This window comes from Phalangium opilio, unplaced genomic scaffold (genome assembly GCF_054372755.1).
Source record: "Phalangium opilio isolate 3A_F unplaced genomic scaffold, DU_Popi_V2 ptg000082l_1, whole genome shotgun sequence".
Classification (NCBI taxonomy): domain Eukaryota; kingdom Metazoa; phylum Arthropoda; class Arachnida; order Opiliones; family Phalangiidae; genus Phalangium; species Phalangium opilio.
The window spans coordinates 5,907,788-6,051,623 of record NW_028324189.1 but is presented as its reverse complement, the minus strand read 5'-3'; the positions used below and the strand labels follow the sequence as shown (position 1 = coordinate 6,051,623).

Genomic DNA, 143,836 nt, shown 5'->3' with positions numbered 1-143,836 from the left:
AAACCAACGATATGAGTGAGGTTTATCAATTGACTGAAGTTTCAGATATTGAAATTTTTCTTTAAGTATTTCTAGTAGTTTAATCCTTAATCACTATTTAATTCAATCAACTGATTTTACTCTTAATCGATCTATTCCCTCTAAATTTATTCAAAAAATTGCATATCTCCGCTTTTTCAAGAACAATTCCATTTTCCGAAAACATTTTATCATGAAATTAATTATTTTGAAGGGATTTCGTGTCGATGCACATTAACTTGTAAGCACCTTGACGGACATTGGTTTAAATGTTAGTGGCTTGAGAAATTTTCAAGTTTGCACCAAAAAATGTTTTTTCAATGGTTACAATTTGTTGAGAAGAGTAATTTATTTTGCTCGGACTAATAAAATAATGTCGTTTATCAAAGGAAAAGGAACAACTTTTGTCCCATGTGGTACCTTTTAGTAGGTAGCTCTCCTTTCATGGACGGGAAAAATATTTTATAAGCATCAAAATAACCAAAGGTTAGTGTAAAGATTCCATAAAAAGAAAAATTTCTCAGTACTGTACAATGTCATTTTATATTCTTTTCAGCGGAATTAATACGTAAATGACTTCACTTACTTTGCAGTCATCCGTGCTTGCAGTGTATGGGTGCTCTTCTTAGAAATTCAGTAGAATATTACAAATATTGATTATTGATCCCTCTAAACGTACTCCCTTCAAAATAATTAATTTCATGATAAAATGTTTTCGGAAAATGTAATTGTTCTTGAAAAAGCGGAGATATGCAATTTTTTGAATAAATGTAGAGGGAATAGATCGATTAAGAGTAAAATCAGTTGATTGAATTAAATAGTGATTAAGGATTAAACTACTAGAAATACTTAAAGAAAAATTTCAATATCTGAAACTTCAGTCAATTGATAAACCTCACTCATATCGTTGGTTTTTCGGTCTTGGTCCAAACAAAGACGTTTTTGTATAATATCTGTCACTTCAGTCTTAAGGCAGTAGTCAACTCTTAACAGGCTGAAAATGTCATTTCCCGTCCCTATTATCTAAGGAACCAAAAATGCTATTAGTTAGCGGTTTTGAATAAAATATAAATCGAAATCATCTTTGGTTTGTCATACATTATCGATAATGATGGCACGAGATATTAGTGAGTATTAAATAAAATTAATAGCCTTTTCAAAATCGTAAAGTTAATTTCGTAGAACTGTTTACTTCTTAAATAAGTGCATTGATTATGGCTAAAAGTGCGCCTCTTTTTAGGGTAGAAAGAAGCTAAAATACCATTTTTTTTAGAAAATTTGTGGCAATAAACAAGATAATTAGCAATAATCAGGGGTGAAAACAAATCCAATTTAGTAAAATTTTGGAGCAGGGGAAATATATTCAGTTGATAAAACTTGATAATTCCAAAAACAGGTGAACATTTAGCCGCTCATAACAACCTAGCCTAACATAAGCTTAACCCTGTATCTAAACCTAACATGATCTATTACATCATAAATCAAATGGGTCTTAGGTTGCCTATTTATACCCTTGATGATCTATACATATTCTTGATTATTATAATAATTTGCCCTAAAATGTTAAACTTACAGTTTTGGAGACTTGGGAGACCACAAAAATCTGAAATTGCGTTCTAACATATGAATGCTCACTGAGAATAGCCAAAATAAAATTAATATAAAAATTTAAAAATAATGAAACCCTGTATACCTCATATGGAAGTGTTGAATTAACTGCGCTTACGTAAACACCACTGTCTTAACTGCCAAGCGAAAACACTTTTTGTCATCTTTCCAGTAGTATTTTAAAGTGTAAAACCTAGGGTTGGGAACTTAGGATATGTTTCTAGCATGAAACGAAGCAGAGTAAATCAAATTCCAAAACAGAGCTGGAAATCAGCTTTTTTTATAATCATAAAGGACGAAAGACGCTATAAAGAGTATATTACACAGACTTACCAAAATTCAACTTAAGCCTTGGCCAAAACGAACGTCGAAAAATTACTTCAAACGATATTAAAACCTCTATTAACTGTAATTATTTACCTGAATTATTTTTTAGACGAAAATTGGACCTGATAAAAACAATTTTGGTTTTTAAGGGCGTTATAGTTCATTAGAAAATCCAAATAAAGGTGTTAAAGCTCGGATGAAATATCAAAAAAATAATTAGCGTTGCCTTACAGTCGTCTGCTATCATAGCCCACTCGATCACGCGCGTCACGACGCAAGCTGCTCGCGCTCGAGCAGCGCAGCGTCCGGGAGCGCGGATCGAGTGGGCTATGCTGCTATGAAATAAACTTTCTTACTGTCGTCTGCTATGAAATAGGGAATTCGAGGCATAATTAATTAGTTAAATTACAAAAATTAGACTTCAATTATTTAAAAACTAAGCAGGTAAGTTTCTCATTTAGTAAATGCTTGTTAATTTGAAAGTATTCCGAAAACTAACTTCGCTGTAGTTTTTCCGTATCGCCTATGACAATTTCCCAAAAAAACCGGGTAAAATGTAATGCTTTTTCTATGGGACGCTAACCCTAAAAAGGTGATTTTTTCGTTTAGCATTACAAACGGGTATCAAGTCATATCTACAAGGGCCTACCGGCCCTGTAGAATTATTTACGAAAAACCTCTTAATTGTATCTCGACTTGGAGAAGTTTAGTTTGGTTTCCAAACTTGTTTCTTTTCACAATAAATTAATGCTCAGCAAAGTAGGAGCGCATCTCTATTTGCTCGCCATTGACCTACGAACACTACGACGTAGATCGGTTCTCGAGTAGTGAGGACTGTGTGCCTCCGGCTTAGATTGAACTAATTCCGGGGAAATCAGCTTGGCATAGTAAATATACAATAAGTGATAGCGAGTTAAAGGGTTGATAAGTTAAGCCTTTGCTACATCATCCATACGTCGAATTGAAGCTAAGAGGAGAATTATTAATAACACGATGTTGCCTAATAATATAATGTAGTCGTTGCTAGGCAAACATTCTGTAAATGCTCGGGTAAATTCTGCTATATAGAAGACGTGTTATTTATACTGTTAGTTATACTGAAGCATAAAGCTGTACTACAGTCTACCATAATTTATTTCACTGGTTATGTTTTAGGGAGATTTCGGCTATTATTAATATTAAAAGATGTGGAGCAACTTTGAAAACATTTTGAAACACTGGGCCCTTAAATGGACTGATTAATATGGTCAGTACCACTCCACACGAGTATTATCCGGCTTTCTTTCCCTCCTATCTGGATGGAGATTTTGGAGTTGCTTACCCCTCAGATTCGGGAAGTGTCTGGTTTTTGGAAAGGGAACTAGACAGGGAGTTGACATTACCCGCTAACAGAAGAAGCGTTAATGTTGAAGCTTTTTCTCGTCTCGAATCTCGAGCAGACCTAGCGGATAAGCCTCGAGCGTAATGACTCGAGACGAAGGGCCCGAATGGTGGACGAGAAATAAAGCGAATCTCGCTCAAGTGCCCACCAGAGAATGAATGATAAAAGAGACTCAGACAGAGATGGGTAAGAGAAGAACAAAAAAAAAAGAAAGGAAATGTAATATTGCTAAAAAATATTTGATAAGATTGAAGTATTGGCGATTAACGAAGCTATTGATGGCAATTAATGTTACATTCCTTTTGAACTAAAATTACAAACCAATGTTCACACATGGGGTGAGGCCGCCATTGGGGTATCCTCCCTCTCGCCTAAAGGCTCCGTCAGAGGCAGTGCGCGTTGGTTAGACTACCGCCTGGTGTAGTGAACACGGGCTCCGTCTGGCGTTGCCCCTTGGCTAGAGGGGTGATACCCCAATGGCGGCGTCACCCCTGTATGTTGGTTTCTCTGCTTGTAATATACGAATTTGTTTATAAAAAAGTCACCAGAATGTGATTGAACCGTTTGATAAAATCGGAAAGGATTGAATGATGTTATTATTTCACGAAGTTGAACAAAACGTGCAAAATTTAATATTTTGCATAAACTCCAAGTCACGTGACTTTAAACCAGAATCAAAATATAGTAAATTTTACCACTTATTCCACCTTGATCTTTCTTACACCCTTATAACAATTCCGACTATGAAAATAGAAATTTGTCTCCGATTTCCTGACCTCATTTAACATCTCACTTTTCCGTCTTCTATCGTGTTCCCTAGCACACAACCAAAGTATTTGGTCTATTGCAAGCCCCAGCCTCTGTTATTGTTTATCCACGCAAGAATAATCTTGGCTATAGGAGAGCATCGTGGCGCGAAGAGCGCCTGTTCTCTTATATACATTTTTTTTCTATTTCTGGCAAATTGATCCATTGTCAAACACGGGTCGATGATATGCACTTCCTTTCCACTGACGGGTATCGATAATATATCATAACGATCGATCAATAATGTACATAATCGTTCTATACGCCGAGTTCCCTCGAGAGTCCGGAGCTGGAGAAATCAAATATATTTTCTCTCCATTTTGGGTTTAGGTTATACGAGAGTTTATTTGGCTTGGCCATACAGTAGTGCTCGGAGCTAGTTTACTAGACGGGTGCAGAGTGGGCATTCGTTAAGCGTTTATTACGAAATCGTCTAGGATAAACACCCACCAGTGACTGAACCGAGAGGTTTATCACTCTAAAACTTTTACACCACGATTACCAGTTAGGTAAGGCTGATAGGCTGAAATGAAATTGAGACGCTGGTAGGGGTTAACCCTTGCTAATCTGAGCGTCACATTCTCTTTAACGACCAATTAGTGGCGTACTTTATGATGTTTGCTATTTCCTCGCTCAGACGAAAACAACTTCGTTTTTGAGACATTCGGGGTGTTAGAATATTTCTGGTTCATGGTGATAATGCAGAGCTAGGAAACATATTAAGTTTTGTTCGAGTACGTAAATTAGTTTTCATGTGTGAGTTCTCCCCAGGCACTGTAATTTTTTTTTCTCGTTGGCCCAGAGGTAAGTTATGTTTGCCTTTGATGGTAGACTTTAAAATACTACGCTTAATTCCTTTGTTATAGACAGTGACTGTGACTGCCTCTGAACCATAATTACACACACGTCTGACTCAAAGTTCTTGAGTCGTCGTTTGATAAAATAGACCTTGGAATAACAGTCTTAAAATTATTTTTAAGTTATATCAAACGCTAAAATTTCAGTGGAAAGGTCAATTTTAAAAAAGACGAAAATTAAAGACAATTCATTAGTAATGAAGACTACGTTGTGAACTGCAAGGCTACCCCGTAACATCGAATATCTGAAGCCAGCGGAATATGGGTTAAAGTATTGTTGAACCCATGTAACCTAACCCTAAAACATATATCTCATTAAAACTTGTCACCATTGAAATTAAGATACAATCCCAAAAATCGCTCTTATTTAGCCCAATGGAAAGCTGAAGGGGAAACGACGAATGTGACGTATGAGTAGCTTTCTAGGGGAGGATTTTCATTTTTCCCTCAGGCAGTCATTTCCGTCTCTTAATCCAAAGGCTGGGAAGAAACCCCGGTGCACTTCGTTTGAAAAGAAGCAGACTCCCCGCGAGGCTGATGGGATGAGCCCCAGGAATATGGGGCTCCAACCCCCCCCCAGACCCGAATGATGCGCAATGAGAAACAAGGGAGGCGGAAGGAAGAATGACTAAGAGATAATATTGAAAAAGATAAACGGAGGAACAGACCAAATAAGACATTCCATACAATACAGGGATACTTTATATGGGAAAATAGAAGTTCGTCAACTTAGTACTCTTCTAGACGTTTATTAAACGCCATTATAACGACGCTCTCTCTACCTATGCCATTAAGCCAAGGCTTAACTCATGATTATGATCATTAACGAGGGTTAAATTGACTCCAACGTTTAGCAAAAGGAATTCAAACACTACGACGTTCACTGTTTTTGAGTGCGACGGATAAGTGTGAAGCGGAGTGAGTTAGCAGACGGAAAGTTTCGTATAAGATGCACGTAAGAAATCGAGTTACATGTTTCGCCACATTCACTAATATTACCAGTTCTTTCAGTAAAACCTCCACTATAGCATCTCCCTGTCGAATCTTCATTTTATGTTGTCCTTTGTTAACACATAATAGGACTAACAAACGATGCTTAATTACATAATTTATACAAATCACAACCCCGCAAAGCTATAGAAACTAAAAAGAAAAATTACAATTACGTAAACTACAATACGGTTTTAGTCAATGCGCTGATTTTTTTACTGATTTGCAATTAGTATATTTGTATTAAGCTGGAACCCCGGGGAGAAACCGTCGTTACACATAATATTTTAAAACATCATAAATTCTGCAAATTTTAATTTCTAGATCAAATATCTCTCAGCTGTTAAAGAGAAATCGTTTTATATATAGTCGCTAATCAATGCGAATTACGAAATGCAGTTATGATGAGACAAATTACTCTCAAATTCCCTCTACACCGACTACAAACTACGCGCTATTGTTTTAGCAACGTCAAGCTATAGCCAACCTCTTCCACTGTCACATTGAATAGTGAATGAGAGGTCACACTTTTACTGTTCAAACCAATAATGTTCACAATGGTGTAATGTTGTTGTGAGACTTTTATTTGTAGAACAGCAAACTAGTCTTACCTAAATAGACAACTTTTTCTTGTTGACACTTCCTACTGCTGAACGCCGTTGTACTAAATCATAATGTTACTTGCTTTAACTTATTTTACTTGTTCAACAAAATAATGCCACTAATTCCTATACAATCATGATACATATACCCAAATGACTGATCTCCTTCAGAACTTATTAACAATCAATGCTTCGTACGATTTTCTACTCAACTGGCGGTGTGAATACATGGAAGCGTTTGTTGAGTATAATCGAAATATGTCTATTGTAAAGCTAAAAGCTGACGAAACTCTGGAGAATGTATCGATTTTGGATAACAATACCACGGAGAGTCTTCGTAAATATTTTGTCTCTTTTTTTATCTCAGACCTGAGTGGCCCCTTCCATTTGTTCTTACGCTCACATGAAGGACGAAGGGTTTTCGTCTCCGAAGAAAAATCCATATTGAGCCACCAGTTCACAAAGTATTGGGTTTAGCATGCTAATGATAAAATAGAATCGCACGAAAGTTATCATCAATTAACTAAAAAATAAAATAGTCATCTAATTAATAATAACTGTTTTTGTGGACAAAGAATAGAAAATGTAAAAGATAAGTCAGAAAAATTGAAACGACTGAAGTGACAGATATTGACATTTTTCAGTTTAGAGACATGATTATTAAATATTAACTATTTGGAAAATGCTTATCTTCAGTTTAATTTTTTCACAAAAATTCCATTTGCTGAAAAAATTTAAGCAGGAAAATTTGTATTCTTTTGGAAGAGGATCTGTAGAGTATTCATTTTACATTTTTGACATTAAACGTGTTGACATGAAAAATATTACAATAAAAAACGCATTGTCCAAAGGAAGGAGGATAGCATTTGTATTTTAGAAGGTATTACTTTTTCAACTACAAGGGAAACGTTGCTTGAACGTAACTAAACTAAACCAATGGATGAGACTTCATCTTTCATTATGCTTGTCCTCTGAATCGCCGCTGTAGCATTCAGCAACTGCGCTTATACGGCCATGGTTACATTGGTACCCATTTTTTGTCTTGATGATTCAGTATGACTAAAAAAATCTATCATTAAAATTTGAATAAAAGAGATAGTTATGTAATTTTGACGTCAGTTTGAAGAAATTGAGGCTGGTTAGACAAAAATCGAAGATACGCAATTTTGTGAAATAATTAATGTTTTATAATCATGTCTTTAAATCTGAAAATTTGAGTATCTGTCACTTATCTTTTTCACGTCTTTGTCTACAGAGGCATTTTTATTAATATTTAAAGCACTAAAAAGTACCTTTTGTTCTATTGACATTGAAACTACTTAGAGAATTCCTATCGATTGACTCTTTCGAAATTCATTTCCAATCGAGACTTCGATTGCAGCGGCGCCAGACTAGAGGAAGGAAATTGTATTTCCGTGGGAAATGCTTTTACTGGCGTATGGCATGCTAATTCGAATGCGTATAATGTTCAAAATATATTCGATCGTATACAGTGAATTTGTTTCATTTTACTTACCAAGAAGCAAATGGACGCGACAGAAAGTAAGGAACTGGGTTCCGAAAGGTTCCGAAATGACTAGTATTATGACCAGGTTTCTCTGTCGACCAATTAGTACTCTTCTTCTTGAAGTCAACTTTTTACTCTCTCTGACGGAAATATTTCGGAATTTTACGCATTCAAAGCTTCTTGATGGTCACAGTGCAAACGTGGTTAACGCAATTTTGCTTTCCCTGCGCATCCGCAGTAGTATTAAAACGCTTTACATGACATTGGCTATATTTCCACCATACGTTTCGGACCTTTATAGCAATCTTTCTCTGAAAACCGTAAAATAATTCACATGAAAAGATGTGCGAAATATTTCTAATAGAGGCAAAGATGTGTCGCAACTTCTAAAACTTTGGTTAACACTGTACTCAGGATACACTGTTAGAAAAAAAGGTGTTTCATGGGTGTTCGGAAATACCTTGAGGTGTTTATAAACTCTTTTTTGAGTGTTTTTTAACTGAGATGGTGTTTCCTCAGAAAAAAGGTGCTAGTTGACTCTTTTAAGGTATTTTTTAAGGAAATGGTGATTCACAGGCACGTAGACACACCTTTAGGTGTTAATTGACCCTTAGTTAATATTTTTTTAAACGGAAATAGTGTTATTAATATAAATCTGATCGAATGGTGCGAATAAACACCTTTGGGCTTTACTCGAGGGGCTAGTCACTTGAGTAATCAGGTGTACAAAACCGCCGAAATCGATTACTTGATTTCTAGAATTCTAAGAAAATCCTAAGTAATTATAATCAATTTTGTGAGTAATCAGAAATCTCCGATAATCACTGGAAATCACATGGAATATTGAGAGAATCAGAAATAATCACATGATTTCCTAGTAATCTTTGGTAATCATCTCGGTAATCACATATTTCGTCAAATAATCACGCACAATCAATCGAGGAATTCGAAAATCCAAAATAAAAATCGTAATCAGTTGAAATGGAGTAATCAGTGGAATTCAAATAGTAATCACGAGTAATCAGTGGAATTCAAATAGTAATCACGAGTAATCAGTGGAATTCAAATAGTAATCACGAGTAATCAGTGGAATTCAAATAGTAATCGCGAGTAATCAGTGGAATTCAAATAGTAATCACGAGTAATCAGTGGAATTCAAATAGTAATCACGAGTAATCACTGGAATTCAAATAGTAATCACGAGTAATCAGTGGAATTCAAATAGTAATCACGAGTAATCAGTGGAATTCAAATAGTAATCACGAGTAATCAGTGGAATTCAAGTAGTAATCTCGAGTAATCTGCGGCAAAAACGGGAAATCATTGTAAAGATTATGGAAATCACCTAAAATAATCGTAATCAGGGAAATCAAGAAATTCATTCAGTAATCAACGGAATTCACATAAAAATTCAGAAATTAGAAATCAGGTGTACAAAATTTTGGAGAATGACTAACCCCTCGGCTTTACTTTACACATTTTTAGCTGATATGGTGTTTTTTAAGTGAAAGGTTATTGATATGAGCTTAGAGGGAAATAATCTACTAATTCTACCTGCATAGTGAAGCATCCTAAAAATATCCCAAAGATTTTAAAAATCAAAATTTTTTTATATTTCTTAGGACTAGCTTATTCTAATATTTGAGGGAATAAATACTTATTTTGATTTTTCAATCATTGCAAAATAATTCTCGAAGAGTTAAATATGCTGGAATGTCTTGGAATTAGAGTAATTCGTAAAAAATCACTTGAATTTCCCCTTGACACAGGTTTGTATCTCTCAGAGTGACGATGACGTCACGGAGAGAAATTACACTGGACGTATCTGTGTGTCTGAGATGAAACAAAGTTTTATAGCTACACAACTACTAAAAGAATCGTAATGCCGAAAAACATTTAAAATATTTCCATTTAATATTCTGCAAAAAGAAAATGTAATCGTTTTGTAAGAGATCTTATCATCCTACTCGCTTTATATTAACTTTGATATGCGTGTTGTGTCTCGATTCAGATGCAATCTTCATTACTCGTTCTATATAAACTCTCAATTTTGTCATTCCAAAGAAAGAAGTTTATCTTAAACAGGAGTCTTAAATAATTAAATAAATATAAGTGATATGAATTATTTTAATTGTCAGTATTTTTCGATAATTATAGTTAGGTCGATTTAAGAAACTTAATTCCTAAAATAATTTTAAACATAGCTATCTATAAAGTTATACTTCTAGGAAACACCTATATCAGAACTTTTGTAAATTTTGGGTATATAAGGTGATTGATTCACACTAAGAGATAAGAAATGCGCAATTGCGTGAGCCTTTGGTGGAAGCTCTGCCATTAGGAGGCTAGACGTTTCTCATGTCTCACGTGTGGCGTATGTGGTGTACACCAAAGACTAGTGCATGGTGTTGTTGTTAGAAACCATTAAATACCGGTTGGCATTGGGTGAAACAATTGGTTGTTAAACAGCAGATGAAGGTGTAACGGATAGTTAATAATTGACGTTAAATAAGATGTACATAGCAACGAAGAAACATTTTCCGAGTTTCTGTATACTGCGAAAGCTGTTCGGAAATTACGAACACGTTTGGTTAGATTTGCCAACTGCGAACGCGGTGACAGACAGACACACAGACACGTCCAGTACAAAACCTCTCCGTGACGTCATCGTCACTCGGAGAGGTAAAAATTCTACTTCATTACGCTATCGCCGCACTTGTATTTCTAATGGTATATACCACATACACGCTAATCTGTACTTATTGTCTTCTGACAACACCATCATACCACATACACGCCAATCTGAAACGTTGGCTTCTACTCCATTATCATCGTTGGGATTAAGATGGACGCGCGATCGGGTTAAGTTACGACAAACGACTAGCCTCCCAATTTCAGGGCTTAGACCAAAGGTTCACGCAATAGCGGTTATTCCTACCACTTTTGAATCAATCGCCTTATTTACCCTTACTTTCCACAAATTGAGAAAACAGTTTACGCTAGAAGTCAAACGTCAATAATAGATATGTTTAAAATCATTTTAAGAATAACGGTTCTTAAAACCACTTAACTAGAATTAAGGTAAAATACTGACGACTAAAAAAATTAATATCATTTATATTTATTTCAATATTTAAGTGAAAGTTTATATAGAACGAGTAATGAAGATTGCATCTGAGTCGAAACACTACACGCATATCAAAGTTAATATAAAGCGAGTAGGATAAAATTATCTCTTACAAAACCATAACATTTTCTTATTGTAGAATATTAAATGAAAATTTAAGTATGTTTCGGCATTACGATTCTTTATGTTGTTTTGTAGCTATAAAGCTCTGTTTCATTTCAATATTCCAAGAAGATCTTTTATATTAATATATCAAATTTGGTGTTTACTTTTTAATTCAGCTTTACTACATTAATATACAGTGTAAACATGAAATTAAACTTTCCTAGTTACACTGAATGTTACTTTTAAATATTTTGGTAAGCGTTGTTCGGATTGGTTCCTTGAATTCTTGTGTCTATGAGGTCTTGACGGTTCACAGTGAGCCGAAAATTAAATACACATTTGAATCAGGTCCTTAAATAGAACTATTGAGGATATACAGTAAAGGTTAAACGTAACCATTTCACACGCATATCAATTCTTACACAGTTGAATAAGGCTTACAGCAGAAAAAACGTTTACCCTTAATCCACTGATCCAGCAGATTTTGAGCGACTAATCTATGGTAACTCATGTGTTTTGAAAAAATAAATTTCAAAAAACACCTTTTACAGAGTCTATAGACACCTTTCTGGTATAATTATATACCTCTATTAAGGGTTTTGTTTTAAACCTAAAAGAATTAAAAAGCACCAACGTCATTGGAATTTAAAAACACCAAATTAGTCTCAAAAAGACATTTTTTTAAGGGTTTATAAACACTTTTTCTGGTATTAATGTACACCTCTATTCAAAGCGATTAAAACACCTAACAAGGTTTAAAAAGCACCTTCAGAGAAGGTATTATTTCGCACCGTTTTGAAAGGTGCGTATTGACATCCTCTCGAATGGTGCTTTTAAGCACCAATAGAGGTGCTCCTGGGGATGCATTAGGAAACACCTCTAAAGGTTTCAAACAGTTCCATTTTTTTTAACAGTGTAGTTAAATTACGAGGTAGCGGGGCTAAGTTACTGAGTAATTTCCGCACGACAGTAAAAGTGATAAAAAACGAGTATATAAACAAGGATGAGAGGTTAAATGCTATTTGCAATGCGGAGAATTGGGCGCTTTAGCAAGACCCAGGGGAAATTAGTATTTTAATATAACAAGTTCATTCCAAATTTCACAGTACGTAAATAAGAATCTATATATTCATTTGGTTTATAAAGGTCACTTGAAATATCGAAGTACAGTTTAAGTGTGGGTGTGAGGGATGGAAATGGTTAAATTATTCAGTGCAAAGATTATTGTGACTCCATGCATGTGCAATATTTATCTAATTTTAGCCTTCCAAGCTTGCAAGGCAAGTGTCCAGACCCTCCTTCGTAGAAAGAAGTGCAACTTTTCCTTCCGGTCTGTAGAGCGATAATTGATTGATTTTGGTTGATCCCTCTATGTAGAGAAGTGGAAGACTCCGATTCGATAATTCTTTGAAGCAGAAGAAGAACAAAGGCAATCGTCATCGTCTGTCTTCCCATCCCGAGCAATATTTCACCTCGCCGAAAAGGTGATGACTCTTGGTTGGTTTTCTTACAAAATACATTTCGTTACAAATCTTCGCCTCACCTTCCAAAATTCTTTACCAAAAAGGATTGCAGTGATTCGATTAGTGCAACGAACAATATAAAGCGAAAGAAGTTGGGAAAGCAAACAAACCGCTCCGAGTCGAGACGAGGATCTACCTAACTTAGAAGTTCTTCTCAATTAAATAAATGTAATTGATGCACTTTCTGAATATTTCTGTTTGCTTTTGATAATACCCTATATCAGTTCTCATTGGGATTTAATCGGTGGTCATCTTGGAAAAAAGTGGCGAGAAAAGTGAGGAAAATTTCCTTTCTAAGAAATGTAGGAACTCATCTATTAGGAGTTTTAGCGTCTTTCTATCTCATTTGAAGGGGAGAAATTTTTTTCTTGGTACGTTATCAGTCGCGAAAAGTAAGTGTGTCTCAGGACCGAGAACTATAATCAAGACCCACTCCCGGATGAAATAGTGGCTTCTTCTCTTCTTCGATAGTAAAGAGAGCGCGTGACATATCCTCGAGGACGCGTAGAGTGCCAGGGAGGCCATCTAGGCTCATCATCGAACTCGATAAAATCAGAGCGAACGAAGAAAGAGCTCGATCAACTTTCTTTTATGCTTGTCGTCTCTGATCTGTTCGACTTCAGGCATGTAATAATGTTCAGTTCTTCGTATACCGTTACCATGGAAAGGACAAGCAAAGAACTCTAGGACAATCAGCTTAGTTGAATACATGTCATCTTCCCTCCACGGGCTTATATACCTTTAAACAATGCTTTGAAATTTCGAATTTTTTGATATACCTGAAAGATATAAAGCTCCACTTACATCCCACATATGCGATTAGCTTCAAACAGTACTGTGAAATTTAGAATTACCTTGGTATACTAGAATTCAAATCTCCCCTTGCTCGCGCACATTGACAAAGCACACAAGTTTCATATCCCCAACAGTTAAGATTTATAAGATCCATGTCCTTACTAACACATTAAAACGTCGCAGCCGTGGCTATCTCAACACTTAACGAAACGGCCATAAACCTTATGGAGTTCGGTCTTAGTCTTGGCCAATATGATCTCTTCAATAACACTAGCCAAGTAAATGCAAAAATGCACCAACTTTTTCCTGTTAAGGAAAAGTTCCCATAGTTTCAAAATTCCTGACTTTTCCATGTTGTTTTCCCTGACTTGTACCAACCTTGTTTTATGGAATAGCTTATGCCTTGTTTTTTTGAAATCGAGTCTCATCACAACAAATACAGCTTGAAGACGTTTTTAATTAAATGAAAATAATTATCGAATTCGGTCAGGTCATCACAGAGAAACATCGTCAGCAACATGGCATTCGACCCAAACACCAAAATCGCTACATTCGCTATTCTTACTCCGCTTCAATAATGGGAAACAGATGGTGTTTGCTTGTTTGTCCGACCCCTTTTGAAATATCCTCTCGTGTATTTCTGGCTAGATACCTTTTGTAACCGTGTTTTGGCCCTTGCGGAATATAATTCTATTCCCACGCTACTCTATCTGCCTCTGGCGGCGCCGAAACTTTGTTTCCATAAGCAAATAGAAGCGTTATCATCGTCCTTTTTAATATTAAAACATAGGAAAAGGGCGTGTTGGGCGAAACTCTCGTTTTAGATTTGTTTACCAGGTTCTGGTTGGGGCTGCAGCAATCCTTCCAAGCCATTTCAATCAAGGTACGCGCGCTGTACAAGCTCCGATGTAAATTTCATAAGCGGCCATACGTCTAAATTTTATCCCGTCACTTCCCATCCTTTATTCACTAGAATAAATTGAACGGACTCTATTTCCCGAGGCTGTTTTAAAGGTGCTTTCACACTTGTTCCCTGGCATTTCCTTATATTGCAAGTTGTACGATTATTATTTCCGGAAAATTTGGAACTTCAGCATGTAAGGAATTTTAGCGAGTGGTTATAATGTACAGTTTATGTTTAGCTTTCATCTAGCTAAAAATATGTTTATTTGTGTTTGGGTTACGATTTTTCCATCTCTGAAAAATTCTTTCTGCGCCTTAATACCATATCGAGAACTACGAATGATTTTTTATCAACCTCACTTAGTGTTATTTTTGCATACCATTGGTATGATGCGTCTGTCACAGTATTCAGTGTTAAATTGAAGCAATGAATATAGACTCAATAATAGTTAGTATATTTCAGAAAATACACAAAACTAGTTTGATGGAATTAGAGATGTCAGTTGATAATTTTAATAATCATTTCTATCAGTGCTTCTAGTATATTTTGGAGTACTAACGTTACTTCATAAATTTAACTATGAAATACCGACAAAGCCAGATATTTATTTTTCCCTAATTACGGTAACTTCAAATTTCTACAAAGTCGCAATTAAAAGATATGCGGTGGATGAAAGCCTTCAGTCGGGCGAGGCATTAGGGACGGTAAAATGTATTTAGCTTTCGGTGCTAATAGATTTCGTAACGCCAGCCTGATAAATTTAATTCTCGCGCTTTCCCCAAGGCGACAGTAAATTTGATTTCGTGGTTCAGACGAAATTTGAATCACACTTATATACAGCATACTCGCCTAGCTTCATGTTATTTCTATTGGTTTTGTTATTTTTCTTAAAATTGACTTAAAAATATTCTTCTGGATAAAAGTGGTTAATAGATGGTTTCTCTAAATTGAAATTTTTATACCAAAATTCAATGTCCATATCCTCCAAATTTGTATAGTCCGAACAAGGCTTTCGTTTCCTTTTCGAGCAGGATATGAAAGACAAAATAACAGAAAGAGCTCATAAATATTTCGCCATCTAATTTAATCCTGTCGTCAGGACATAGCTGAAATCTGCGTCATATCCTTGTGTCTCGTGTCCGTTTCAACGAAGAAAAGTAAGGAATTTATAAATGGTGAAATGGAATGAATACATGTAGTAGCGTAAAAGTTCATTCGACTGAATTAAATTTACTTCGCTATATCACCTAGAAATTTCTGTAAGTTTGAAAGTACAACGGAGGGATATTACATACAAAGTACAGGTATTAGAAAGATTATCAGAGCTTCATGGTTATCCTGTTTCGAGCAACTATGGTCTACTTAAAACGAACCTACAAACTGGAAAGACATGAGAAAGCCAGACAGTAAGATGAGGCGCTGACGAAATGTGTTCGATCTAAACTACAGGATGTTCCATAAAATATAGGACCGAAGTACAATGGGTTATCTGGTAGTGCTGTGCGAGTACTCGATACTCGGCTCTATACCAATAGTGGCTTGGGATTCATTTCAACACTAGAGAGATATTTTCTTCCACTGCTTAGTTATTGAAATGAAGGTTTATTTTAGGAGCTATAACTAACATATCGTTAATGGGGAGTAAATTTTCATGTACTTTTACGAATAACATGGGCAATTTTGACTGAGTGTTTTATACTTCTAATGATAAAAGTTGTTAACATCTGGCACGGCAGATGAGAGTGATGTACACTCTAAAATTTGCTATAACGACCATTTCCAAGAGATATAAGGGAGTCCGCTAAATAATTACTAGGACTGAGTCCATCATGTAAAACTACAGTTCAAAAGAAAAAAAGAAATCCGTAATTGGTAGAAAGGTTTTGCGATCTTTACGTAAAGATCCATCAATTTTCGGAAGGCGCAATCGGAAGAGTTTTTTGAAGGCAGTCGTTTGCGTTTTAAAATTAATAGCAGGAAGTTTAGGGCAAGGGGTAATTTGCATTCGAAAGGAATGGCCGTTCTCCGATATATATATAAAGATTTCAGACCTTTTAAGGAGATTTCCCAGCGCTCCACCGATGTTTCAGTTTAAGACCCCGAAAATATTCTTTCTAAGTAGTTAGCCCGGCCGTTTTAACGAATGCTGCTTTGGCACGCGAACAAACAAAGCGAAAATCTCTAGCTCGTTCCATCGATTATTCCCCTCTTTATTCCCTTCGCGGCATATTTATCGAATTAAATAATAGAAACTCCCAGAATTCCCAGCAGATACAACTTGCAAATGTATGAAAGGCTGACGAGAACGAGCCTCAACTCAAGTCTACAGGAAAAACACTGGGTAAAATTCTTTTCATTTTATTATTTTTTTTCTAAAATATAAATAGTCCACTTCGAGAATAATTTAATTTCTCCTTTTAGTTCAGTTTAGGAAAATTAACAATGCCAAGAAATTTTTTCTTCATATTTCTCATCATATTTTGGAGAAATTTATTCACTCACTCAGTGACTGATTACTTGATTTACAATGCTGAAACTATTTTTGTAAGGAATTTGATTTTAAATACGTTAATTTCCCCTGGTGATATACTAGGAAGCAATAGAAATAATTGCTATGTTTTGTTTTTAAGAAAAATAACTAGTTTTCAGTGACAGCCACACAGCCATGTCCAGTGCAATACCTCTCCGCGACGTCATCGTCACTCGGAGAGCTAAAAATTCTTTAACGAGAACATATCGTTCGATAAGAATTGCCCAACATGTCTTAAAACCAGGCCTGGGCACTGCAATTTCTCTCTTAACATACCCTTAAACCGCTGGCAATCGGACACTTCTTTCGCTGACACAATCGCTAGAAAAAAAGGAGAGTTGAAAAAAATTGGTTCTTTCTTGTTCGCGTGTCGCTCATAATATTCGTTGACGTTAATGGAATTTATTTGTCGTTTTGGGTGAACATGTCTCGACTAACAGGGACCCTTGATAACATAATTGACTCGACAACCACTTTTTCTCGTTGAAAAGTGATTTAAAATCTCCAAAGAAATTCTTAGGCTTTTTTCTCTTGGAAAAGAATGAAGCTTTCGTTTTTTTGAAACCAGAGTGCTTCAGACTCGAAACCCTCATAATACCGATAAAACAAACATTACTATATATGATATACAGTTCTGCGATACCAGAGGCATTTTTAATTTTACACGGAATTTTAATTACGGTAAAATTTAAGAAACGGCACCAAAACCCCTGTCCCTGTCCCTGTCCCTGTCCCGGACGCGTCCGCGAAACGAACGCTTACGATGAGAGAGAGAGGGAAACCGGTCGCGTCCGCGAAACGTACGCTTACGATGAGAGAGAGATCGCTAGCGTACGCGGTGGCGATACGAAGCTCCGCGTAGAGAGAGAACTGCCTGCCTGGTATATTAGTGAGAGGGGGAAGAGGGAGAGGGGGCATCCCGCTCGGAGAGAGAGGAAAGAAAGGTAGTTTAAATCTCGCGGGCTTTTTTGAGTGAAGGGAAACAAGATGATAATTTTCGTTCACTACTGCACTTTGTGCGCGTGATACATCAGAGATTATGCTGGATGGTTAGGTTAGGTTTCGTAAAATAGAGGGGACGCTTTACGGTCATAGTGATTTCTGGTTTAGGGGATCCAGGATTTTGTTTAAATACATTATTTGATTCGTATGGTTTTTAAAAATTATACTTTAGTGGGGTGCACAATTTAGTTTCATTAATATTATTTGAAATGTGACGTTATTAGAAATTAAAGGGATACACGATTGTGTTTCAGAAATGTTTTTAGTTGTACGATTTATTGGAAATCAACTATACGGGGGGTCACGTGAGCCGTGTAAAATTACTATTAAGGCCCAGCCCTTGGGCCATCTTGTTAAAATAGGAAATACTACGAATAGTGTAACCAAGAAGTTATATCAGTATCTCAGAGAGAAGGTATAAGATGCCTTTGTATTCGCGCGCCATAGTCCCAGTCCCCCTTTCAAAATACAAGGGGGACGTAAAAGGAGGCGCCGGGCTATTTCGCCTCTCCTCAGTCGGAAAATATGACTGTAATTTTCGTCACTCGCGTCGTCGCGCTGACGTGAGTTTTCAAGAACCAATGAGATGCTGGTTGTAATTTAGAGACGGGGATTGACTCCGGACCTACGTTTGGACTGGAGATAAAGCTGGAAATCTGGCGAATTTATATCTTCTCTCTGAGATACTAGATATAACTTCTTGGTGTAACTTTATGAGCTAATTTCATCTCACAATATTTAAACCTCATAGATTTTGTAAAAATTTCCCGTTGAATATAATTACAAAATCACCAACACACCAACTCTTAAAACGGTTAGAACCGAAACCGTAGCCCTTCCATTAGAAAAAACAAAATCAAACATAATATTAGACATCGTAGTTACGGTGTATGGCGTTTTCAGCGAGTGATAAAGCACATTTGTTAAAGAAAATGGGGTCGCGAAGCTTAATTTGGTGAGTGGCTTAAGGCATAAATGTATTTTCCAACCTCTTTGGTATTAATTCGATTGCATCATTTTTAATTTAGTCGGCAGTTTTTAAATGAATCGGTACTGCAAAATTCAAATCGGTATACTACTTTGCCGATGGACAGTAAAATCAAGGAGAGCATCAAGTTGAATTTATCGCTGTCGTTTATATTGCGAGGAAGATAGATTTATTTTCTTTATTCCGGGAGATGAAACGAAAAACGAGAAAACGGCCGTTTTTTGAAGAGAGTGAAGAGCAGGCGTTTCTAAGGGGGTTAAAAGGCGTTGAAGAATGAAAGCCGTTACACATCGGTTCAATCGGCCAGCCATGATCCTGGTTTTAGGACAGCGGGTGTACGGGTGAAGTGCCAAGGAGCCGTTTCTTATTAAAGGGATAGCAAAATATCGAAATATGTTTCGTATCCAATAGAAAAATATGCAGGCGCTTGGAAAGTTTGTGAATACGAACGAACTCGCGACGGCGTTAAACCGAAGGGCTGTCGAACAGCAATAGCAATGCCTGGTGTACCATTATATTCTTTGAACCATATGTTTTAAGTTAGACCATTCAACGGTGCGTGGTTTTTTTGGACAGCGACCAATATTGTAACTTTTTCGACTCAATGCATAGCCATAAAAAATGAACAGTGTTACATTTTTTGCAATATTATTGAAGAATAACTCTCTCTTTCTGATTTCATATCGATATTTTCAAAAACTAAATGAAAACCACTATCGTTTCGTTACTTCAGTCTCCCTTCAAGGTTTAAAATATTTCATTTCGATGAAAAATGGAACCTCTTCTTGTCAAGCGGTGGTCGCGGTTAAATCGTGCGCTATTTCTCTGAGAAGGTAATTTCGACGTCCGAATTTGTACGGCCCGTTCGTCATTTTGCAATATAAGAACTATTTTGTTTTTGGTCTTTCTTTGAAAGAATTAATATCGACGATAAGAACGAAATCGATATTCGAAAAGTATTTCGCTTTTAATAGATAGTTCGATATTAGCGAGCGATATAAATGTTAAGCTATATCAGCACTATATGCCGAAATTTTACCTTAGCCCGCCAAATAGGTGTGGAAAATACGTTGTTAAAACAATTCACAAAGAATCCAGTGGTAATCACGGCATTCACCAAAAAATCACAGGAATTCATTGGAATTCAAACAGAAATCACAAGGAATCTGCGGCAATAACAGGAAATCAGTGTAAAGATTATAAAAACCACATAAAATAATCGGAATTCGCATAAAAATTCAGCAATAATAAATGACTTTCACCTCGGTTGCTTGAGACGGAAAATCCGGTATGTCGATTCAAAAACGTTTGCTACATCTTCAATCAAAAGGCCTTCGGTGGACTGGTAACTTTCAAGCCGTATCTAACATCTTTGGATGCACATACCGGATGTTGCTTCTTAAATTTATATGAAGAAGAAGATACGGGGCCCCGTTTTGAAAAAGGTTTAGGCCTATTGGTCAAAAAAAATCTTGCTCGCTGTTGGAACAGGCGCTTATTAAAATCTGTTTCGCATTTCGCCTCGTTGCCGAGAATTTACGACTCCATTTATACATTTTTCTTGCTGGAACGTTACTGTTTGTCTATGTATTCCGCGGAAAGAGCGAGCCAGCGCTTAAGAAAGCAAACTCAATGTACAATTCATGAGCGAGTAAAAGAAAAAGTCGAAAAATTCGTGCTGTGCTCTTTTTTTAATGAATTTCGGTTTATCCTGCTTGGTGGGCGGGAAGAAAATCTTGGTTAAGAGTAGTCCCCTAAAGATTGCTGATGCGGTTGACTTTTCGGCCCAGTGGCTTTGCTACTGACCCTTGAATTTACCCTTACCGGCACCCAAGAAATCTTGCTTAAGACTTCAAAGAAGAAGAAAATAGTTTAAAGTCTTTGCACACATCGATAAAAAATAATCACTTAAGTATAAACTTCCAATTTTATTAACTTTACTGAATACATCATTTCCACAAATATACCATCCTCAATGCTTGTATTAAAAGTTATTATCAAAGACAAATATAATATCAGAAATAGAAGAGTGCAGTCGACGTCTGTTTCATGTTATTTTTGAGCCAACGAATTATAAATATGTTACTTGCATAAAAAATACTACGAATTGCAATTACACCAACCAAAAATATTATTAAGACCGAATGCCTCAAAAATCGTAAATGTTAAGCCATTTTTGTCGACCTTAGAACACACAGAGAAAAAGAGACTACGCATCCTAGTTATCATACTGGGCACTACGGAAGGCTATTATCCACCCTAGAGACGAATTACTTTCTGTTATTTAAAATTGGCTTTTATTTTATCATGGGTAAAAGATGGCAGAAATATTGTTTGAAAGGTTTTGATTGTATAAGCGTGGGGAGTAGTGCACACTGGGGAAAAATATAACCGTTGGTATGCAAACTTGATGACCTTACTATCGAAACTCTTGCCTTCCAAACACTGGTGGTTAAATCAAAATACTGGCCCAAAAACTCTTTTGATGGATTTCAGGAAGGCCTTCTTTGGACAAACGGAAATTCCCAAAGTAATCCATTAAAGTAATTAAAAAACCAAGTGACGTTTAAAGTGATTATCGTCTTCCTTAGAAGGACAGAAGGAAGAAAAAGCAGCGCGGAGCTTGGAGTGCTACTAAATCAATCACCGCAGACTGAATTCCTAAACGGTCTGAGAGAAACGTCATTCTTGTAGTAGCCACCATACCCGATTTAAGTTGATCACAACCGCCTTATTTTATAAAATGCGAGTTCTCTAAAATTAGGAATTTCTGCTCGAAATTTAGGGCAAATACATAAAGAACACTTCGGCAAATAATTATTTTCATGGCCTCTTCTGTTTAAAATATATACGAGAAAATGGTTATTTATTTATTTGTATGTTTGTTTGTTCCATATACAGGGTGTTTGTGAAAGGTCCATCAATAATGAAAGGGCGTATTTATTGGGCCATTTTGAGTCGAAAATGTTCTATGACATTTTTCCGTCCGGGCCACTGTTTTCAAGTTATGATTGGAGTAATTTACGGATGACCCCCTTGAATTTAATTAAGAAATTGAAAGACAGCGTTAATTTAATTAAGGGGTCATCCCTAAAATATTCTAATCATAACTCGAAAACCGTGGCTCGGACGGCAAAATGTCATAGAACATTTTCGACTCACAATGGCCCAATAAATACGTTTTTTCATTATTGATGGACTTTTCACAAACACCCTGTATAATGTCATAATTTCTTACCAAATTTAACCAAACTGCATGGCTAATGTCATTAACATATTGGTTAAGATTGAGGCTTGTTTGAGATGCTCTAGGCCTAGGTAGGGTTCGCAAACCCCTAACTTTTGCATTGTAGCTTTATGAGTAACCCCGAGTTTAGAATCAATTTATTGAATTTTAAAGTTGTAAAATAATTTGTTTTAAAACAACAACCCCATGCAGATATTTCATACGGGTGGACACAAAGAATGTTTAGTGTTTATAGTTAACACAGACTGTAAACACTTCGCGGTTTGGACTCTTTTGAAACCAAGGGCAGCTACTTCCGGCACTTCTTGGTAGACACGTTTTTACCTTTGTCTAAATATCACTCTCCGTCTCCACAGAGGATATACAGTAAAGCGGAAGAGATTTTTCAACCAATAATGATACGTCTTGTACAGAATGTAATCACCCAATGGGATAAACCGGAAATGAATAGTAAAAATTTGGCAGGAAATTCCCTTATGGGTTGGTAAATGCTAAAGTGTCTACTCCTGTACTGTATAATAAATGACTATGGTGCCGAATACCTTAGCTACGTTTTTATAGGACAAACATTCATTAAGTGTCTCTTAATGGTCATAAAAATAAAAATAATAATAATTCTAATTTAATTAAAGAGTCATCTGCAAAACTTGGATGGCAAAATGTCATAGAGAATTTTCGACTTAAAATAGTCTGTTGAAAATTTGTCGTTTACTTGTATAAAAAATCATAGTTAATGTTGATATAAAAGACGACACACGAAAAACCTGTTTTCGGGGCTTATCTACGATTGTTAGTCCAAGATGTTTTTTAACAGAAATAGATTACTTTTTTTAACCTATTTGCAAGAAAATCATACCAAAGGTCAAGGTTAAACAGAGTTGAAGTCGAAGCATGGTAACAAAGAAAATTAGAAATGGTTACGAGTCTTTAGCTCGCTACAAATAAGCCGATGTGATTTAGATAGCTCCAAAAGAGCCCAATTTGTAAGCTACAAATTAGCGTATGTAATTTAATTTGTTTGAACCAGATTTATAATTAAATCAGTTATACTCGTTTTTAAAATTCGTGGTCTTTATTTGATTCCAAATACAATCAGGGAATTTTTCAGTCGTTCCCAAAGCTAGCTCTCCCACTGTGCGCGACGGGCTTTTCGAGAAAAGGAATTAGTCGCCACATAATTTGGTGCCGAAACTGTAAGTTGCCAACAAAATTGGTGCTCAAAGAACGGAATTAAATTGAAGACTTTTGTTAAACTCGGGTGAAATGGCAGACTTGAACAAATTAAAGTCTATGAGAACTGCGATTAGACTAAGCGTGACTACAATTACTTGAACTATCGAGAATTTAGTGATCTTAATTGAAGAACATTTATCGCTGCTAAGTAGAAAGGAACAAACTATAAAGGATTTTGACGCGCAGATCCTAGCTCTGTGGCCAGCTGTGGCGGATGATGAAGACTCGTCGCTGATGAGAGAAATAACAAGTATCATGGAATACGACGAAAAGATGGACCTTGCTAAAACCAGAGCTAACAAGAAATTAGAATCACTTAAGCATCTAACAACTAGAACCAACGGAACTTCGTCTTCAGTTACGGGATCTACACAACCAAAGAAAGAAGAGTGCAGGCTTCCAACGCTACGGATAAGAAAAATGAACGGAGATTTTGCAGATTGGCCAAGTCGTCGGTTGAAGAAAAGGAAGGACTATCAAAGGTAGGAATGTTTTATTACTTAGATTCTTATTTGGAGGTAGACGCTAGAAGTACAATTGGAGGTTTAAGAGCATCTAATGAAAAATATGATGGGCGGTTAAACTGTTCAGTGATAAATACGGACAAGAACATTTATGGTTCACGAACTAATGCACAACATTCACACTATTAATGGTATTGAGAACTCTAACGATACTTTAGCTTTGAGAAAACTCATACGCGTCATATCATATGAAATACATACACATATATTTTCATTACATATATAACCGTTTCTCGTATATGATATATCCATATTTAATACACATATTTGTCCTCAGTTCCATCTACCATTGTGAAAAAGACTAAGATATTCATATATTGCTACGTTAAACGGAAGTGGCATCGCAATTTGTCTTAACCCATATTAAATAACCCTGAATGCTAGACCTTTTTAAGAAAGGAGGCTTTTTACCCAAAGCATGGACTTTGCAATATTAAAGAGGACTATACAAAGATGTAAATTTTTTAGACCACAGCACAGTGACTTTCATCGAATATATATCTCATTTACTTCCCACCCATTCACCTTTAAACAGCTCTTTGAAATTTTGAGTGACTTAGATATACCTAAAAAATACGGATCTCAGGTGTATAGCTTTAAAAAGTACTGACCTTGATGTACTAGAGTCCTAAACTCTTCTTTCTCGTGAAATAATTAGAGCATCGACTATTCGCCCAGTTTTCCTATCCACTATAATATTTATAAGATCCATGTCCAGAGCTTTTAGTTTTCATAATATCGGAATTTTTACTGAAAAAAAAATCGATACTAAATTCATTTTCAAGCGTACTCAATCAATACTACTTTCTTTTTTATGAAATAAAACATTGGGTATTCATACCTCTTTGCTTTCGCTGTGTTATCAAGTTAGCTTGCACACGACTATAGCGCTTTTAAAAGGGTGCTTTTTTTATAAGAAGGGAGAAAACTGATATCCGAAAAAAGATAGCATCCTCTTACAGTATATGCATTATTTTGTTTAAAAAAATCAGTATAAAAAAGTGCAAAGCGACGCGGTTGAAAACAGTTACGAAATAAATGAGAAAAATGCATTTTCTCCCATTTCTTAGCGGATTATAGAAGCTCTCTAGCTTAGCTTAGTTTTATCAATAGCAAACAAAAATAATAGAAAGTGTGGTAGTAATTGTTTTTCAGTTTACATCATTATTTCATCCTCATTTGTAGTAAGCATTTTTAGACGGCAGTTATCTGAAACAGAAGAATATTCGGCCTTAAATTAGAAACGACTTTGCACGATTTGCTATGAAAATAAACTCAATGCGAGAAAAACTGATCTATTAGCCTCCATATCTTATTTTAACATCAATGGAATTAAAACCCATTTCAGATGAAAGTAAAAGCTTTATTTACGAACGAGAAATCTGTGGTTAAAAGATATACCGATTTGTAGCAACTTGTGGTGGTGATGCTTTTTCGGAATAAGCATCGAGTGATGAAACTGTTTAACAAATGAACACGGAAAAGGCGGAGCTAACTCTTCAGATATCAATCTTATTGTACGGTATAAGCGAAAGCTGCCGGAAATACAGCCCAATTTAGACAGACACAAGACGGTATGGCCATTTTATTTAAAGCTTGATTTAAAATTGAGGCCATCCCATTTAAACTAAAAACTGTAATTGCTGAAAGACCATACTAAAAGCGCAGATTCTATAAGCCCGATAATTTACAGTTTTGCAGCTCCTACTATCATGGCGTCATTACATCAAAATAAGATTGCAATAGTAGATGATTCGTAATCTTTTGCAAAGGCTGCTTTCAGCGGAACTCACCAATGAGTCTACTAAGTCACCACTGTTAGCGCTGCACGCTGCTTTCATCATTGTGAAAAAGTGTCAAAAACGAAGTGTCAATTTCCAAAGAAATTGAAAGCTCTGAAACTTGCATTTTATTTCACACTCAATTTCAACAAATTAACTTTCCCGAATTCTTCGTCGTAAAGGTGGGTTGCTAGTGGAATAACCAGGACACACTTCGATCCTTGCCTCTTTTTTTGGCCTCGTATCTGTCTGCCGAGTAACAATTATTTGATTCTTAACTAAAGCAAAACAAATATATCTCATCCGTCCACGTAATAGGGTGAATACTGAGAAAGAAGACCCAGATTCGCAACTTGGCATTGCATATACAATTAATACTAAGAGATTTTGTTTAAGCCTTAACAGTGAAAGCAGTCGTGAAATCTTAAGTAGCTTTCAATTTTACATAATTCAGGCTCTGTTATCCTTTCAATAAGTAACATAATGACAAAAAGTATCACACTTCCTATTGCCGCACTAAATTTCTTGATGAAAATTTGTTTTATCTGAAAAAGGGATGGGAAAGTTACAGGTAAATCGTAAACCCCATTGCAGCTCCTTCGTGTTTATACCCGTTAAACTGGGCCCCATCGAGGGTCGCTTCAATCAAAGTCAAATCAGATCTTAAACGGAAACACATATTTATTGACGAATTTGATTGAGGGTGTTATACTTATAATTGTTATGTTACTTATGGTTTTTCAGAGTATCTTCACTGACTCGTACATGTATTTATCTCTGAAATATTGTCTTTGTCGTTGATACTTTTAACGTCATAATCACCGAAAGCCTCTATGGCTAGGCGACTCTTTCACCTACCTACTTCTCTGTCGCGTAACTTTGAGTGGGCCTTTAAGGTTGACTAGCTTTTATTACCTCTCCAAGTGACTATCTCACAGAGAGGTTCCGTTACGGTCTTGGGTGTGTGTGCGTCTGTTATTGTCACACTTCATGGGACCGCGTTCGCAGTTTGCTAGTCGGAGCAAACGTGTTCGCTATTTCCGGACCGTTATCACAGTTCGCAGAAATTTTGAAAATTGTACTTCAGCTATTCCACTTGGGTCCAATACACATTTTATCTGGCCACTATGCCTTCATCTGCCTAGCCTGTCGTCCATTCAACATAGTCACCAGCCTGTACCTATTACCTACTAACATCAAAATACATGGTCTTTGCCTATCCCACATTTACACCATCCGGTAACATTGACTTCTACTCCGTTATTCTTATTACTCGTCTATCTATCTGTTTGTGCGTTCGTTGTTACACTAATGATTTTCCACTTGACTCGGAGAGGTAATATTTTGGTTTTCACAACTTGTCTGTATTTTATGCTCCGTTTTACGAGCCCCTTATCGGAAAGAGTCTGTTAGTGCGAAGCCATTGGATCGTTGAATTTCGAGAGCTTTATCGTGTAAAACTCTTTAAATACCCAGTAATTATTTCGAAAAGCGATCAATCCTCGCGATTAGAAAACGGGTTCCGAGCGTGGAGACCCAATTTATTTCTAATTCTCTCACTTCATCCCTTCTCCCAGCGCTAGGTAATTACGCTCCTTCGAGCCCTTTAACGTGTGGGAGAAGGAAAATTATGAGATGACGTGGTAAAGGGAACCATTTGGCCTATTAAATGAAAGTTTCTTTAGTTGTAGAAGTGATTGCATTTTATTCTGGGATGTATAACACGCTAAGGATTTCTATAGCAAAAATTTTCATCAGTAAAATTTTCCCATGACATTCAGAAAAGAGGAAGAAAGTTCCATTTTGCTAGTTCCTTAGCTCTCGCACGACTAGCCATATTGGGAAGATATAGTTCTCAAGTCTACGAAGTTTTCAGTTCAATGCCAACAGATGTATTCCCACCTTCACCGCTTTGAGTGTTCTTTTATTATTCGCTAACTCAAAACGCGCTAAAAATTCTTAGACATGGCTGACAGAAATGGTTTCGTATACTCTGAGTCTTATACTTCTAGTACAGAAATCGTAAACTTCTGATACCGGGAGTGTATCGTTGTCATACTTCCAAGCTTTTCCATAAAATTATGATAAATCGTTATTTGCACTACACACTTGATTGTCCTTGATTTTACTCATTGTCCATATTATCCCATCATGCATAGTTTATACACTTTATTATAAAATTGGTAAGTAAAACTACTTGGACCGCTTTAGCGCGGTATGAGCTTTTATCCTCCAACTATAGAGTTGTGTTCACACTTACTTTGAAAAGGGTTAAGAACTGGTTTACCCTAACGGTTTTGGCACTCTTAATTTCCAGTACAGCTTCTTATTGTACTGTCTTTTTAAAGCTTCGGTTTGTGCTGTCTTCTGACGCTGGCGCTATTCAAACGTTCTTCTCACCCTTAGTCTAATCTCAGGTGAAAATACCATTAAGACTAGAAACTATTTAGCAATGATATCCACTTCTGGTTTACACATCCCACTTACCTACTATACCGTAGCTACAGTTGCTTTCGTTGCGAGTGGTCTGTCCAGTTCTAACCTCATTCCAACTGACGAAGCAACCTCCACCTCCAATTAACCTCCATCGCAAGTATAAAATGCGTTACATCTTTTTTAAGTTTAATAGGCTTATTTGAATATTTCAAGAAATAAGAAAAACCAAATTGGTAGAATTTTTATTAGTATTCCGCTGAAGATTTTTAATGTTCATCACAAATATTTAATCTATATAATTAGGGATTTTACGGATCTTTTTTCAACTTTTCTTGAAGTTTTTCAAAAGGACTTTCGTATATTTCATTACATATTTCGCTGTGCCAAGTGAAATTGATTTTAAATACATTATTTTCATTAGTCGTTTTATTGCTAAATTCTGTTTTTCGAAAATACTTTTTAATCCCTAGATATGACTTTCGGTTTAAGCGAAATATTACTTAACGCTGACGCAATCTTAAAAAGCTTATAAAGATCCATAGTTTTTCATGGGATTTTATGTGACTTCGTAAATTGCAACCGACTGTAGATTATCAATACATTTACACGTAAATGAATGCAGTTTTTTTAGTTAATTTGATCGATAAGAGTATTGAACACCAAATTATTTTCACATTCGTATATTTTTGGACGTGATGCGCATGCGCTTGTACCTCTTCACTATTACCTGATTCACGTAAGGATTATTGTTCACGTTTTTTATATTTTGTCGTCTTTTAAGTTCGATTTTGACGTGTTTGAAATGTTCAATTTTATCAGATAATTTTTGTTATATTGTGGAATATATACAATGAACCGGTTAGTAATAAATAGATAATAGCATACGTTTATGACTTATGGGTTATAAACGTATGATAATAGGAAGGATAGTTACTATGGTGTTTCAAATTCTTTTACAGTCCAATTAATTTAAATTTTGGCACTGATGGAACTGTAGACTTGTAATAATTATTCGAAGACAATGCAATTATTTTTTTGGAATGTTTCTCGCTACAAGGGTAAATCAAAGAGTAGCATTCTGGATGAAATGACGGACATCCGAGACATTACAACCTGTTGATGAGCTTGGGTCCTGATTTACTATGGTCGAATTTACTGGAAACTTAACAATTTTTGACGAAGGTCATGGATGTAAACGTGTGTGAGATATTTACCAATTACCATGGTAATTTATCCAGTACATTACCGATAAATTGTCCCGCTTTAGCATTGATTTTTTTCAATAAAGTTAAATTGCTCTTATTTTGTTTGAGAGTAGAGCTGATGCTGTATTTAACGAGTAATTATAATAGGTAGTTCCAAAAATTATTCCCCAAGCATTTAGCTTGTTTACGTTGGTATTACTGTTTTTGTCGACGTCACAAAGGTGCTTTCAGCCACATCTTCTCCTTGATTTATTCTTGATAGCATTAAACTGCCTACTGTTTTGATGTAAAAGTCAATGGTTTATTACAGGATAAAATATTATAATTTACTATACACGTATAAATTCTCAATGTCTGATTAACATATATTTTCACTCATTTTGAGCAAAACGTTTATTCATCACGTCGTTTAAGACGCCACATTGTCGTTACTTATTTAAATACCGGCCAGCCTTAAAACGAGGAATTTCCATATATTTTTTTATTTTGGTCCTTGAATTTAGCAGTTACCCGCACTTAATGCGGTTGAATTTTTCTTTTCTTTAAACTTAACCGTGCACGAATTAACAGTGTTTCGTTGTTGGCACGTACCTTCTGAATACAGTCAAAACAAGAAGCTAATAACATTTCCCTGTGAAGTGTCTTACTCATTGCGTATTTCAGGTCCAGTAGAGGAGGACTTGTCACTCTCAAATTTCGCGTACCATGACTATGGTGTCACTGTTAAAACTTTGAGACAATGGCTTATTGGTGCGATACTCGATAGATAATTCTATTTTTGCAATTGGTTGTAAGTTTTAACATTAAAAAGAGTTCCCACTTCATTGCCTCTGATGCTCAAAATCCAAATTTTGTCACAAGGTGACGTCAGCAGGAAAACTTTTCAAATTAAACAACGACGTCATGGGCAACCATAATCCAAATGCGAACCTTACACAACGTTCCAGCAGAGGACAAAACTCATAATTTTCATAGACCAATAGACTAGTTTGTCTCCTTAAACCTCTAGGACAGTTGCGCTAGCATTAGCAAACTCTTCGTTCTCTCCTCACTGTCTAGACCCTTGTGATTTTAACTTTAATTTTATCTGGTGCCGAAAACCGGGAACCTTGATTACTATACAAAGCCGGGTTAGGAACATTCCACGTCTTGATTGTTAGTTTCATCTCCTTGAAATATGAAATTTGGTTGTGGTATGTTTATTCTATGAAATTCATTTGAGAAATGTACTTCTGAGGGAAATGTTTATAACTCGAGCAGAAACCGAAATTAAAGAAGAAGAAGAAACGAAGTACTTTTAACTTTTTTTTCACAAATGTTCTGTCGACACACGACGCGAACATTTTGCTACACATTTTTGTCCTACATTGCAGCCTTCGACTGCTGATTCGTTACGGTAGCAATAACAGCGGAGGCTTAGCCGCGTTTTGTATTGGATTAAGATCTAGCTAGATGAACGATACGGACATTTTTGTGTTGGATCTTTAAGTTGGATCTTTGAAAGGAAGATTGGAATTAATAGCAGGCACTTGAAGACAGTTTCGATAGAAACCCATGACACAATTTGGCCCGACGTGACACGGGGTTTAAATATATCTTAGAGAACAGGGCAACATTATGCTCAAGAAGAAAGTGACCAACGATGTAGGATCCACTTTACATATCCTACTGGATTGGTTTTTACTCCCTGAAAATATATTTATGTATTTATAAAATAAAATAATTATTTTTATATTATTAATTAAAATTATTTTTTATATTATTAATTTTTTATATTGTTAATGATTTTTTAATATTATTAATAAATTTTTTTATATTATTAATTAAAATTTAGTAAATTATGAACTAATTTAAACAATAACTTCATTTAATTCAAAATAGGGAGCATAATTAAAATTTTCAAGGTCTTATATAGATTCATACCTTCTTGTTCACTACCAGCCGACGCTTGATAGGAGCGGCCAGTTACTTCGTTGCTATCAGACCAATCAGATTTCTTCGATTGCCACAGCGCTTTTTCTGTGAAAATAACAATGCAAAAATCATTGTTAAACTTTCTATCAATTTCTTATTAATAGACAAATATGATCCAAAATCAATTCTATAGTTTCCCGTAAAATCTATTCAGCCGTCTCATTGGTAAATGTTCTAACCAAACACAGAAATGAAAGCTGAAAAAAGCTAAGGTCTAAGCGAAACTGAGTTGGGAATTCATAGATATTTCATAGTGCAAACGTTGTAAATGTATTTGAGTTTTCATACACCAGTTTTTGTTTGAGGAAGGGGCAGTAAATAATTTTTTCTGGTTTCTTCCGCACTCTCTGATATTTATATTTGCCTTTAATAAAACTGGCAGTGAAGAAAATGGTCTAGTCGACTTTGAAGCACTAAACCAGTTCTTAACATAAGCAAATATCAATTTATTTAACGCTTGTATTATTATAATTCCAGACGTTTCTGGTCGTCTTTTTTATAAGAATCTTCTGGGATTTTCTTAGCATTCCGGTGTCCTTTCATCACATACCCCTCTTTGCCATCCCTTCGTTTCTGATGGGACGAAAACACTTCGATCGACATACTCTCGACTCGAAGACATTCCAAAAAATAAAGCTTCCTAAATATCGATTTAACATGAGCTTAAATACTAAGCTCCGTTGCTTTAAAAAATTTCAAAATAAGGTCGCTTGCTTATAAATTGGCATTCCAATCTGGCAAATATTTTCAAGTGACGAAGATTTGTTTTGTTTTTAAAACTAACTTCTGGTCAAAATATAAATAAGTATTTATTTGCTTGTGTTTAATCTTATCACTAAAATAACGCTTGTCTAAATTGTAAATAACAGCATAAACACCGCGGTATTCAGGTATTCAGTTACGCAGTATGTATTGCGCTTTTTCTCATCGAAACTCAGAGAGGTATTACTCTGGACATGTCTGTCTGTCTGTCTGTCTGCCACCGTATTTGGAGCAAAAGTATTAGCAATATCCGTAGTAAAATGACCACTTACCGGTTCTATAATCTTGGGACTCGTCTTTTAAAGAGTTAGTGGCAGGGTGTGCTTCAATGGCTTTCCGCTGATGGGCGCTCACGTTGTTCATGTTGCGAGCATGAAAACGTTCAGAAACTGAAATTGTATAAAATAAGTAATATCATAAGTTACTGTAGTTACGTAATAAAATTAAATGGGGCATTTTCCACTGCCGTATTGTAAAATTCTGTAAGGCGGTTAATTCTTTCCCATGTTATAGAAAAGGTTTTGCAAGAGACCCTTTTAAAAAGAAGGGCAAACAATCGTCTGTTTCATATAAGGTTAAGACTCAATGACGTTCGACACAGCTTCAAAGCTACTTACCAGAAGTTCCACCTTAAGATGCTCAAACACCAGACTCCATTTTACCCCAGAATTTTGAAACAGGTCAATTTACCTTTATTTCGTCTAAATCCGGCGTTCAAAGCCGTCGTGATTCTGGGCGTCGTTGTAGGCGGCGGTGTCTCTAAAACGATATACAAAACATTTTAAAATATTTAAATTATTCGAAGCCCATTGAGACTTAGTCAATAGGTCTCGATTTCCTTGGAATTTGCAAATTTTCTCGACTCAGTTATAAGCCTGTTATTATGAAGAGCCTTCTTTAGGAGATTTAAATAAAACAGCTGAGGATCTGACTCTAAAGGCAATGCGTCTCAAGCATCCTTCGGGCAGGGCCGACCTATGGAAGACCTCAACTTTGTTTCCCCGAACCCTATTGCGTGAGCAACTAAGCTATCTTTCGGGTTTGCCTCTTAACCGGTATACTTAGGGCTTTTCATGAAGTGACGTCGGTTAAACGTCATAGACTCTCGTAAAGCGACGCCTGGTGAGGCGCTCTCGAAGGGTTTGTACAGAATAAATTGGAAGATGGACCGAAGTATAGTCAATTTTGGCTGCGTTCTCGAACCAGCTCTCAGTAAGTCTCTAGCATAGGTTGTGTAACTTATGGAACATATCTTATACACTTATGGTTCCAATATAAATACTTGGACCTTACTAATCGTACAGGGGCTGAATACAAGAACAGTGAGCAAGGGAAAATAAGGGTTCTAGTCACTCGAAATTTCAATGCACTGTTTACAGCTAGAGGGCGAAGTAAATTCTATGAAGTTTTCTAATCTCATTGTGCTCGGATCGTAAGAATACTTCTTTCCTGGTGATGATATTAAAATTACAAAGGTAACGTACCGTAGAGTCTTATGTATCCTTCTTTTTCACCTAATGAATTTTTGGCTACGCACTTGTAAGATCCAAAATCTGCTTCAGTAAGACCCTCTATCTTTAGTCGCATATTGGTACGGTAAGAGTCGGTATCCTCTAAAATACGGTACTTGCGGCCGTCTAGCAATAAAAGCCCATCACTTCTTATCCAAGAAGTCAAAGGTTGAGGTGAGGCTTCGACTATGCACTCCAGACTGACCGAACTGGCAGCCGGGGCCCCGATCAGCTGATTAGGAACCCGAATTTTTGGGCGAACTATGAAAATAAAGAAAAACAGAAAAAATGGATTTTAATAATTCGACCTCCCCTCATCTTATTCCGATTATCCATAAAATGGATCCAGAGCGAAAAAACTGGGGACTTGGGTAAATCGTTTCATAATTCTCTACGAAATTCAAATATAAATAAAAGACAGCAGGGAGACGGTAAAGAGAGAGTCGGTGCAGAAGTAATTCACGTTGCTCCAATCCCCACTTAATACCACAGAAAAACTCTAGACTACTTTAGAAATCCTTGGCGAGTACGCAGGCAAACCAAATTACAGTTACTAGGTTTGCAGTTCAAAAACTATTAAAACCAAAATATTTTTAACCCAGAATGGAGTCGTATAAAAGTATCGATTGGATTTAACTCGAACTATTTTCGTCGACAAACTGTAACGTCATATAGAAAAGAACTATTTGGACGACCAATAAACTTCGCATCATTCTGGGCACACTATGGCTTTCATTCACCCCAACGACTCACTTATGTTATTTATATTTATCTTTGGTAAAGGTATTTAAAGTTGAAGAGTTGACAAAGTTTTGGATCGGTTAGATTATATTACGTTAGATTTCTTTGATGATGTACCATTCACGGACGAAAGGTTATTGTGTATGTGAAGTGAAACGGCTTTTATGACTATAAATTAAATACTTACAATTAACTTGAAGTATGATACGTTTGCTGACGGATGGTGGTATCTTGTTGGATGCAATGCACAGGTAAGCTCCCATGTCATCCCTCGTCACTTGAGATATGTTCAAGTAATCTGAGTCCACTTTTGGCGCTGCTGGGAAATAACTTTTTATATATTCCTCACTATAGGAATACGATCTCAAAACCAGCTGAATACAAAGCTTCCCTTTCCCAATAATAAATTGAAAATATCTATTGAAGACTGATTAACCTCGTATATAGCAAATCGGAAAAAAGAGAAATAAGTTAGGCCAAGTCAAGTGCAAGCAACGTTCTCAGATACACGTTTCAAAAGCCAAACGCCACTCCACAAAAAGCATAAAAGCATAAGTAGCGTAACAACAATAAGTTAATGGTGATTTCTACCAAGCCGGTTGGTATTTGTCGAAGCGGTTGTAAAAGTAACCCCTGGTGAGACACAGAAAATGGGTTTAAAGACCGAGGGTTACTACGCTTTTGGAGTTGGGCGGGATTTGCCCAACCCGTATTAATGTCAAACTCCTATCTATAACCTGAGACCGAACCTTCCTTAAGAAAATTTAGGATTACGGTATAGGGAAATGTCATATTTATTGTTGTTAAGTTACCTATGATAAAAGCCATCAAAGCCACAAAAAGTACATGGAGCGGTGAAGAGAGTAGACGCCGTGTTTGGCACAAAAAGTACGTGTTCGTATAGCGTCCGTCTTTCGGGTGAGAGGATTTGCGTGTATCCTTATGGCAACACCCTTACGGAATATACTCTACGTACCTGTTCGCTTTTTACCTCCGTACGAACCGAGACTGATGTTCTTGCCGTCCTCTCGTCGCCACGATATCGTCGGATTGGGATAACCCGAGGCTGAGCATTTCAAACTAACTTTGCTCCTCTCTTCCGCCGTCGTGTCAGAACTCGTCTCAGACTCCATGATCGTCGGTGGAACTGCAAGTTTTCAACAAAAATAAGAAAACGTTTCAAGGAGAAAATTCCGCATTGAGAACTTCCGCGTCTTCAAACGAGTAACCTATCCATACTCCTCGGATTTCAGAAAATATGTCCTTAAAACTACACGAATACATATACTTAGATACATGTTTTATTTTATAACTGCATTCCAACTGGGTCAGAAACAGCACGGAAACTCGGCATTTCGAGTTGAACGTAAAACATACTTCGTTGAATTCTAATTCCGTTGAACTGAAACTTTGTTATTTTTCGGCGAAACACTGCGACCTCGCATATCCTTGCTTAATTGATGACGTGTTTTACCGGAAAACACTCACGGCGACCACTTATTAATCACAGTTGCGTGATGGTCAACTGGGTTTCCAACGCCTTGAAATTCGATCAAGTAGAAATGGTTTACCGAAGTGAAAACAAACCTAGTCGTCGGGGTTTGCATTTCTTCAAGATTTTTGGCATAGTGGGAATTAGGAATCAATCTTAATGCTTCGTTTTTAAGGCTGAGAGGGTCGACCATTTTTGCTTTCAGAATATTGAGTTTTTGTAGCTCTATTTCAGGAAACTCGTACACTATGAATCCCATTTTCAAAAACCAGGAAAAATCAAAATACTTTGGGACTTTACAACATCCGTTACAATTCATGACTGCGCTAAAACCGTCAGCGTTTCTCAATTTTAAAGAATTACATCCCCTTCACGATTGAGATATAAAACTGCCTTAAATGTACGATATCGTTCTAAAAGCCAATTTCAGGAATACTTCATGGTCCCGGATTGAACGACACACGGCTTCTATAACTTTTCTATTATGAGAAAAACTCTCGAGTTAGAACTATTAAATTTTTTGAAGTCGACGGGATTGGATGTATATATATTTCTTCCATCTTCTTCGCTGAAAGAGGTATACGGTACCCTTTTGTACAAGCAAGGATTTAAGATCTCGTTCCGAAGTAAAAGGGAGCTCGCTATACTATACCTAAAAGGAAATTCTAGCTCTAAGGATTTATCAAGAGACTTGTCAAGAACATTTGTTAAAAGGAATCATTTTCTACGATGCTCCGAGCCAGATTAAATACGTTTCTCAGCCAAGTCATGGTTCCCCGAAGTGGATGTTTGAAAACGGTTTTTTTTAATCTGTCAAGATGAAAGTGGAAACCTAAGTTCCATACAGTCACTCCGCGCACATTGCGAAACTAAATAAGTTAAAAAGAAATTTTGGACAACTTTTGAACTAAATATATAACCCAACTATATGGTACGCTTTCAAGTATGTATGCGATGTGATTAGAATAATCCATGGGAACTACGTCGAAGGTTTCTAATCAACTAGGTGTAAGACCACATATCGTAAGAAGTTAAACTTATGGTTTCAAATGCTATAGCGAAGCATGTGCCCATGGATGCCGGCATTACATATTTCCGATGCACATCGCTACCTAAAAATTCAGCCTCTCTTCTAGTAAAAGAAGTAGCAGTTAAGGACATACCATAAACCTTGAACTAAGGTACTCGAGTAAAAGTTACGATTTGCTTGCGTTTGTCAGTTTTTATTTTACTTACGAAAGGTAAATGCCGTGCCTAGATTCTAAGAAAATCGTAACTTAAATCTTTTTTTTATCGATTTCATTTTAAGCTAGTTGATAAAAGTTAGGTTCGGTTGGATTTTTAGATCTAATCTGTGTCTGCTCTTTTCATTTTGTACTAGTTACAAGAACACTTCGCTGTACTCCATGCCTGTCAATACGTTAGGCTGTTTGAGATAGGCTAGTTCTGGCTCAAAATTAGGTTTAATTTATCGCACCTGAACTAAGAACTTAAATTAAAATCGAAAAAAGATTAAAATGAAATTTATCGGGATCATTTACTTATCCAGTTTTCCACTTGAGTAAGACTTCCTCAACTATATTTCAATGAGCCCTGGGAATGCCATGAATGGAACCCTCCACTGATATTGATTACCTAACATAATAAATCCATTCCAGTACACGCGTTGAAAAGGTTTCAAGTTTCCTTGGAATAAGTGAGTTGGGCGGGGTTAATAATTGTAACGAGCAAAATAAATCTTTGCAGCATTTGTTGGCTATACGCGAATTCAATTCGATATCAATTAGATACAATTAAATGATTGGCCCAGTTTTGTTGGTCTAAATGAATAAGTTTTGCCTTGATTAGAAGGCTGCTTCAAAAAGTTTCATATTCAAATTCCCTGATTTTTATCTTCCGTAGCGTTTTTGGAAACTATAACCTAAAATGAATTATTGTCATACTTTCAAGAACTCGGCGACACTTAAAAGTGGTTCTGAGTACCATTTAAAAAATAACGATGATGTAGGAAGTACATCTACTATTACTACCACTACTACATACCATTAAAATTAATAGCACATCGTATACGACACGATGCGGCTTAATTTAAAATAGCCGAAGGCAAAAGGTACAAAATACTTTTCAAACTAGCCCAATATCATCAATTTATCATAGCAAAAAAGTTTTACTTACTCATGACATCAAGGTATCCCAGTTGGGATATCATTGGCTCGGTGTTGATTTGGCACATGTACTGCCCCTTGTCGTCGACGTTGACGTCTCTGATGTGCAGATACCATTGCTTCTGCATGTTGTGACTGATTCTGATTCGGGGATCACGAGAAATAACGTGCTCGTGAATAGTCAGAAGCGTCTGAGTGTCGTGTTTGATCCACGCTACCTGAAATATCATTATATTACGTATTGTGAATTTTTTATACGGCTAGTACATTCCTTAAGAAGAAATAAATATTTAATGAAATTAAATTCTTAAACCATTATTTCGACCGGGTTCAGAGTTTAGACTATAACTTTGGAATAGACTTGGTATTAAATGAAAATCTTTAAACTAACTATTTTGTGCCAGACTCGAAACTTCCATATCCCATATTTAGACCAAAACCCACATCTATAACATGCAAACAATCATTTCTAATGAAATTTGCCATTATGGCAACGGTAATTGTCAAAATTATTGTTATTGTGTTACTATGGAGAAACATGATTTTACATCTAAAGAAAAACGTTTTCAAAGGCATTTCTAAATAATCTGGATTCTGTCCTTAGGGAAGTTTTGTCGAAATGGATTTCTGTTCATTGGGACGTTTCGCCTTAATGGGATTCTGTTCATTGGGAAAATTCGTCTTAACGGGATTTCTGTCCGTTGAGAAAGTTTGTCCTAATGGCATTTCTGTCAATAGGGAATTCTAGCGAATGGGATTCAATGCAATGGGTTTCTGTTCAACGGGAGTATGCTGTTAAAAATATTCAAGTTTTACCAAGGACGACTGTACAATTGTTTTTTTTTTTTTTGTTCTTGTATGGAAAATCACTTTTGCCCCCGACAATCTCTTTGTTTAAAAGCTCAGCTAAATTGTATAATCAAACGAGATAGTTTATATAATCAATATACAGTTGTGATAGTTGCACAGCAAACGGGTGAAGTCCAGAAAGAGTCTAGACGCTCTTGACGTATTTAATCTCTTCTTACTGGTTACAAAGTTAAATCTAAGACGTTTTGGAAAAGTTTGTTTGAGTTAGCAATTTAAATGTTTGACTGATTTTCTTTTTCTTTATAATTTTTTACAATAAATGGTATGGAAATAAGTGCAGGACAAAAAAAATAATGGAAAACGACGTCTATAAGTTTCAATGGAATTTTGAGTGAAGTGAATTTTCCTAGATTTAGTGTACTTTTTATATTAATTTATATAAATGCGAAACTTTGGAGGTTTTAAGGTTACCTTCCCCCTTCTATCTTTGACTCTCCTTTCTATTTGTGCTCACTGTTTTAACACACTTTTTGTGGCTTTATTGTTTACGTGGGAAGGCATCGTGAGTAATTGGTCATATTTCTTACGTCAGAGAGATAGAGTAAGCGGAGCGTACGAAATGTAGGACGTACATAATTTTAATCCCTAGCGCCATATTAATTAAGTAATTTGCATTCGTTATGGCTGAATGCTTCCACCGGCTTTAAATATAAAACCTTAAGATCGTAGTAACCGCATAATCCTCTTATCCCTAATAAAAATGGTGAATGAGGTAAAGTAAATTGAGATTTATTTAATCGAGATCATTTTTGAACATTCCATGAGAGGCGATAGAAATCAAATGCAAATAAATATAACAAAAAGTAAGGAAGTAAGGAGATTGTAGCAAAAGTGTTATTCACTTTTCCCTTCTTTTGCTATTTGTCTTTGACTCAACATGGTAGAAGATATACACATTGAGCACCTTATGGCACTACAGAATAATTAGCCTCATTACTCGTGAAATTATAACAATAAATATTTATTTGTAGTTTAAACGCAGAGTCTCAGTCGATGTCACATTCCTGACATTTATCATATACCGCTTATTTTTCCACCGGCAGTATAACAACATTCGATTCAAATTAAGTGATTGTCTGAATCTCTAAATTATCATGCGTCATTATACTTAATTTCAATCTCGGGAAAATCAATCGGAATATTATTTTTTTAAAAGAAAAAAATTATGAGAGCGATATATTAATTGACAATTTCTATGCAAATTACTCATAAGAAAATTAGGAAGCCCAGAGTAAAGGGGAATCGATTTTCGCAGTGTGCTAACCACCTTTTTTTCGAGCACTGTTTCCCCGGTTCCTTTGGAAACTAACGGTTTGTTATTAACAATTGATTTTTCCCGGGTGCCATCGGCTACCTTATATTGTTATTATCATAATGATGCCCATTCTAAATAAATGAAACTTAATTATATTTTTCTTTCATACCTTGTAAGCTGCGATATTTTTTACTGTACATTGTAATGTCGCCTCCCTTCCAACAGACGTTGTGACGTTTGTAATAGGTTCCACGAAATCGGGAAGATCCGTAGTCTCTGTGAGTTCTTGGCCAATTACTGGAAATACAAATAAACAGAAAGTAAATTAAAACCTTTTACCTAAATCTTTGTACATTTGTCCGTAAACCTTGTTATTCCGATTGTATTCGACAATTACTTGGAATTACTTAATCAATTATTAAAACGAAAGGAATTTATATTTTTCAAATTTACGCGCAGCTGCCGGTGCATTGGCCAAAACCTGACAAAGTTCAAACCTTGATACCTCTATAAATACAATTTTTTTTTACAAAAATGCAAGCAAAAATCCTGATTCAATTCCTAAAAAAATTTAGATACATGTTTAATTAAAACAGTCTTCTAGAAATTGCTCAGAAATCAATGGGCAATCAGGACTATTTACTCTTGCATAAATACTACTTTAGAAATGAAAATAGGAGGTGTTTAAAGTCAGAAAAAAATTTAACCCTAATCACTATCATTTCTAAGTTTGAAAAGTATTTTAAAACGGTAGCGAAATGTTTCAAATTCAAGTATTTTGACGGATATACCGTATTACTCGCATCGTGTAACTTTTTATTCGTCTCAATTGACTCGTCTCATTTTTTAAAGCGTTACCGTATGATTGCCGTCAGCCGCAACAATAAATGGCAAGAGAGTTTAAAATAGGAAAAAAATGAAAGGCCGTTACCTTCCAATCACCTTCTCTTCCCCAACGGCCAATTTAATTTCTCACAAGGTCTCCTTCGCGCCAGTTCATTCATCCCTTCTCCTTTATTATTCTCTTTCTTGCATCCTTCAACGTTAGACCATTTTATCTCAAAGTGTCAGCCCAATTCCTATTCTCCTTTCCCAATGCACCCTTTTCGTATATAAAGTCAAATCATCTTCAACAAAATCGAAATGGTCTATACAGGGTGACTCCAAAAGCAATTTAGTGCCTTAAATGTAATTTCCACCCTTGGGAAGCGAATCGCTTCCAAGAGCGTTATAATAAGGCTTTCCCATTCAACTATTATCCATCCGTGCGATCGAATTTGACTGCAGACCAAATTTAGTAGTAAGTAGTTATATCTCGCGCCATAAATCGGAAACTAGATAATTCCCTTGAAGGAGAGAAAAAGGGCGAAGGATTTTGAGCGACGAGGCTCTGTAAGATGTATTGTATCCTCAAAAACTGACTAAATGGTGGGCATACAAGGAAAAGCTCTAAAAGAGGAACTTCGGGCCATCGCTACATAAATTACAAAAAGTCTCGACTTGGACCAAGGCCTTTCGTTCACGATGTGAATCTGTGTTTTCTGGTCCTCTTACGAGGGCGTGGGTTCGAATCCCACTTCTGACACGATATGTTCATATATATATGTATATATACATCATACGTTGTGGCTAGTAAAAAAATCCACCAGTGGAATTTCTTTGGTCTAGAAACTGCCACAAGAGGAGCGGTTTAGGTTAATATTACATTTAATTTAACAACAGCATGACACACAATTAAATACACTCATGGTGTGTCAGAGTTAAACATTTCTGCAGTAGTGCGTAAAAACAACCCATGGAGTTGCCCATTCCTTTTCACACAAAATTCCTGTCAATAATATTAACAAACTTTCCTTGGGAAATTTCACATTATGTGTCATTCTTATTGATTTTAAGTTTTTTACGTTAACATCTCTTTCGTAGTAAATTGATATGACAAGCTATGATTTTAATATGTTATAATGTTTTGTGTTTTATTCTAAAGGAAATTTTTAATACTCGCTAACTGCTTGGAATAGTGCAGGCTGTCAGAGCGGCCGTTTACACTCTCAACAGGAACACTGATTGAAAGGCCAACGCCTTTATATAAAACTTGTAACAAGAGGCCTCGCGTTCGACATCGGCGGAAAAAAGGAAAAAAGATTTGAGGAAAGTGCCATTAAGTACATATACGTCCTCCACTAATTGCCGTCCAAGTTTTCTTTTGACGAGTCTATCAAGTCAATCATTTGTCGTTCGAGGTTTAGAAACCGCTAACAAGCGCCTTATGAGCAAATTCTCTTGTACTGGTTGAAATACTGTTACGTTACGGAAAGCTACCATCCGTCACGCAATTTAGGGAGGAAGTTGTGTATGACAAAAAGAGGTATGTTATAGGTTTTGTGACATAAAATATTTATTTTACATTTTAAAGTAAAATACATTTGGGTGGTTTATTTGAGTACCTCTCGATTTTGCTGAGAACTTTAGACTAGAAATTCAAATTTTATTTGAAATAGTTTTACGCTCGTGGTTGATTGAATTATTTTTATAATAATATGGTGTTATCAGAGACGACGATATTTGTATACCATAGAGCTTGTTACCTCTCAGAGTGACCATGACGTCACTGTGTGTGTCTGTCACCGAGTTCGCGGTTGGCAAATCGGAGCAAACAAACGTGCTCGCAGAAATAAATTTTTGGCTTTTACTCCCATGTTTAGGATTAAGATGTACACGGTGATCGGCAAGGGTTACGAGAAACGTTTAGCCGCCCAATAGCAAGGCTTCCACCAAATGTTTGCGCAAATGCAGATTTTCTTATCATTTATCAATCGCCTTAAATACCCTAAAATTTCCAAAAATTGTTTAAAAGGCATACTCTTGAATTGAAAACCTCTTAATTGTGTCTCGACTCGGAGAGGTTTATTTTGGTTTCCCAACTTGTTTTGGTTTAGGCAACTACTCCAAACAACAAAGTTAGGTTTCATTATCAAAATGGGGAAATTTATTATACCAATTTTTCCCACCCTCATAGGATTTTTAAGATCCGTGGCAATGCAGTGGAGTCTAAATTAACTCTGTCGGTAGCTGAACGCTGAGGCAGGAAAATGTGTGGATTTTCAATGGGCGCTTTTTCCTAATGACTGATCCTTGGCCATATATAAAAAGAAGTAGAGTGGAGGGTGTGGTGTTTCATTTTCCTTTTCTTTTCGAAGCCAGGATTTGAAAGGGCTGAATCGTGAGAAACTACGGGCCGGAATTCCTCGCATCAGTAGAGACGTGCTATTCCGTCTTCCTTCCTTTTCTTAGTCCTTAAACATTTATTGCTCTGCTAGGTTCCGACAACGACTTTTGGGTGCATTTTCTTTTAAATCATCGAGTATGTTTGTGTGTCATTAACTCAGAATATCAATTAATCGAAATCAATGGTTATATCAGTGATTATTGAAAATATAATTCGTCTTAGTGTTCAATTTTTTACTTGCCTCAAAGAAAAGGTGAATCGCATGTCTCTGACCCGTTCTTCACGCTTATCATTCCGACACTCACGAATTTATATTTGCCTGTGCGCTTTCTGGGTACGACACGAGAAAGAGATAGTGCGAGTTTAATGTATTAAGGTGATTGGAAGCTTTGTTTAAAGCTATATAACCTGGCAAAAACGTGTCGCAACTTCAAAAACATTGGCAAAAAACGCTCTATGTAGATAGACATAAGGCTATTGAAACATGGTTTCCAGTTGCGCATTTTCTTGTGGAGTTTGTAAACATCATACTGGCCACTAAACAAGACTTTCATCTTCACCACTGCCTCAAATTCTCTTAATATCTATTTGCCATTGATAGCATTAATCTAGTACTATCCAAGTATACGAAATACCTTAAAAACGAGTGAAAGGACAAAGAACGTTGTAAGAAAGTGTATTGAGCGAATAGAGAAAGTCAAGGCACTAATCTGGAAACGACCACGTCTCGATCTCTGCTCGTTAATGAAATAAATCTTACGGGCGATGGCCAGAAAGCATCAACGTATCAACGTCCCCGGAGGCCTCTTGCGGACGTGCTTTGTTTATCCCGATGATTCACCTCAGAACTTTCCACCATTCGAGTCAATGAGGTATTAATGGATAAAGAACAATGAGGTTGATGCGGCGACATACAGTCTTTCAGGTTCCTTTAAACGGAGTTGAAGTGATAAAGATAGGAAGCGATAATGGCATAAATTCTTTCATCAATATTTGAAGAATTTGACAATTAACACAGACACCGACTGAATTATCATCAATTTCTCGTGATTCGCATAACTGGAGTGAGAAGCTATATCTTGGCAGACTTTTCTAAAAACACTTTTTGTTGAAAACACACAGTTTTCAGCCAAGTGCTTGAAATCCGCGTCTTCCGTTGCGATTATTGTATGCGAGTTGCCCCGGGTAGTCAAAGTGAATTCGCCATTAGATCGCTGGTTTCGACTGAGCAAAGTCTCCATAGTTCTTAAAATGTTTCTCATCTCAAATAACATCAAAATAATGGGAAGTTTACACCTTAAGTGAATTATGTTATTTTTGATAATATTTGAATTAATTAGTATTTCACTAATTTCACCATTAAAAGAGCCACTGAAGGTGGAACAAAAGCGTAAATAACTGCCGGGCTCATCTTGTTTAATCGTAAAATATGTTAGGAGAGTCGAAGAAACTTTAAAATACGGGTATTTGTTCATAATCTGTGAATGAAAATAAGACGGTGGAAAGGGATTGTCAAAGCTGCAGGAACCGCGAACACGAAACGGCCATTTGTTTTCAAAGCAGTTGGTTCGTTTCTCAGACAGCTTTAGTCGAATACCAATGATACTACACAGAATACGCGACAATTCCAGAAAGGATATTGAGGGTTAGCTTGCCTTTGCTTGTGGTGTTAAGTTCAACCGTAAAACTCGAAAGAAATTCAAGTAAGTTTAAAATTTCACCCAAGCCATATCTCATTTTAAACCCCCCGAAAGAAATAGAGAAACGTACGAGTGTATTTTTAAGAGCATTTTTATTGATTTTGAAAAACGTTATATTAAAAAAACCTTTGTGGAGTTTTTTGAAAGGTATACAAACCTTTAACTAAACCTCCACTTGGCCTCGCATTTTTTTGTCTACCTCAGCAATTTTTAAAACTGTGGCTCGTCAATACTGTTCATCAGTCTTGGAAATAAGTTTTTTAGTTATATTTTAAAGTCCCTTCTTGCTTAACTTTAAAGATTGCAAAGCAATTTCCCTTCAATACAGCTGATTTTTATTAGTATTATTGGATCCTATAGACGAGCTTCATTGCTTTGGAATATGAATTGTAACCAAATTGTCTGATGTGTCCCTTTGGTGCTAAGTTGTATATATAATATAAAGCCTTGAAAGTTCCTATACTCCACCTTATTTTACTCTTGTTTAAGTAAATGCAAGTTACAAACTGTAAAAACGCAAATAACGCTTCTTAAGGGTAAAACAGTTTCCGAGTTTTAAAAATTCTTCAAAACCTACTTCGTTCACCATATTTGAGTGAATGAATATTGAACAAATTTTCATGATCAACCTTCCGTGTATTTCTACTTACCCAAACACTACTTGATAGATTCTCTCATGCTGAACTACTGAATTACGAGTCTTAAGAAAAAGAAATATGAAATTCTCGCTGAGAATTCGCCATATGTTAGAATATTTCGCGTTGTTCAAAAAGCGCTCGCAAAGAAGCATCATTTCGAATAAAAGAAATCCGAAAGAAAAAGGGAAATGTGCGTTTCTTTCTTCCACCTATTCGAACTTCACCTTCTAAAGGGATATTGAAGTCGAAGAAAACATTATTATCATTATTTTATAAGGTGAATTCTACAAGGACACATTTGATTATTTTACACTTTCGGAAGCTGGTGCACTATTTTTACAAGGAACTTTATGGCGTTCTTTTAGGGTTCGTCTGCTAGGAATTTTGACGGAAGACTAAATTTTTACCTTTGGGTTACTGGATCGTTACTATTACTGCAATTTGTATAATATAAAAAATTGCTCTACCTTTGTGCAAAATCGACCACAAACCAAATGGTTTTGAATCTGCTATGGCATGACTTGTGGATTCGAAATTTCAAACGGATTTAGCGACGTTTGTGACTGTTCTTCAGAGAAAAGAAACCAATGAAACATAGTTTCTCCTTTTTGAACGCACCTTAGAGACTGTTTAAAAATATCCTTGATATTGCACAAAAATATGCTTGATATTTCTCTAAATTTTTAAGCTCAGTTTTCCACGTTCTTCACTATCCCTTGAAAAAACTTTAACAAACCATTCTCATCCATAAATTTCATCTAGAAATTGTGGTTCCTAGTCTTATGTAATCTTCGTAACAAATAACAACAGCCTGAGCAAAAGGGTCTTCCCATCAAAGTGCGCGAGAAACAAGGAGAAAAAACTGGAAATTCTCGCGCTCTTGAAGAGTAACATACGGTAGGAAGGGAACAATGAGAATATTCCGTGACAGCCAAACTACTCGCCGTTGCGTTCAACTACATTGATTTAATGCACCAAACACTACAGTGGGTGAAATTTTAAGAAGCCCGGTAATCATTTTTATTTCCTTCCTAAACCAAACTTCGTTTACTAGATGTAATTGAACAAACACGTTCAACTTACAAGAGTTAGCGCGTGAAAACATAATCCTGAAGTAAGTTCACCCTAACCATAATTCCGTATCTCCCATAACATCTACGCGTTGGTTTAATAATAACGAACGGAGAAGGATAGAGAAGCTTAAGCCTTACCCTCGAGAAAACTCTACAGACGGTTTATCAAAGACGCAACAGCTACGGATGTTCCCACCATCGTTTTTCTTCCACGCGATTACTATAGGTCTACTCTTAAGGTTTTCTTCTAACGATTCGTTAAGCGTCCAAAAACTAAAGAAACTCATGGAAGTGCTTGGATAAATTGTTCTTTCCGTCACAGTATGTCATTTAGAACCGAAGAGAATCGTTCTTCACTCGCGTGCTTTGAACTAGTACCAGACTCACCTAAAATGTTTGGAGTTTCACAAAACATCCAAATTTAAAAACTCATTTTTTATCAGATGACATTGGTAACGTAGCATCGTTAAATACAGAAGGCGTTGGTAACGTAGCGTCGTTAAATACAGAAGGCGTTGGTAACGTAGCGTCGTTAAACACAGAAGGTGTTGGTAACGTAGCGTCGTTAAATACAGAAGGCGTTGGTAACGTAGCGTCGTTAAATACAGAAGGCGTTGGTAACGTAGCGTCGTTAAACACAGAAGGCGTTGGTAACGTAGCGTCGTTAAATACAGAAGGCGTTGGTAACGTAGCGTCGTTAAACACAGAAGGCGTTGGTAACGTAGCGTCGTTAATACAGAAGGCGTTGGTAACGTAGCATAATTCACCCCACGGTGCGATGACCATCTGAAGTTTGCTGAGCACGAGAGAAAACAAAAAGGTGAGCGTGGGAAGATTAAATTGCATAACTCTAGTGATATCCTTCTTCTATTATCCCCTTCTGATGTGATACATAGTTTTTTTTATTATCAAAGGTATCATGTCTATAAAGCTCAAGTAAATTGGGTTTGAATAAATGAATTTTGGCGCTGCCAATCATAAAATTTGAAGAAGAAACATATTCGAAACTTACAGGATCATGAGGTAGATGGTAATGGTAGAAATTAATAAAAAATTGTTGAAAATAATTTTAATAAGCATTTGCCATGTTTTAGGTATCCTTTAAGTCGAAACAGACAGGGAAAATTAAGCCTTGGTTCTGAAGAGACTGCTGACTAAGAAACTTGTATTACGTGACTATTATAGTATTTTGCTAAGACCCACCCAAATCTTATCAATCTATTAGACAAGCTAATGCGTTCGTGGTATATTACTTCTCAGGGAAATGTTATTAGCTTCAAATGAAACTGAATTTTAGAGACACTCATAATAGGTGGGGAATAAGTGCAGTTGATGATACAAGTATAATGAATGTCAAACGAGATGATGGTTTTCATCAGGCGGCGGCTCTTGGATAAACGAAAAGGATTTTCATCTCCCGCGTTCCGTAATGACCCCGTGCGACTATTCATTAGGCAAGCAACTCAAGATCGAGATGGGATTTCTTTCTTTTTTTAACGTTCTTTCCCAATAATTTTATCCGTTGGCACTTAACACCAATAGCAAAGGCTTAGGGACCTATCTATCTCTCTTATCTTATTTCTAGGTATTTAACTCGTTCCCTTCAGGCTAGCGGAGTTCATTTGTCTTTCGAAAACGATTACTCGCTTAAATTTGCTCATTAGATTCAATTCTTTCAAGATTCGAAAACGCCCACAAATTACTGAGGCAGTTCTTATTTCTTTCCAATTATGTTTTTTTCTCTCTCGTTTAGCTATTTAAATAAAAACGAAAAGCGGACTAAGAAACATTTTTAAAAGAATTCAACGACCTCCAGGGATGATGTTCGAAAACAAAAGTTAATTCTCTGAAAAGTAAACAAATTACTTTTAAACTCAAAGGGAAGACATGTAGGTATCAAAACACTGCCTAAACGTTCCGCTACTTAAGGTCAAAGTTTCAGGTAATGACTTGTAGGGGCGTGAACGTTGATATTTTTGAAAATAGTTGAGATTAAATCACGCAAATCAATGAACTTCAGTAAACAGATAGCATTTTTATTTAATATAATAAAGAACCACTTCGTGTATTTGCACTTTTTGCCTTGGAGTGGAATCTTATGCTTGTGTTTTTAATTACAACAATTAAATGTGTGGGGTTACTACAGTTTTGAAGTTAATATCTTTATCTCTACTTAAAATTTTATCAACCCATTGAAAGGAATGAAGATGCATTCGCTGAACTGAAGACCTACCCAGTTAATGGCATGCTCATAAACAAAAGTTGTAAAGTTGAAGGTACTATAATTCGCGTTTAAAAAGACCACCAAAATTTTCACGTTTTAATACTTTACAAATATCAAATGCAAATAGAAATAACTAAAAGTAATTAGGCACGGGGGTGAATGAAAGCTTTCTGTAGTGCCCCGTGTTGTGTTTACAACGTGAGTTCTCGCTTTCTATTTAGGTTCAGCGCTTTACGTTATCTCTGGGAGCACGTATAAGAAAGAGAGTCAGATAGGGAAGGGAAGGCAACTATAACGGCACAGCGCTATCTCTCTCTCACGCGCACTAAATTCAACGCACTGCCGAGAAACCTGACGTCATGTGATCCGCACTGGCCTGATTTTTGTCCCTCTGTGTTGCACCGAAAGCGCATGTGCGGAACTCTGATACCGAGTCACAGCTCGGTCCTCTTACATAAATAGATCTACTACTGCGTTGTTCACGGCTCTTGTTCCTTGTTAAATGTAAGTTGGTTTGTCCGCGTACTCTAGCTGGTTTCATACGAGAGTTTTCCTGTACTTTGCCTCGGAGACAACTTTATTTACGCTTCAAAGACTCACTGTCCTATTTCTATATGTCATTGCAAATATCAGCCTAAAACTCTGTGCTTTACTGAGAAAATTATCGTATATTTTCACGTGACCAACTTACCTTAGTGCAAGTGAGCCACTTTTGTTAATTTTAGCTTCTACTAAATTTAGAATTGTTATGAGCAACGGAATTTCAGGAGCAATATATCAAAACTCAAGAGATCCGTTTAGAATAGAAACTTAAATTTTGGAGATAGCAGACTTTAATTAAATATAGGGAACGGAAGCCGATGGCCTCTTGGGCCTTTCGTCTACCATGGGATTTAAAGTTCCCCTTTAAATTCTAAAGAGTTCATTTTCAGCCATTTACCGGCTATTATGTAATTTAAGGAAGTTAAGTTAGATAAACATGCGTAAGACAATGACTTTGTAATACCTTTGGAAGATCAGCAAAGAAATAACCGTTTTGTATTTTAGAGTGACCTTCGAATACCAAAAAAATACATAACCTAACCTCATTTACAGAACCCTGTTTCAGTGTTTATCGTCTTATATACCCAAAATCTCCAGAAATTGTTAAAGAGGTATACGGTTGAATTCAAACGTCAACAATAGCTGTGATGTTTAAAATCATTTTGGAAATCACGTTTTGTAAAACGACTTAACTATAATTAAGGTAAATTAATGACGATTAAAATAATTAATATCAATTATATTTATTTAATTATTTATTTAAGAAAAAGTCTTAATTCCTTCTCGACTCGGAGGGGTTTATTTTGATTTCTCAACTTGTTCTTTACTGAAAAGGAAAAAGTAACCGCGATTCTGGTAAAGTAGATTTGTTTGGGACATTATTTCATAGACTGCGCTTCTTCCCTTAAAACAGTGATTCACGTGATATACTGGCCAGGAACTTCATCCTAAGACGAAATCTAATTTCCCGGCAAAACAGGCTACACAACCGCACCATCTCTGAATTGTTGGTTTATTTCAAACGCCGGAAGTGCGTATAGGGAAGTGTAGTCCGAAGTTAGGAATAAGTAAGAGCGGTAAAGGGAGAAACACGAGGGATAACTCCATTGTTTCGCTGTCCAACAGCTTTTCTTCATCACTTTCCTTGTTGTAAAGCAATGTAGGACCATAAGTAACATATCAGCAATAAGTAAAACAGGATAATGAAAATGTGTTTCCAAGTGAAACAAGATATAAACCAAACATGTTGTTATAATCTCAAAACAAGCAATGGAGAAGCGACCCCTGGTACCGTCTTATCCATTGTGTCAGACGCTCACTTGTCCAGGGGTCCCACAAACATAGGAACCCCGTGAATTACGTATATATTCATTTTAATATGGGCTCCAGTGTTAATCATTGCCTGGAGGCGTGTAATACCCTTGGAGAGACAGAGATAATAACAAGCACCAAGGACTGACTTGGTTTTAGAGTTGTTCCTAACTATATCTTCCTTTTTTTCACGCAAAACCCTTACGCATACATGACTACAAATCTTCCTTAAGAAAGTTAGCATTATACTGCAATGAGAAGTGCCAGATTTATTGCTATTACGTTACTTATGATAGGAGTAAGGGCCGAAAACTCGGCTACTACAAGAATATCTGGATAACTTCCTTGCGGAAAAACGCGGAAGAAAACGCAGTATGGTTCGCACGTACTCGACGAATTTCCTCCTTTTTCTTTAGAGACAACTTTACTAGATGGGAACATTGCAGTGTTATTTAGTAGGAAGATTCGGATGAAATATGTTTATTTCCACGAGCATTAAACGTTACGGTATAAATAGTCAGATCTTACTGTAAATAGTCAGATAGGTTCACTTTAGCTACCAAAGGAACCGTCGAAACAAGGATCACTAAGCTCGACCCTTGGAAACTGTTATTAAAAGAATTTGTAATGATGCTCTATTGGCTCTGATTTTGAGCTTCACTTTTTACTATAAACATTCATGAGAATGAAATTGATTTCAACGTTTTTGGGGAAACTATACTCGAACAAGTGAACTCCGCTCTTTCTTGAGCATGATGAACGACTCAGATTTAGCAGGTAGATGATGAGACTGCTTAAATTTCTCCCAATGGGTAAGGAAGGCTCAATACGAGAAGAGCAAACAAAACAAGTTCACAATTGTGGTAGTCGGATTCGCAGAATGCATTAATGTCGAACGGACATTGGTTTACCCCTTTTACGAGGTTGCCATAGATGCGAAAGGAAGGACTTACCGCCATCTTTAAAAATGTCAGCCCGAAAACCCCGACGGGCTGACGGCCAACGCCGGGTGACTTTATTGCTAGTAAGGTTTATAAGATCCACACACTTTCTGGATTTTTTTTCAGTCTTTTGAATTTTTCTATAGGAAGTATTTTAACGAATGTTTGACTTTTTGAGATTCAGAACATGATTTCTCGGAACTATCAAGCGTTGAATTGGCTTTTTTATTTCCTTCCTAGCCGTCAAAACGTGTTCATTTCCTTTCGTTACGAGCCCAGAAGAAACGCAAACTGAAATTGTCTTTCCTGTAACCAACGACAGGAAAGAGAACGAACAACGTATATCACAGAGAATGAAATGCTTCCTTAGAACTCTTTTTTTTTCGTTTAGTCTGTCATCCATCCTATTGGAATTCTTCTCGGGCTCTTGAATCTTTGATTGTAACGTACTTACCACAGTCACAGGCTCACCGCCAAAGAAGTCCTTACGTTGAAGTTTACTAAAGTAACCGCGTGTTGTTCATAGCCCTATACCTTTAGGCAGGCGCGCAATTTCTCTATGCGATACCTGAAAAATATATTGATGCCGCCATTGCCTCTTAGCAAGAACGAATTCAGGACACCATAAGAAAATGGAACTGTAACATTGTCCCTTGGTACCGTGAAGTCATACTGCTTTCGAAAACCATTATCGCCTTCGTTCTAGGTAACGCCTTAAAATCCGTTTTTAGCGCCATCGATGGGTTATAAATCAATTAAAACCTCGATCATGTTTTCAATCTAAGTTCACCCTATCAGTTACAAATATGGCCAAACATTTGAGCTAAACGTTGATGGGTCAGTTAGTAAGGATATTTACTGACCCCACTAGGAGAAATAGGTACTCTTTTTTATCTTCCTTTTCAGTTAGTCCTATCTCTCTTTTTTAGTATACGTTGAAGTTATATTCTAATTTTGAAAAGAAAGAAAAACTATATTTTAAATTAAACGTTTCCTTAACCTTGTTGAGACCCGAGGAGGAAACCCTTTTTTTATTCCAATGCAATCTCGCGAAAGTTCTTTTAAAACTCTGTACATTTTTCTAGGGTTTTTTCATTACCTTGTAAGATTGCAACTGGTTTTAAAAGGCAGCCGCCCTATCGTATTGGGAGTATTACCGAGAAAATCGGCGTTATGAGATGGATGGTATGGGGAATTTCATTTTCCATATTTTTTTAAAAACTAAAGGCAAATGGTTTCTCATTTTTTTCATGGCTTGTTGGGGGCCCCTGCCCTTTTCTCCCAAAGGATAAAAAGGAGAAAGGTTTGTATTGCTAAAAAAGAGAAGGGATCGGATATTTGAAATAATTTGAAAAAACCTAAGAATAAGCCCTTACCAAAGACCGATACTTGTACATTATAGGGTTGTGTTAAAATTGTAATAGGAAACGATGGATTTCATAGCGGGTTAAGTCATATAAATTGCTAACCCTATTTTAATATTATTTGAAATCAAATGATGCAGCAATCTTCGAGCCTCTTAAAGGAATGGCTATGGCATAATTTTTGGTTATAATCATTTGAGTTAAACCCAAAACCAAGTATTAAAAATCCTTCCAAGAAATTAAGTATACTTTTTAATATAACCGATGAATCTAATTCTACTGAGGGCCTTTTAATTTTAAATTTAAAACTATTGTTAATAATTTCAAAATGTCATACCACTAACTTTACAGAAGTACTATTGACTGTTAAAAGCTAAAACCCTTTATGCCTTAACCATTCCTTTAACGAATACCCATACTTAGGCATTGCAGGGTTATGTTAATATGATTACGGGAAAGGCTGTTAATCTTAGTGGTTAAGTAATTTAAATCATGTATATACTATATATATCAGGAATTGTTCGAAATAAGATGTAGCTTAATGTTCCCATCGCAAACCCATACATTTTATGGTTGTGTTAGGTTAGGTTAGCTTAGAATGGAGAACATTGGGCATCATAGTGGTTAAGTCATGTTAGGGGTGGTTTGATAGAGGATGGCGTGTAAATCCGTTTCTTTCTGTCACACACGGAAAATACCGATACTATAGGTTATTTCCGCAGACTCATACTTTGCTTTTTATTATGTAACTATAACGGAAAGTCAAATGCCGTTTTTCATTGGCTGCAAGCCAATTGCCCCAATGGAGCAATATTAAAGGAGACATAGCTGTTGAGCTCGGCATTGTCTATCCATTATCCACGAATTTGTGGATAACCGATTGTTTATAAACAAAGTTGTGGATATAATACTATTTAACATACTAGTTTTGAGGATAAGTTTCGAGTATGGATAAAGATAAAAGGACTTGGATAGATAATTCCGAGCTCTACTTAGTTGTAAAATAATGAAGTTGTAATGAAATATTTATTCACTTCAATAAAATTACTAAATGGAAATTGCCATAGTGATTAATTCATTTAAATGGCGTACACTATTTTAGGGACTGTTCGACCCCTTTTCTAAAAGAAGGTTGGGTTTGTGGTGTGACGGCGGGTGGTTGGGTAATATGGTTGGCCCCGGGATGTGTTTGTCGAAGCAGCGCGAATTTGAAAGCCTAATTCGTGCGTAAAAAGAAACGAAAAGCTATGAATTATTCATCGAATCTCTCATGCACCCTTGTCCAACCTCTCCCCAACTCCTTCTGTTTTCCAATAAAAGAGTCTTATGGCCAGAATTTCCTTATATACATAGACTTGAAATCACGCTTACTGCTTTAATAGTTACTCGGATATGTTTAGGCTATTTTCGAGCGCTATGCCGCAACTACCGAAGGTGATTTTTCTTCAGTAAGAACTACCTAGGTGTACGTGTTGTACTTTGCGGGTCTTGTGATTTAAAGGGACTCCGCTAGTAATGATGTAATATTAATACCTAAAAGGTGATCCTTTAAGCGGAAAGTTCTCAGATTTCAATGTTTTTTACAGTTGTTTTTTATTTATTTGTGATGGGAGAAAAACGTAATTGATTTGTAAAATTTATATTGGCATTGAAAGTGCATCTTTTAAGAGTCTACCACATTCATCAACCCCCAATCTAAACCACTTCCCTAGATAGCCTAGTTTTAATACGACCTTATTAGAGATGTGAGTCGGTAATTTACCAAATACCGCGTAAATTACCGCTTTAACACTTATCTTTAAACGAAAGAGAATTTTTTTATCCAATTTCATCTTATGAAATAAATAAATATGCTTAAATTAGCTCATTTTAGTTTAACAATATAAACGATCGCTTCTCTAGACCTTTAGAATACACGCGTCGTCTGCGGTATAATAATAATTCGCGGTAGTCGTTTACCGATGTCATACTTAGGGTTGGAATACAGCGCAGCTGTTTTGGGGAAACATATTGGAGTAGCGTTCTTGAGAACGTAGGTTCCGGAGTGGGTACATATTAAAACGACTTAGCCTTCCTCGCTCTGGAAAAATAGCCGCGGCGGCCTCTTATGCAACACTAGGATTATTCTTGGCGATTAGCGGTGGTCTTTCTGAAAGCTTGTTTCCCGAGTTTAGAGGCTCGCGTACGCCTACGTGGCAATTCTGCAAAGAGCTCTAAGTATAGCGGAAAAGCTCCGAGGCCTTTGTCAAGAAGACGTGACCCTTTTAGACCTTTCTCGGAGGCTTAAAGTCCATTTTCACTTGGCGGAATTCGAGATAATACCGCGTGCGGAAAACTGATTTTATTTTCCGTCCAGACAAAATTATTTGCTAGAACCATAGACGATTTTTCCATTCAAGGAAATGGAGCCAGTTCGGGATGGATTCCGTCGCGCAATTTACTGTGAAACATCGCAACTCACATGACCTGTGGGCGCATGCGATAGAGAGAAAACAAAACATCACCTTCTCTACAACAACTGAGTCATAAAAATGGCGATGCTATTTTCACTTATAGCTTGTTCATAACGTTAAACTTATCACCTCGATTAAAATTAACTTGTTTACCTTTCAACAATTTTATTGTAATTTCCTGACCAATACTTTTAATGAACATATTGTTACATGATTCGTGGAAATATCAAATGACAGCCCTGTCATAATATGCGAGTTTGATTTCATGCGTATGCTAAACTCAGGATTCTATGTAAATTATAAAAAATGGCAAATATTTTATCGTTGACTTTTTTAATGTTTTGTCATCACATTTGAACCTTCACACCAAATTGGATGAAATCGCTAAGGTAGAAGTGACCCAAGAAGGTTTTACAAATTTTGACGCAGACAGAGAAATCAAACTAAATAAAAGCGTGTAAATGTGTAATTTTACATATCGAAGCGTGTTTACATGTTGGCACTTATGTAAATGTTCGAATTCGTCTATTCCGCAGTCAATTGGAATATCGTTGGTTTTCTAAGGCGAACTTTCGATGAAATGAAAATGGAGATTTCCCTTCCCCTCCAACCTAAGCTCCCATTTTCCCATCAAGGCTGTAACGCCTTATGAATAATGTGGAATTTCCTCTAGTACTTTTATAACGTTTTCCGGAACTACCCCTCTTCTTTAACTAGCCCTTATTAAGTTGTTTCCTACCCCTTTTTTTCTGGAATCATTTCTAAGGCTCTTTAAACTTTCTTTTCTATACCTAAATATATCCCGACTGCCTTTTAATTAAGAATGTTTCGCCCTCAAGCTTGCAGTGAAGGCAAAATTTTAATTTTTTTTAGTATAAACCAGTCGACTTGCTTGTTCTTCGGGTCGGCTTGCCGTAGGTATGAATTTTAACTTCAAAGTTATAAAACGTTATGATAGTAAATGGAGCAGCTTAGGGGGCTCTATAACCCCAGATTGGATCAGAAGTTGAACTTTTCACTTCTCTGAGTGACGATAACGTCACGGAGAGGTATTAAACTGATCTTTATGGTTTGTGTATCTGTCTGTCACCAAGTCGATATCAATTATATTTAATTATTTAAGAATAAAAACCTCTTAATTTTGTCTCGAATCGGAGACGTTAATTTTGGTTTCCCAACTTGTTTTATTATTATTTTCAGATGTATGATTTAATTCGAGTAGAAACAAACGAGCTATCTCTTGAATTTGAGTAATCGGAAATAAATACCCACGATTTATCTCTTGAATTGAAATAAATTTCATAGACTATGTCTCGAATTGAAAAATACCCAAGATGTAACTCTTGAAATCGAGTGATTTATTTATCGAATTCGATTATTCTTGAATTGAATTAAATAGCCAGGGCAACCCACGGAATATTTCTTGAATTGAATTAATACCCACGATTTATCTCTTGAATTTGAATAAATTCCGATGGTTGTTTCCCTGATTTGGCCATCGAATTCGAGAGAATATGCATCGGTTCTCGCAAGTACATACCCATAAACAATAAACCATCCTTTTATCGAAACCCAGTTGTTTACAAAGGGTAAATATAAATACTGAAAATGCCATTGATTTCCGATATTACTCAATATATTTACTTAAAACACTGGTAATACCAAAAAGAAGCCTATTTCCAAAATAATCGATTACTCGATCCTCTACAGCTCATAACTGAAAATGCGTTGCATATATTGAACGGCGCATAAATATTCCAACATCTTCGTGTTTTTTTATATTTCATTCATTAATCATTGGGGAAAGTTACGAAACGGGTATTAGCTTTTTATTTGAAATTTCGCCTTGCTTGGTGGACACCTGTGCAACTTTAGATTTCAACATTATGCCTGAAATCTATTTTTGTTTGCGTCATTAAATCATTTGGAAATCAATCAAATGGACCAATCTTGAAATAACGATTTAAAACGTTTATAGCTGCGAGCATAAGTTTATAAGATATGTTCCATAAGTATGACACTTTTTATATATTTTATTTCACAATGCTAGAGACTTAGTTCTGTTTAAGAACGACGCGATAATTCACTCTAAACAAACCCTCGAAACTAAAGAAATTAAGCGATATTTTCGAAATTGGTCTTAACACCCACTTAATGCCTTTTGCTTAGAAATTAGGTTCTTTCATTTTCGGCGATTATAATGGATTTTTGCTGTAGGCTGAAAAAGGATTTGCTTTTCATGAGCTTTACCCTTTTCAGCTTTTACCTATCAATATTCTACGTTCAGGCTGATGGAATTATCTCGGATTTTTCAAAGTAACTTAAGGTACTTTTCTCAAACTACGTCATATGGATAAGGGGTTTCGTTTTTGTGTGATATTCTTAATTAAATTCGTCAAAAATACATATTTTAGAAAATTCTTTGTTTGTCTTTAGGTTTTTCATTTATAAAGTCACAAAAAAAAAATGTTATTTTCTAACCAATAAATAAATAAAAATCAGATTTTATATAAGCAAAAGTAGATGTTAACGATCTCTATCCTGAGAAGTATAAGACTCCATGCTTATTCAAAAAAATGTGTTTGCTTATTAGTTCCGATTACAACGCCCCCATTGGTTGTTAGCGTCTTAAACTGAAGGCTTGATTCTTGCGACATTATTAGTGAACTAATGAAACTTTCAGGGGTGGTCTGTGATTTGAATTACCGAATGAGAAACTATCGAAAAATAGCTAATTCAATAGTGCGTTCAGCCATTCTGATCAAACTCATGTACATCTCTAAAAGAATTGGTGGTGGGCCAAATAAAAGAAGCACTGTTTGCCCTGAACTAAACTTAAGAGCCGGTATTGACCAGGAAAACTTTTGAACACGCCCCTTGCCTCGAAATTCAAATTCATCCGCTTAGGGGGTCTTTTAGGGAATTAGGAACATTTCGATAATTCAGTCTTATACTTCCCAGGATAAAGCCCAATAACTTCTGAGACTAGACCAAACCAGCTATAGAAAGTTGAACTTAATCTGTAGTATTACAGTCAATTGGTCTGCATTCAGTATTTATTGTAATTTAAGTGAATGAAATGAACAAGCTACGATTAGAAACAACTTTGATATACACTCTCTAACTCAATTAAATCTGCGACTCTTAAACCAATTTAGATTTACCGACTTTCAAAAAGTCTAATACAAGGCTTTCAATAGAGTTATTTCAATTAAAATCGTGAAGTTTAGAATAGGCATCGATAATAGGAACTATATATTTAACGGTCCTTATTCCGTTATTTCAATGACGTATAGCTAGCTATACATTCAACCAAAGGTACATTTCAGTAACAGAAAGTGAGGAACTAAGGAAAGCCAACGTAAAATGCATTTTACAAAGGACGGAAACTCTTGCAAGAACGCTGGCAACCCGAAAATTGTTTACTACTAGATTTGGCCAACGAAATGTAAATGATTTAATGCATATCATAATAATAAAGAAGAGTGTTGATTGTTGAAACAAAGATGTTGTAGAAAAAAAGAGTAGACCATTTCTGTTTCTTAAATATCATGCTGTGCACTACGGATGGCTTTACTCCACCACACTCTCTGTTACTGCTATTTGCCTTTGATATAATGCCTTACGAAAATTAAAGTGAAAGCTTTTAACGTAGACAAGTGTATGAAATTAATTAAATTCGGGGAAACTAAACGCTCTTGCAACTTTTAGGCCTACAGGCTATTATTAAAGTTTGGAACACGTTTGGAAGAGATTCTTCACAAATACCTTGTCAGAACTTTAGTAAAAGTTTTCAAATTATTAATGGTAATCTCGGATAGACAAAGTTAAATAATTGAGTTGGATAAGCCTTTCTAACAAAATAACAATACTTCTCATTTCCATATAGTTAAATTTCATAAGGAATCTTTGGTCCCATATGTTATACAGGGTGGGTTGACCATATTACTATTTTGTATTTATACCTCATGGTTTTGCCTTTCTCCGAAAGATTTGACAAAAAACAAATTCATTGGAGGAAATTATGATTTACTCTGAAACACACTGGTTGAATTGACTGGCATGTTTACTGTTGTTATGTTACTTATGACGCCACCTTGAGAATAATTGAAAGCCGGTTTATGACTTTTATTGAAAGACTGTCTTTTCAGCGAAAGGTGTCAAGATGTCTTAAGATCAAAATTCTTTATCTTTTATCAGTTAACAGATACATTGCACGTCAAAATGTGTTTATTCTCCTTGATGATGAACGGATAGAATAAAGATACTCGTGGGCTTCGTGAAATGAAAATCAGTACTTCTTTTGTCAACAGAATATCAAATAAACATTAAAATCTCCAAGACAATCTATCGAGGTGAGACCACTATTCGAAACTTAGTATCTCAAGCAATCATCGAATATCACAATATAGCAAAGGTCTGGAAAATATTTATACAACGGAAATTGCCGGGGAAGTTAAACCAATCAGGGAATAGTTACGGAGGTATTACAAAGCGGTTCCTTGTACCTAATAGTCTTTTTTTACCCAAAAAAACTGAATGTGTTAGGTCGTTAGATAAAGGAGTTCAAGTCAGTTCAGTTCTGATGGGTAAATTCAACAAACCATATCTTCAAACGAAAATAAACTTTACGTCTTTTTCGTTTAGTTTCCAGAAATTCACCAGCATGGAGCAATATTTAAGGAGACCTAAGAAGTTGTTAGCTTACGGAGAATGATTTAGAACTGGTTTGACCAATTAGTTCTGAAATCCTCTTTATTACCAGTTTGAAACCAAGTTCCACACTTTTATTACCTCTCCGAGTGACGACGACGTCACGGAAAGGTATTACACTGCACTTGTTTGTGTGTGTCTGTCACCACAATCGCAGTTGGCAAATCGGAACAAACGTGTTCCCAGAAAGCAATTTTTCGATTCTACTCCCATCGTTAGGATTAAGAAGTACGCAGTGATCGACTAGGGTTACGAAAAACTTCTACCCTCCAAGTAGTTCACCTTATTACTCACTAATCGTTTTTTGATTGTCGAATTAAACGCATTAAGATAATAAATTACCTCGAAAATGTTTTTCATTGTTTCATCTTAACGCCCACAAACACGGGACAGGACACTGCGGATATTTCAGATAATAAACGAATTTGAAAGATGTAATGTATGACGACAAGAGTTTGACACTTTTTTTCCTCTTGAGTCTCTTTCAACCCACCGTAGAGAGATAAAGTCCGTCGGGAACTCTCGTAAAACAGACGTCAATGACAGAAGACAAGATGGATTGAATCGGGAAGGAAACCGAGAGAACGATGATTGAAAAAATGTTGTTAGTGTCACTTTAAGAAGCAACTTACATTCCTATATTAGTACAAATATTGTAGTCGTGAATACGAGCCACGACTAGAAAAGCAAAGTAATTCGTAAGTAAAGTAACACTTTTCGTTGTGCATCTAATTAAATATAATAATAATTTTGTCACCCAGTGTTTTGTTTCAATTTGAAAATGATGACCAAGAAGAAAACTTAAAATGGTGATATTTATGATTTTGATGTTATTTATCCTTCATTTCCCATGATTTTGGTGTTATTTATCCCTCTTTTTCCCATAATTTTGTTTTTATTTATCCTATATTTTCCAACGCATTAAAATTACAGTTCTGTTTCCTTCTACAATTTGCCTCTAAATTTTTGATTTTTTAAGACGTTGTCAAAGTATTTCCCTTGCCACCCTGGTATTATCAAAATGAAATACACTAGCCTCTTAGCTTGAATAATTTAGCTTGTTGTCTTTCTACCTACGGCACTCAAATATTAATAAATGATTGGAATATAATATGACGGCGCAATTAATATCCTGAAGCATTGTTGTTGATGGCTTTCAAAGAATCGATATATTTCAATCGGTGAAAGCTTCGTTTCAATTGACCTTTTCCTTCCGATCATGTATCTTGTAGGCAATTGGAAATTTGAGGAGAGAAGTTCGGGACTTTAGGTTATTGGTTTGCTTTTAACTTCAACTTAATTACTTTGATGGTGACTGGGTGTTTCAGGCACACAAGTGAAGAAGGTTACTGGATCTGTTCACAAAAAACCGTTCCTATATACTGGCTGGAATTCTAAAGACAGATTTTAAACGAAGTTGCATAGGCAACAATTCTTTTAAAAACCTTTGGAAGGTAAAAAGGTTTTTCTATCACACGGACGTTTTCATCCTTTATTGGCCCGCTGCCTATAAGAAACTTTTCCTCAAATATAAAGTAGCCTAATGAAAATGAAGGTCACACGCATGCGGAGCCCTAATTCAGCCAACTACAAAAGTATATCTAGAAAATCAAGAAGATATTTTTTCTCTATAAGAGCGTAAAAATTTGCTCGTCAATTGAAGAGAGTGCCAACGGATATTTTATGCAAGAGTCCTGAAGAAATTGCTTTTTTGCTTAAGTTTTTCTCACTTAGCGATCGTTTGGCATAGTATGTGTTTTATTTTTTAAAGAGTTAGCGCTTAAATCTTAACTCTAGGCCTATAGGGGATAGTGAAGCTGTTCATTTTTTCGATACAAGAAACAGTCCATGAGCAAGGCCAGATTATAAATCTAGTATATCAAGGTCATGCAAAATATACGGGCTCTTTTTAAATCCAGGCGCTGGGGAAGGGGAGACATTACGAGGATCAGTATTTTTCTTGTTTATCAACTTATAAAATTCACGATATCAAACGACTGTTTTAAATCATGATGTACTCCACGAGGAGTTAGTCACTTGAATACTCAGGTGTACAAAACCTCAGAAATCGATTACTTGATTTCTAGAATTTTTGGAAAATCATCAGTAAACACAGTAATTTTTGTGGGTAATCAAAGGTAATCAGAAATCTCCGATAAAACTCTTAACACGAATCAGTTATCCCTACTTCGTGAATTTAAAACTGGTCCAAACATTTCTATTCGCTCGTCGCAGTGTGTGAAACTCTCCTCTGAAGTTCTCGTTATCATAAGCAAAGAATCAGTTGGTTCTTCGCAAAGCACCCGTATATCGTACCGGCCACCTTTCGACATAAACGTCCGTTTAACATGATTTATATCGTTATTCGCGTAACTCTTAAGCTGTAAGGAAATCGATGAAGCGAGAGACCTTGTAGTGTTCTCGATACACTTTTCAAATAAACCGTTATTGCTCAGTAAATGTACCGAACGCGCGTCAATACTGATCGTTTATTGCGTTGCATCACTGGGCGATTCAATTCTCTCAAAATCCCAGTTACAATTACCATCTCTTAATAGATCAGAAGATATTTTCAGTCGTTTTAATTAACGCTTTGCCCGCTATTCTCAAATTTGCAGTCATGATTTTTACCTCTCCTAGCAACTACCTCGAAATTTGTCAAAAAGTTCTTAGAAGCAAACCCTGGATAGTCAGATGAGGTGGAGTCTGGTGTTTACCACCTTGTTTCATACGGTACGTGGACCCAGAAACGTTGGATATGATTTGAAACCGAAGGACATTAGAAGACTGGTAACTTTGAAGCCATATCTAATGTCTTTGGATTTACATACTGGAGGAGCAGTCTCAACTCAATATAAAGCAGACGCCACTGAGCTCTCTTTTTAAAATGGTCTCTTGTTCAATTCAAAACCAGTGTCTATAAGCAGAGAGAATTGCCATACTTATTATTATTACGATAAATAAATTAGTTTCTCTATTTAATATAATGCTATTTCATTTTGATATACGCGTTCATATTAATAATTTAATTTTGACATTCTTAAAAAATTATTCCGAGAAATTGACAGTCCGTATTATTCATACATAAATTCCACAAAAGCTTGTCGTTAATATTTTAGATTTCGTTGCTTTTAGTCTATTGTTGAATATACCACACTTAGAAGCTAAGGTGAATGAATACGCAATGTTAAACCTGATATGAAAGAAAGTAGTGTCGCGTGCGCATGAATATAGTCTCGTTTCAGCTTCACTCTTTTATCGCTTCGGCGTTGAAAGATTTTTTTTACTTTACTCTAGCTGTGCCATAGAAAACCACTGAAACGATACAATAATAGGTACCCCGTCTAGGTCGGATGTTAATGTTCCTTTTACTACTGGAGATAAAAAGGGTGGTAGCTCCACGATTCCTTTTTCCCACAAGAATTCCGTAAATAGTAAACACAACCGACATACCACAGATACCTAATTCTTCGATATTTCCGGAACATATATTTGCGATGTGCTGCCAACACTAGTTGAATGCTTTCACCACCGCACTCTTCTTATTTCTCTCTATACGAGTCTTTTTCAGATGGTGGAGAAAATCAATTTTTCCTTTTCTACGATATATTCATCCACGCATTTACACTATACCATGAGTAAAATAACCATATGTAAGTGTGTCACTCCTTAAAGGGAGGGCGGCTTGTTTCATAGCGATTTTTCTTCACATTTATCGAAAATTAATATACGCATTTTTCAAGGGAAAATTGAATAATCAGGTGTACAAAACCACAGAAATCAATTACTTTATTTCTAGAATTCTTAGAAAATCATCAGTAAACACAATCATTTTTGTGGGTAATCAAAGGTAATCAGAAATCTCCGATTTTCACTGGAAATCACATGAAATCTTGAGAAAATCAGAAATAATCACGTGACTTACTGGTAATATTTTATAATCACTTCGATAATCACAAATTTCGTGAGGCAATCACACATAATCAATCGATAAATTTGAAAATCCAAAATAGAAATCGTAATCAGTTGACATAGAAATAATCAATCTACATTCATCGTAATTCACGAAGAATTCACCAAAAATTCACCGGAATGCGGAATTCATTGGTATACAACCAGAAATCACAAGTAATATGTGGCAATAACTGGAAATCAGTGTAAAGATTATGGAAATCACCCAAAATAATCGTAATCACGGAAATCAAGGAATTCATTCAGTGATCAACGGAATTCACATAAAAAATCAGAAATCTGGTGTACAAACATTTGGCACAATTCCATACTCGCGATACAGTGACCACGCAGTATAAGGTAGGGATGGCGATGTCAAATCCGGAATTTACCGGAATTCCGGAATCTTTTTACACTCCGAAAAATCCCGGAATCAATCCGGTTTTAATTCCGGAACCAAACCGTATTGATTCCGGAATCAATCTGGTTTCAATTTCGGAATCAAAACGGTTTCAATTCCGGAATCAAAACGGTTTCAATTCCGGAATCAAAACGGTTTCAATTCCGGAATCAAACCGGCTTCAATTCTGGAATCAAACCGGCTTCAATTTCGGAATCAAAACCAAAATGACACCGACACCAAATCCGGAATTTAACCGATATCAAAACCGGAGATATCAACATGAACTATATAGCTATAACTTACATTAGCTATATGTATAACTAATTAAGGCAAGGAAAATAAATTTTGTTAAATTATGGACAGACAAATAGGCTAAACACCATTAGCTATTATTGTATATTGTTGAGTTTGTTTCCCACGGTGGAATTTAGAATTTTGTTTTTATTATTTTACACGAAAGAGAGCCAATCCGCCCCTCTTATTCACCGACTTCCTAACAAAATTAAAGTTGAATGTGACGCCACGAATAGCATTACGCCAACCTCCCCCCTTGTCACGGACTGTCACAAATTCAGAAACTCCCCCCCCCCTTTAGAGTGTGACGCCGTTTATGGAAGGTTTCCATTTGTATTATTTGAAGAGATGAAGATTGAAGACAATAGTGGTGTGTCTTACTCTTGATTCTTGAGTAATGTTGGCTGAAAACATTCCGTATGATCCGAAATTCCGTACAAACCGGTATTCCGTATGATCCGGTATTCCGTTCAAACCGGTATCCCGTATGACCCGGAATTCCGTACAAACCGGTATCCCGTATGATCCGGAATTCCGTACAAACCGGTATTCCGTATGATACGGAATTCCGGTTTTCAACTTGGAAAATTCCGTACCGAAATTTTTTGGAAAATTCCGGATATGTTCCGGAATTCCGGAATTTTTGCCATCCCTAGTATAAGGTGAGATTTCTAGTTTAGCCTACATTTTTTATCCCTCCTCAAGTCGCAGAAAATCAATACAATCATGAAAAGTACAAATCTCTCAGTACAAAATATCACAATTTCATTTGCCTTAGAAATCCATCAATTTACTGATCTATTGAAGCCGTTTCAGGCTTCTGTGGGATTTGGAAAGCAACCTTACCCCGACTAATCGCCTCTGAGTATGGGGAGGCTTTAGTATCGATAGCGATAGTCGCCTCGCAAAGGAAACTGAACACTGTTATTCTTTACCAATAGGGAGTCGTAAGGTGGTTATGGATCTTTTCATAATTAGTTTTTTGACATACATGTTTTTCGTGTACTCGATTCCACACACACACACAGTCACCCCCACACAATCCATGGACGCATAACTTAGTTTTGTTTTACATAGCCACACGGAGATAAAAGATGTGGTCTTATTATCAGGGCTGACTAACCTCGATTCTTTTATTGTATTCATGTACCATCTAAAATTGCTTTCTGGCTAAATTGCTTTGGGTATGTTTCTTGGTTTGTAATATATGAATTTTAGTGTTTGCAACAAAGCGCATTCACTCAGGACTGGGAATACATGGATACGTTTGGGAAATTGGGACGTATATATGAAATTGACTGAAAATCGTGTAGCATTATTGACGGTAGCCCTTTAAAATAGATGAGTGTAACGTTTTCAGATATTTACTTGTTAAGCCTAATTTAAATATGGTAGACTTTAAGTCTGTGACGATACACGTTCTTGTACGCGATTTCCGGTTACTTCTACAACCCTTTCTCTGATTCCTCATTTTAAATCAGAATCTACGTTTGCACGTTCTGTTTGTCTATAGGGTGTTCGTATATGCCGGTAAATTACTTCCATGCCGAAAACTTTACCATTTAACAAACCACCCAGGAATCAACATAGTTTTGTCTATGGTACTTCCGGGGTACTAGAGGTGTATTCGTTCTATAGTGAAAACTACTCTTAAATTTCACCTTCATGTTTTTTCATAATATTTTTTACAGCAATGTAAAATCTCTTAGCGAAAAAGTAACGCGAAAATTCTCTTTGCACTAGCGATTTAGACTATAGCAGCATGGTGCGTAATTTTTAGTTATGTGTGATTATAAAACACCAAGCTTTGGAGTTATACCTTAAATGTTTTTCTTGTTTGTGGAGATTATATTCTTCTGAATAAAAGTTCTATCAGCAACAGCTTAAAGTTCTTATTGCGAAAGAATGTTTTGGCACAATCGTGGTGTTCACGCAATTCTTGGCTAATACCATATATCCTCCATTTGACATTTTTACCTGTTCAAATTCGACAGCTTTTTCGGATAATAATATTTAAGGCTGTATGCAATTGTTCAGCTTTCCTTAGAAAACAGGTTAATAGAAGAGATGGATTAGGGAAACTGCTCGGGAGAAGCTTATGTGTTTTAGTCGTATTACCTTTTCTAACTTCCGGTTCATAGCGTTGTCTAGTGCCGATTTTATATTTAAATTCAATTAGAATATTCATTAGAGGTTTAATAGTGTGAGTGAACTATTATTTTTAATGAAGTTTGCTATTAAGAAATCGTTATATCCCTTGTTTCCATATAAATTTCAAAGAAATGCATCGTAGTATATAGACGGAACAACACTCATTATGTAAAATTCGAAGAAGATGCTTACCTTGCGAACAAAAAATTATATTCCAGATGGTGACCGCGAACAATAACCTCTTTCGTCTCATGCCAGTGATGCTGTTATTATAATGGTGTTTAACGTCTTCTGATGAATTCCCCATCCAGGTTTGAGTTAACGGCATTAATATTTATATAGGTGTCCGTGAAACATGTTCTTTAAATCAAACTTAATGGATTGAAACTTATTCAATTATTCATATATTGTTTTATCGTGTTTGATACTTTGGAAGGATTAACACGGTCGTTACTGTTTTATATCTTAACTAATTAAGTCTGTTAGATATGGCTAAATTAGTCCAGTTTCCTCTTTTCATTACAATATAAATTATCTCTTTACAAGGTACGAAACAATTAGTTCGTTTTCCTTTCGTTCCTAGTTTGATAAAGCGCTGTAAAACTCCGTTTCACTTTGGCCCGTTCACTCTGTGTATATCGTGAACGCGAGTTTCCCCATCTGTACTACGCGCTTGCAATCGCGAGTATGGCAGGCAAGTCGATCGGGTGCGAGTTGCTTACGAGTAACACGTATGGCGCAAGCTCAGTCGAGATATATTTGGCCCCGTCCGTTTCGCCTTCGCCTTCTATCATCCTATAAAACATCCGTTTTCCATTCAATGCTTCGATTTGATGAAGAATTTCTTGCTCAGAAAGTACCAAGAAAGATTGAAAATTTCTTACATTTTAAAGTGTTTACTTTAGTTCACTTATACATGGTTTACTCTTGGTAACAATTACTTGAAAAGCACTTATAAATAATGAACTTTGTAATTGTAAAGAGGTCTAGAAAATAAGTCTTTTTTTTAGCTACCCGAGCACATCCCTCCGTACTGTGTTATGAAATTTGAACAAGTTGGGAAACCAAAATAAACCTCTCCGAGTCGAGACGCAATTAAGAGGATTTTCTTGAATAATCAAATATAGTTGATATTAAATATTTTAATCGTCATTAATTTACCTTGATTCTAGTTAAGTCGTTTTTAGAAACTTTATTCCTAAAATCATTTGAAACATAGCTATTGTTTGACGTTTGAATTCAAGCGTATGCCTCTTTAACAATTTTTGGAAACTTAGGGTATATAAGGCGATTTATTCATACCAAATGTCTACAAAACCCTCAATTTTGTGAGCCTTTGTTGGAAGCCCTGCCATTGCGAGGCTAGACGTTTTTCGTAACCCTATCCGATAGCCCCGTACTTCTTAATCCTAACGATGGGAGTAGAAGCCAAAGTTTGCTTTCTGCGGACACGTTTGCTCTGATTAAGCAGTAGGTATTAAACACGCATCCTGAAATTAGAAGTTATACCACATTTTAATACCTTGTTGATGAACTTCATATCCGTGATACGTGTAGGCGTATGTACAATGTTTGCATGTACTATTAACTCGTTCGCCTACTGGAAACAATTTACATATAAATTTACGTACAAAGCCTTTGTTTATTTATCCATTAGGTCGTAATTTCGCAAACCTAACTCCGTACCACTGGCTTACGTAGGACGACGTTTCTCCTCCTCCTGTTTCAATTAAACGGCCGAATAGAGAGAAGGATCAGTGTCGCGATAGTTAAGCCTTTGAAAGGCGACCTTAAGGATTTTCAATCCTTACACTCCAGTTATATTAAATTCCAAATTCGGAGCAAAATCGAGCTATAACTGGTCATACGTTATAATAATCATTAGCCGAGTTGCCCTCCCTTCTGGTGGTCTAAGGGGTGACCCTATTTCTTTTTTCGAGTGTAAATGGCTTACCCTTCTCAGAGTAAACGTCTCATATGTGAAGATATGAATTTTCTTTTGACTATGTGGCGAAACTACCGTATTATACATAGACCTCGGGGAGGTTTATTTTGGTTTACCAACTTGTACACCCTGAATACGTAACTTCTTGATATTAAATCCACAAATTCAGACTTTTTCATAAACATTTTACCAATCAAAATTTAAAAGCCAAATTTCAAAGAGAAGAAATTCAGATATACAAGATTGTTCACAACTACCTAACCTAACCGGAGTTAATTACATTTAATAAATTTCTTCGTTGTAGTTTTTGACATAGGCATTTTTTATGCAACTGTGTAAGACAAGGGCAAGGGTTTGGGTTGACGACCTAATTAAGAACTCGTTTTCCGCGGAAATGAATCATCTAGCGTCATGCTGATACAATATTAATTATTCGGAGGGGGAAATACCCCATTTTCTCTTTCCCTGCCGTTGGTTGGGGGCTTGGTATGACTTGTACCTTCGACTCAAATGCCCTCTTGGGATAATTATTCTGAAATTCTAATTATGCTACATATTTGTCGGTGAGTTCTCAAATTTTATTTCATAAAGGGCACATTAGGTAAGAGGAAATGTGTAAATAAAAGCAAGAACATATTCAGGTTACCATAAGAACGTTGAACATGATATTTTCAAAAGGGGATCAGAAGTAGGGTTAAGACATGATTGTCATCCAATTCCCATATGTAGATTCAAAGACGTTAGATACGTCTTAAAACCTACCAGTCCACCAAAACGTCAACCTTTGGTGGAAGCCCTGCCAATGGGAGGCTAGATGTTGCTCGTAACCCTAGCCGATCGCCGTGTACATCTTAACCCATGTAGTAGAAGCAAATATTGCTTTCTGTGAACAGCGAACGCGGTGACAGACACACATACAGACCCGTCCAGTGTATTACCTCCCCGTGACGTCATCTTCACTCGGAGAGGTAACAAGAACTATATAATACAGTAGTTTCTATATATTAATTGGAAGCTATTATTCCTATGCAATGAGATTAGTCATTATCCGAATGATCTGGAATTCGGTTGCCCACGGAAATGAGGCAGCTGAGGCCTAAAGGCTGACCATCGGGGGACCCCTTAGCCCGTACCTACAGTGTCATGGACAGCTCTAAGACCGCTCGCGGTTTCCTATATTTTGTCATCCAAGTCCGACAAAAAGCTATAAGATCTTCCTCAGCTCCATCTTCAAGAAAAATACACATCATTTCCGGAGCGGTTTTAACATTTGTTTTTTTATCGAGAAAATGTCCATGATGATTTACCAAGCTATCCATATTGGAGCCCTAATCTGTAATTTTCTCGATCCCTACCAAAAACCTTACGGTTCCGGTAAAGTTCCCAGTTTACCGTTTTTTGCAACAGGAAATTCAAGAAAAATACTGTTCCAGAAGACCAGAACTATTGAAAACTTGTTTAGAAAAAGAACTGCCACTTCATGGATTCTATATCTTTCTTTATTTTAAAGTATATTTAAAATATAAAATTTCGGGAGGTAAATTAATGACGATTAAAACAATTAATATCAATTATATTTATTTAATTATTTAAGAAAACAACTTAATTGCGTCTCGGAGAGGTTTATTTTGGCTTCCCCAACTTGTTTTCTTTGCGAAGTGAGAATCAATGTGGTCAGTAGGGCGATCTTTCAAACAAGGAAATCGAAATGCGAATGCGAAAAATGTGTCATTCTGGATATACCTTATAGCAAAACACTATCTGTAATTATGAACACGCCTTCGTTATGAAAGTTACGTGGTTATGAATACAGGGACAGTTTTATTCCCAATAGCTCTAAGTCAATGACAATCTCTTGTAGTCACTAATACGGCAATAAATTATTTGAATCTTAATCAACGGCGAAGGTACAAAGACCGTTTTAATGTTTTATTATTTAAATAAGTTATAATTAAGTTCAGTGATCCTAAAAGTTTAATGAATAGGCAGCAAAAGAATTTACCGGAAGAGTAAATTTTTAACTTCGTATCTTTGCTAGATGTTTCTTAAAAGAAATGGTAGGTAACGTACGCACCTTTCTAAATATAAAAGGAAAAGTAAATTAAAACTAAATTATCTCTTATGCATTTAATTAGTCTTAAAAATGAGGACTACTGCCCCGCCATTTATTTTGAGGCGTCTGCTAGTCCGAACCATCACCTTACCCTTACCTCTCTCAGCTTGTGAAATCTCAACCAATCCCGTAGGGGTAAGAGGTTCGCGCTAGTGGACACCACTAAACCAAGTAGTCCTAGTTTTTAAGACTAATATTATATTTAGAGAAATGTCATTGTTTTAAGGTATAATATTATGTTACCTAAACCTTTCCTTCATTCCAAAATCTTCGGGGTTTTTTTTCGAGAACAATTCGCGTATGTTAACCTAATTGGTTTTTATATCAAAGAGCATCTTAAAGTGCAAACCAATATTTTTCTTATGGTCCTAAATTATTTTTTACTAGGTGATGGGATAATGGAACCGTCTGGAATGGAGATTATACATTTTGTAAACAGCAAAACAGCTTTAAAAAATACGTAAACCAAATTGGATTGCAGAAATAATTTCGGTAATGTTTAGATGAAATGTGCTCAAAACAACGTAATCAAAATGGCATGGCTTTTATAAACTATTTGCGTTGTCATGAAAGCGTAGTTTCAAATTTCAGATCCTTTTGCGTAACTTTTTAAGCCTTTTAAAGTTTGCCTTGGTCGGGCAGTATCACAAGAAGTAATCAGGGAAAACCTGGAAAAGTCATACAATCTTAAAATGACAACAATGTGGCACTCCTGATAAATTTGAGATTTCGACAAAAAATGTGTTCCTAAACTGTAGAATGACCGAGGAGGTTTATAATGAACGCAACTACATTTGATGGATATCGGATTTGAAGCGACATCACTCATTATCGATCGTGGGCTAATAACGTAGGACCCTATTATAGGATGGAGCGTGGCCCTAGTTCCGAATACTAGCGCGAGCGAATGGGGCGTTGAAAGTCTAGCTACAACTTTACTTGGTGCGGAGTGCTAGCTACTGAGGATAATCAAGGGTTTCAGATCAAGCAGACCGACCTAGTCCTAGTTCAGCTTTTAAAGGTTCACGTCGAAACTTAGCTTCTATACTATAACCTTAAGTCTCATAACAGCTTGCAGTACCTTAAAAGGTTTACCCGTTACATCTCAGAATAATTGGAAACGGGTCGAAATGGTATACAACTTTACTTCCGTAGCATCCACATACATAAAAGGCATTCTTCCTTATGTCCAACAGCATTGATTTTCCTCAAAAAAATTTAAACTTAGCTTAACGAGTTTTTCAAACTTTTATGCTATTGACCGTTGTTTTAGCGACAACGAGGTTTGCAACTGCTAAGATAATAATATACTGTTAGCGTAGGGATAGTAAATATTGGAATAAGTAGAGAAAATTTTGTTTGTACCAAGCCTACAGGAGGAAATTTGAAAAATAATGTATTTCCTACCGGTTATGAAAACTACACCAATTGTGTACTGTAACAATAATTTATTAACCTCCCTAAAATGAAATGTAAATATTGAGCGACTATGGCTTTAGACGTTTTTTAAGATGTTAGCACGTAACTAACCCTTAACGAAGGGCCCCTTTTTTAATACTGGTTCTGGTCGCGTTTGGTTTTTACCCTGTCTCGCGAAAAAACACTTTCATGACGTCAAAACCCGGGCACCAAAAAACTATAAAAGGAGGGGACGAACAATGGTCACTGCGCTCTGCTCTCTGCCTCTCCCTGTTGCTGCCACGCTAGCCGATGACCACAGGACCCGAACCCGAAGGACGTTAGCCGCCAGGCCCCGGGATGACCCAAGACGATCCAGTCACCCAAGGAAGGATGGTTGCGCCAAAACTTAAAGGCTGTTAGTGCGCGCATAAAAATACTTTAAACCTCGTATTGAACAAAAGGTCCGGTAGGCCTAGGAACTTTACGCGCGGGAGAACTATGTCGGAACGACGGGCAACTCTTCAATATAACCATGGTATCGTACTTTCAAATTAAATAACTTAAGAATTCTTCGCGTTGTGACCAGAACCAAAACTAAAACGTTATAGTAATTATTTAAGTAGTCTAATGTTAAACTGTTATAATGAAATCAATGCTGACACTGTTTTAAATATTAAATATTAATTCCCCTAGACAAACGACCAAAGTATTATTATTATTAACAAACTTATAATCATGCCTAAAAATAGTGTCGGAGTACCAATTTAGTAGTTTTTGTAATCAAAAAGCAATACAAATTAACCTCTGCATGTATTGGTAGAACCATTAATTCATAATATATGTTCCATTAGCTTGTCATGGGTTACTTGTCATGTAAGTGACGTAGGTGAAACGTCACAGATTCTCGTAAAACGACGCTTGGTGAGGTGCTGTCAAAGTGTGTAAACTTAATAGGAAAATGGACTGCAAAGCCGCGTGTATTTAATAGTCATTGTAGAGTAACACATATCAGCCTAATGTTTGGGAGCCCGTATCTCTGAAACTAAATGTTGTAGACCCCATCCCATGTTCATTGACACTTTCCATTCAGTATGACCCGAGGAACGCGTAAATTAATTTATGGCAGACTTATCAGAAACACCCAGTATAACGTCAATGTTTCGAAAATTAAGGAAACTGACGGCTTTTCCTCCGAGTGCTACACAATGAAATTTGATTCCCGTAGTCGTGGTTTCGACATTATACTGTGTAGGAAGCTGTAAAATTGTAACTCGAAACGATTCTTTCTTCGAATGGCGTTTCCCGCTAACCGTTTACAATGATTAGTTTAGACGAGCGAAGATGCACTCGCGGAAGATGCTTCTACAATGCCAGCATATTAGACCGCTGTGCGTGCAGAGTTTAAAGAGATAGTAGCGTTCAATGTCGATTCTACCTTATTTAGTCCGTGTTGTATTTGAAACCCCTTATATTCTTAAAATGCGTTGCTAAATTACGTATTACAGGCGGTATCATATTTTTACAGATAAGGTTATTGTATTGTTGCTAACTTTTGTACCTTACATTTAATAGACCATTCCATCAAATACTTCAAGAGAACCCAACGCACGCCAGACGTGGAAGCCCTGCCATTGAGAGGCTAGACCCTATCCGATCACCGCGTAAATCCTAACCCTAACGATGATAACAGAGAAGAAGTCAATGTCGCTTTCTGTGAACTGCGAACACGTTTGCTCCGATTTGCCAACTACAAACGCGGTGACAGGTGCACACTAAGACACGAACAAGTCCAGTGTAATACCTTTCCGTGACGTCATCGTCACTCGGTGAGGTAATATGATTCGAACTAAATTTTAACACTCAACTTACTGGCGACTATCCCTTGAAATGTTTGAATTAATTTCAAACCAAATCTGCTTTACATCGTAAATAGACAATGATCGATAGCGAGTTAGATGGTTTGCTAAGTTCAACTATGAAGTGGGTTTAAGGCCAATTGTCCAAAGCTTTAACAACCGGTTGAATTGAAACATACAGTGAAATTATTAATGTAACGGATGACTTAGTCTTTCCAAGGCAAACACGGGGGAGTTTGTGTATAAGCTTCGAGATTGGAGTACGTTTAGATGTGTACCTGAATACATGATTTAATCCAAATTACTCGCGCTTATATACTAAACTACATGTTAAATGACTTAAAATTATTAATTTTCAACCAAATTCAGAAATTATCATGAGGAATTTGAAATTTTGCTAGCGGCTTAGGGCTAATTTTAAAATGTTTATTTTTATATAAATGATAAAACTTGGGAGCTTTTGAACTAGCCTAACAAATCCAAAAACCCAATAAAAACCCAATAAAAAACCCTGGTGCTGGTTTTTTTTAAACTCTGATTTTCGGTAACGAATTGTTACTGGGCATATAGAAGAAGCATACAAACAAGAAATCACTTTCTGAAATAAATGATTGGACAAAAACGATATCCTAAAAGATTTTCCTCCAGTGCAAAGGTAGTTAGCAATCGACGATGAAACTGAATGGGTGTGCTTGTCATAAGAGAATGCTTATTACTATATCTCGCACCCCTTATTACCTAACCACTGCCGTTACTAAGGCCACAGAGAAAAGGAAGAAGCGATATTTTGCAAAGAGGTACAACCGCATCCTGTCCTGCCTTGTATTATAGAGCGTGGCCCCGATTCTCTAGGACCCCCAAGGGGAAATAGTAGTCGAACGGAGGGATAGCCTCCGAGGGAAGATTTCTGTCACTGTTACCCTTAAGTTGCGTTCATACCTAAGGGTAAAACTGGTAGGCCTATATACCCCAGTTACAGAAGAATACAAATTTTCATTCGTTGACATTCTCAGCTTTAATTCGTGATAAAACCTCGAAATGTCAAGGATATTATTATCCATTCGTAGAAACAGTTTAGATTATTGTGTGTTTGATGTCAGTGAAGGGTCAGATTTTAAAATGCCACAGAAAAGGAAATTTCAAATTGGTTCGGTAAATTTTTCCAACATGGTATAAGTGCACGGTGAAATTTATTTCTAAGCACATCGTTCTGACTTTTCTACAAAAAAAGTGGGAAACTTGGTTAGGGAAGACAACTTCAGACGGTCATGGAAAAAATTTGGAATAAATCTCTTAGAGCAACTTCCATTCTAGCCAAGGCTTAACGACATTTCAATTAATGCCAAAATTATTTATTACAAAATATTTTTCATTTATCATAGTTTTCAGCCATACCTAAATCCTTTTTCAGAGAAAATAGTAGGCCTACTGAAGTCAGCACCCTGAAGCCGACTGACTTGGTTGAGCCTACCAGAATGAAACGTTTTCAACACGTTTGTGAAATTTTAGCTAAAAGTATGAACGAGACTCAAATGTCTTCGTTCTAGTAATCCTGAGGTCGGGGTGAAAGCCCCGCGGTTCATTTGAAAAAACCAGACGGGCCGAGATGATGAGCCGAAGAATGAGGGGCTACAATGCACAGTCACAACAGGGACTCTCAATTTCCCTGGACTAGAACTGCTCCTGATCCTTACTTGGAAGGGAATTTTTATTGAAAAAGTAAATCGGATCAATCTGATGATTAAAATATTCTTAATTGATAATCCAAAATTACATACGATACATTCTCGAATAATTTGCCGTATATTGTTCTGAAATCAATATTTGAATTCTCTCTCGATTGATCTTTACCATTAATCTCTAATTTCGAAAATTTCAACATCAATCCCATTAATAGATTAAAAACAGTGCAAAAATAAATTTAATTTTTCGAATATTCTCATACTCTTAGATATTTTGTTTTAAATATTTAACCATTGATCTTTCTGTCCTTGAAAATGGGGTGTCCTTGTTTGTAATAGGAGAAGCGGAAAAATGACTAATCAATATTATCAAAAAAAAAACCGAAGGATCCACCGAAATGGCCCTACGCCATTCCTACTAAAGCAGTGTTAATGTTTCAAATGTTCCCTCCGTTATGTTACGAAATAGATCTGGCTCAAGTTTCATCTCTTTCCATTGAGGTAACAACACCTAATGGGTTCTCTACTCTTTCCAAATGTTAAATTTTTAAAAACCTATTGACTCACAAACCTTTTAGAATTTAAGATTAGGCAAACCTACCTGAGTTTAAAAATAATTAAATTCTATTAAGTAGGGCTTTCCCTTTCTTTACCTCATTTATTTTTGATGGTTCAAACTAACAATTCCGTTCTCCTTACGACCATATCCTTTAAACGGTAACATCAACAACTCCAATAAAAGAGATGGGATGATTGTTGTTACATCAGATCTACGATAGTAGCCATTTGAATAGCGTAAAGAATTTCATAAACCTATGGGGAAACCCCGAGTATCGGACTTTCGGTGCCGATACCGATATAGTATCGGTACCGGTTCATCCGTAAACCTAAGCAATATCACTCAAGGACTCCATAAATTCTAAAGAGGATCAGCAAAGAACCATACTTTTTTTGTGAAAGTGAGGCTTATTGGAATAACACTCATTTTCGTCCCTCGCCAAAAACCTTGATATACTAGAATTAATATCTTGCACTGCTCTTACATACTTTTGTTTTTGTAGCAAGTAAGAGTAAAGGCAAAATACGGCTTCATTTACCAAGCAGCTCAATAATCTCATCTGCAAAATAGATAATGATACGAGCGGTTGTAGGAAATTTGCAATTTAGCAACGGTTACTAAGAATTTAAAGGGTAACAAGTTAACAACAATGCGTAAAGGTAGATAGCCAGGAGGACATTGTTTTCAAGAGAGTTTTGCGGAATTTACATCTATAGTCGCGGCGTCATATAGGCTGGTTCATTTAATGGAATGAATAAACAAGAAACATTATGAGTATGTAATATGTTATATCTGCGTGTGTTAGAGTAACTCTTTAAACAAAATACCACCTGATATTTTGATTAAATTTTTGATTGAATATAGATAGAAATTTACCATCACTCCAACTAACACTTTGAAACGGAATTTGCTCATATAGATAAGTGCTATTCCGGAGAATTTCGCTGCAATTAAGCTCATATATAAAATTCTTTTTCAATTCAAAGCCAGGAAAACCTGTTGAGAATAAAGGGTTGAGCAACATTTGGGTGCCCACTCGTTCTCAATTCAAGCTAGCAGTAAAGGTACGTATAGTTCAAATATATTATGCGTGACGTCAGGGTTGACGATTTCTACACCTCCTCCCCTTTAATTCAAGCAGTAAGACCCAGAAATTGGCCTGGTAATGTATTCCTGGTTGTAGCCAAATATATTACTAACTAAACTTAAAACACCCACTAGGCCTAGGTAAAAAGTAATTTTAAACCGATTCCTATAAAAACTGTAAATAATGTAAATCCATTCGAAGAAGCATTGTAACTTTCCCAGTGCACACCAAATTCCGATGGACCCTGGTGTCGTTTTAAAAGGAACTTCTGAAAACAACATACATAGCCGGTGGTTCTCTATAATCGAAATATGCCTATAAACCGTAGCAACCGATGAAACAAGTATCGATTTTGGATAACAATACCGCGTAAATATTTTGTCTCTTATTTTTTTATCTCGGGGCTTTACTCGCTCGAAGTTGCCTCCTTCTCTTTGTTCTTGTCCTGGGATAAAGGAAGACGAGTTTCGTTTTGTAAGAAAGATTAACGAGAAAAATCAATATTCCTCAAAGAAGGCGTCCAGTTCACATAGTCCCCGCCTTACTCGTTGAAAGAATCGAATTTAAAAAGTACGTTTCGTTCAAACTAGAAACTACTTAACGAATGCTAGCTGATGGAAACTCTTTTCAAATTCATTTCCAATCGTCAAATCAATTTCGACACAGGCTAATGAAGCCATAAGGCAAGGCTTTGGAGTAAACTTTTCAGATTGTATAAAGTGCACTGATGTAGATATCAGATTAATTATAATACATGTTGTTTTTCATACGTCTACCATAAAATAAAGGGAGTGTTCTTTGGGTCAAATTGAGTGAAACGTGTCAGGAAACATGGAGTCTCTTACATTTAGTTACGGAGATATTTGGTTCTAAACATTTTCCCCTGAAGAAAGGATATTTTCGAGTAAGTTTCCACCCGAGCTTTGAATATATCAAATGAGCAGTGCCACTAAGAATTTGATGCTGCTTTTCAATGATTACGTGATGCTTAAATCTTTTTACGAATGAATTTCCTCAAAATCTACCTTTTTCGATGTACCACGGGGTCAAAAACCATTTTGACGTTGAAATGACCCAAGTGTTGCGAGATAACTAAAGTACTCGACCGCATTACCAATTTTCACCCTTACACAGTGGAGCCGGAGACATTTTAGGATTCGCAGCACCAACTCAATAATTTAGTGAAGTACATTTTATTTTGCTTAACTAGTTCACTTTAACTTATCCAGGCCCCTCATTAGCTTATGATATAAACGCACCATCAAAAACTTGATTTTAATCGCAGAGCGGAGTAGTTCCTACGGTGGTGTTCAGTTAAACAATTTCCCCGCTGCTTATTGGAGTACAGTTTCATAATTTGGAAACTTGTTTTAAGTGCCTTTTGAACCCAACCGAAGTCGTGTTGAATGGGTTATCCTGGGTGGGAAAGAAAGCTACTGTAGTTCGTAGAGCCGAATTGTTGGTGCTTATTTCCGCTCTTGGTATTTGTTACGGGTGACGTCATTTGGAAAATATGGGGATTTTAGAAAATACTCAGAAGCGAAGTGTAAGAAGGGACTCTGCGAAGCGTTCTTGAGACGAAAAGAGAAAAGGAGAAATATAGGGATTCCTTCCGCTCCGTTAAATTCGCCCCATCCTGTTTCGCAGTTTTTGCGTCTTCGATTCTGCCACACATTTTCTTTCTTTTATGCTACACGGAACTAGAACTTGGCCAGTATTCTCGTACGTTTGGTTAAGTACTCGGTTTTAGGAATATTACGCCTGGTTGATTGTCCGCTTCAAACTAAGACCCTTAGTAATTTTGCTACTCTCAAAATGGTAACGCGAAGAATATGCTAAGAATACTTTAACAGCTTTTATAATCGAAACTTTAACAATTATTGAAACAATCATTGTATGGTTTTACACTTTGTATAACAAGTTGTAACGAGGCTATAAATTTTTGATTTATAAACCACCTTATATAGGGAACTAATTAGCGACCAAGAGAAACAATCATCCTTTGATTTATACACTTTGTAACAACTTGTTAAAAATTTAATTATCTATTACTATTTAACTATAAACACTTTTTTTAAAAAAAACAGCAGGCATTTATATATATACGCCTGACACTGAATCAGGAAATAACTGTAAACATTCGAGCGAAAGTATTTCCTCCGCGCTTGGTATCACCTACAATCGTTTAAGAGGGAGTCCACTTTATGAAAATAATCTTTGTGGAACTATCATCTATCTTCAAAGTATCTTGATTTTAATATTATTCATAGCAGCGCCGTAGATCAAAAGTTGGAAATAGGAGTTGCCTAGGCTGATGCGTATTTCGAGTTTCACCATTGATCATATATGCCCTTTCTTCGGTCTATTGATAGAAATGGCGTGAGCATCTAAGTTCTTAGCAAATGCGCCGCACCCATCAGTTCTTCGGGAAAAGCATTATTTCACTTTTCCATTTATATACAATCTCATCTTCTAAGACCGATTTTTCTCTCTCTCCATCTCTTTCGTAAGTTATCAGTCGCGAAAAGTAAGAGAGTGTCTGAGCGGAGAACTATAATCAGGACCCACTCCCGGATGAAATAGACCCTCCATCTTTTCTTATAATAGTAAGGAGGACGCGTGACATATCCTCGAGGATAGAGTGCGAAAAAGGCCATCTAGGCTCATCATTGAGGTCGATAAAAACTGAGTGAGTGCAGATCGAGAGAACTTCTTTCGGATCGCGTGGCTTAAGCTTCATACTCAGCGTGATGGAAACTTGTAGGATTGTAGCTCCTCAAAGGACGAGCCTGAACTATCTTCCGCAGAAGCTAATAAAATTACTTGCAGAAGTAACTTTGTCATTGCTTACTCCAAAATATTTTTGCACAAATTTCTGACTCTCCCCGGATCCAAGAAAGTCTCAGGAGGAGGAGTAGATCATGGAATCGTATGTGACAACATTAGGATTTGACTAGCAAGGCCTTAAGATATCTGTAATTTTTTAATGTTTGACATATGCCTCCTCTTTAGAAATCGAATCTTTAATTTCGTTTTGCTTAAACTTAAATATTTTACAAGGACTGTAATGGTTTCCATTTGCAGCTATAGCATGAAATATAATATTATCATGGATTGCTTCCATATAAAGCATTACAAACACATACTTCACAGGGAACTCTATTAGTTTCTATCGCCCCCAACACCACAAAATACTTTTCCAATTTCTCTTATACTTTACAGGCCAAGTTCTATGTTTGTCAATGCAGCTATGTCACGATGTTCGATTTTGTCCGTACCTTCTTTCTAACGTCATGTCATGGTTTTTATCCAGCATGGGTTAATGCCTGTGAGCTAAATGCTTTGCAACGCGACTACCTGGTAGTATTGAATGCCCAACAAATATTTAAATCACAGATAGTCAGAACATTCGAATATTCATCTTGACTTGATAATATGAAATTTATCACACTTTTTACCTCTACGACTGACGATGTGGTGGTTCCAATTCGATACGTCAACTTGTCACCGAGTTATTTGAAGGCACGCAAATGGACCAAATTTACATTATAAATTCACCTTTTCTTTGAAAGTTCAGCTGGGTGAAGCGAGTTCGAGGGTAAGGCATCCATACGCAATATCGTTTCTAGCATGAAAAGTATAATAAGATGATGGGAAAAATATTGATTGATTCTTCATGCCAACAAGATCTAAAGTGATGGGGGAAAAAGAGAATACACACCATAAGTCTACAAAGAACAGAGTGCAATAACGGTAGCGTTTTTGTTAAATCTAAGGCAAATAGAAATAAAAGAAAGTAAGCCTGTAAGGAGAGATTAATGACGTCATCCGTTGACAGTAGGGAGGTGTTGGTCTAATCTCGACCACACTGAATAGCTTCAAACGCTTTAAAACACGAAAGCCGAACTATTCTTGTACGGAGCCCCACATGTCAGACGTTAATCTACCCTTGTCCCTACCACTTTCCGTTAATTCTATTGGCCTTTGATTAAAATAAGTGTCATTCAGAATGCTAAACCCGGAGTTAGTGTACCCTATGAGATTCAAAACACCAGCTATTGATTCTTGAAGTAAAAGATAAAAGGTTATATTGGTTTGAAGAATATATTAAAGTTAAAGGTGTAAATTCATCTATTAATCATTTTAAGATACATCCTTCGATTCTGAGAATTTAAAATAAAAGTTATAAACTCTATAATCGAAGAGAAGATAGCCCCATTTTCGTTTTACAGTGTCAGCCAATCAGTAGCTTTTATATTATTATGTGTAAGCAAAATGAAGGCTTTTGGCCATAATTAATACCCACCCGTAACGCGTTCCATCATTTGAAGCGAAGACTTCTGGCAAGATTGGCATTCCTATATCCATCGCGCCATAAATTCCTGGATATAACTACTTTTTAAAGATAAGTACTCATGCTAATGAACTGAGGCGTTAAGATAAGTCCCCGAGGGTACAAAAGCTTATATCAGAAGGGGATAATCGAAGAAGGATGACACTCTGTATCATCTTAATACTTTATTTATGTAATGTCATTCTTCCCTGGCTCACCCTTTTGTACGCTTTCTCGCTCATCAAACTTCAGATGGGCATCGCACCGTATTGGGGTGAATTTTATAACTGTTTGGTACTAAATCCTCAGCAATCAACCCACAAACCTTGATTGTCTTGACGTGGGACAAAAACCCACAAGTGCGTCTTGTCAAATAGTTAAACGCTATAATAGGTTAATGATGAGGGAACTGTTTATCGCGTATGTGATTCGGTTTAGTAACCTTGTGCACTCCAAATGTAAAACGATGTTGGGAAGAATGACGTTACACTTATCCCGCTTTGTGGTACACTTCTCTCGAAGATAAGTATTATATACTTCTGCTTATATTTATTGTTACTTAAAAACCCATGTTTGCATCAAGTGGATTTTCATAAATCACTCAAGCACAATTACCATAATTCACTGCACAGCGATGGAAGAGGAAAAACCGCATTGGCGAAAGAGAAAAACGAGGCGATTTCATCGTGAAAGGTGCTGAAATGCAGTAGAAGTTAACCATATGCCGAATGAAGACTTATTGATGATACACTTAAGCTTTTATACAATCCCTTTATTCTCGGCTGATAGCTAGATTCTTCTTTCTATTCTACGCTCTTCCTCAAAATTATGCCCCTTCCTAGGGCTGCCGGGTGATGGACGGTTTCCAAGCCAGACTCTGGTCACTGGTCATAAATCAAGCAGCATCTTCAGTGTCTCAGCTTGGCGTTTTCTCCGAAGGGCTGACGACCAACCAACCCTCTTACCGCTAGGCGCGTAATACACTAGCACCAGTTGCCTCTATTGTAAAGGGACAGTGAAGAGGGCCAAAGACAAAATCCAGTGGTTTTATAGAACGCTTTCCCGGGCCACTCCGAGCCATTAATTATAACTTCGTCAAAGCAAGTCAGGGCTAATTATGATTTATTAGAAACTTGTTTTGTTTGACCGTTCAGTCATCACTACAAATTGGTTATTATAATAACATTTAACCTTATCAGGGAAGCAAATAAAATTTGTCCTCCTACTGTTCTAATTATAATAGGAAAGACTCAGTTTTGTTGGTCGGTTAGCAACGGTCTGAAACCGCTTCAGATTGCGAGTCATGATTAAGGAGGTAAGTAAAAGCATGGACAAAGCAATACAGTATTGCTTTGTCCATGGTAAAAGTAACTTTTAAAATCAGCGAAGATACAAGTGTTGGCCACTATTAAAATATTAGATATATAATGTAAGAAACATAATAATGATAAGAATAACACGCATTTAAATTTGAATATAGAAGGTGTGAGTCTTGAACAACAAGTTTGAGGTTTTCTATTTGGAACCTGACAAAAAAAATTAAAAAGGAACTTGTTTCTTAGATAATGCCTTTTTGAAATGTTTATTTGCAGTGATATTTTTTCTCTCAGTTTAAATTATTATTTAGACTTCACCACGATTGAAATTTTTTAAACGCACTTGAAATTTATTAAGAGGACTTGATGAAAAGGGATGTATCCTAGGGCCCAAGCATTTTTCAACGCTGATTTAATTTGATCAATTTGATTACGTGCGATACGCTTCGGTGGGCAAAAGTGGCTTAATCAGGCTAAAATTTTTCTTGCCATTAATATACCACTGATGGAGAAGACCTTCGGCAGGTAGCCCAGCTATCTCAAATAGAAATCTATTTATGGATTAAAGTACAAGTATTATTGCTAAAAATATGGATATTGTTTGATAAATACTGATAATTAAGATTTTCTTAGCTCCGACCCAGAAAGTAGAATCATTTAGTCTGAATTATCTGTTAATGATTTCTTTGCAACTTAAGTGCTGAAGAGGGTAATGCAAGATGTAATAAGAAGATACTTCTCAACTTTGCCAATATCGGTTCTGGTGAGTTCGCTCCAAAAAATATCCCTGGAAAATATAGAGTTCGATTTTCCTTGATTATGGGTTACAGAAAGAACAGGCCACTTTCTCAGTGACTTTCCGAAATCTAGTGAGTGTAAGAAGGAAGGATTCTACAAAAGTTAAGTATAGATGCGGAAGATAATGGATTTGTTAGCTATACCATGGATCTTAGAAACCCCATAGAGGATAGGAAAACTGGGTTCTTGTCGATACAAAACCGAGGACGAGCAAGTGGAGATAAGCACTCTACATGTTAAGGTCATTCTAAAGTTCACGTCACTGTTTAAAGCAAAGGGGAACGTAAATGGCAATGTGTTTTTCTGGTAAATCAAGGTCACTCAAAATTTTAAACCACTGTTTAAATGTAAGCGTGCGGGAGAAGTAAATGAGATGAGAAGTTTATAATACGTCTTTTCGAGAGAAGCGTGGCACAAAGTGGAGTAATTGTAACGATGGCTATTAATGTACAAGATATGAGAGTTATGAAGTCATAGCAGGGATAGATGTAATTTTAGAAGCAGTAATGGAGAACGATTAGTATTTACTTCAGTCCGACTCATAGCCCAGCATAGAGCCCCTCCCTCCAACACGTAACGAAAATTTTAAATTATCTTATTGGCTCACTTAAACTACGTTTTGATGACGTTGCGAAAAATACGTAATTCCTTTTTACCTCTGTCGTTATGAGCCGAGGCCGCCTCTTCTTTCATACCCCCGTCCCGGGGAAAGGGGTCCGTGACTTTGACGCGCGCCCAGATTACTCTGTTCTCCATTCCTGCTTCTAAAATTACATCTCTTTCTGGTCATAGAGATCTAATTGGTTAAGCAATTTGGAGCAAAATGTTTAAGAGAGAGCTGAACTTGGGGTCGTAAACATCATACTGGCACTATTGAAGGCGTTCATTCACCCCATTGTCTAATTACTTTCTTTTATTTATATTTGCTTTTGGCTTCAACAGAAGTAAAAACTCGTCATCGTTTTTTTCTTAAAGGACAACTAACCGGTAGTGATTAGCGAGATGGCGCATGCACTCGTTTGCGGCTATGTTACTATTTGTCTCTTTGAGCTACAATTAGGTAAGCGAAAACAAATCTGCAAGGTACTTAGTGGTCAACGTCCGATAATGAATTTCTTTGCAGACACAACTGGATAATGATAGAGAAAATAAACAAAACCTAAGCAAAAAATGGAAAAACTCCATGTGGGCTTAGGTTAAGGTTTTGAGGTATAGGAAATCGAATTATTTAAATAGCAACTGTAATTAGGGAAGCACTTTACGATTTCAGTTCCCAATCGTGATGGGAAAAGAAAGAAGTAGTTCCAATGGCCTAGACTTATCTTTCTCAGCACTAAAAGAATCATTTTTCCGTATCTATTTACGTAAGAATGTGTTTGTACTCACGTCCAACCGTATTTGATAATCAAGTGACGCTGTAAATCAAAATTTTTGAATCAAGCAAGCACTAAATTTCAGTCGGAATTTTCTTCATTATTGAATTCTACTCCTACATGGTTCATGCAAAATAAATATTTGAACCACAAAGAAAATAAATACATTCTGAATGTGTGACCCCCTAACTGAGTTGCACCGAAATTTCCACAGCATCCTTGTTTTGGAAATAAAGTTAAAAAAGGAGTTTCTGAAAATGATATTCTTTGCAGGCTAAGTATATTTTTCAAGAGTTCCCTTCGTTAATATTTATTACATTTAGTTTTCCGCATTCGGGCTGAGTAGTAAATTATTTATCTTTGTGATTTCCCATTTCATTTATTTTGCTCCGGATTTGTCTTTTCAGCCGCTTCTTCTCAAGTTTATTTATTTTGCAACGAACACGGACGGATTTAGTGAAGTGTTTCCCAAACGCTGTGTAGCCACACATTACTGTGTTGAAAACTGTGTAGAGGGAATTTCAGATAAACTACTAATTTCAGGTCTAAATTTCGTAAATAGTATTGGTATGTAAAATTGCCAAAATATATTGGTAACAAGACGACGTAATAGTAGCCACATCGTACTGTACTTCGATGCGCATCCTTTAACAGTGGTAAAACATGGTACCCGTAAATACCCATTAAAAGAAGTACAGAAAATCAGAGTGAATAGCCCCTCGATACTCTAACAAAAAATTAGAACCCTTAATCCTTATTTCAATAAATTTACTTACGTTATAAGTTTAATATCCGGTGCAACAAGCTAGTACTTTCTTTTAAAACTCTTCTCGTTTTGTGGAGAAATAGAGGTGTTTTGGGAACGTTCCCCTTTTGCTAGCTCGAGATAGAAGCTCTCCAGGATTACAGATTAACAAAGCTTGTTTTACAAATACGAAGGTGCATTTTTGTTACTTTTAAGGGTTGGTCGCTTTAGAAATTGAAAGCTCAAGGTTTTTACTTCAGTTATTTTTGTATTCAAGGTTGGGTGGGTTTTTATCTTTTTCACTAGCACTTACATATTTCTTTTATACTCTTAATCTATACATGGTTAATAATATTTATGCAATTTTAATTTTAACAATTAACTTATTCCATAAAAACGCGCAAATTACTTTCCTAGTTTTTCAACACTCAGTGAATTTACGCACTTCCTATCTGGACGCAAAAGCATAATGCTACGTTTTGCCACCAAAAACCCTGGTTTTCCATCCTATTCCGTGGGACCAAGATCTCATTCACGTAAAGAGAGATCGTTCGAGTTTACGTGAATGAGATCTTGGTGGGACCAATAATCTAATTTGGTGCACGAAAAAAATCGATGTTAGTTATCTCAGTGGAGAGAAATATATTTCTTCGGTGACTGGAATTCTGTATGTTGGTCCTGTCTATTATAAACTAGGAAAGAGTGGTAAAGATATGGTGATGTAGGTATGGTCTGGTAACCCTATTTGAAAATTCGTTAATAATAGAAATTTTCTTATTTTTTTCAGTACCTGGACTCAACACTCGGAAGTTACGCGTTTATAAAAATATTCTTATTGTTTTCATTATTAATCTTTTTAATAAAATCTAATGTATCAATGAAATATATTTCAAAATAAAAACTTGCGTTAATATTTATAAAATATTATTTGATATAATCATTTCTATTTATAAGCTTACTAATTATAGTTATGGCTATTTCCTTCATATAGGATTTTCATTGATGCTACATTATGAGCCTATTCACGGCTTGTTCCCTGTGCCACGTTCGGGAAGGTACGTCGACACTATTGTGGAATAAAGGGAGCCTTCTCATATTACACGGCTCCAGCAAGTTTCAACGAAGCGTACTTTCTGTTTTTAAACACATATACTTTTGTTTATACTTTATAAATGTACTATAGAATAAATAAAATGAAATAGTTTTTCGTCGATTTAATGAATCTCATTTTTATTGCTTTCTTTTCAATAAAGTTACAGGCTTATATATGGTCATTAATAAATAAATCACTTTTTAGCACTGTTAAAGGCAGTGCGTCGAGGGGCTATTCACTAATGAGAATTTTCTTTCATTTGTGATTTCTATTGATGCTTTTAAAAAGCCATTTAAAATGGATTTGGATTAATGGTTGCCTCTGGATTACGAGTAATCATCGAGGGGTACTCACTAAAAACTCGTTAGTGCTTTTAAACGGGATTGGGATTTGGGGTTACTTAGGGGCTATGGCTGATTATTATTATCATTATGAACGGATAATTAAGCATTAACACATTTGCCACTAGGGGCGCTGTATACGTAGTTACGTATTTACTGACATCTAAAGCATGATAAATTCTGCCAGACTTTCGTGTAAGCAATATATAGTTCATAAATTGCCGTTAGGGGCGTTGTATACGTAGTTACGTATTTACTGACATCTAAAACATGATAAATTCTGCTAGACTTTCGTGTAAGCAATAGATAGTTCATAAATTGCCGTTAGGGGCGCTGTATACGTAGTTACGTATTTACTGACATCTAAAGCATGGTAAATTTTGCTATGACGTCATATCCGGTGACGTGTCATGACGTCATATCCGATGACGTGTCATGACGTCATATCCGGTGACGTCACCTATGACGTCAACGAGGTTATTGACTTGTGACGTCACGACAGATGTTAATGGTAATAGGTAATGATTGTCCATTCAGTTAGACCTAGCATTCATTTATTTAGGCCTAGCGTTCATTCATATAGGCCTAGCGGTGTTCAGCTATTTGGATTTCGTGGCCGGGGTATGGCGCACCCGAGTCCGCGCATCGGAGCTTTTAGCGCCCCCCGACGTTGGAAATGTATTTGGTTGCAGGCAAAGTTCAGACGGCTCATTCGCTGCCTGGAAGCCTTCGAGGTCAGACGGCTCAATTTTTGCCTGGAAACCGTCGAGGAGGGTCGTTTGGAAAAACCTTTCTCGCTCAGCTGATCGTGATCTCGGCTTTTGAGGTCGATTCTTGATAGCTCCGCCATTTCTCTGATCGTTTTTGCCGAGGACGCAAGCTGAACTCGACGCTCTTCAACTTATTTGGCAGCCATTGCTTCACCTCGTGGTGCTTTAACAGTCCGTAAGCCTAACTTTGCAATAATCCAAACTCATCTAGCCCCCCTTAAATTATTTATTTTATTTCGAGTATTTAAATTAATTATGCAATGTTAAATGTTAGTGAATTATATTTATTTATTAAAAATCAAGTACCATAAATAAAACTTTACAACGAGATGTTACACAAGAGAGAATCCCTTAATAATCAGTTTAGGGGCTATTATTTAAAGATATTAAACGGGATACGCATTTAATTTAGAGATATGGCGACAGATTTTCGGAAATCAAGTCCCGCCGAACACGAGGACCAGTTCACTAAGCCTAATTAAGCCTTGTCCCATTTAAATTCTAGTTATTTTATGGATACTGTCTGTGGGAATAGTTTTAAAATAAATAAATGGAAGGTTTCCTAAAATTAGTTTAGAGGCTATTATTAAATAATTTATAGATAACGCGACCGATTTTCAAAAATCAATTCCCGCAGACATTATTTTAAGACACGTGGACGTTTACCCTAAGCTTAAGTTAACCCTTGTCCAATTTCAACTAGAGATTCTATTTGTGGGTTCTACCTGTGGGAATAGTTTTAAATAAATATCAGGTTTTAATAAAATTAGCTAAGAAGATATTTTAAATTATTATGCTAATAAAATGGGCAAGCAATTTAGTTTAAATAAATGTCAAGTTTTCCTAAAATACGTTTAAAGGCAATTATTATTTTAAAGCTAGTAATCGGGGAACACAATTAATTTAGAGATAATGTGACAGATTTTCGAAAACCAAGTCCCGCCGAGATAATTTTTTAGCACGAGGTTAACCTGAGCTAAGCCTTGTCCCATTTAACTTCGTTTTTAATTATGGATTATGTTGGAACAGTTTTAATTTAAAATAAATGACAGGTTTCTCTAAGATCATTTTCTTTACAATCATGGGAAATAATTAGTTAGCCAGAGTATTTATTTAATTCAGGGTGGGAATTCCGGTAGTCGAGCCTTTCTTTAATTACCCATTTAAACTAAGTTTTTATTTAAAATTAATAAATTGGAGGTTTTTCTAAGATCAATTTCTTTACAATTATGGGGAATAATTAGTTAGCCAGAGTCTTTAATTCGGGGTGGCAATTAGTTGGTGGTAGTTTGTCTCTCTCTAAATTTGGTAGCCAGTTTTTTTTTAATTAAGTAGACGGTTTCCTTAAATTATTTAGATCTAAGAGATTATTTTGTTTGGCCCAAAAGTAAGTAGGCAATAGCTTAAGATGTGTTATTAATATGTTTTCATTTAAAGATGCGGCTGATATTCTTGGATTTTTCTGTCGCTGCTCATTCCGAGACGTATCCTTCCTGACGACCTCCTGATATTCTTGGATTTTTCTGTCGCTGGTCATTCCGAGACGTATCCTTCCAGATGACATCCTTTGTTCCGATTGACGCAAGACTAAGCTGTTCTGGACTTGCTGTGTATCATTCCTGATGACATGCTTCGTTGGATTCACTTAACATGATGTCTTCTGGACTTGCTCTTTCTCTCAGTGCTGACTTAAAGATATGGAGGAAATCATCGAAGCTAGAAGACACAAAATACATCTTTTTTTACTTACAATTTTTTCATGTAACCACTTAATTTTTTTGCTTGCAAATTTTATTTGTAACTACTTATTATTTTTTTTGCGTTGAAACTTTAACTTAGTAACCTCTTTAATATTTTTTTTGTTCGAAATTTTTGTATACACTTAGGTTTTTTGTTTTTTATTGAATAAATTTCGCCTTAAACCTCGTTCTTTCTTTTCTTTGAATTTTTACAATACTAGACTTGGTTTCAATTTTTTTTTTATCGGGACTTAGGCTGATTTTTTTGACCCCTTTTTTTCAGCTTTTTACTTAATAAAAACATTAAATTAAGAAAATAAAATCATTAAAAAAAAATTTTTTATATAAAAAAATTCATTATTTATTAAAAATTTATAAAAAAAATCAATTTTTTTTAAAAATTTATAAAAAATATGCAGAAATAGGTCAAAAAAACTACCCTAAGTGTTTTTCGACTGTTTTTGTTCCTTCCCCAATATCGAAACTTTAAATTTAAACTTAAGCTACCACCCCCAAAGTAAGCCTTGCGAGCCCAATTTAAATTTAACAAGTCCCTATTTTACTCGGGAATTATTAAATTTAAACTAAGGCCCGCTGTGGAGCCCCCAAAACCAGGAAACTTCGTCCTTAGCGTGGGATTTCCAATGAAAGTCCACTCGATGATAGAAGTCAAGTCCTCCACTCGATGATAGAAGTCAAGTCCTCCACTCGATGATAGAAGTCAAGTCCTCCACTCGATGATAGAAGTCAAGTCCTCCACTCGATGATAGAAGTGAAGTCCTCCACTCGATGATAGAAGTCAAGTCCTCCACTCGATGATAGAAGTCAAGTCCTCCACTCGATGATAGAAGTCAAGTCCTCCACTCGATGATAGAAGTCAAGTCCTCCACTCGATGATAGAAGTCCTCCACTCGATGATAGAAGTCCTCCACTCGATGATAGAAGTCCTGCACCCGAGAGAATGTTCCTGCGCAAGAGAAATTCTTACTATTATTCGGAGAAAATCGCACATACATAACTTCAAATTAAATACCTTAATATGAAAATCCACTTGAATATTCTTGCTTGATGTTCGGGCAGAAGACAAATTATTAATATTTGACATTAATAGCACCCGCGTAACATTAAACTAAATACCTTAGTATAGGGAAGTAAAATAATACCATAAAAACCTAAGCCTTGATCTAATAATAATAATAATAATAAAGGCTTTGTTTATTGGAAACCCGCTTAAAATCGTGTTTACTTTTAAAGGACAAAGCGTACAAGCAACCTTCTACCTTAAACATAAATCATAAATTTATTTAGATCCTACAAAACTCCCTCAAAGAGTTGCAAAACGCTTTTCCCCTAAAAATATTTATAATTAAATCATAAACTAGATGCCTTAATACCGCAAAGGGAATCTCACCCTTAGAATCCTGATTACGTTCATTATTCTTAAAAGGGAGGGCTAGGACCAGTTTTCACCTATTCCATATTTCAGCATTTTATTCATGTCCTGGCGAAAAAAAATCCCTAACAAGTCAAGGACACAAGCACTTTCCTTCTAAGAGTAAATATAATAATAAATAATAAACTAAATACCCCAATAATTGCCTACAATGTTTGACAGGCTGTCGAAATAGTCTAAATCGCTAATGAGATTCCCTTTAAACGGATAAAATCAAAGTGTAGACCTGAATTGAGAATGGAATTGTTAATATTGCTAAAATTACTATTAATAAGATTTAATTACTTCACTGAGAGCCAAAAATGTCAAAATTGTTTTCCTAGTGAGATTCAGTTTCAACGGATAAAATCAAAGTGTAGAATGAATTGTAATGGGTTTATTGACCTGATTAATATAGGGCGTATTTTGTCAAATATTAATAATTCGTTCTAGAATTCAACATAAATTTTTCCTTTGGAAACAGATAATAGCTAAAAAAAGTAAAATCTGTTAAATTCAAACAATCTAATACGAAATTAAAAGTATTATCAGCTTAAATGGCACAAGCATTTTGAATAACATTAATTCCACTTTCAAATAAATCATTTAACATAACTAGAAAGATAAATATTAATACGGTTTAGGGTCAATCTTGAAATATTTATCAAATAAACAATCACTTTGAATTACTTTTAAACCGACTAAAAGATTGAATAGTGAAACCAGGAATAAATGCAATGCGCAAATAATTAGAAAAATTTAATTAGATTAATTTCAAATACTTTGAATAAGTATGACATAAATGTGAATCATGAATACTGTGTGCCAAAATAAACTTCTAAATTCTATCCAAGAAGCCATTTCGATACGACTAACTTGTAACTACACAAATGGGGCTGTTACGGTGAAAACTAATGGGCTTGACACCCACAGGGCCGGAAAAAGAAAACTTTCATATAGAACATGTGTCCCCTCCTTTGACTAGAAAATTTATTGGACCTTGTCCACTAGTGTGTGCAAAAATCCGCGTATCTCTAGTAGAACCACAGTTATAAGCCTTCAAAGTTGGGTGTAATTATGGTGGGATTGGGGGGGTACAAATAGGACTATAACATAGTCAAAGGACACCCCCATATCTCTAATAGAACCAGAGCTATAATCCTGCAAAGTTGGGTGTAATGCTATTCCTATGAAGGGGGAGGAGGTACGTTTGTGAATATTTTACTCAATTACTTAGCCCCTGCTTACTCGATCCCCAAGTTTTTTAGTATGGTTGGATGGGGGGCAAATAGGACTATAACATAGTCAAAGGACACCCCCATATCTCTAGTAGACCCACAGTTATGAGCCTTCAAAGTTGGGTGTAATTATGGTGGGATTGGGGGGGGACAAATAGGACTATAACATAGTCAAAGGACACCCCCATATCTCTAGTAGACCCACAGTTATGAGCCTTCAAAGTTGGGTGTAATTATGGTGGGATTGGGGGGAGGGGACAAATAGGACTATATCATAGTCAAAGGACACCCCCATATCTCTAGTAGACCCACAGTTATGAGCCTTCAAAGTTGGGTGTAATTATGGTGGGATTGGGGGGGGACAAATAGGACTATAACATAGTCAAAGGACACCCCCATATCTCTAGTAGACCCACAGTTATGAGCCTTCAAAGTTGGGTGTAATTATGGTGGGATTGGGGGGGGGGGACAAATAGGACTATATCATAGTCAAAGGACACCCCCATATCTCTAGTAGACCCACAGTTATGAGCCTTCAAAGTTGGGTGTAATTATGGTGGGATTGGGGGGGGACAAATAGGACTATATCATAGTCAAAGGACACCCCCATATCTCTAGTAGACCCACAGTTATAAGCCTTCAAAGTTTGGTGTAATTATGGTGGGATGGGTGGGGGGAAATAGGACTATAACATAGTCAAAGGACACCCCCATATCTCTAGTAGAACCAGAGTTATAAGCCTGCAAAGTTGGGTGTAATGCTATTCCTATGAAGGGGGGGGGGTACGTTTGTGAATATTTTCCTCAATTACTTAGCCCCTGCTTACTCGATCCCCAAGTTTTTTTAGCATGGTTGGATGGGGGGCAAATAGGACTATAACATAGTCAAAGGACACCCCCATAACTCTAGTAGACCCACAGTTACGAGCCTTCAAAGTTGGGTGTAATTATGGTGGGATTGGGGGGGGGACAAATAGGACTATATCATAGTCAAAGGACACCCCCATATCTCTAGTAGAACCAGAGTTATAAGCCTGCAAAGTTGGGTGTAATGCTATTCCTATGAAGGGGGGGGGGTACGTTTGTGAATATTTTCCTCAATTACTTAGCCCCTGCTTACTCGATCCCCAAGTTTTTTTAGCATGGTTGGATGGGGGGCAAATAGGACTATAACATAGTCAAAGGACACCCCCATATCTCTAGTAGACCCACAGTTATGAGCCTTCAAAGTTGGGTGTAATTATGGTGGGGGCAAATAGGACTATAACATAGTCAAAGGACACCCCCATATCTCTAGTAGACCCACAGTTATAAGCCTTCAAAGTTGGGTGTAGTTATGGTGGGATGGGGGGGGACAAATAGAACTATAACATAGTCAAAGGACACCCCCATATCTCTAGTAGAACCAGAGTTATAAGCCTGCAAAGTTGGGTGTAATGCTACTCCTATGAAGGGGGGGGGTACGTTTGTGAATATTTTCCTCAATTACTTAGCCCCTGCTTACTCGATCCCCAAGTTTTTTAGTATGGTTGGATGGGGGGCAAATAGGACTATAACATACTCAAAGGGCATCTCCCAATCTCTAGTAGAACCAGAGTTATGAGCCTGCAAAGTTGGGTGTAATGCTATTCCTATGGAGGGGGTATGTTTGTAAACGTTTTACTTAATTACTCGGCCCCTGTTTGTCTTAATCCCAAGTCCTAAGTATTTTTGGATGGGGGGCAAATAGGACTATAACATACTAAAGGAATCTCTAGTAGAACCAGAGTTATGAGCCTCCAAAGTTGAGTGTAATGCTATTCCTATGGAGGGAGGTATGTTAGTGAACACTTTCCTCAATTAGTTGGCCCCTATTTACTCGACCCCCAATCTTGAAATATCAATTAAATAATCACTTTGAATTACTTTTAAACCGACTAAAAAGATTGAATAGTAAAACAGGGAATAATTTCAATGCGTAATTAATAATATTAATTTAAAATATTTAGAATAAGTACGACATAACAGTGAATCACGAATACTGTTTGCCATTTTACTACAACTCCCCAAAATAAACTAAGGCTATGTTTTCTACAAACAAAGGTCGTAATTAACAAACCTATTGTAACCTTACACCCCTGGAGTAGAAACTCAGGAGGTTCCCTAATTACTACGGAAGGTTACACTATTTTCCACTTTTTTTTTGACTCCTGTCGAGCTAGGGTTTATGGGAAAACCTTACAGCTCCGAAGAACATAGAGGCACATACGGGGCATTATAATTTTAGGTACTGTTTCAGTGCTGACTTAAATTGGGCAATAGATTTTAGTGATACAATCTCGGGGGGAAGTGAATTCCAGATGGGGACCGATCTACGAAAAAAGGAGTGCTTAAGCTGGTTTTTACGGGCTTATCGGTGGAATAAATTTTTACCATGACCCATTGTGGGAGCGAGAGAGGGGGCATCAGAAAAATAAGTTTGATTAGGGGAGTTTAAGATTTTGAACAAGCTTAAAAGGTCAAAATATTTGCGACGCGTTGTTAGCGAAGACCAACCAAGAGTAGAAAATCTTACTTCTCTTGGTAGGTGTCTGAGTCTGGTTGGGATTCGGGAGAGACAACCCTGGATATTGTCTAGATACTTAATATCGATAGCGCAATGGGGTTTCCAGATCTGGCAACCAAACTCAAGGATAGGGCGAATGTAACTGTGGTAAAGTCTAGTAAGAAGTTCGGTTGTGATTCCCGGCAAATTTTCTTTGACAGTGGCACTTAAGCCTCGGGCACGACCACAGATTTTTTGAATATGGGAATGGAATTTTAGATTGTGGTCTATTTGTACACCTCAGTCACGACATTCATTGACACGTTTTATATTTTGGCCGCAATGAAAATAAGGGGACGGCTAAGCTAGGGCTGATGGGAAATTTTGTAAGGTTAGGACTAACGATTTGGTTATGGATAAATTTTCCACTTGTAAGGCTTGATTTCCATTCGGTTGCGATAAAAGTTTGGTATTTAATCTAAATTAACCCTTAATATATAAATAAAATATTTACCTGGAAAGTATCTCTGTAGCCACCACCGAAAGAGGCAACAGCTTGAAGCTTCCGACCAACTTCTCAAAAGACATGGGAATGATGGGATACTACTAAGCCTTGGTCGTAGTAACCACATGATGGCAGTCCCGGATACTAAGCCTTGGTCGTAATTAACAAACGTATTTGGCACGGTTAAGCATAAATTTTCCACTTGCAACGCTTAATTTCCGATTGGTAGCTATAAAACATTGGTATTTAATCCAAATTAACCCTTAAAATATAAATAAAATCAAAATATTTACCAGCAAAGATCGGACAGAAAATCACAGCGTCCAGTTCTCACGGAAAACGACCCCAAAAAGAACCCAGAATGAATAGGTTTATTGGCTGCAAACACGGACCGCTAGATGGCGCTGCTGAAGTTAGGCAGACTTCAAAATATGGCGGGAGCGTGCGTTTCAATTTTATTGTTTCTATTTTCTAATATAATTAATAATTTAGTTAATTATAATTTACTAATGTCTTCTAAACAGCCCAAAACGATTTTCTCCACTTTTAAAAAGTGGTACTGGAGTTTATGGATTCCTATAGCTGGAAAAACCACCCTATAAACATGTTTGTCTTATAGGTCGAAACCTGAAATCATAATAATTAGATCAACTCCTATGAAACTTAATTAATTTTACATGGGAACCAGTTTTACGTGGTTGATCTAGATCAAATAAAAGTTCTGAAATGAAAAGTGTAATATATTCCAAAATCTTTATTTATTTTTGGCCTAATTATTGCTGTTCTTAATTAGAAAATTAGTAATATAAAAATAGTAATGAAGAAAGAAGATGCTATAGGTTTAGCCACCCCATAAATAGGGTGTCCTAAAAGAATAATCGGGTTGCAATACACGTCAAAATGCTATCAGAAATTCCACCTAAAATGGTTCAATCGCGAGAGATGCGAGTCTTCCCTCCAGTAATTACAATGGTCAATAATACCAGAAGGGGATAATTGAAGAAGGATGACACTCTGTATCCTCTTCCCATACTCACCCTTTTTGTTTGCTTTCACGCTCATCAAACTTCAGGTGGGCATCGCACCGTAAGGTGAATTTTATAATTGTTTGGCACTAAATCCCCAGCAATCAACCAACAAACCTCGACTTGGGGTGGGACAAAAATCCGCAAACACGTTTTGCCCAATAGTTAAACGCTAATAAAGAAATTATGAGGGAACTATTTATCGCGAATGTGATTCGGTTTAGTAACCTTGCTACAAATGTTCCTGTGTTGGGAAGAATGACGTTACACTTACCCCGCTTTGTGGTACACTTCTCTCGAAGAGAAGCGTTATATACTTCTGATAATACTAAGGTTAGTTTCCCCGAGATGTGCGCTAGCTTCAAACGTTACAGCAAAAGCGTTCCTTGGTTTCTTGAAGTAAAACTAATCGCCTTATCGGTACAAAACTAAACCTCAAGAGTACATTAGACCCAAGGTAATTTTTATTTGCCACGATAATTTTGTTAATTAAAAGGCAGGGCGTTATGCAATTGGTCGGAGGTACTTATTTAAATTTATCCTTAAGATCTGAACCTAATTGTAATTTTAAAATCATTCGGAGGTATTTCCTTAATGTTTGTCTGTGCAGACTGGTCCTATATTTAGAAGAAGAATCGATATAAAATGACTTGATTTTCCACTTCATCCTCCCTTTAAGGGATAATTCACTAGAAGTATATTTATTGTAGTTGGGATAGCGAAAGTACGTAAAGGATGTGGCTTAATTATGAGCTAGACAATCTGGTACAATCTTGTATAATCTAATACTTTCTAAAAAGGCATATTTTGGACAAGGAGGATGGGGTTGGGTTCTTTATGTTGGACAACGGTTTTAAGTACTGATTTTACAATTTTGACATTGGAAATTAATTTTTATTATAAAAACTTTATCGACTCTTAAAGCTTGAACCCTTTTTAGAATAATACAAGTCGACCCAAGGGCTCGTAATAGCTGCCACATCGTTATCTATTTAATTAGCACACAAATAAAAAGAAAAAAATTCAAAGACCCTAAATAAAATCAGAAGTGTCTGACCCCACAGATAAAAATTCAAAAGTATCCGACCCCACAGATAGAGAGGTACCCTCCCCCTATCCCCGACACTTTAGAGATGAACTAAAGGATGAAAACTCCTCCTGTAGTCCTGTACAAGTGCCTTGATTTTAGGTTGATTTTCTTCTTTACGAAATTTGAAATATTATTAGTTTGATAAATATCAATTCATTTGCTCCGTATATCAAAATCCTGTCAACTTCATTGTCTTCTTGATAGTTATCTCTTTCTTCCGGCAGTTAAATTTTTTCATCAACGTCTTCTCCATTTTCTTTCTCGAGTAACTTTTGAGCTCAAGTCACTTTCATCGATTCAATTCCCGGGTTGGCCGTACCTTTATAAAAAGATTTCAAAAATATCGATTTAACATAAGCTTTAATGGCAAGCGCTTAAGTATACGCTCGTATCATAAATCTATTATGCACGAACCCCATAAGTATGTCTTATTGATGGCGTGGTACACGCGAGAAGGTTTTCAAAACGAAGCATATTTTCACTGCGGCGTGCATGGGAAACAACATTTTTTTAATTGCTTAGTAAATTTTTTATAATCACAGAGTGATGGTGGTACCAGTTTATATACTCAAGTTCTCTTTTTTTGAAAATTCCCTTGCGTAATTAGAGGTTTTCTCGTTTTTCATTCTAGGATATATGTTTTAGACAAGGAAAACGTATTGGAATAGAAGCCCTTCATACATAAAACAGCCCAATGACTCAAAATTACGAAGTACTGTTTGAAGCTATCCACTTGTAATATGATATGGGTTAGCGTTAATTGTCCAAAAGATCAGTTTAAAGGCTGGTAGAAAATTGGGTAAAATTTCACTTTTGTGGCACACATAATCGTAAACATACAAACAGACCTAATATTCTAATATGTTACTTCAGGTATGCTTTCAAATCACAGGGTAACCAAAGAGGGTAGAAAGAGGGGGAGTAGAAGGCTTGCCTGGAGTGTTCTCGCTTTGAAAGTTTACCTCTAAGCTTCCGGTGTGCGCGCGCATCTTTCTCTGCCCGGATATTAGGAGGGAAATATAACAAATAAATAAAGTAGAAAAGCGAGAACACCCAAATAGCCTCAAGTGCCAAAGCCGTTAGCTTCAACTCCCCCTCTTTCTACCCTCTTTGGTGTAACCAAACCAAACCTAACCTATAACGCAGTCAAACCTATCCAAACCTAACATATCTTTGGTTGTGCAGTTTGGTAAACTACAATATCTAGTATCAAGTTTATTTTTAAATATGCAGATAAGTGTGACGCTTGGCTACGATAATTTAAAGTAAAATTGTACTAAGAACTGTGCCTGTTTTACTTATGGGGACATAGCGTCATAGTCTTTATACGCTGTTGAAAAAAAAGTAACGATGCTTGCCTATAAATTAGCATTCCTATCCGAACTATATGGTGCTTGCGACTAAAGCTTAAATTCTTTGAGCCTATTTGACACGTTACGAGGAATTTTTTCGCTTCTCGGTTTAACTGTCTCGTATACACTCGCATATGAAAGAAACAAAACATATTCAGAATGCCTGATTTATCGTTAATACCTGCTACCTAGGAACGGGATGTCTTAAACCCTAGTTATTAATGATGTAATTACCGGTGCGGGTATAGGCTTTTCCTTTTTCTACTTATTTTCTCTGACAAGAATGGAGGACCCGCGCTCATAAGGGGATTTTACGATCTGTAAACGACATTTTAAAGCCAGTTTTTTCTTTAAAAAGAGAATGTTTTATTTTCATGTATCATGAGTAACGTAACAAGAATTAGTATGACACTTGTCATTGCAGTATCAAAGAAGGATTGTACTTGTCATTGCAGTATTCCCTCTTTATCAAAGAAGGATTGTTCCCACGGGCAACTCAGAAACCATATCACTGTTTGGATGTTTACATCTATTAGCTTTGTCTCGCTAGGGATCGCTTCCATTGAAGTATTGACAATTAGGAAGTTGTTTAGGGGAAATCCTCACAGAGTGTCAGACTTTTCGTTGCTATGCTATTTATATATATTTATATTTGTGCCATATTTTGTGTCTTGCTTTTTAAAGTTGTGGTCTGCAAATAGAAGACTTTCTATTTCGATTCTAATTCCGTCCTAGGCCAATTGCTTTAAAACCCAATAAAACCCATGGGTTTTTTTGGGCTGGTTTCTTTTTTTTAATTCTAACCCTGCCTTGAGTAGATAGAAAAGTTCTTATTCTCAGTAGAAAAAGAGTCGTCACATGCTTGTGTCATGGAAGAAAGGGAAATGACGTCACAAACTGGACTACAGAGTCCTAACTCGTTTCAAGTGATTCTCGAGCAACTTCAAGAAATAGTAACTAGTTTCTCGATAATAAGAGCTCTGTGTTCAGACTTGACTTTGGAAATGTGGTGAATCGCTGCAACCCGGTTTCAATTGTAAGTGCGAACGTGGCTTTAGAAGCCCTTCACTCCTAAGAGGTCAAAGGTTGAGGCGAAGCCTCGACCTTGCACTCCAGACTGACCGAAATACCCGCAGTAGCAGCAATCAATTGATTAGGAACGCGAATTTTTGGACGGACTAAGAAAGAACGGACAGAAAAGGGATAATTTGATGTGATTGGTTATATACAAAAAGCAGTCAGTTCTCTGGCGATCGGAAAAGCTCAGTCTTTCTTCTCATTCTATTTCTATCTTATCGATTTTTACTGGTTATTTTCAGCAATCAAGTTACCCAACCCTTACTCCAATGCTGCGGATTAAATTAAAAGAGACCAGAGTGGAAGCTTAACTTCGAGACGGTTCCTTGAAAAAGTAATTCTAACCGTCTGGAAGAGTTTCAAAAAGTAGATCCCTCGAATAGAAAGTTTTGAATTCTTATTTGGGAATGTAGCAAAGATAAATGCAGTGTGACTACCTTTGCTTTATCATTCAGAAGTGAAGCTAAAGGGGATTTTACTTCGGTTATTGTTCGAATAGAACCTATTTGCACATTTAATGATAAAAATCGACACGAGGATTGACTCGATTTTGCAGTCCATCTTCCTATTTAGTCTGTAATAAGCCTTTGACACCGCTTCAGCAGGCGTTGCTTTACGAGAATCTATGACGTTTCACATACTTCACACTTCGTGACAAGCTCTCAGTAACCAGTGATAAACTTATGGAACATATCTTACGAACCAAAAGTGTATAGATATAAAAACCAAAAGTACACTTCATTAACAATTCCCTGCCATTGGCTGTAGACGACATGTAAATTGAGAAGCAAACTACCCTCTGAACATCCGCCTACAGGAACCTACCAATTAGGGAAAAGCTATACTTGGCGGCATATGTTTATAGAAAGTAGTACATGAAGCTAGCGATCCAAACGTTAATTTTTGGTACTAGAGCTAGCATCTGGTACAATATGGCCGGGAAGGTAGTCATACGCAGAAGGGGTCGATACTATTCTGGGATAAAGGAGGGCTTCTCATATTACAAGGCGCACACAAGTTTCAACGAAGTGTTCTTTTTGTTTTTATTTCTATATACTTTTGTTACGAACTTATGGTTTCATGGACGCATTTTCCAAAATCTGAACTGTATGAAACAAAACACAACCAACGTGCTCGTAAATATGGGCTATAAATTTGAATGCGTGCTTGTCAGAAAAAGGCGGAACTTAAATTGACTTTAAGCTCCTCCTACCTCGCCTCTACTTCTTCCGGATTTAGACGCCTGTGGTTAAAAAACCGAAAACTGAATACGGTTTTGCATTGCAGTGTATGTGCAAAGTCTTGTTTTTCTTATTTTTGACAGGGTTAGCATTGAGTAATGGGTTTCCTGTCTTATGACAGAGTGTAAGGGTTAGTCAAGCGCACGAAACCGGCGACATATATAACCCTAAACCGGAGAGCTATATTAATGACATAATTTGCATTCGATATGGCCGGATGCTCAGCTCTGGCTTCAATAATATAGGTTCAACCATGGATCTTATAAACCCTATAGGGGATAAGACAACTGTGTGATTTCTTTGTAGATACGAAAACCACAAAATTCAAGAACATGGTGATATTAGGATTCTAGTATGTCAAGGTCATTCAGCATAGTTTGAAACTAGGCACGTTGGGTAGATGTAAATAACGTCCGCTGTTTTCTGGAATACCAATGACACTCGAAATGTATGGACATTCTAAATTTCGCAGCCCAGCTTAAAGCTAGGAGGATCACGATATTTCTCGTATCAAGATTATTCGTGATGGGAGATAATGAGATGTATTTGGCTAAGATCAAGGCTCTTCAGACGCAAAAACTATTACATCTTCGCCAGTCCCCTTTAGAATTTTAGTCCATGGTGTCGCAAGATCCCATTAGTTTTATACGCGTTTCATTCACCTTTAAAAAAATTGTTGAAAAAAAAAACTGTAGAATGTGAAAAGGTGAGTAAGGGGCAAGCTAATGTGAGATTAACCTAATTAATTTTATGGACGCTTAACATATAGAGGCTTTTGAACTTTGAAGATTAATGGCGACAGTGATGTGTTAAACCACTCTTATCCCACAACTAACGAAAATAGTCACCCTTACAAATTGGCGCAATGAACAAAAGGTTTTAAACGACGGCTAGACGTTATAAACAACATGGAAAATATATTTTAAAAAAATATCCATTGAATTTCGGTGTTAATGTTGCTTGTGATTATAGGTTTAAGTGTCCTTTTGTGACTTTGAAATTAACATTCGTCCCACCCGCGCTAGCCTACCTTTATATAGTCCTGTGAAATCTGGAATTACCTTAATATAATTGAATCCTAATTTAGCTTACCGCAACCTTTCCTTTCCCGATAGGTTTTATAAGATCCGTGCTTCCAATCCAAAGAGAAGAGACTAAAGGAAATATTTAATCCCTTTAAGACAAATTAAAAATTTAAATCTTCTAATTATAACTTTGTAGATTTTATTAAAAAAAAATATATAGTTTAAAACGACATGTATGAATGTACAGTTTAAACTTTGTATTTCGCTAAAAGGTTGATCTTCCGAATTACGGGGGATTTTGGGCCTCCCCCTTATGACACTAAGTTTCACCGATGATACTAAAAGGAGAAAAGCTGGAAGAGGAGATGTAACAGCACCATTTTTTTTCTTATATTTTTTCTTGTAAGCCTTTTTGGGTTGTACGTCTTTTAAGAACGGAACGGCTAATGAGCAATGCCTCTTTTCAAGTCAAACCCCATACGCTTGTTCAATTGAACCTAGCCAGAACTACTTTCATTCCCGCGACGTTTAACATTGCATGTTGATACGCCACGGCTTTGATTCGTTGCTTGTTTCAGTTTGAGAAGAGAGGTTCAATTTCTACGAGTTAATTGAAAGCTTTGAGTTAAAGAGGAAATTTAAAAGGACTTTTAGCTTCGCGCGACTTCAACGAAATAACTAGAACATACTAAAAGACGCTCTCCTTAGTTATCGCCTTCGGGCTTTGACGGAACAACGCTGGTAAAACCTCGCGTTTCACATTGGGTGGAAAAAAAATGGGATTTTCAGGGAAAATTCCGCGTCTGCCATCGGGGTAGGCCTTCCTCTAATTGCCGTCGAAATCCCTTTGACAAGAAAGAAATAATTGATTCAGCGGTCCAAGTTGGCATTTCTGGAAAACGCTAACAAGTCCATGCAGCGTACAAGGAAAATTTTAGACTTACATAGTCGCTCAGCGAGGTGACTGCGATAAAAAGAACATACTACTACGTCCACCTTAGTTGCTGGCCATTTAAACACGAGTTAGGCACATAAATTTATAGGAAAGATGTTGGTAGCCTTGTGGTTAACTTCCATCACATCGAATTTATCATCGCAGAATTTAGCCAAGCCCTGAAAATGTTTCCCAAAACATAAATAGACAAATTTGACATAACATTATCGTAAAACGCGTATGCCGCGAGGTAGTTTTAAGTCATTGTGCAAAATTTTAGCAAATTAGTACGGGTGAAATGACCACGAGTCTCGAAGGACATAGTGGAGCCATAACGTGCCTAACATTCACCCCTAATGGTCTCTTCGCCGTTTCCGGTTCTGAAGATACGACCCTAAGGGTTTGGGGACTAACAATTGGCCTAGTTGTCTCGTGTTTCAAATAATCTCACTGTCTCTAGGCGTCTAGCTGAGTGGCATTGTTTAAGGTATAAAATCATAAATATATTTATAATCGGGCAAAAATGCGTCGAAAAACTGAATACTTTGGGAATCACCCACCCTGGCAACGCCAGATAGATTAGCTAAAGTAGCAAAATTAGATGATTTTTATCTGAATCTTCGTGACATTTGCTTGTGTAATCTTTATAAAACTTTATACTCATCCATCGTTTTTGTGTGAAAAAATAGCTGTCGTCCATAAGTTGTCAATCGTTTTTCTACTCTCTAACCGGAAGCTACTCTTATCCTGAAGTTTAAAGAAGATGGATAACCCTGTCTCTATACCCTGTCCCTACCCCGTAGAAAATGTTCTATTAAGGGTTTCATTCCACATTTACACCAAGAAATTTTATATAGCAAAAAAACTTCAAAACAACCTAGCTTAAACAGAAGTTTTACAGACCCTGATGTCACTAGCTTTCAACAATTATTCAAGATTTTTATACAAATAGTCCATAATGGGTGGGCTATTTTGATTCGAAAATGTTCAATGACATTTTTCCAAAATTTCGAGTACTCGCACAGGCCTAGGAAAAAGTAACGTATTATTAAATTAGAGCGCTTACTGGTCGACAAAAGAAACTAGAATGAAAGTAATGCTAGTCGTAGTAAACATCATACTGGTCACTACGGAAGATTTCATCCAACCCTCTCTCACTTACTTTCAGTTATTTCTATTTGTCTTTTTTTATAATGTAGGCCGATACTCTTGATTATCTCGGTGTGTAACCCCTCGATCATCAATCCCGATGTTCGTCAGAGATAAACTTTCTACGATAGTTTTTTCCCTCCTATCGGAATCTATTTCGCGGTTCCTGATTCGAATTCTGTGCTTGACCCATTATATCGTTTGCAAAGACAGTAGAATGCTAGAGCAACATAGACAGACTCTCAATGACTGCAGACATTCTTGAGGTTAGGAAATAAAACCGCGGCACTGTTTTTGAGCAGCCACCAATTCTCTTGTGGCAAGGGATAACCTGCGTAGCCATGCGCAGAACCTTTTTTACCCCAAGAGTCAGACTCTGTGGAGAATAGTCCAATCAGAAAAAAATAAATTTATTTTCGTCTCTCAATGACATCAGATGGGGCTATACGTAACCTTTTTAGTCACGTGGTCCTATCCCTTAAATTGAGACGGACCCAGCCAACTTGTTTATTTGTTGGTTGGGTCTACTGACAACAATTACCATAGTTTTTCATTCGTCCCTGGCTGATGCATATAGCGAAAAAGGCCCTGCCACTCTAGTTTTTTATCGTCAAGTAGAGGCAACACAGGGTTTTCGCAAAAACACGTTATTTACAATGGAAATTAATGCGATCAGATGTTGCTTTTCAGTGATTTTTCGAATTGTGGCATTGCCATCTAGTCACAAATTAAAGTGTAAAAGTCAGGATTTTGACTTTTTAATGTCGCTTTAAAAGAAGGTGAAAATAAATCTTGCCCAGAAAATAGAAGTTTATTTTTAATTTTGAAAGCATTAAGTTAGTATATGAAAATGATACTTAACTGGAGTAGAACATATTCCATTCTTGGTACAGTACACGGTCTGAATATTTGTAAAAATACGCTCTATTGGCGACAGTGGACTTAAATATGTTTGTCTAGAAACTCGTTACACACTCCAAGTAAACTTCACGATAGATCGAAAATCTTTTCTAGAAGAAAAGATTTCTTCACAACCATGGAAAATTCGGTCTACGTAGCACTATTGCTTTCCTAGTCTTTGTCTAGAGAAGGATCCCTTTTCTCTTCTTATGAAACTTGATACTGGGTAATCTCACCATCCCATAATACAATATGATATTTTTCCCATGGTGAACCTTACGCCCCCGACTCACTACAGGCTATGATTAATTTCCTCTAGGTTGTTTATTCCTTGAGGCGAGAATATTTCGTAACAATATGTTGGTTTTGGGTATAGAACTTCGAGATTATGAACTTGAGAATCAGTTTACTCAAACCGTGATTAATATACAACATTCATTTTCTTGCAGTTCACTGGTGTTTTTTACGTATAAATCAAAATTTATCTACAGGTTCCAACGTTTTTTTTTAAGATTTCAACGAATTGTGGTCTTTCTAGCAAAACAGGAAACATTTAAGCTCTTCTTTTAACAATTAACAATAAGAATAACTCTACTTCCTTTGTATTTTATAAGATTGCCTTAACAGTTTTACGATTACTGTTTTTTGTGTCTGAAGCGGCAATCGCAATGCCAAAGAGATTTCATGTTCTCTTTTAGTGGCGAACATAAAACCCCTTGAGTGTCTGGAAGTCGATGAAATACGAACTACGTTAACAACCGTTTTATAAACAACACTGAGTGAAACAACAAGCCAAAAATAATAAGCTATCTTTGATATGTTTTCATCGCAATAAATCTTCGATAGCAATCCTGCCTTACGTGTAAAACGCTTCTCGAGAGAATTATAAATACTGACCTAGTAAAAATAATAACCCCGCACATGACAGATCGTTGTTCTTATCTACGTGTGATTATGTATCACGTATTTTTTGGAAACAGAGTTTTGGATAACCTTACGTGTGTACGTTCTGTGGAGATCAGATACAAAGTGATGGGGTGGTGAAGTTTTTTGCACTTTCGCCTAGCAGCAAGAGCGTCCCGGGTTCTATTCCGGAGTGTGGTACCTTGTGGAAAACCTGGGTACAAACGCTTCTGTGTAGAGTTTACAAGTTCTCTCCCCACTTGTTAAATGAGTTTTCCTGCGCGGTGTTACCCGGTTTCTTCTTTCCATCAAAACTTGCTAAGCTTAATGGTAATAATTAGTTTAGGGCGCTATCGGTAACCACCTCTCTGTGCATTGAAATCTCGACCCATGAGTGAGCAAAGATATCAATAAAGTTCGGAATTTTGTATCACAAATTATCTGATTGCACGAGTAGCTCAGCGACGAAGTATTCAAAAACTGTTCATCTGATCTGTTCCACTACAGTCCCCGCTGTTCGTAATGATACGGACATCCACATAATATTCATGGATTTGCTTTCTGAAAGCTTTCGGGTAAAATGACTAAGATGTACTTAGGTTACAGAGTAAGGATATTTGCGTTACGGTTTAGTTAAAAGTTGAAAATTCATTGTTATCAAGTTAAACATGTTAATTATGTATGGCCAACGTTTCATGGGTTCTAAACTGAGATTTCTTTTATAAAATAGGCATTTATATAGTTGAAGTCCTAGTGCATTCCTTGTAAGGTTAGTTTGATTATTTTACTCGCTTTTTATTATTGATTTTCTCTTTCAGCTCTGGGATTGAAAGAGGTTTTTGTCGGACGCGGAAACACGAGGAACTACTTGAAAGAGTTTCACTATACCCCTCAGGCTCTTTCTTCCACCCCGTGACTTTTATTTCGTTTTTTATCAAACTTTACTATATTGCTGCTCCATGGATGCTGATCACTACATTCAGTATAGAGTACTGGTTCTTAATTATAGGGGGTTTCATGTGCATCAGAATTTTCGATAAAATGACTATCGTGAGATTCGTTTAAAGAGAAATCAAGCTTACTTTGTGTTTCTTTCTGTTTTTTAGCCTTCTGACAAGTCGAAAATAGCTTCAATATAGCCCTCGGTAAAAACGTCTTAAATTTAAGCCTAACAGAACTTGGTTTTCTTTTAGGCCTACTACTACTACTAATACTAATACTAACACTACACCTAACACTATAAAAGGTAATTAAATTTAGCAGAAAATGAGGAAGTGAAGAGAGCAAAGGTGACATGTGATTCTGACAGAACTAGTAAATTCTAACTACCCCCGCGTTATAACATAAATATCATACTGGACAGTACGGAAGTGCTTCTTTTACCCCAGTGCCTCATTCGTGTTATTTATATTTGTCTTTGCTACTACTACCTTACTATGTTGGTAAAGAGGTAGAGTTTCCGTTCTAACCAATGTTATTGCTTTTTTGATTCAACTGTATTTTATTTTCGTTTAGCTGTCAATTCTGAGATTTCTATAGGCCTTGTTTTATTAAATGTATGGTGGTTCTGACTCGAAATTCAATTCCTACACCGGACTACTGTTTCTTTACCTTCACATATTTTTGTTTTTTTGTCGAAAGAGCTCTTTCCAACAATTCACTAAAGGTCTTTTCTGACCAATGAAAAGTGGAGGAAAGTGGCAGTTTTCGAGGCCTAAACCTTAAGTATTAAGTATCATTGAAAAGAGGTATCACATGCTGCAAATATTTTCCTGCCTCTCTATTAACAACAGAATTCTGACACTGAAAAGTGGAATTAGCGATAAGAGAGTCGAATATGTTGTAACCATTCCTTCGAAGAACCCTAAATTATTCTTAAAACCTTTCTGGGAACAGACCTCGATTTGATTATTTGCTTTTTTCTTCTTCAGATGCTTCACTTTATCGTTATGGAAAGCTTATCGGCATTATTTATAAGGCTTAGCATTTCTGAAACTTTAAAAACGAGTGTGTACTTAATATTTTATAGATAAAAAGTCTAGCTTCTTTAAAATTTAAAACGGTATCAGATTTTATTCTTTACGCCAGTAAGGTACAGGTACTCCTAATAGAACCATGAGGCAAAATATTATAGGCGAAAAAATTTGGAGGGTTAAAAAATGGATCTTAGAACCCTATAGAGGATAGGAAATCTGTGCACATTGTCAGTAAAAAGCCACAGGATGCACGAACTATTTGATATTAGGGTTCCAGTGTATTGATCTAATTAAAATCGAATTTTTTTTTTGGAATGGGTAGCAAATGAAATATTTCCTCTAAGCTCAATATGCAAAAATTGCTTCTTGGCTGGTCCTCTTTAGATTAATAAAGTCCATGACAGAATTATGGCAAGAAGGCGAAATAAAAAAATTGCGTGTTTAGAATAATTCTATGCTCTGCGCTGCTGGCAATATGGGGGAGTGAAATATATTTTGCTGCTTTTGGAAAAAGGGAAAACTTTGGGAATTTATTTTAACGCATCGGTTCCTTAAAGCGGGCAAAACGAGACTATGGGTTCGGCAGGGGTGGGGGAGGTTAAAAGGAAATAAAACTCCTGGCCCGATTTCGTCAAAAAAAGGTTCATCTTACATTAGTGAATAGAGAGATATGCACCATAGAAGAATTAGTCTGCCTATGGTGGTTAAAGTGTCGGTTGCATATCAATTTACTACTAGCAAAGTTATCCAACATCGCCCTGGTTCTATAAGGAAGTGGAAACCGGAAAAAGGTTTTTCTCTACGAATAAGTCTTTGGGTCCACTCGTACGAAATATCTGTATTATATGCTTAAAAGTTCTGGTCATAGTAACGCCGCCGCTATGGCATCGGTAAATTTTCGGAGATGTAATGCTGCCAGACCCTCGTGCCAGATACTTTTCTCCACTATTTTTGGACTGATTGTCCGTTTCAGATACAGAACATTCTTAAACGTTATATTTTCGTTTGTGGCGAACTTTAATTAGCTTAATGGCCTAATAGTGGTGCATATTATTGGTTAATCAAAAAGCTAAAATGTTACGGATCTAGAATATGACGTTTCTTGCCTGCTTCATAACATCCAAGCTTAAGAAGAACTCAAACACTAGCTTCCTTTTATGTTAATCATATAATCAACTCTGCAGTTTGGAAAAATTCGGTAACGAATTGTGACTGTACATAAAGTACAGAAATGCAAACAAAGAAACAAAGCGCAAACAGTATTTATAAGATTAGTTAAATTATACGAAATAAAAAAAGTCAACGACACTTTAAATATCTAACCTTTTTCACCTTGGTCCCCGATAACTCCGTGAAACTGAACTAGACCTAAAGACTTAGGAAAAGCAAATTGGAAAAAAGAACACACACAAACGGAAAAAAGCGCAGCGTGAAATGGAATTTGGTTTCTTCAGAGTTTTCACTTTTCAGTATAAGCAATGTCTCTAACACAAGTAAATTATATCTTATCAAAGTTCGCAATACTATTAAATACGTTTCGTTTTCTTGGTGCCTGGATAAGGGATTTGATGTGTCAATGAATGCCACGGAGCGCGCTGTACCAATGCGTATATCTGGCACTAATCAAGGCACAGCGGGGTGGTGCGCGTACAAATGCATCTGGTAAATCCAGTGTATCGTTCAATCAAAGACTTCAAACTAAGACTTAAGGCAAATTGAAATAACAAAACGTATACTGTAGTAAAGAAAGCGTAAGCGATGTGTGATAAACTTTGCCTTGAGACAAGAAAAATGAATATTTACAGCCCCCGACCGCGGTGTACTAAGGGGGAACTTGTGAACTAGCGCGAGTTTGACGAAGATAAGAAATCAATGATCAACAAGAACAAAAAATACTCTTACTCCTCGAATGCCTCAAAAGCCAAAAAATCGCCATATTCGTCTTTTAGGACAAAGATAAACTTCACCATTTTCGTCTTTTAAGACAAAGATAACGTAATGAGCGCTGATTGGTTGAGCAACGAAGCTATAATTAAAGTTATACTTGGAGTGCTTTGTGCACTGCGGAAGGCTTTACGGAGAAGTATTACTGGACGTGTCTTGTGTCTGATACGCTTCTCCCAAAAACGCGAAATCTTTCACTCAAAAGCACGAAATTTTTGAAGAAATAACGAAATTACGAAATCTTTGGTGAAATCTAGAAATCAAGGATGAAATCACGAAATCTTTGGTAAAATCACGAAATCTTTGGTAAAATCACGAAATCATCGAAGAAATCACTAAACGATTGGCGAAGTCGCTAAATTAAAGAAGACATCATTGGCGAAATCCCGAAATGAAAGAAAAAAATCTGTGGCGAAATCGCTAAATCAAAGAAGAAATCCCGAAATCGTTGTCGAAATCACGAAATCAATTTATTCCCTTTATTCCACTGCCACAAAAATTACTCGATTGCTGGTAACTCTTCAAAAATCCATGATGGTTCTTCTCCAGAAGGCGAACTTTTATACTCAGAAGCTTTAACTATATGGTAACGTAGGGAAGCTAGATCATCGTTTTTAAACAAATGTGCTCCATGAATTTTGCCTCTCATCAAGACTCCCGCTTTAGAGTCTCGCCTAAGATAAGAAGATAAAAGAGTTTAGAGGAGAAAGAGCACATCGCTCGAGCGTAGAATGTAAAAAATCGTTTTCAAAGAAGGAAAACATTTAAAAACGTATAGGAGCACTTGAAGGATGACCCGGAAAGAAAATTGTTAAATCATAGTTACTTGACGTAAATGGTTTAAGAAATCGAAATTATTTTTTGAGTATATCGCTTCTTTGTTCAATGTTCTTTCCATACGAAACGAACTCCATCCCATTCACGTGGAAATTCTGAGTATTATTGTCTTTAAAGGGATAGTATCGACGACCATATTATTTTGGTAGGTTTAAACATTTGAAAATGTGAAAAAAAAAACGTGCAACTGGAATTTTGTTAACAGGAAGGCAGGGCGTTATGCGATAGATCAAAGGCCCTTATTTCAAATTATCCTTACAATCCGAACCTTATTTTAATTTTAAAATCATTCGGAGCTGGTATTTCCTGAATGTATCACTTTGCAGACTGGTCTTATAATTAGTAGAAGAATCGATAAAAAATCACTTGATTTTCCACTTCACCCTCCCTTTAACTTGATTAGAAACAAGGCCGATGAAACTTTAATCATAATTACGCAAGCTTACAACGTAAAAAAATAAAATGTTTACCACACACCATCTACTTATCTCGAGCATTGAAAGAAGGTGAACTAATCACGAGTAACAATTGCAACGGAGCATCATTAATATCTTCTCTGTAGGCATCGAAAGAATGGACTTCATCTCCCGACCCTTTTTCTAAGACTCGCGAGAAGAAATGAGATTTGTTACAATTCGGGAGCAGCGCAGCGGGGAAATACCCCTTGAGTACTCGAGTAACCGCTATTGCGGCTTTCGCTAGGTGGGGTCGCCAAAGTCCATTATAGCGGCGAAGCGAAACAATCTTCTTTTTGGGTAATGCGCGGGCGATTGTCTTTAATTGCTCGTGATCACTTCCCTCAGTGTAGAACAGTAAGGTTCCCCAATCTCCCGCTTCCTTCTTCCATTTAAGCTACATATGCCTAGTAAATAATTACTTTACGGGATACGAGGCAGCAGACAATGCCCACTCTCGATAAATCTCTTTACGTGTCAAACAGGAAGACGATGCTCGTCAATAATTTCCCTTTCATAGGGAATGGGACGGAGGTGCCACTAATAGGAAAACCCTTACTAAAATCAGCTGAAAAGTTTTAATTTAGATGAAGACCAGTATAGTCGTAATATTCCTATAGACAAATTCGTTTGACCCGAGTTTTTTCGTACCAATGTCTTATCAAAAAGAGCAGAGTGAAATTCTTGCTTGCTCCCTTCAACAATTATCGTCGCTCCAAGCATTAAAGTAAAAACTCCTTTATTTTAAAAAACCAATTATTAAATGAATAATGCTTATTGACTCTGGTGTTCACCATACTGTTGTTACGGCAAATAAAATGCTTAGGTCTGAGGTGTAATTGGGTGGAGTCGCCGTTCATTAACAGCACCGTAATAATTAGGCGGGAGTTGCTTCTAACAAAAGTATGATGACAACAAATAAGTATGCAAGTAAAATACAAGTTGGGAAACCAAAATTGGGAGGTTAGACGTTTGTCTTTTACCCTATATCGCCACTTACTTCTTAGTCCTAACGATGGGAGTAGAAGGTAAAGATTTCTGCGAACACGTTTGCTCCGATTTGCCAACTGCTAACGGCGAGGTAATGATTTCCGAGAACGATTTTATTTGACAAAACGTTTGTAGAAGCGACCCCTGGTGAGGCAGAGCTTATAAGTGTAAACAGTAAGGAACAGAGTTTTGCCACTTCACTAATTCCGTTTTAACACAAAACCCCTATATAAAACATAAGAACAACCATTCTTAACTAAATGATGAATACATTAACTCGGAGAGTCATACTTGTTGGTATTATGTTACTTACGCTTCTAATTATTGTAAATTAAAATTCGTAAATTTAGCTATTACGGGAACAAGAGCAGCCGGTAAAAGGTGATTAAGATACCCTTTATAATATACAGTACGCAATGAGTCGAAAGGGCCGCTGCAACTTATGCACTGATCTCCATTAAAAACTGGAAACCATTAATAATGATAAAAAAAAATACTACAAGGCAGCGTTTTAAATCTAGGTAAAATACCTTTAGCCTCGTTTCGCGCTTTACAAATTAACTCTGCACTACGTGTTTCACAAAAATAACAATTATATATTTTAATTTAAGTTTAACAAGACACGAAAGATAACTCGGAGTAACTACATGATGCAATATTTTGATATTGTTTGTCCCACTAGGTAAAAATGGTTGTGATCCTGATTTCTTTCGAGCAGTCTTTATATTTTTATTACATTTAATTCTTTTAAAGTACTTAAAAATTCTCTAATTTGAACGATTACACTTGGGAAAAGTTTTTTTTAATTAGTTTAAATAAATCATAATCCAAAAATTAATAACTGATGGCACCTTCAATAGCTACTCCTGACCTTCATTATTTTCGAGTGCAGGTTTTGAATAGCCCAGGTGACTGCCTCTAAGCTGAGGTTTTAATCACAGCTAACTCTTCTACTATATATCATCTTTCACAAGGTTATGAATACCACACCGCCTGCATCAATGTTCTAGAATAATGGCGATTGTGTGACGCCAGCTTTATATACTAACTCTCCCTCTATCGGATCGCGGGAATTACCGGTGAAGTCGGGGTTGCGATGCGGAGAAAAATTCATTTTCCATATTTTCGGTACAAGGCGAAAGGGGAATGCTTTCCACATTTTTTTTTCTTGCTTGCCCGCTTCCTACAGTAACTGCATTGATGGATAAGAATCACGGATCTTATAAACACTATAGGGGAAAGAAAAGTTGGTGATTTCTTTGTCGATGTAAAACCAAACGAATGCACGAGCAGGGAGGAGTGCGGTGAGAGGTAGTGTTGGTCTAATGTTAAAGAAGCAGTGATATAAATGACAGGGGAAAAAAGGGATGGTAGGAATTATTATCTCTCTCACTCGTTTCTAGCTGACGCGCACGCGCGACTGGCGTTGGTTTCCACACTATAGCCGGCTTCCACTCCAGTAAGTTAGAAGCCGGTTTTTAAATTTGACGCATGCGCGTGGAAATCGTGGCGGGTGACTGAGCCAGCGCCAGAGAGAGACGAGTTTAGCTACGAAGCGAATCAACCCACCTATTCATTTTATCACTCCCGCTCTTGTCTCTACTAACTGGTACGCGCATGAGGAAGATTCTATTATACTACGTTCATTCGAAATTTCACAGGTAGCTAGTGGGTGACATAAATGGGGAAAGGTATTTTTTTGATAAACCAAGCTTCAAGATAGGGAAAGCAAATGAAATGTATTGCACTAAGTTCATTGCGTATAGTCGGCTGGTAAAAATTATTTCGTTGCTGGTACTCTTTTGAATAACAGAGTCCATGTAAGAACGCAAATCCCTCCATGTAAGTAAAGCCGAAAATAAAATGGGTTAGGATGCAGCCGCGAGGTGGAAGAAGGGCTTGTGTAATATGGTTGGCCCGAGATGTGTTTGTCCAAGCAGGGCGAATTTGAAAGCCTAATTTGAGCGTAGAACGAAACGAAGGCTATGAATTATTCATAGGTTCTCTCTGCACAAAAAGCGCTTTCTCTTTTCTCATTGGGTGAACAAATTGCTAAAAGACTGTTGGCTGAACAGAATTATCAAAATATATATTATACTGGTGAAATCCATTCACTGACTGAATGAAAACTGTAGCTCGCAAACCCACTGAAAGGTAAAAATGCAACCCATACGTCATCCAAGAAGCTTTTAAAATTGCAACTATCCATTGCCATTTTAAAAATGACCACCTATTTTGTAGTTTCTAACGTCCTCTGTTCGTGGGCATCTAGTTTGGTAAAGCAGACGAAAATTCACGACTTAAATAGCTTTTGTATGGAATTTGATAAGCCATTGACAATAAAAATTAATAGTATCCGTATATTGTGTAACGTAAAGGTCTCATCCTGTTAAACAATAATAATACTCGTTCGTCTACCGATGCCATCCATATTAAAGTTAGTGTATAGCGCAGCTGTGGAGAAATGGATTGAAGTACCAACCGCTCTTCAGAGTGCCTAGGTTCCCGCGTACTCCTTTTAAATAAGCAAGGCCTTCAGAAAATTTCTCTCCAAAGTAGCCCGGTATTGCCAGCCAAAGTTATTCTTTGCGATAAGCTCTTGTCTGCCTTCTAGAAACGAGCAAATACGCAAGGAGTGGCAATTTGAGGAAAGCTCAGAAACCATTCGGACTTAACGCAGACGTTGCTGGCATGCGCGCTATCTTCGTTGGTAGATGAGCGCAAGTGCACTTTCCAAATTAAAAGGTGAGTTTACACTATTCGAAGTTTTTGCTTTGTGGTGCATTTGATCGGCACTAATATTTTTTACTATGAGATAGATCATTGTTTCCTTTGATGGACAGGTAATGGTAACCGCCATTGCATTGTAGTAGGTTATGCGTTCGCCATCTAGCCTCAAAGTGAAAACATAAGTCAGTTAAAGTCCGATTGTTGGTCATGAAGTTGTTGCACGTTTAGTTTTCGAAAGACTCAAATACCGCTTCTTCATTTTCCAGCGATTTTACGTTAGTTTTCGAAGTCTTTAAATTAGCATTTTCAAATAATGTTGAAATGGACAAGATCTATTTTTTTTCTTCAATAAAAGTGGAACTAGGGATTTGAGATAGATTTTAAGTTTAATGTGGCAGTATCTTCTACCACACAATAGACTTGCTCGCCAACGTTGGATCGCATCTTTTTTTCGTTTGCTTGTCATAAAATCTTGGAATTTCGATGTTTCTGGGCAGTTTCACTCTTCTGTATATTGTACTTGCTTTCCTGTAATCTTTGGAAAAGACTTTTGTTATTTCTCAACACACGCACTACACTCTATGTTCCTGTGATGAAACAATATGAATGGCTCCTATTCGATCTGCCGCTCCTTCAATAATTGCTCTAAGTTTCTCAAGCTTGTTTCGCGAACCAGGTTTTATATGTACGTACTTCTACCCTGTAATTATGGGAAGAGGTCTAGTAGGAACGGTTGAAAGCCTTTGTCAAGAGGATGAACCCCTTTATCCGTAGCTTACTACGAAACCTCGAGGGGCTAATCACTTTCTCTTTAATAGGGATGAACCGGTACCGATACCATATTTAAATTGAAAAAAATCGTGCTTGTATTGAACAAATCGTGCTTAGATTAAACACGCTTACAATTATACTGATTTATTTAACAAGAAGTGATTAGACCCTCGGAAAACACGGTAGACCCCACGTGTATTATAACTCCATAAGTAAAGTGCTCAAGCATTTTTTTTAGGTTGATAAAATTTTCCAGAACCATGCAACCCTCCATATTTAGCTAACTCACACTTAACAACTTTTTTCCCTCTATTCATAAATCTCTTCTCAAATTCTCTTCTCAGTATTTTTCCCCGGAGACTCATAGTTACTTTTAGCTCCTAATCCCGCATTTATCTACCTCAGTTTTCATTTTTCGTTTTGCCATATTTTTGAGCACCTGAAAAAGATTTTAAACCAAGCTTGGAGGAATTTAAACGTGTTTGGAATAATTTACCTCAGTTAAAGCTGTTTATATAGTTGTCATTTCTCAATCTTACAAATGACTACAATATTTGATGGGATTTGACCAAGGTCTGTATATGCGCAAAAAATTGCACTATTGGGATTTGACGGTCATTAAACTTTTCATTTGTTGTCGAAAAGTAAATGTCACAAACAAAAAGTCTAAAGCCGGAAGACTCGGGAATTTTGAAATCGAGTTTGAAATGTAACGACAAAGGATTTAGACATTGTCATAAAGATCAACAAATTTCATATTGGTTCAGTAATTGTCCTCGCATATTTACAATCTCATGGCACTACTAAAATTTGAACTTCTAATTCTCAGGTTTTCCATAAATAAGTTTGAAAACTGCTCAGGGACGATTGCAGAGGAATTTTAAAAGGTCAGGGAATTTTGAAATGTGGCAACCTTGAACAAGGATAAATTTATTTTAATGAATTTTGCCTGAAAATGTTTGAGTTCGGTTCCTTAGTTATTAATAAAAAAAAGTTTAAAACACATTTTTCATTTCCTGACATTCGCATTCCAATCCCTGTGTCAGAGCGGCACGAAGTTTATTCTTCATCAAGTTTCGGCGGTGCGACTAACGAACTAGAATACGTTATGATTTGATTCAGAACCTTAGCGAGAAAAACCAATGCCTTTTAGGCCTTACCGTGCATTATAATTTGCGAATGACCAATCTAGAAATATACTTACATTGAAATGGCGTATCAGCAAAGGAAATTTCTGCACGTGTCTTTAAACCCTCATCAGAGAAAACTTTACCGCGAATGTGTTTTGAAAAAATTTTATATTTTAAATTAAATGAACAAAGATAATAACGAACTAGGCATTTCGAACTGCACCACAAAGAGAAGTTGAACAATGTTAAAAGAATATGGACTCTGCCTTTCAATGTTATTTTTATACAATTATGTCTATTTTATAAATGAGTAAGTCCCAAATGACCTTTCAAAGAGTCTCTAATTCTTGTCTAAAGTCGAAAAGCTCAAATGCAGTTGCCGCCTTTAACAATTGAATAATAGTTTTGCAAATAAGCGGCATTAGTCGAATACCGAATACAGGAAAAAAAAAACAAGTTGGGAAACAAAAATAAACCTGTCCGAGTCGAGACGCAATTAAGAGGTTTATCTTAAATAATTAAATAAATATAAATGATAGTATTTATTTTAATCGTCATTAATTTACCTTAATTATAGATAAATCGTTTTAAGAAAATTTATTCCTAAAATCATTTTAAACGTAGCTTTTGTTGACGTTTGAATTCTAGCGTATGCCTCTTTTACATTTTTTTTGGAAATTTAGGCGATTAATTCACAATAAATGATAAGAAAAGCCGCAATTGCCTGAACCTTTGGTGGAAGCCCTGCCATTGGGAGGCTAGACGTTTCTCGTAACCCAAGCCGATCGCCGCGTACCTCTTAATCCTGGCAATTGGAGTGGAAGCCAAAAATTGCTTTCTGCGAACACTTCTGCTCCGATTTGACAACTGCGAACGCGGTGGCAGACACAGACACGTCCAGTGACGTCATCGTCAGTCGGAGAGGTGAAAACAAACTGACGACCAACTGCTTTTCTAAAAGCTACGTGTTATAAAATAACACTAAGGTACATAAAATGAATGTTAGGGCCTACGAAATCTTGAGTGTTTTTGGATGAATTTTATAAGAAAGAGAATTCTTGATAGGATTCCGTGTCATTGAAAATTCAGACGACGAGCGCATCTTTACAAAAATTTAGTTTTTATAGGCTTTGTCAGTTCCGATTCGTTTCCCACAATATATTATAGTCTCGGAAAGAGATGGAGCTGGAACGATGTAGTAAATATAATTTGCTCCCGAAGCGAATGGAGCGTAGCTCTTTTTTTTAAGGAAAGGAAATGAAATTTATCTAAGAGAAATATATTGCTCCACCCTCGAGGGTCAAACTTCTAGTATTTATCGATACGCTTGGAAAATAGGAAAGCTTTATTCAATTATGGCCCTTAGATGTGTTATCTATTGGAAAGAGTAGAAGAAAAATGGAGGTATTTCTTAAAGACGATTTACGGGCGAAAATAACAAAAGGGGTCTCAAACTTCACTTTATCTCGTAATCTCTGTTAATAAAAGTAATAAACTAGTTTGTTTAAATAAAGTCAGGGAGTGCTTATTTAACACAGTGTCGTTTTCAAAGAGAATGGCTCTTCTAACAGGTCTATGAAACTTGGTAGTACCCTATCCACTTGGAGGTTGATTTTGGTTTCCCTACTTGTTAAACTAAAGTTATACTTCGTCCCGAACTTCCCATTTACACATATATTTCCAAATGTTTTTATAATTTTCTCTTAAACGTTAAAGAGGTTGTGTTTACAATATATATTAGCAGATAATTTTTTTAGTGATTTGGCTTATCTGTAACCTGTCGCTGCTAGTCTGTAAAAGTTAGAACTATCTAGGGGACGTCAAAGACCAATTAATGACACCAAGCAGAATGGGGATAGACGCAGTGGGTGGAAACAGCTGTTTATGAGATTTTGGGCCAAAACCCTTAATGAGAATTAAGATACATGCCTATAAAGTATGCGGATTAACGTAGGGTGAAGAGAGGGTTCGATGACAAGATTGAAAGGAAAAAATCCGAATCAAAGTGCCCTTTCGCCCCAATTAACGTTTAATCGATACAAATGCCTTAATGGCAGCAAATGCAAATGGAAGTAACGTAATGTGAGGTACAGTATGGAGAGCGTATGCAACGTGTATCAATGGAAAAACCTATACTGCCTCCAATGGTTTTCTAGATTAAAACTCGCTTATGAATACGAGCGTGAGAACTTAGGCAAACTCAAATATGTTTACCACGATTGCAATACGAAATCTATAATCATCAAATAGCAAAAATATTCTAAGGGTTCGAACTCCTCAGAAACAGAACTGTTTATCGCCCGAAACAGGAAAGATAATGTGGTTCATGCAGTTGACCCAAGAACCTAGCGAGAAAGCGAGATTTAGCGTCGTAATTTCGTAAATAACATACAGAGGATGGCCTCTTTTCGGTTAATTGTATTGGTCGTCGATGTTCAAAAGCACTCGTGGTTGTTAAGGTGTGTTTGAATTTTAAATGTTTATCAAGATATCCTTTCCCAACTAACTATTTAATCAGTTAGTTTTTAAGTAATCGAACAATTTATGTTACTATAAGCAACTATTAATTTTCGATTATTGACTATTCGATATTTTTTCGATTGTTCTAAATTTTTTCAGTTAACTGAGGAAATTTTGACTTTCCAAAATACTGCATTGTTCTAATAATGAACTTGGGGTTTCAAAAAGAATTTACCATTAGAATTGTATTCCAACTGAAGTAAAAAATAACTAATCGCTCACCCGTAAGAAATTGTATTAAAATATAAACATAAGCGAATAGAGATGCTAACAACTATTTAGACCTTCCTCGGGTTGTTATACATAAAGAAAGTCCTATAACGTCTCTTAGTTGGAAAAAAACTTGGAAATATACGCTCGTACTCCCATTGGCATGGTCTATCGCACCAACACTTTCGGTTTTGATGTCTCTTTTCAGACGAATACTGGTGAAGTTTGAAGACACGCGCCAGCGAACCCTACGCGCCAGAAAAGGTATAAGGGCCTAATTTATATAGCAAGTCTGCCCGGGTCTGGTTGTATCACAGTAGAAAGACATCTAAACTGGCTATGCTTAGCACCGAACTTATATGAACGGAAATTCACCATCAACTCTCTTCGCGAAAAGTGATCCTAAAGAGCCTCTGGTAGCAGCCGCTACGTATAATATAAGTTCATATAATTTACTCAAAAGACCATCAATCGATGTAAAACACGGTTGCAAAACCGTTTGCACGATACCCGAAACAGTTTCAAATTAGTCGTAAAAACACTAAAGGCTCTTTCAGACGATCCAACTTTTTGACTCTGCTCGATGGCTCAAAAAGTTGTATCAACTTGCCCAACTTTTGAAGGGAAAAGTGTAGTAAACCCTTCCTTTTCACACGACTAAACTTTTACCGCCAAATGGAACTTTTTAAGCGCCAACTACCTTGGCACTTACGAAATAACTCGTGAAAAAGGCTTCTTTTTGTAATTCATTTTGTATGGCTCAACTCATCCAGCGTCTATTCACACGATCCAACTAGTTCATTCAAATCGAGTTGACCCATCAAGCTGAGTCAAAAAGTTGGATCGTCTGAAAGAGCCTTAAGTGTATTTGACAGGGGTATCTAGGGTTCTAAATCGGTAAATTTCCATGGTAATATATGATCCTTTCATACGGGAACTGCTTATATGAGGGTTTTTATGCCTTAAACGGAACGCAAATTTTTACGTCAAAAAAAATTAACCCAAAACCATTTTTAACATGATTTCAAAATGTTTAACACTCCTTGGAGAAATAACTTCAATTGAGGCGCATCTGATTTCAAACGATGTCGCTCATAATCGATAGCGAGCTAATAACGAAGGATCCTTTTAAAGGTATACCAGTTCGGGTGAGGTGCGTGTAGAAATCTATCTCACTCCCCCTCTCTAAGCAGGAGTTTCCGACCGTAATCAAGCGGTGCCAGCCCCGACCTACTCAGGGTTAAAGGTCCATAGGCTTACTAAGCAACATATATTTAATATCCATCTCAGTTGACCGCGAATACCTCAAAAACACTACGTAGAATCAGTTCTAATAAAGATGTCGGTCAACCTCGAGGTTTGAATTGAGAAAAAATTATCATCGTTAATTGTAAAATAAATTTTGGGGTTTTGAAGGTCAGCTATAAATTGAATGGGAATTTATATCCAGTTTTGCAGAAATTATACGCCTAATCTAGCATTTATATTCAATATGATGTCTTGATATTTGGGGTCAAACAATTACAGAACTTCCAAAATATTAATCGTCAAAACAGTACTCGGAAATTAAGAATCAAGGGGACTCAAATTCAACCAGAGAACCTACAGTACTTCGGTCCTACCAGCCATTTTGGAACTACTTTTATGTCTGGGAAGGTATAGTGTAGGTTGTAGATCCAACCTTGCTTAGTACTACAGTATGGTTTATCCAAATGTTTCAAAAACTGCTTTCCTCGGTTTACTGTCTTAAACAATGAGGAAATATATACTACAACGTTAGGTTAACGTTACGTATTAATACGCGTTACCATTTCCACTGGAGCATTTTCCCATTTATAATACCGATAGACGTTTTTCTACCGAAGGAGCTTCACCTTCTCCCCGCAATTGGTAGAAACTTGGGACTTTTTCTCGCTCCCACTAATAACTAACCACTAATGCCAAGGAGAATAGGAGAAATAAGGTCGGGGTGCGATTTAGTTGTCCTGCCTTGTGTTAGTTCGACCAGTCCCATCCCCGTAGGGTCCACAGGGGAAAACGGCGAGACGAACGGATGAGTATTGCCTCACAGGGAGGATTTTTTCATTGTTCCCCTATGCAGTCTCTCTTAATTCCGACGATGAGGGGAAACCGCGGCACGGTTCGTTTGAAAAGAAGCAGACGCGCCGAGCACTAGATTGAGGGGATGAGCCCGAGGAATATGGGGCTTCATCCCCCGACCCAATGCGCCGAGGTGGAGGAAGAATGACTAAGAGATAATATTGAAAAAGATTAACGATCGAAGCAAAAACACGAGACATTCCGTGTAATCAGTCTCCGCCAAATCAGTGTTAACTTTTCCATTGTAATCAAGCGATCTAGATAGTTTTCGAACACTACTTTATTCTTAGTCACCCGAATATAACAATCCGTACTTACAAGTAAAGTCATTTTGTTTCGTAAAATGATACTCGGTCACTTTTTTACGGTTTGGTTCATTCGGAAACTGGCAACCACATTTCCGGAAGTTCATGAAATACTTAATAATAAGTTTTTTTAATGAGTTTTATTTAATTTGAGTGACTTATGTTGAATTTTATAGTTTGGGACAGACATCTTTTAAACTACTGAAAATGGTGCAAACCTTCATATTTCAAATATTGCATGGCAAAAAAGCGTAAAAAGGTTCTTCAGATGTATCTTCAGGGATTCCAAAAAGTAGTTCTATATTGTCCTACCTTCTGACTGATTGGCCCTTCCCGGAGTTTTCATTCTTATATGGTTCGTCTGTAATGAAAATAAAACAAGATGACCCAAGGTCTGGGCCATAAGAGTAGCCACATCGCTTTCTATTTAATTTGCACATAAATGAAAAGAAAAGAAAAATAAAGACCCTAAAGATACAAATCCGACCCCACAAATAAAAGGGTTCCTACCCTAACGATAACGAAAGTGAAAACTCCGGCCACTAATACTACTACTACGGCTCGGGTCAAACCAAGAGACTATCGTACACCACGATGTGACTAAAAAATGGTGTTATACGGAAACATGTCCTAAAACTTAAGAGCAAGTTGGATTTCAGTGATTCAAGACTTTAAACGGATTTTGGCGAATTTGTTAGTATAGCTGCGTTCAGCGAAAGAATCCGATAATACACTACTATATACAAACTTGGTTTTCGGTACGTGCAGCCGAACGCATCTTTGTTACGTCGACAAAAGCGTAAAGCCTTCGTAAGTCAGTTTCTAAATTCTACATGTTATATAATAACACGTAGCTAAAAAGCTTCACGGATGTGTATCCGAAGGAAGGTTATTTCTACAAAAAATTTGGTCGGAATTTTGAGAAGTGTCTCCTTTTTTGACAAATATATTAAAGAAATTTTGATACGATGAAGTTGGATTCGTGTATGGTCTGGCGTATAACAGCGCGGTTGAAATGGAAGACCCGACGTCGAATCCATCAAAATATTCGAATTCTACTAATATGACAACATGATAGAAAACGTTCGGTTATGAAAGTAAACCCAGTACTCAAGTCTTATTCCAGAATGTCAATTCAAACATAGTAGTAGTGAATCCAGAGCACCCTAACTAAACTATATAGTTTCCGATACATTAGAATAAAATGTTGGTTCTATTAGACCATTTACAGGGATATACAGCTGATATTGGGGTAAGACAGAAGATCCGTTATATGGATTCACATAGGGCCTCATTGTTACCAGTCCAACAAGGCTCTTATTGTTTGAAGTCATATCTAACACCTGTGTATTCATACCAGATATTCCATCATGAGAAAACAAGATTGTCAAACACCAAACTCTATTTTATACCAGATTAGCCAATGGCCTTTAAGTAACATATGAGACAGTAGCTTCCCAATTAGTAGTAAAGTAATTAAAATTCAATTAACATTTTCAATGGGTAAAAATGCCAATTAATTAGAATTTTAATTATCTAATTAATTAGCCCAGATCTGGTAATAACGTGGAAAAACTGTAATAACGTGGAAAAACTGTAATAAGCTGGAAAAACTGTAATAAGCTGGAAAAACTGTAATAACGTGGAAAAACTGTAATAAGCTGGAAAAACTGTAATAAGCTGGAAAAACTGTAATAAGCTGGAAAAACTGTAATAAGCTGGAAAAACTGTAATAAGCTGGAAAAACTGTAATAACGTGGAAAAACTGTAATAAGCTGGAAAAACTGTAATAAGCTGGAAAAACTGTAATAAGCTGGAAAAACTGTTATAAGCTGGAAAAACTGTAATAAGCTGGAAAAACTGTAATAAGCTGGAAAAACTGTAATAAGCTGGAAAAACTGTTATAAGCTGGAAAAACTGTTATAAGCTGGAAAAACTGTTATAACCTGGAAAAACTGTAATAACGTGGAAAAACTGTAATAAGCTGGAAAAACTGTAATAACGTGGAAAAACTGTAATAACGTGGAAAAACTGTAATAACGTGGAAAAACTGTAATAACGTGGAAAAACTGTAATAAGCTGGAAAAACTGTAATAACGTGGAAAAACTGTAATAAGCTGGAAAAACTGTAATAAGCTGGAAAAACTGTAATAAGCTGGAAAAACTGTTATAAGCTGGAAAAACTGTTATAAGCTGGAAAAACTGTTATAAGCTGGAAAAACTGTAATAAGCTGGAAAAACTGCAATAAGCTGGAAAAACTGTAATAAGCTGGAAAAACTGTAATAAGCTGGAAAAACTGTAATAAGCTGGAAAAACTGTTATAACCTGGAAAAACTGTAATAAGCTGGAAAAACTGTAATAAGCTGGAAAAACTGTAATAAGCTGGAAAAACTGTAATAAGCTGGAAAAACTGTAATAACGTGGAAAAACTGTAATAAGCTGGAAAAACTGTAATAAGCTGGAAAAACTGTAATAAGCTGGAAAAACTGTAATAAGCTGGAAAAACTGTAATAAGCTGGAAAAACTGTAATAAGCTGGAAAAACTGTAATAAGCTGGAAAAACTGTTATAACCTGGAAAAACTGTAATAACGTGGAAAAACTGTAATAAGCTGGAAAAACTGTTATAACCTGGAAAAACTGTAATAACGTGGAAAAACTGTAATAAGCTGGAAAAACTGTTATAAGCTGGAAAAACTGTTATAAGCTGGAAAAACTGTTATAAGCTGGAAAAACTGTTATAAGCTGGAAAAACTGTTATAAGCTGGAAAAACTGTTATAACCTGGAAAAACTGTAATAAGCTGGAAAAACTGTAATAAGCTGGAAAAACTGTAATAAGCTGGAAAAACTGTAATAAGCTGGAAAAACTGTAATAAGCTGGAAAAACTGTAATAAGCTGGAAAAACTGTAATAAGCTGGAAAAACTGTAATAAGCTGGAAAAACTGTAATAAGCTGGAAAAACTGTAATAAGCTGGAAAAACTGTAATAAGCTGGAAAAACTGTAATAAGCTGGAAAAACTGTAATAAGCTGGAAAAACTGTAATAAGCTGGAAAAACTGTAATAAGCTGGAAAAACTGTAATAAGCTGGAAAAACTGTAATAAGCTGGAAAAACTGTAATAACGTGGAAAAACTGTAATAAGCTGGAAAAACTGTAATAAGCTGGAAAAACTGTAATAAGCTGGAAAAACTGTAATAAGCTGGAAAAACTGTAATAAGCTGGAAAAACTGTAATAAGCTGGAAAAACTGTAATAAGCTGGAAAAACTGTTATAACCTGGAAAAACTGTAATAACGTGGAAAAACTGTTATAACCTGGAAAAACTGTAATAACGTGGAAAAACTGTAATAAGCTGGAAAAACTGTAATAAGCTGGAAAAACTGTAATAAGCTGGAAAAACTGTAATAAGCTGGAAAAACTGTAATAAGCTGGAAAAACTGTAATAAGCTGGAAAAACTGTAATAAGCTGGAAAAACTGTAATAAGCTGGAAAAACTGTAATAAGCTGGAAAAACTGTAATAAGCTGGAAAAACTGTAATAAGCTGGAAAAACTGTAATAAGCTGGAAAAACTGTAATAAGCTGGAAAAACTGTAATAAGCTGGAAAAACTGTAATAACGTGGAAAAACTGTAATAAGCTGGAAAAACTGTAATAAGCTGGAAAAACTGTAATAAGCTGGAAAAACTGTAATAAGCTGGAAAAACTGTAATAAGCTGGAAAAACTGTAATAAGCTGGAAAAACTGTAATAAGCTGGAAAAACTGTAATAAGCTGGAAAAACTGTAATAAGCTGGAAAAACTGTAATAACGTGGAAAAACTGTAATAAGCTGGAAAAACTGTAATAACGTGGAAAAACTGGCACCTGAGCCCTGCTAATTAGCTGACAACTAATTAAATTATAATAAGCAATTAGATAAATATTTATGAACTAATTATCTGAACAATTAGCATATAGATTAATATTTATGAACTAATTATCTGAACAATTAGCATATAGATTAATATTTATGAACTAATTAATTGAACAATTAGCAATTATATTAATATTAATGAAGTAAATTATTAGCCACTCAGCAATTAGTTTAATATTTATGAACAAATTATTTAGTCAATTAAGCAATTAGATGAATATTTAAGAACTAATCAATTAGCCAGTTAACAATTAGATTAATATTTTTGAACTAATTATTAGACAGAAACTAATTAAATGCAATAAAAAATCAGTAATTCTTTTTCAAACTTATTAAATTTAATTAAAAATCTGTAATTCTTTTTCAAACTTATTAAATTTAATTAAAAATCAGTAATTCTTTTTCAATTACAAATTTCTTATTAATTACTAGTCTAATTTAGGTGAAAAATGAAACTGTAACAAATAACCAGAGCAGTGCTAATTATTTAGTTAGCTAATTAAAATTTAAACTAATTGGCAATTTTTACTAAATGAAAATGGTTATTTAATTTTAGTTGTTTTACTGCTAAAAGTAATTTTTTACTTCAAATCGGCGCAAGAGTTTAATTGAAAATCCAATTGGCTTATTACCCAAAACTTTCCGATGTTTTCTAATTAATTATAATTAATTATCATTTTCAATTAGTAAAAAATGCCAATTAATTATAATTTTAATTAGCTAACTAATAAAATGTTCAGCTCTGATTCTTTATAAACCTATTTAAAAAAATACAATTTAACGACCGTGGCTGTTCCTTTTTTATAACGCAAACGTGCTTTTGCTTTATGGTGGGATCTACCTCGTTTTCCAGTCCCTTTAGAGAGAGATCCAGCGTTCATTGGCTGAAGATGTCACGCCCCGCTCACGTGAAGAAAGACTTTCAAGAGCAGATCTCGAGATTTCTAATAGTATTACTATAGGGGGAAAAAACTAAATCCCCATCCATGAAGTTAAAATGAGTTCTTACCCCAGCAGAGACGTACGGTATACCATCTATTGTAATATTTTACTTCCTAGGCTAATTTAATGGACTTCTGGTCTGGTTAATAAACCAAACGTATCAAAAATCATTTTACACTTCTACAAAATATTATAAGATACGATTCACAACCCCTTCTAGAACCCTAGCTTTACACTGAACTTCAAAACCGTCCTCGTGCCATGATTTTTGAAATATCGAAGCTGTCACTTTTACCAATTCCCTTTCGATTGTAATATCCATGGAATCACGTGCACTGCCTTTCCACGTTCATGGCACTAAATAATACTCCTTTCGTTATTTCATAACCGCACAGAGTAAAAATAACAGAAAATTTAGCCGTAAGTTTTCGATTAAAAATTTGTTCAGTCAATTTATAAACTTGCTTCTGTCATAGGTTTTTTGCGCTATTCTAACACAGTCTTCCACTCTTTCTAGTGTCCGAACTCTTAGTTAAAAAAATAAAACTTAAATGGCATCTTTCTCGAGTCTGTGAAGTAATGTTTGATTGATTAAAGCTGATCCCTTTTTGTCGAAAAGCGGAAACCCCCAATTCTATAACACTTAGGTCGAGAAGAAGGAAGAGAATCATCGTCCTAGTCCTTTTCTCTGTACCATTTTTCAACTCTTCCTCAACGAAGAGGAGATCGCTCTTTGATGGGTTTTCACCCCTCGAGCCACTCTTGCCAATTTCCATGGTTCCAAGGAACCCGGGTAGAAATGGCAAAAGATTTTTTTGGGAATTTAAAATGTGAGTTTCAAAAATAAAAGAAATGAAGTCCGAGACTATCACTTCTGCACAAAACACTCGTACTTTTTCGTCGTGGTTAGGAAATTGGGTGGTTGAGAACTGTCCAAGATTGTCATCGCAGTGGTTTTATAATTCCAAAATTTTAATTCAATTCCTTACTGAATGAATTCCTTTCCTTTCGAAAGTTCTATAGATGTAAAAATCTATGCAAAAATAATTGTACAGCATCATTCTTGTTTTGAAGATTCATGATAAAAACACTGAAAGAAATAGGCCTATGATAAAAAAACTGAAAGAAATAGGCCTATGATAAAAACATTGAAAGAAATTGCCTAGAAAAATTGAAAGTAATTGAGAAAAATATGTTAGAAACACATCCTTTATAAGTTTGGTAACCATTGAATTGGTTACATTTGTTTCTTCAACGAAAGTTATGTTAGATATGAATTTCTCTACTAGCGCCTGTAAATTTTGTACGAACTATGACTGTATAATATAACTATCTGTTTCAACCCTTTAACAGGACAAAGGTTTGACATCCTTACTTATGTTCAACGTCTTTTAAAGAAATATACCATCTCATCTTCCGAGAGGGATTATTTCTTTTCATGGATCGCGTTGGACGGTGAATCTTTTTCCATGGTACGTTATCAGTCGCGAAAGTAAAAGAGTGTCAGGACAGAGAACTATAATCAAGACCCACTACCGGATGAAATAGGGGCTCCTTCTCTTTTTTGATAGTAAAGGGAACGCTTGGCATATCCTCGAGGATCCATAGAGTGCCAGGGATGCCATCTAGGCTCATCATCGAACTCGATAAAATCAGAGCGAACTAAGAAAGAGCTTTTCGATCGTCAATGCTTCATACTATAAAAATCATAGCTACAATAAGTATGACTCTTAATGAAGGTGTGTTTCCGAGAAAATCACGAACTTGGCTATCTCTCCAATAAAACCCCGATATGTGGAATGTACATTTCTTTTGAAATATGTTCTAATTAAGTAGAGAACGATGTGGCTACTTTCATGACCCAGCCATAGGGTCATCTTGTTTTTTTCTACCAATTTAGAATGAGACTTTAATCATTGTTAAAGGAAACATTTTTTATAAAAAAAATATCATTTCGTTTATATCATTTTGTGAAAATGAAGTTGCCATTTTCGCCTGACGTTTGTCGTCCACCATCTAATATTTGACAGATTTGGAGACCTTATACCTTTATCATCCATCGAATCGCGTCTTTGCACGTACTTGTTTCTCTTTACGTTTCCATGTTTCAATTTTCTCTGGAATAAATCGAAACAGCCAACTTCAAGATGGAAGGTTAATACTAAAAAAAAATGTTTTTGAACGCCACCCGTTTTGGAAGACGTTATTTATAGTACTGCTATATCGTTACCGAGAGGTCACACACCTTCATTTTTTCCAAACGAATTTTAGCTCAATTTTATAAAGGGTATGTGAATTACTGTAATTTTTAAAAACGTTCACTCTATTGATTCTTCACTTCTTTTGAAAGAGCGGCCATTAAGAAATAAGAAATTTCATGTTTGATACTTTGGGACTATAGATGTTGATAGAAAAGAACTAATAAAAAGCAAAAGTGACTCCAATTAAGTACTGCTATTATTGTAGTAAGGATTACTCGTAATCATTTGAGCACTGTTAAAGGAAGCGTATCGAGGGGCTACTCTCTCAAGTTTTTTTGTTTCTGTCGCTCTATTAAAATTATAAAAGAAGGTAAAATATTCAAGTAATCATTACGGGTAAACAGTTAAAAATAGTGCATCGAGGGGCTATTATTCGTTACGATTAATCGTTAATCTAGTAATGGTTAAAACTACGTTAGACAAAATAAAAATGTAGAATTAGCTAAATTTGTTTCAAATCGAGTTTGAATTATTAATACCAAGCGATGTTCCTGGAATATCGAAATGAAACAGAGCATTATAGCTATACACCTGCTAAAGAGTCATCAAATTGACAAAAAATGCAAGGAGTATCGAAATATATATCTGATAGTATTGTCACGTTTGGTTAATTATTAACATGTCCAAATTATTGGGGTAAAAGTGACTGTGATGTACAATAGATGGCAACTAACTAGTTGTGGAGTACAGAAAAATGCTGTGGCTCAAGATCGATACCCTAAAGGATCTATTGATCCATGGATAAAATAAATACCTAGTTATGCGCCACCTCGTATATAACTTACCTATATACTTCTAACATAGTGCCATGATTATTAATTATTTTTTCTTGCATCACTTTGGTTTGTTCTAGGCCTACACCTGGAAGATCATCATCGCGCAATGCTAATGGTTTAGATGTGTTGTGTGCTAGATGGCACCTTGCTACGTTTCAATTTTGCCAATGTATCAATCAACTTATCAAGTAAATCGGACAGGGGATGTGGTACAAGCAAGAGTAGGTTAGGATTATAGTACATCAAAGCGTTGTTTAATCCTACGATTATGGAGAAGTAAGGGAATTGTAGAATTACGAAGTACATCGTTTAGAAAACTGTGAATTGTATCACCTTGAATTTCTAGAAAACTTATCTGACTCCCATTACTAGCAAGACGCTTTAAGGATTGAAAAAATCTCAGTTTTGCCTTCCTCTATAATATATATAGGTATAATACCGTTCGCCATCTTGAGGAGACGGAAGAATTTAAATTTAGAGTCAAAATGTGGCGATTTAATTAAAGTTAGATTTAGCGTATCAACTTTTCTATTTAGGAAAAATTATATAAAAATTAACGGAAAGGTTTTGGTAAGATTTAGTGATGACATGATATCAATTTAAATCGATTAAATAAATGTACTAGCCTACCAGAGACTACAACTATGACCCTTTTCTGATGTGTTTTTCCTCGATTTCCCTTTGTTCACTTGTCAGTTCTATCGGGAAATAGTGGTTCTCTCATCCTCATATTGTTAGTCACTGTATAGCGGTTACTTGCCCATGCTAGTTGCACAACAAAAGTTAATTTCATACATAAATGATTAAATTATTTCTATATTTACTTCCAAAACGACTCGCCAGGCGCCAGGCAACACTTACAAAAGTGTGCTAGAAGTTTTCTTTTTAATAAATCTTTAGTTAGAGCCACAAAAACGTGCTTGTGCAGTCAAGCTAGGTATAAAGTGTTCACAATTAGACGTTGTTAAAATTTAATGAACTCCAAACACATGATAATATAAATTACGGACTGAAAAGTAATTTCTGTTTTCCCAAAAGTTACGGTAATTTCCGCTCTGAATTCTTACTAGCCTCAAAACATTTCCTCACTTAGCGTTTTTGAAATCTTTGACCTGTTTACGCGATTTTGTCAGACATTTCGTGATTTTCTCCAAGTTGTTGGAAACGTCGAGCCCCTCGTTTACCATTCTCGATGCACTACGCCAAATAAAGATTTTAAGGCATCCTGAGACAGAATAGGCTTAACATTTAACTTTTTTGGCATTGGTTGTCTCCCGGGCGATATTAGATGTCAGGGTGTATCGAGCTTGTTGCGAAAAGTAGCTTTTTAATATTGATAAGGCCGGTTGGTGTCTGCTCCGAGATGATTCGACAAGCTACAGCGAGCAATCTGGATCAACTAGCGTTATGGGAACGTTGACGTATTAGCCCAGGGCTATAATTTCGTGGAAAGCTTTTATCACCCCAGCTACAGTGATCGTATCGTATTTGAGCTCAGTTTTGATATACTTCGAACCTGGCAGTTTTAGCCGCCGTTTGATGTTCGAAGACACCTTTCGCCTACGGGAACGATTCAATGCAGTTCAGTCTCGCATCGTGTAATACAATCATGGAGCGTATTGTAAAAGGGCAGGGTAACCATACACCCGCTCTCTTTCTGAGCTTAATTTTCAACGAGAAAGTTAGGAGTAGGCTAGATATTCTTTTAATACTTCAAAATTCTCAAGGAATCTGAAAAGCAATTCAGGATATTACTTTCTGAATAAACATAGAATATTTAAGATCAGATGGTACACAAAGATGAATGTTGGCTTACTGTTTTTCAGTTTCATCTGCCAACAAAGACAATGCAATTTCTTATATTTAATGTTTCAAAAGCTTAAAGGTTTTAATATTTTGCAATCTAAATCATAATAGGTCAATTTCAGGGCCCCCAAAGTGAAACGAAAAATAGGCCACCTGTGCAGTTCAGATTGCGATTGTATCCCTCTTGAATTTTAAAACCGTCTTTCGTTAACTACCCCAATAAGCCAAGGTAGAAATGCCACAGCTGCATATTCTAGCGCCATCTTCTTCTACCCTCTATGGTTTTTTGAAATTACGGAAAAACAAACCATTTGATACCGGTCCTCTTTCAGTTCATAGTCCATGATGGAATCCACCAATATCGGAAATCGTATGATGGACGGCTTATACTTTATTCACTCGAATTTAAAATTCAATTTTTTTCAAACTCTGGTTTTTTCCATCACATCGTTCGTCTCAAGTTGAAAACAAGGTAGTCAAGACAATTTCAAAATACGTTTATTTAAATAACAAAAGTGTAAGTTCTAATCTTCGTATAGTATTAAAAACATAACAAGTTTGGAAGCCAAAATAAACTTCTCCGAGTCGAGACGTAATTAAGAGGTTTTTCTTAAATAATTAAATAAATATAACTGACATTAATTATTTTAATTGTCATTAATTTGGAAAACGAAAACCTAAACACGCATTGAACACGGGATAATTTTCAGAGCGCTACAAGAGCGCTTCAGAGCAGAAAACGGAATACGCTATTCATTAATATTTGAATCAATCAATCGAAGAAGTTCCGAGATGTATATGACTTGCAGGGTTTAAATAATGCTGGGATGTCTTCGGACGCAACAGAGGAGCGTCGCATTTTTGAGGTGAGCGGGCAAAGGCGGGGGTGTGGATACTTTCGAGATAGACGTCGAAGTTTCTCGATCAAGTAGACAGGAAATAGGATTTGGGGGCCTGACAAATATTCGCTTGAAGAGCCAACACCCCCACTCATCTTTTTCCATGAAAAGATACAAAAACTGTCACGTGAAATCTCTCCGTGCCTTGTCGTATCAACTAACTAGTAATTTAAAAAGAGAACATAACGTTTCAATCAATTAGATTTGCTCATCATTTAATATTTATTTGTTTTAACACATCTTTATTTGCACGATATCCCGTGTTTGTTGGTTATGTTCAATTCATTTGGCACATTGAAAGGAAAAACCAGACTTCCTGTTCATAGACCATGGTTTTCCTACATACTTAATTTCAGTTAAATCGCTTCAAGATTTTCCTTTAATTTTTGGATATAGTTTTTCAAGAAGCAATCAACACCTACTACTAAAGAGCGAAGGCAAATCGAAATAACAGAAATTGATGTACTCGGGTTTAGGAACGTCTTACACGTTGGCCAGTATGATATTTATGACGAGAAGCCTAGCTTTATCCCTAGCCTCTTTGGCAGCCCTACTTTAAGAGGCTGTTTCCTCCTTATGACGAAAATACTTCCGGTTTTGAGGCATTCCGGTCGCTCAACAATTTTGGTTTCGTAGTGTAAACCAACAATGTAACTGGATTTGCAATTAGTTTCCAATCGCGAAAAGTGTATTTCTTCGGTTTATCATCCCTTTAAAAAGCGAATAAATCTATGGGACAGTAGGTGGACGGTGATCTAGGTTGGTGTGGCAACGCCAGCTCCGTTTATAGACTTTCAGATGGACGAGTGGATATGACAGCTTACTCCTACTCATCCCTCTAACTCGTCCCGACACACCCGGACACAGGAGGGGAAACACCAACAAGAAGACTATCACTAGAAGTGGACAAATGAACTAGGCAAACGTATGGTGAATCGTACGAAGGTGATAGCGTGTACAACCCGCTTCATCCTCTAAATGAAATGCCAAGAAACAAATTAGCTTTAGATGAATCGAGAAATGAAACTGCAATAGACCATTCCATTATTGACATGGGTGAAGAGAACCTAAAACAGAGAGTATAGGGTGCGTCAAAAAGCTTCGATATAGGCAATGCGAGTTGGCTATAGCCTATCTCTATTCAAAACTCATATGACCTCCTTTTAATCAAAGCAGTCAGTGAGTGGATTTCACCAATAATTTTAAATATTTGGATGCTTTAAATGATTGCCTTCTGTCTTGTAGATTTCGGAGGATGTCAAACGAAGTGAGACTGATTTCCATTGCCCACCGTTTATGGCCGAGATAAGAGTGAGGCGGACAGGGATCCTTTACTTTGGCATTAGCTTTGCAGCCCCGGAATTGTCGCTAATTGTTGCTTCTGTCGACTCTTTTTTATCCGTCCAATCTCGTTTCTTCTCCTTCTGTCAAACATGCACTTGAGTGGCTTCTCTCGCCGTCACTTCCTCTATTTCGTTATTCCCTCACACTTCCGCCTTTGTTTCGTTACGCTCCAGCCAATAACTTACCAATGCAGTTGAATCGCTGGACGATACCCTAATCTAAAGTGATTTCATCTCCTAGTGATATCTACCCGAGGGGTTAGCCACTTGATAATCAGGTGTACAAAACCGTAGAAATCGATTACTTGAAAAAATTCCTACAGGTAACATAAGTTTATTTTAAAATTAGAACCGCACAATCAGTGAACCGATGTGAACTGAACTGTAGCCCTTAAGTGTGAGGTAAAGGATCGGTTGCTGCTTCGTGGGAATGGGTCATTAGCTAGATGCGGGGAGACAGTGTTCTTTTGTTTCTTTCCTAAAAGTGGGTATAGAAAAAAAATCCGCTACTTTGGTGAGACTAATGAAAGAGGAGCGACCTTTTTGGCTGGCTGTGAATATTTCTTTCCATCCCGCCCCGAGAACGTCATTAATATTCTAACGACACGAATGATCTTCCTTTCTATCCAATAGTCTTTTTATCGCACCGGCCTATGTTCATGTTACATTTTACAGATGCAGCTAGCATATTTCGGCGAGTTGTTTTTATTTTAGCATACAGAGCTTAGCCTTCTCGTTCTTCATGGTTGACGGTCAACCACAAATAGCGCGGGTAAAATTATTTATACATTAACATTTGGATAATGTCTATTATGAAATTATGAATTATTAAAGGTCAGTTAAGAATAAGCCAACAAATAAACAAAATCTTGCAAAGTTCACAGTTGGTGCAATTATCAAAGCTACGTCAATATACTTTCCCCAGAATGAAGAGGCTATACCGAAGGTTCACAAACATTTTCGACTTCTATTGTTATTAACATCATCAACTGAAGTTGAAAGTGTTTTGGGCGTCGGGGGTGATGAACGAGGCCATTAGGTTGTCTGTCGGGCCGCTTGTCAGCCGGAACAAAAGGCCGCACTAGCTAACTACACCCGCCCGAGAATTTATCATCATTTTCGTAAGAATCCTTTATTTTCCTTCCAAGTACAAATCCTTCTTACTTTCAGTCTTGCTTCCAACCAAGGCTTCAGGCGCGATTAAGGCCCGTCCAAAATTTGGTGAATGGCGATTGACGTACTGGTTAAAACGGACCGGGCTCTGTTCAGGGAAATGAAAAAATTTTTGGCGCTATCCCAACTGCTTTTAAAGGGTTACAGACAGTTAACTATTTTTATTTTATATTTATCCAGGTACTAAACTAAATTATGTACTTTTTTGGTCAAATTCTAGGATTAATAATTATTTTAAAAATAGTTCTTTACCTCTCCGAGTGACGATGTCGTCAGGGAGAAGTATTGCACTAGACGTCTCTGTGTCTGTCTGTCACCGCGTTCACAGTCGGCAAATCGGAGTATTTTCATTTGAAAACATTTTAGTCCATGAAATGGTGTGAATTCGCTTCTTTAATGTCATTTATTCGGCCCAAAAGTGATAGTTGCTTTAATAGGAAGAATAACTTGGATGGGAAAAAATTGCATCGGGTTCATTAGTCACATTGGGGAAGCAAAGAGAGCAGTCGGAATAGGTACAAAGGTTTGGACAAGACTAATCTTTCGAGTCCTGGCAGAAGTCGCGGAATTAGTGGCTCCAAAGTGACGTAGTGGATACAAACGGCTCCCGCGCGTCCTCTCTAATGCAACTCCCCTCTTCCGACCTTTATTGCCACGCATTTATCTTCACTAAGCACATCTCACTACTATCTACTTCTCACTACAGTTCTGACATTTTTCCTTTGACTAAATAACCCCGAAAGTTGCGTAACACTGGTGAATGTTTTAGCAACTACGAAACTTCTGACAAACTGTAAACAACGCCCGACTCAAAGGGTTTTTCCTAGAAAGCTGAATTTTTGCTGGCAAATTGCTCTTAAATCACTAAAATTGGTGATTTTTGTCTCTCCCAGTGACGACGACGTCACGGGGAGGTATTACACTGGACGTGTCTGTTACCGTGTTTGCAGTTGGCAAATCTGAGCAAACGTTCCTAGTTTTTGTTTCCTCGTTCGCTTTTTCTTCGGATCTGGTTCCTTAGCTAACACGATAACAGAAGAAGGCTTCAGTATCCATCAATCCTACGCTTAGATGCATCTCTTTTCCTTAAATCGCCACATTCTAAAACATTCGCACGGATATCTATTTTGATTTACACCCAAGCACAAACGACCTTAGGCCTAATTCGGATCTAACCCCATCTTTCTAAAGGCGAGGCTTAAATTTTCGGCGAGGGCGATTTACAATTCGTTTTACTCGAAATCCCGTACGACCTCGCCAAGTTGTTTAGTCAAAGTTAGAGGAATCGATCAAAAAATTACTTGATTTTCCACTTCACCCTCCCTTTAAGAAATTACCGTAGCGTGTATTCTTACGATTCTTACTATTCTTAGCTTAAAACTGTTAATAAAATAAAACAATTCAGCTACTTTTCGCCCAGAAGGTGGAATCGAACCACTCCGATGCTAATCGGCTACGGGTTTGAAGCCCGCACCCCGGACCACCGAGGCTCATCTAGGCAATTACCTTGGCAAACCGAATGCTATATATACTAGGGTATTCCTTAAGACAAAAGAATAGGAACTCGCTCTACGAAAATCTGAAATATTAAAACTACCCAATGTCACATTGAAGTACAACTAAATTTAAAATCTCTAACCTTCTTTCTGCTAAAATATTGTCGTATAAAACCAGATGTGCTTGTACAAATCTTTTCTTTGGAACAATTTCAGTGAAAAAACCGATAAAGTGACTTCAACCCTAAAATATCAATAGTAAATTAAAAATGTTACGTCTTAGAATAGAGCGTTCCATAAATGCCATATGAAAATATTTACAGTTGACAAAGAGTCTACAATTATTTTGCTTAATTGGCCAAGCAATCATTCAACATTTTAGCGTAAACGATACTTTCGTTTCTGTTTTAAGGCAGTAGATATTGCGCTTGTTTTTCAACATTGTCCCAGAAATGATTTTTTTTTCTTTCTTGAAAACTGAAAAGATAAATTTTGGGGGAGTTACATTTTAGGTATATGGAAAGGATATGAAAAGTAAAGAGAAACGTACGTATTGTCGCCCTTTCGGCGTCGACCGTAATAGATGATTAATCGCCCAAAAAATCCTCTTTAAAAGCCCTGAACCAAGTCGACGTACTTCGTCCGAAGATAAAGGGTCCCGTTCCAGAGTACCGACGTTTTAAAAAAACGAACGACTGCGCTATCGTTTTAGCCTGTTTACCTCGTCATGTCGTAAAGGAAGCATTTAAAGGAAAAGGAAGTGGTGACCAAATTTCCGCGGATGTGAAGTCGTGACCAAATTTCCGCGGATGTAAATGAACAAAATGGTAGCGTTAAGTAGGGCTGTGCGAACAGTTGTTTATCAAACAGAACCGAATAGTAAATCTCCTATTCGAAATCCGAATCGAGTACTTGTTCAAAAGAATACTACTCGTTTTACCAAAAATTTAGTTCGATTACTCGGTTTTGTCAAAACGTTTCGTGTGCACCTTGATAATTTTCTCACATATCTAAGTAGATCCTTTGGCAATACAACTTTTTCTTATCATGTGCTTAGTTCCTTGGTGTTAGATTAAGTTACTAGTAAATGAGATCTTAACATACACAGTTATGGGCCAGGTTAAATCAAGCTTATTTTAATCAAGAGATACACAATTAACTTTGTTACAAACTGCGGCTAAGAGGCGTTCTTCCTAGCTGCACTGCGGGCTGGAGATCCGCTCTGAACTGCCAGTCCCTCATGTAGCTAGTAATTGTTATAGTGTTTGTTATAATGTTTGTGATTAGGCTGGCGCCGTCTAGGGAGGTTTTAGGGTACTAATGTAAGGCGCGTAATACAACATGTACAAATGTAACAACTTTCTTTTTTTTTTTTTTTTTTTTTTTTTTTTTTGCGAGTGTACTGTTGCTTGTTTAAGTAGTTAGTTTGTGTAGCGGAGTGGCTTGCGAATGTCACGCTTCGGGCGACTAGGCAACTGTGATAACGGTGGATCCATCGGTGTGGGCGGAGCACCTTGGGAGACCGAATGTTCGATCGGCACATCGGTCGGTGCAGTGCCGGTTGGTAGAGGAGTCTCACGATGGTGGGATGAGACGGCAGGAGGGACAAGTGGCGGTGGAGCCGGGCGGGCCTTCGTGTGAGTGTGCCATGCAAATGGTTCCGGGTCATGCCTCATTGGTTCGCATGGGGTGAACCATGTGTGATCGGACTGTGTATCGGGTGTACGTTCGATGTCCGAGGGATCTAACCGAATTTGGCTTCTCGTGCGACGGATGAGTTTATCCAGGGTTGTGTGTAGTTGGTAGGATAGAGGTTCAGGGCCAACTGAAGCTATTCTAGCCGGGAGCCACAATCTAGGGCCAGCGAGGTAGCGGACAGCCTGACCAGGGTATAATTGAGGTAGAGGCTTGGTTGACGTGTTGTTGAAAGTTGCAACCATGTTCTTTTGGCGTTCGTGAAGGACCCGTTTGGTGTCGTTCATGGGATACAATGGCTCAAGTGAGGTGTTGGTGGTAGTTAAGTGTGTGCGTAGGCGACGACCCATAAGTAATTCGGCTGGTGATGGAAGATCTGTTTTGGGTGTAGTGCGATAATCTAGTAATACTTGATCCAGGTCACGATGTTCCTTCTTGGCCTTTATTAAGGAGTTCTTAAGCGTTTGAATGGTCCGTTCCGTCATGCCATTCGATTTCGGATAGTAGGGGCTGGAGGTAGTGTGTCTAACACCCCACTGCTCAAGAAAGTGTTTAAAAGCCGCAGACGAGAACGGCGGGCCATTATCCGTGACCAACAGTTGAGGTGCGCCGTAGCGGGCAAAATTGGATTTCATAAAATTGATCACCGCCTGTGCATTGGTGGATTGAAGCAACTTTGCCTCAACAAACTTGGAATGGTAATCCACCAATAGAATGTAATGTTGGGAGTCCACTTGAAAAAGGTCAGAACCAACAGTTTCCCATGGGAGTTGTGGGACTGGATGGGGTGTTAAAGGCATGGCGATATTAGCGCGGTCTCGTTCACGACAGATGGTGCAGGCTCGAACAAAATCTGTGATATGGTGGGACATGTGTGGCCAAAACACATTTATTTTTGCCTTTGCAACACAGGAGTTAATGCCTTGATGCGTGCTGTGAATTTTTGTAAGCATTTCCCCTTGAAGTGCTTTCGGGATAACCAGACAACAACCACGATAGACTAGACCATCCTCGATGTATAGTTCGTTCTGGTGTTGCCAATACGCTGCCAGCTCCGGTGAGAGATTCTTGTGGGTTCTGGGCCAACCTTGATGGATATGTTCGCTGACCTGTTGCAGGACAGTGTCGTCCTTTGTGGCAGATTTGTACCTGTCCTGAATGGAGGCGGGAAAGGTCGTAATGGCATGGACAGCCGCATGGGGACCCTCCAGGTTGTCCGTATTGATTAAGACGTGGGATTCATGGGCTCGGGATAGCGTGTCAGCTATGTATAGCTCAGACCCAGGCACGTAAACCAACTGAATGTTGTAGCGGAATAAACGCATGACCAGGCGTTGTAGGCGCGGAGATAGTATATGTAGTGGTTTCTTTACGATCGCGATGAGGGGTTTATGGTCAGTTTGCACCGTAGCTGTAGCGCCTGCGATGTAGAAATGGAAGTGTTCGCACGCAAACACTACACCCAGCAGTTCCTTTTCGATTTGCGAATAGCGACGCTGTGTTGGTGTGAAGGCTGTCGACGTGTATTCGACTGGATGGGAATCCTGTAGCAAAGCCGCTCCGATGCCACTCTGACTGGCATCCACGGAGATGACACTTGGCCTGGCCGGATTGTAGAAAGCGAGGACTGGTGTGGTAGATAAGAGGGCTTTGAGGTGATCATAGTGTGATTGGTGATGGGACTCCCACACGAACGCTATTTCTGGTTTTAACAGGAGCCTGAGTGGTGCCGTATCAGACGTTGCCTCTGGTAAGAATTTGGCCACATAATTGATCATCCCCAAGAACCGCTGGAGAGCCTTCTTGTCCGCGGGGGGTGGTAATGAGCAGATGGCCTTGACTTTTTTGGGATCCACGTGTACGCCACGTGCACTTATGACATGACCTAAGTACGTGATCTGGGGTATCGCAAGTTGGATTTTGGATGAGCTAAACTGGAGGCCGTGTTCCTTGGCGCGCTCCAAAACCTGCAACAACATCCGGGCGTTGGAGGCAACATCAACTGAGGCGATAAGAAAGTCATCGGTCGAAATGTGTACATTGGGGAACTCCGAAGTTGGATATATGGTGCGCATGACACATTGAAAGTATTCTGTGGCCGTGACGATTCCATATGGCAGCCTCGTATAGCGGAAACGACCCCAAGGCGTGGCAAAGGTGCACAGCCTCGAGCTGTCTTCAGTCAACACAATTTGCCAGAAAGCGCTTTTGGCATCGAGGACCGTGAAAATTTTCGAGCCCTGTAGTTCCGCAAATATTTCTTTTGGCGTTGGCAGCGGATAGGGTCGGCGCTTTATGGCCAGATTTAGTTTGCGGGGATCCAGGCAGATGCGTACCGTGCCATCCGGTTTGGGTACCACTACCATAGGGTGTACCCATTCTGTCGGTTCAGAGACTGGGACAATAATGCCCTCCTTTTGCATACGAGAAAGCTCATGTTGGGTCTGGGTACGATAATGGAGAGGTATATGATGGGCTGCGGAGATGGATGGCGTGACATTCGGCAGTGTTTCGATAGAGTGGCGTCCAGGAAGTTGGCCTAAGGTGTCAAAAAGCATGGGATACTGCGCCATGACTGCAGCCGGAGTGAAGGTGTCGTCGTCACCCTGAGTGCGCAGTTCCATCGTCTGAAGTCGAGGTGGGGGACCAAGGGGTCGGTCGATGTGATCGATAAGCCCAAGGGCGAGCGAAGCTTGGGCGCCCAATATAGGAGTGCGGTCCTCATCGGTGACATAAAATTGACAGGAGCAGGCAGCAGTGTGAGAGGTGCACGGGAGGCTCGTCATCCCCGTAATGGGAACAGTGTGACCAGAATATGACGTAACGCGGTGCTTTGGCATCTGCAACGACGGTTGATGTGGTAAGGCATCGTAAATGGTTTTCGTGATAATGTTCACTTGTGAGCCAGTGTCGACCTTGAACGTGGTTGGTTGATTGTAGATGTAAATCTCGTCATAGAGCTCATCAGACTCGTACCGTGATTGAACGGTATGTACCGTAAGGTTTCCGTCTTGTGAAACCTGTGGATGGAGGGTGAGGCCATAACTTAGATAATCGGAAGGGGCATGGTCATGGTCACCCTCATAATCATAGCCCGGGTGAGCGTCGGTGTCCGAGTCGACATAATCGTCATGGGGCGCGTCACGGGCTTCTAAGGCATGAGTAGACCGACAGACGGAAGCCCAGTGACCACGAGCATTGCACTTCAAGCATGTGGTGTTTCGAGCAGGGCAAGGTCTGGATGAGTGAGGTCTGCCCCCACAGTTAGGACATTTGCGCTGTTGAGGGGAGGCAGGATTGCGACGAAGTTCCGGCCGCCCGGAAGACGTAAAGTCAGGCCGCGGGGAAGACGATGAACGTGGCAAAGTGCGAGAGGAAGGCGTGTGCGGAGACGGACGCCCAGACTCTCGTGGTGGACCCCCACCACGAGGGTGAAACCGATTTCGGCTCGTAGATGAGCGGTGATGTATCTGATTTACCGCGTCAACCTGTTGAGGTGTCGTATTTGTGTTAGTGAGAGCCATGGCACTGGCATGAATACCAGAAGTTTCCTCCGCTTGACAGAGTGAAATGGCGTCAGTCAATATTAACTTCGGTTTGGCTAATAAGGTTTTACGCAATGATTCCTTCCGGATACCAAAAACAATAGCCATGCACAATAAGATATCAGTTAAGGGGGAAAGTTCACTGTCCTGAGCTTTAATTTTCAAATCGGTATAGAATTCATCGAACGTCTGGGTCTCCTTTTGTTTAGACGTGAAGAATTGATACCTGATATATGTGAGGTTCTTGTAAGGTTCATAATATGTGTCAAATGCCGCATAGATGATTGGCAACGTACGAGCATCGTCAACCTGGGGTATCGTTAGAGTTTTATAAATCCTCCGCCCAGCGGGGCCCAGTATATGAAGAAACGTAGCCCGTTGTGTGGAAACTGTTTCAGTGTCGAGTTTAGAAGCCGTAGCATATAGTTCGAATCCCTCTTTATACTCAGACCACGCCAAAGCTGGGTCTGATCCAGGTGAGAAAGGTTCAGGGCTTTTAAAATGAGTCATTGTGTCGGCAAGAGTTGCGAAGGCACAACGTGGTGTGGCCAAGGCTTAGCAGTCGCGATGAGTTCGTTACCGAAGGAATTTCAGCATCCCACCGCTGTCACCATGTTAGATTAAGTTACTAGTAAATGAGATCTTAACATACACAGTTATGGGCCAGGTTAAATCAAGCTTATTTTAATCAAGAGATACACAATTAACTTTGTTACAAACTGCGGCTAAGAGGCGTTCTTCCTAGCTGCACTGCGGGCTGGAGATCCGCTCTGAACTGCCAGTCCCTCATGTAGCTAGTAATTGTTATAGTGTTTGTTATAATGTTTGTGATTAGGCTGGCGCCGTCTAGGGAGGTTTTAGGGTACTAATGTAAGGCGCGTAATACAACATGTACAAATGTAACACTTGGAAAATACAATATTTGCAAATCTCGTATTTACTTATGCCACATGAAGTCGTAAGAGGAGATATCTATCGGAACTCCAAAGTGGCAAAAGTAGAGCAACCGTGATAAGGTTTTGTGATTTAAATACATCTCTTCAATCCTATTTTTATATATTTCTCACTAATCCATCGTCAAAACAAATGTTAGAAGTTAGCCGATGGATAATCCGAAAACACGCTGAGCATTAACCTTTGATTTGTTTGATGTGTTTAATTTGCTGGTCAAACATAAGTTAGTCTAAATCAGATGCATAATACTGTGTTCATCACTGTGGTGGA

At 36.9% G+C, this 143,836-nt stretch overlaps 1 protein-coding gene, 7 long non-coding RNA genes and 1 other non-coding gene across 11 annotated transcripts; 2 read left to right on the top strand and 7 right to left on the bottom strand.

The window, feature by feature from the left end:
• Positions 1-5,679: 5,679 nt before the first annotated feature.
• On the bottom strand, positions 5,680-8,509 carry LOC149651192 (uncharacterized). Its single transcript, XR_016370882.1, has 3 exons — positions 8,107-8,509; positions 7,883-8,036; positions 5,680-7,071 (listed from the first exon to the last, which is right to left on the bottom strand). It is a non-coding gene; the product is annotated as an uncharacterized LOC149651192 (long non-coding RNA).
• A 4,254-nt stretch (positions 8,510-12,763) lies between these two features.
• Positions 12,764-14,084, bottom strand: LOC149651191 (uncharacterized). Its single transcript, XR_016370881.1, has 3 exons — positions 14,026-14,084; positions 13,707-13,953; positions 12,764-13,631 (listed from the first exon to the last, which is right to left on the bottom strand). It is a non-coding gene; the product is annotated as an uncharacterized LOC149651191 (long non-coding RNA).
• A 14,449-nt stretch (positions 14,085-28,533) lies between these two features.
• On the bottom strand, positions 28,534-67,904 carry LOC149651190 (lachesin-like). Of its 3 annotated transcripts, none has more exons than XM_089847992.1 (10): positions 67,445-67,904; positions 40,437-40,564; positions 38,153-38,360; positions 35,462-35,632; positions 34,673-34,801; positions 33,718-34,005; positions 32,924-32,992; positions 32,506-32,622; positions 31,421-31,516; positions 28,534-31,184 (listed from the first exon to the last, which is right to left on the bottom strand). In XM_089847992.1, the coding sequence occupies exons 1-10, from the start codon at positions 67,578-67,580 to the stop codon at positions 31,084-31,086; spliced, it is 1,443 nt and encodes a 480-aa protein (XP_089704118.1). In that variant the 5' UTR covers positions 67,581-67,904; the 3' UTR covers positions 28,534-31,083. The 3 variants fall into 3 exon arrangements, with proteins under 3 accessions (XP_089704118.1, XP_089704119.1, XP_089704120.1); XM_089847993.1 differs by having other exon boundaries at positions 34,673-34,804; positions 35,477-35,632; XM_089847994.1 differs by having other exon boundaries at positions 35,477-35,632.
• A 17,678-nt stretch (positions 67,905-85,582) lies between these two features.
• On the top strand, positions 85,583-87,673 carry LOC149651189 (uncharacterized). Its single transcript, XR_016371134.1, has 2 exons — positions 85,583-87,185; positions 87,248-87,673. It is a non-coding gene; the product is annotated as an uncharacterized LOC149651189 (long non-coding RNA).
• A 954-nt stretch (positions 87,674-88,627) lies between these two features.
• On the top strand, positions 88,628-90,588 carry LOC149651188 (uncharacterized). Its single transcript, XR_016370880.1, has 2 exons — positions 88,628-88,839; positions 90,102-90,588. It is a non-coding gene; the product is annotated as an uncharacterized LOC149651188 (long non-coding RNA).
• Positions 90,589-90,752: 164 nt separating this feature from the next.
• LOC149651187 (uncharacterized) lies at positions 90,753-96,702 on the bottom strand. Its single transcript, XR_016371110.1, has 4 exons — positions 96,395-96,702; positions 96,111-96,330; positions 91,437-92,326; positions 90,753-91,370 (listed from the first exon to the last, which is right to left on the bottom strand). It is a non-coding gene; the product is annotated as an uncharacterized LOC149651187 (long non-coding RNA).
• Positions 96,703-131,305: 34,603 nt separating this feature from the next.
• Positions 131,306-131,950, bottom strand: LOC149651186 (uncharacterized). The gene is made up of 3 exons (XR_016371109.1): positions 131,666-131,950; positions 131,480-131,588; positions 131,306-131,420 (listed from the first exon to the last, which is right to left on the bottom strand). It is a non-coding gene; the product is annotated as an uncharacterized LOC149651186 (long non-coding RNA).
• A 3,779-nt stretch (positions 131,951-135,729) lies between these two features.
• Positions 135,730-138,421, bottom strand: LOC149651184 (uncharacterized). Its single transcript, XR_016371108.1, has 6 exons — positions 137,923-138,421; positions 137,694-137,849; positions 137,516-137,616; positions 136,129-137,455; positions 135,868-135,964; positions 135,730-135,792 (listed from the first exon to the last, which is right to left on the bottom strand). It is a non-coding gene; the product is annotated as an uncharacterized LOC149651184 (long non-coding RNA).
• On the bottom strand, positions 137,290-137,376 carry TRNASTOP-UCA (transfer RNA opal suppressor (anticodon UCA)). The gene has a single exon. It is a non-coding gene; the product is annotated as a tRNA-Sec (tRNA).
• Positions 138,422-143,836: the final 5,415 nt, after the last annotated feature.

Excerpts from the sequence above, each read along its gene's own strand:
- LOC149651190 (XM_089847992.1), bottom strand. The coding sequence starts at position 67,580 with ATGCCGTTAACTCAAACCTGGATGGGGAATTCATCAGAAGACGTTAAA. Across the intron at positions 32,623-32,923 it reads CGGATTTAGACGAAATAAAG|TTTCTGAACGTTTTCATGCT; the intron begins GTAAATTGACCT and ends ATACAATTTCAG. Across the intron at positions 31,185-31,420 it reads GGCTGGTAGTGAACAAGAAG|GGAGTAAAAACCAATCCAGT; the intron begins GTATGAATCTAT and ends ATATATTTTCAG.